Raw genomic sequence first — 119,371 nt, 5'->3', positions numbered from 1 at the left:
AATAGGATCTTATTGTGTATTCTTGGCTGGCCTGGAACTCACTTTGTAGATCAGCCTGGCTTGGAACTCACAGAGATCTGCCTGTTTCTGCCTCCCAAGTGCTGGGATGAAAGATATGCACCACAATACCCAGCTACGTTTGTTGTTCTTACAGAGGATTAGGGTTTAGTTCCCAGAACCCACACAGTGATTCACCACCATCCAGAACTCTAGTTCCAGGGACTCTGACCTGTTGTGATTTCAACAGGCACAACTGTGTTACACAGATGTGCATACAGGCAAAGCATTGATACAAATAAGATGAATAAATGTAAAAAAAACTCTCCCAGAACATTGGAGTACAAGACATGAACTCAAAGTAAAAGACCTCAATTAAGGTAGAAAACCTAGATGCTACTTTTTTTTTTAAAGTCATATTTGACAATACCATGATGTAAAACTTTTGAGCAGCAAGCTGCAAAAAAAAAAAAAAAAAAAGATTAAGAAAATTCAGCAAACAAAAGATGGAATAGGAAATATTCTCCATGATTACAACAGGAGAACCTAGTGTCTGCATATGAAAACCCCAACTTAAAAGAAACCAAGACCATAGAGACAGTGGAGCCAGCAGACACTCTGAACACTAACAGGAAAGGAAGAGCATCCACACACATAAAGAACACTAACAATGGGAAAGGAGGCCATACCAAAATGGTCAAACAGTGAATCAGGCAAACATTTGCAATGCCCGATAGCGTAGTTGAAAAGGAGCCCATGCACATCCTAAACTGGTCAGAGACCTTACCATCTACAGAAGAGTCATAAATGACAAGGACCACAGGTAAATACGGTCAGACTTGCTGGCATTAGGAAAATACACCTTAAAACAATAAACTACACTATTTTGTCCATTAGACTGCAAAAACAACAGCAGTGGCCATGTTGTTTGGAAATAGGAATAAAAAAAAAAAACCATTAAGTATCTTTTTTGAGTTCTTTGGATAGGGATCTATTACTGTCTATTTAAAGCCACATACATGTCTTCAGTGAATATGGCAATCTTTCTGGAAAACTGTTGCCTAGAAAGAAAAGTTCTGGAAAATATGTGAAATACCATTTGGTACACTTTAGGCTCCAAAGAGACTCTGTCTCAGAAAACAAGGTGGCTGGCTTCTGAGGAAAAACACTTGAGACTGACCTCTGACCTTCACATGAACACACACACACACACACATGCATGTGTACCCACAAACATAATGCACCCACATAAAGAAATATATCTCAACTTGTACATACATGCACCCACAAGTATGAGTATTATGTAAAATATAATCCAGTTTTTATAAATTAGCAATAATTCTTAATCTATATATCTGTTCGTAGTTATAAATCTGAAAAAAACAAAACTATATTAGATTGTATATACAACTTCTCTGCGCAAGAAAGGGGTGGGGTAAATGAGGGGAGCAGAAGAAGAGGGAAGGAAAAGTAAATGGTAGAGAAAGACAGGTTGACGATAAAGATGACAGTGGATAGACGATAGACAGACAAAACACAATGAGCATGCTCTAGGGTGTATGGCACTAACTCTCGTGAAATACTGTGTGTGTGTCTGCATGCATGTGTGTCTATGTATGAGAGAAACAAAGACATGGAGAAAACATAGAGTTATTAGAACCAGGCACACTGGCTCATGTCTAAAATTCCAGCATCTGGGAGGTTGAGGTAGAAGACTTGTGATGAGTTCAAAGCCAGCCTGGGCTAATAATAAGATCCTATCTTAAATAATAATGAAACACACAAAGACGAAGTTAAAAACATTGTAGATCCACATTTACTACTTTCAAAGGTAATTATGACCATCTGACAGGTGAAAAACTAAGTTGGGCTGTACAGAATTGAACAGGAACACTTGTAAAAATGTTGGAACTAGCATGTGGCATCCTAGCACCCCAGCACACCCCAGCAGGTTGAGGCAGGAGCATTATAAATTTCATGCTGGGCAACAAGAGAGACCCTGTCAAGAAAAGAAGGAAGGGGAAAGTCAGGGAGAGGGGAGAAGGGAGAGTATCAGAAAGTATTAGAAAACGAAGAAAAATTGCGACACAGTATGGAATCTTCAGAAGCCTGAACCGATATGAAGTATGATTATATATGTCTATAATGACCAACAAACACATCTCCAGCGCATCTGAATGTGTATTTGAATATTTAACAAAACATAGGAGCTAAAACAGAAGGACAGTGAGGCAGAATGAAGAGGCAGTCTTGGCTTCGCCTTTCCCATATACTTATACCATGTCATTGCAGTTGTTAATGGAAGCCTAGACTATTGCCATAACATCTTTAAAAGTCAAATGTGGAGCATTTGAGAGAAAGTCAGCCCACCCCTTTCTACACTCTGGTACAGATGTGCATCCTAGCTGCACGGAGAGCACATGCCACACACCCGTTCTGAGGATAGCGCCTAGGCATGACGAGCTTAAAACAGACATTAGAAAAGAATGCAGTGGTATCCAAATCTGGGTGGACAAATGTATATTTAAACTTATTGGGAAATATTATATAGCGACTGATAGAAAAGAAAGCATGCCAATGATCCGTAACGCAGAGTTCAGAGAAAGGCTGACTCAGTACGACTGGAAAGATGCTGTTCACAACAGAGGCAAAACCACAGCCTTTCAGGCCTACGACCAAGACTCAACTCAGTTTAGGAAGCCAGAGAACCAGGCAACAAGCCAAAGCTGCATTCAAGATGCTCTGCAAAGGCCTATGGGAAAATATCAGGGCCCTAGACCCACTGCAGAGATCTGCCAGCTCCCTAGACTGTCTTCCTTCCCTTTTACAGATGCCTGCAGCCTCCTCACAGGATGTGGAATAGGAGGGTTTTTTTTCCCTCAAAACTTGAGCTTAAGCTTCAAAGCCGTAGACAATAGGTAACAAACGCCCCTATGTTCAAAAGAGAGGCCGTGGTGGCACACTGGGAGTGATTGGTACTGTCACCATTTCCAGCTTCCAGAGGAAGAGATTCCGAAATGAGATTCTTGGTAGCCAGAGAACTGTTGCGAGCAGGAAGCCTTATGTTTTCTATCACACTGAATCAAAGGCGGCCTCTTTTGGAAGGGGACCAAGTGACCTGATTTAGACATTGGCTCTAACTACAAGAAAGGAGGGCTGCTATCTTATTTTCCAGCTGGAAGCTGGATGCCCCACTACCACAATGGATCACATAAGCATTTGGGGCAGAAAATGTTTTCAGAAAACTGGATCCTATGGGATGAAAGTAGAAGCTTAGAGCCTTCCTCTCTCAGAGCAGGGATGCTAGCCATGGAGGAAGAGGGTTCAGTGGGAGCCACTGGCCTTTCCATCCAATAACAGAGTGTCTCATATGAACTCCAGAGACATGATGGTGAGCCACTACAAGGGACTGCCTTGAAACACTGCACTCCAAGAACCATTTGCATGGATGAGGAGAGTCCCTCAGCCATGGGTGATACATCTGAGAACAGAATGGGAAAGGCCAGGGACAGTATTATGTTGAACACGGAAGGTGTTAGCAAGTCTTTACTTATGTGCGGTGTGAAGCAGAGGCATTCAAATGCCTGCCAAGCACTGGCTACCCAAGAAAAGCACAGCAGTGACCTTTGCCTCTGTCCCTCCCCACCACTGTCCTCAACCCTAAGGAGGCAATGAGAAATAGCAAGGGTTGGGGGTGGGGTGGAGCAGACCTCTTACCCAGTGCTGGTTCCAAACCCATAGGTCTCGCCTTCGAGAGAAGCTTAAATTGGAAGAAGGGTTGGAGTGTTAATTGGAATCTAGGAGAACACCTTAAAATTGTTCCGAGAACTACAGATCTCGGCCAAAAAAGTAATTTAAGAAACAGAGAACAGCTATCTCATTTAGAACATGCTTGATAGAAAGTGGCCAATAGAATTGCTTCCTAACTCTGCCTGTGTCAGCCCCTCCAATGGGAGTTATAGCTACACTATCTTTTGCCTTGTCCAGTACGAACTGTCCTCCACCACTGAGACCTGCAATACTCTTCATGTCTATTTAATATTTTCCCCTCCATTCCAACTAAACATTACATGTGACTCCCAGTGTTGGTGACATTTCCTCCTTTTGGAAAGAAAGCACTGCTGGCCGACTTCCTGGGCCCTGCTCCATCTAAACCCTACCTCCTTCACAAAGCTCGACCAGCTGGCTGAGATTCATAAGAAATACTGCTTTCTTTGTGTTTTGTATTGCTGACTGACTGGCAATGTAACAATTTGTTCTACCCGATAACTATCTTCCAGCCACAATCCAATATCCATTTGAAGAATGTATTCACTGCACCTCGCTTTTGTATGTTGTGTTGGTATTCACCTTCAGGCCTTGGCCCATAATTCACCATGGGTTCCCTAAGGGCAACACGGTTAGTAGCTATTCACCGCTATCCTCATCCTGTTTGCAGTGGTGGATTCTGGGTAAATGTTGTGGTTGTTTATGTTGCTGATGATTCTGGCTTTGCTCTCTTCTCCATATCAGGACCTCACTTCCCGGGGCCTCTCTCAGTGCTGATTGCCCAAAAGTTGTCTTCTTGATGAACGGGGAGTGAGCCGTGAGCCAGCTGATGTCCTGTGGACAGGTTTCTAAAAGGGGTCTGTGCCACTTTCTCTATTTTTTAAAAAACGGGAGTAACAGTATGTTTTCCTCTGCACAACACTAATTATATTACCAGAGCTAAACAAGATGACGTTAATTATATTTCTCTGTAAATCTGATTATGTATCATTAGCTCTTTGCAGGATCATTTCTGAGGAGATACGGAAATAACTCATCTAAGAGGATACTGGCTTCTTGAGGATACTGGCTTCTCGAAGGACTTTCCCTTTTATCCTCTTTTCAATTTAGAAATGAAGTTTTCAGTCCTGTAGGGATAGAGCAGCTGGGTCACTAATCGATTGTAATTCATTTCAAGGATTTGGGCAATGTAAGGAAAACCACACCTCATTGCTCATTCTCCAAAGGTTAAAAAAAAAAAAAAGATGACAACCTATTTTCCATTTCCTGACTCTCAGCTGGTCCTGAGGAGAAGTCTACTGGGCCCTCCGTCAGCCTCAGGTAGTTGAAATAACAAGACTGACGTGTTCTCAAGGAAAGCCAAGTGTCCTGTTTCATCTGATGATGAATATGTACAGAAAGACTGAGGGGAGATGAGATCATCTGGTGGGTTTTGCTCACCATGCTAATTCCCTAAATAACCCAGCAAAGCCAACCCAGCAGTTAAATTACCTAACTCACCTGCCTGCATCTGACTGGGTTCGCTGATTCTGCAGATTCATCAACCAGACCTCCACTTTCCCCTCAGTTGCTTAAAAGTAGAGCAAGGTTCCCCCATAAGGGGGGAGGAGATACTATTTTAAGAGACTAAGGGTTGTGGGTGTAGCTCAGTGGTCGGTTATGCTTGCCTGGCTGTGGGAGACACTAGGTTTCAGAGACAAGGTTAAAGAGACTGCAAAGGCATGAGATTGACAGAGAGACTGCAAACATAGATGGTGCTTGCCTAGAATGTGCAAGGACTTACATTTGGCCGTGAGCACTACAAACACAATGACAATGACAACAAGAAACATTAAACAAGACTGAGAGGGATTGGCAACAGAGCTGATAAAGCATTTGGTTGGCGACAAGGCTCAGGGGGGAAAGAGTTGGATCCCTGGAACTCACAGAAAAGTGAGAAGAGAGAACATACCCCACAAAGTTGTCCTCTGTTCCCCACATATGCACCATGGCACGAGTGTCCAGTCACACGCATACATCACAAAATCACACAACTCACACACAATAGTAATATAGTTAGCTTTTTTTAAAAAAAAATTAGAGACAGGGTTTCTCTGTGTATCCCTGGCTATCCAAGAACTCATTCTATATAGACCAGGCTGGCCGTAAGCTCAGAAATCCATCTTCCCTTAAACTCAGAAATCCGTCTGCCCTTAAACTCAGAAATTCATTTGCCCTTAAACTCAGAAATCCAACTGCCCTTAAGGACTGAGAATTAAAAGCATGTACCACACTAGGCAAACTTACTTATTTTTAACTTAAATTATTTTTAATTATGCACTTGTGTGTGTGTTTGTGTCTGTGTTTGTGAACATGTTTGTGAACATGGCTTCCTGCAGAAGTTATAGATGTTGGATCCCCTGGCACCTGTAAACCATTGGTTACAGGTGGTTTTGAGCTGCCCTATGGAGGTGCTGAAAATCAAACTAGATCCTTTGCAAGATCAGTACGTGTTCCTAACCACTGAGCTGTCTCTCCAGCTTCTAAATAAAAAAGAAATTAAAAAAAAATACTTTGTAGTATTATGGAGGGAAACTGGTATTATTAGTACAAGTGGTGAGAAAATTTGAATCTAATGTTCTTCCATGAACAATGCATTTGGATGCTGTACTGGACAATGCCTCTTCTTTCTTGTTTTTAATATAATAATATTGCATTTGTTAGGGACAGATACATCAAAGTGTTCAGGGCACACTGTTGCTTTTCACATGCTTTGACATTAACGTATCAGGAGCCTCTAACTAACGTAAGCGGTCCTGGCTTTTCCTGCACAGAATCACTCCTAGTCTCTTTCATTATGCTAACCCGTTAGGTTTATGACTAAATATCATTTACTGCTTGTACTTTTGCAAATTCTTTCACTTCATAAATTAATTCCTTAATGAGAAGAAAAGTTTGTCCCAGCAAGTATTCCGATTTGGGATTTTTGAGAATATGGTCAAGGAAAAGAAAAATGAGGGCATTCCATTTCTTTCGAGCCTTCCTGCCTTGAGTTGTTCTCCTTAAGACCCTAACATGCTGCATGGGATATCAGAGTGCGAGAGAAGTAGTCAGGAGAAGCAGCAAGCTCTAACAAGCGCCTGACTCTGAGTAGTCAACAATATCCGCCAAGCTAGGCCTCAGCGACCTACCCACATGAGGACAAATGGTGGGGTCTATTGTAGAGGTCGATAGAGATCTAAATGGGAGAATGTCTTAGGACACCATGACTAAAGCAACTCTCATAGAGGAAAACATTTCACTGTGGCTGCTTTACAGTTTCAGAGGTTCAGGCATTATGTCAGGGTGGAAAGCATGACAGCATGCAGACAGATGTGGTATTACTGGAAGGGCAGAGAGTTCTACGTCTCAATCCAAAGGCAGCCAGGAGGAAACTTGGCTCTGCACTGGCAGGAGCTTGAGCATAAGACCTCAAAGCCCACCCCCACAGTGATGCACTTCCTCCAACAAGGCCCACACCCACTCCAAGGCCACACCTCCTAATAGTAGGACTTCCCATGACCAAACCTATTCAGACCACCACAGAAGGCAATCTTCAGATGAATTAAACGTATTTCTAAATATTGTTCTCTAGACTTGCTTACTTTTCTACTTTTATGAAGAAATTCCTGCTCGTGTTTTTACTATCACATTTTCTGACACCTGTGGTCTGTTTTTCATACAGGCATTGCAGTCCCCAAAGTCATCCCAGATTTAAAGAAGCCACATTAATGACAGAGGGACTGGACTAGAGTGGTTCTTGTATCTCTTTCTGGTTTTATTCCTCCCTGGGGTCTACTAGATCTGCTTTAGCAGCTAACTGCAGGACCTGTGCAGTGGAAACACGACTCACAGGAGCTCCGGAGTGCTCCTTCAGTTCCCTCTCTGTTGTTGTGACAGAATACTGAGGAAACAACTTAAAGAGGGAAGAGTCCACGGTTTCTGTGAGGTTGCCTAGCTCACTGCTGTGGCCCTGTAGCCAAGCAGAACATAATGGTAGGCCGGTGGGTGGAGCCAACAGGCAGACAGATGTGGAGCATGAAGTCTAGAAGAAGGCATAGGCCCTAAGAACACATCTCCAGTAACCCACTTCCCCAAGTCAGGCCCTGTGTCACTCGCAGCTCCTACCACACCCAAAATAGTACATTCTATTTATCACCCAATCTTTGGATTAATCCATTGATTAGGTCATTGCCTCTCAATGATTGGTTAACAAGTAGGAAACCATACCTTTGACACATGAGCCTTTGGGGGATACTTCCTACCCCAAACAAGACAAGACTTCCATGTCTAAAAGAGACCATAACAAAAGCAGTTCTGGACCTGTGCTGTGGGATGAACTGAGCAGGGAGTCTTGTCAGTTCTGGGATGACAGAGCTAGGGTAAAGCTGACATGTCTCATCTAAAACCTGCTGCTGTAAAATTAGCACTGTCCCCAGACGACTGTGCTGAGTGGGCACTGTCCCAGACAGCTAGCTCTGCTGAGCGGGTACGGCCCCAGGTGGGGATGTTGAGCGGGTGTGGGTGTGGGTGTGGGTGTGGGGGTGGTGTTGGGGGTGGGGGATGTCTTTTTGTTTGAAGACAGTGATGACTCAGTTTCTGATGCAGTGAACACTGGTGAAGAAGTGAATCCTGTAGATACCATTGTGACAAGGAGCTGTCAGTCTGCAGAGCTGGCGGTTTCTCTTCTGTGAGGATGTGAATAAAATCTTTAATTAATTGTTGTTTTGTGACTGATCTTCCTGTTTTTGTATACAGTGATACACCAGTTTGTTTGTTTTAAAAAAGATTCAATTTATCCTTTTGCTCATTAGAGTCTAATGGTTGGTGATTGGTGAAGTGCCATTACCCGAAAGCTCCACCACAGCACAGAATCTTTTTAGATGCTCGGCTCGGCTTCTGCATTCTATGTGACTGCTTTTTTTTTTTTTTTTTTTTTTTTGATGAGCTGTTTGCACATCCTGGAGTCTGCAGAGCAAAGTTCATTGTTTTTAGGCCTCAGAAGCAGACTTGTGGCAATCTCAGAAAAATGAACTCTCTGAACTTGCTTGGAGTTAGTTCGGATCCACAAGAAGACTTAGGCCCAGCTTTGGAATTGGGTGGCTACGGTGACTGGCTGGCAGTGCTGGGGTTGGGATGTTTGGCTATGTGCAAAGCAAAGTAAAAGCAAAGGCTCTTGGTTCTGGGCCTTTGAGGTGGCTCAGCAGACAAAGACGCTTGCTGTTCAGTGATGCACAAACCTGACAACCCAAGTTCACTCCCTGAACCCACGTGAAGGAGAAAGAAGAGAACCAGTTCCACAAAGCTCTCCTCTGACCTCCACACATGTGCATAGCCTACACACCCCTCCCTCTCCTACATCACGTACACACACAGTAGTAATTAATTAATTCAATTTAAAATAAAACTTCTAAAAGTAGAGAAGAAGTTGGTCTGTTGTGAATGGGAGAAAAATATGAAGCCAACATGAGGACATATGGTCTCTTTCCTTTCCTTTTTCCTGCCCTCTACCTTCTCTTCTTTCTTTTTTGACAAGGTCTCATCTAGTCCAGTCTGGTTTCAAACTTACTGTGTTGCCAACGATGGCCTTGAACTCTGATCCTATAGGAATATGTCACTATATCTAGTTTTATGGAACCAAGGGTTTGTGCATGCTAGCATGTTCAAACACCAACTTAACAACTGAGATACATCCCCAAAACACACACACACATGCATGCACACACACCCTCTGGGGTCTCTCTAAGTAGTCCAGGTTGGCTCAGAACTTGTTGTGTAGTCCAGGATGGCCTAAACTTGAAATCTCCCTGTCTTACCTCAGGATTGAAAATATCTGTAGGACGAGCTAAGGTGGGAGGAGTAAAGAGAGGAAGAGGAGGAGGAAGAAGAGGAAGAGGAGAAGGAAGAGGAGGAGCTAGGAGAGAGATGGAGAACGAGAGGGGAGACATGGAGGCTGATGTTCACTTGTCTGTAGCAGTCAAAGGTAGTTGGTATATCTAGGTTGGGTATTGGGTTACACTTCTGATTGTATGGGCATCTTGTTATTGATCATTACGAAATATATAAGCCTTTGGATAATCTAAGCATTAGTCTCATCTGTACCGAGCCCATGTCATTGGTGGGATTAGTCTGGGCAATGCCCAGCCTTGCAGAGACATCGTGGAAGACTGGCAGAGCCATCTCCCACGCTGGTGTCTCGTGGGTGTTAGGGCTGGTGTTTCTGTCTGGCTGTTTCTAGCTGCAGTGCACGCGTGGCCTTATGGCCTCGGAACATGGCGTCTGATCTAGGCAGAGACACTGCAGCTTAGATAGTCGGCATTACCCGTGGCCGTTTTTTAAATATTTATGTCAACAAATATCACAAAAACCTGGGATTGCAAGTGTGAGCTACATTTTCTGATTTAGGTGTCTACTTTTAAGTTCCTGTTTCCAGCTCTTTATCCTGCTTTATTATTAGATGTTCCTTATAATAAGTCTAATTACAATACTTACAATAAACCCTCTATAATACATTTGTTTTTCAGGATAGAGTGAGGAGGTTTTTATTATTTAAACATTAAAACAGAGGCCTAGAGAAACGGCTTAGTGTGTAAAGACATTTATCTTTCCAAAGCCCAATAGCTTGAGTTCCATCTCAGGGCTCCACATGATGGAAAAAGAGAACCAACTCCTACAAGTTGTCCTCTGACTTCCATTATTGTGCTTTGGCATGTGCACTCACCCTACTGTCCATATGGAAAAAAAATGTAACAATCAAAAAAGATCAACCTGGCAGTGGTGATGCACGTCTTTAATCCTAGCCCTTGGGAGGCGGAGGTAGGCGGATCTCTGAGTTTGAGACCAGTCTGGTCTACAGAGTTAATTCCAGGACAGTCAAGCTACACAGAGAAACCCTATCTCAAAAAAACAAACAAAAAAATTAAAATCAAAATAGACTTTCTTAAGAAAACTCAGCACCATTGTGTCTGAGTAGTTAGCAACCAATTTCATCCAAAAATCACCTTAAAACTTTTCTGTAGTATTGTTACTATAGATGAACTTTGAGCCCATTCAAGATTTTAGAAGGGGTCTGGAGAAGTGGCTCATAGGATAAGAGTACTGGTTACTGTTCCAGAGGACCTGAACTTGATTCCCAGCACCCACACAGTGACTTATAACAGTTTGTAACTTCAGTTCCAGGGGATCTGACACTTTCTTCTGGCCTTCATGGGCATTGCTTACACTGAGTGTATAGACATGCAGTCAGGCAGAAAGCCCCCACACATAAAGGATTAAAGAATAACATGTAAGGGTTAAAGAATTGAAAAAAAAAAAAAGGAGAGATTTGGTACTGTTTGCTACTGTTTGGTAGGAAGTGTTGGCTATGGAATGGATATAATTTCCTATATCTTAATTAAACATACAAAATACTTTCCATAAAATGTGTATACTTGTGTCTCTCAAAAATAGTTTCCTCTGAATATTCAATAGAAATAGTTACTAGAAACTGCCTTTAAAAGACTTTGGAATTTAGAGTTAACACTTGTTCTTGGTATTTCTCTTCTAGGAATGACTTATAGAAGGCATTCTTAAGACACATTTCCTTATCTTTATTATGTTGTATTGTAGAAATTCGAAATGAGACCCTTCTCTTAGTTAGCATGGTAATTACTGCCTTGTTAAATTGCTTTGCCAGGGCTGGGGTATATACAACTCAGGGACAGAGCACTTGTCTAGCAAGCGTAGAGCCCAGGGTTCTAGTCCTAGAAAAACAAATAAAACCCAAAAGCAGATTTCCATGCCAAAGCCATTAGGAGGAATATTTCTTATTGTTTCTGATAAATGCTCTGAGTTTGAATACAAAAATACTCTCACATCCCTAACTTAATTTTCAGTGTTTACATTGAAGGGTTTTGTTTTTCCTCCCCGCTCTTTGTAGAAGAACCCTGCATCAAATGAGTCTGACATAACATTTTGTAGAATCTTCAGGCCACTTACACAGCTTTTACCAGTTGCTACCTGTCAGTGCTGTCTGCCCACACGGCTGAGCCCTCCGAAGCTGCTGGTTCAGGATGCTGCCCACGTTGTGAACCGTTCTTTGCTCAAATAAACTCTGCTCAACTTCATTTCAATAAAGTTTTTGTCTAACACCGAAGACTGTGCTTTCTTTGAACTGTCTCCCTGCTTCACCTCTTGAGAGGCTATAAGGACATTGTAGAGAGTGCAGGCTCTGTTGCCAGGTGTCTGGACATTGAATACTAACTCCAAACCTTACCAGCTGTGGAAATCTTAGCAAGATCAGTGAAACGTTTGCTTCGGTTCCCTTCCCTTTACTATGGAAACAATAGTTGTATGCAGCTCAGTGTGGGGTCAGATTAATGCATGCAAAACCCTTTAAATAGTACTAGCTGGTATTCAGTGGCTGTGTTCGAAGTTATCAGTCTATTAAATGTCTGGCTCATTTCTGAACCCTTGGTTTGGCCTTAGTTCTCTCTGCAGGCTCCTCTTGCTCCCTGCTCCTCAGCCTTTAGTCTCAGCAGTTCTAATGACTTTTTACTTTCCACTCTCTCCCTGGACAACTTTATCTTAGCTTCTAGATTGAACGACAATTTACCTGTTGATGGTTCCTTACATTCAGCCACCATCCTGAGCTTTCCACACAAGCTCGAGAATCACAGTTTTAGCTGAGTAGTAGATCTCCACATCAAGAAGTGTCACAGGCACGAGCTCAACAAATTAATTTCCCTCTTGCCTCCATCTTCCCAAATCTTCCCATGTGGGGAACCATAGAAATGAGAACAGGTTGTTCTCCATCTACTGCTAACTGAAGAAGGTGTTGTGTTAACCAAGGTGGGCAGCGTTGTTCACATTAAAAATAGTTATCTTTTGTAAACTGTCTTTAAGGTTTTGGAACTGAATAGTAAGCTTTGGGAAAAATGTGTGTGTGTAATGTATATGTATATGATGTATATTTATGTGTATATGTATGCATGCATCAGTCCAGAGAGTAGGGAACTTAACTCTTTTATCTTCCCAATCATGACAGCTAAAGCTCACTATGCCTTCTGTATACAACAAAATCCAGAGAAGGACTTGAACAGGAGTAGAGGAGGGAAAGACTGCAGCTTACTGAACACAGGAAAGGACCTCTTTCTCCTTTCTTTCTTTCTTTCTTTCTTTCTTTCTTTCTTTCTTTCTTTCTTTCTTTCTTTCCTTCCTCCCTTGCTTCCTTCCTTCCTTCCTTCCTTCCTTCCTTCCTTCCTTCCTCCTCCTCCTTCTCCTTCTTCTTTTTCTCCCTTCTTTCAAGAAGTGGAGAGTCTGGAAAATGGAGGTGGAGGGTCAGGCTATAAGGAAGTGTTGACACTATTCCTGTGGAGCTGTGAACAAGCATCTGCTTAACCCAGACAGGAAATTGATGACAGACCAAAGTAAGGATTCCTTTAAAGTCTAACTTGGGGACTAATTAGTTTTATTGGAGTTATTTACAGGAATCAGCTGAGGGGTTACTTACAGGACCCAGTGATAGCTGTATCACAAGAGTTCACCCCATCATGGGTGACAGCTCATGAAAACTGGAAAGTCAGAGTGTCTTGCATAACCTGAAGGCAGCCCAACAGGCTGGAGAGTGTTCTTTTCAGGTACTTCCATTGGTCTGAGTGTTCTTCCAGACAGCTCAACTGTTCTTTCTTCCTGATCTCTCTTCCTTCCGGATAGCTTGGTCTTCTAGGCAAATCAACTTGTCTCTGCAGTTTTTACAGCTTATAAATGCTTTGAGAAGGAGGGGCTTAGTGAGTCTGGTTGGTTTCAGGGACTTCCTGAAGCTATTTTGTGTTATGTATATCTTGAGTTTAAGGAACTTCCTTGCAGGATAGAAAGTTCCACCTCCCCTTTGAAGATCCTTTTGTTTCACCATGCAAACATCTCATCTTAAAATATTTCCTCTCCCTGTAAACATTCTATGTCTTAAGGATTTTTCCTCCACAATGGAAGGTTTTAATCCAGGAGGAAAATGTTACACAACAGGAGGGGAGGTTAAAAGTAAGCAAATATATGAAAAAGAGAACAGGTCAGCCTCAGGAAACGTGATAATACACCTTGTAGACCCAAAAAGTGGCGTCTCAAGCCCTGCCTGCCTACAAGAGGATAAGTAAACCTATGGGGGGACCACACCCACTTTTCTACTTTCTATTCCTATGTGGCCTAGATTTATCACTGGAGGCTTTGTATGGAGACCCTGGCAAACATTTTTCAGACTCCAATTTTAATTCAGTTTTAATTTAAAACAGTCAGTTATCTAGACACACTCTAGATAGGTGATGGAACCACCACACTTCGCCCTGAGTCACCAGCATCACGGCATGCCTGCTAATGTGCCGCTAAGGTGGAGCTGCAAGGTCACCTACATGGAGGAGAGCTCCCACAGCCTTTGAAGAAACAGTACCTACACGGCAAGTTTCTGCGAAGTTACTTTCCCCAAACTCCTTGCTCCTACAAACTTATAGAAGCTTCAAGCTGTGTAGGAGTGGAGTTTGATATCCCCTCTCCTCAGCAGTCTTTGAAAACATTTCCTCCATGATTACAACAATGGTGCGGTAAAAATGTGCCTTGTAGAGAAAAACAATGTAAACCCCTTAAAACTTCCTTTCTGAGAGGAGTGTTCGTTACATACATCTCTTAGGAACCAAACCAAACCAGACCAAACCAAACCAAACCAAGGACAAATCTGCTTCCTATATGAGGTTACAGGTAGGGGTTAAAACACCACCTATCTTTCTTAAGGATGCTTTTCTTGACCCACCCCTATCTAATGATCTACGAAGTCTTAGCATTCTTCCTTAGAAATGTGCTCTCTCTTCCTCAACAATAGTAAAGGCCAGTGTCAGTGATCCTCAGTTTCCCCTGTTTCTCTATATTGGCCTAATATGGACCTTCTGGCTTTCAGAGGCGATACCTCACTACCCCATTTTCTTCTTTGACCTCTGTTTCTAACACAGTCTTGTGAGCAGACCTGTCTATGCTATCCCCTTGCTTCAACACACCTGTGCCTCTCATCATTCTCACAAAACTATTCTTCAGTTTATACCAGGAGTTCCCAGGACAGGTGCACGTAGAGGACATTACATGATTATAGTTGGCCCCAAGTGTGGATTATTCCATTTCATAGTCATATTAATGTGTGTCATTAAATCCACACTTCAAACCCATAATTTCACGGGTATTACCACCTACAATGAAACTAAGGCAGGCAGCAGGGTGGTAAGCTGCTTACACTGACAAGGGAAAAGAAATGTTTCACTGTTTCTTATACAGAAACATTTGTTGCCACTCCTGAGAGACAGTCATGACAGCCTATGGCAAGTACAAATGTTCAAATTGTTTATAACATTGAGAAGCAATAATGCCTGAGAACTACCATAACCTAATAATGAAAGTCATTAAACCTCAAATTTGGATACAACTAGGAATCCTAAGAATGTTTTTTGTTGTTGTTGTTTTTGTTTTTTTAAATCACCATTTAGGCACATGGTAGTAAAACTGTAATTCTTCATAGTCAAGAAAAGAGATTCATGCCAGAAAAGAGCTGGCTCATCAGCAGGGCCATGCACAGAGAGCTGTTAGCTTCAGGGGTGGAGGTAGGTGCCTAGGAAAGTCTGAGACTGGAGCTTCACACACAGTCCTAAGTCAGTCTCTCTCTCTCTCTCTCTCTCTCTCTCTCTCTCTCTCTCTCTCTCTCTCTCTCTCTCTCTCTGTGTGTGTGTGTGTGTATGTGTCTTGAAGAAGGGAGGAGAGTCTCGAGAAGCAGGTATCCTAAGGGATTGGCCAAAGGCAGAAAGAGATTATGCACACAGGTGACCACGCTTAAAAAACAAAAAACAAGAAACATCAAAGATAAAAAGAAGCCAGGGGTCATACATATCTGTCATCTCAACACTTGAAAAGTGGAGGCAGGAAGGAAAGAGGTTATGAGTTCAGAGTCATCCTCCACTGTATACTACACTAAAAGCCCAAGGCGAGACTGAGTGTTATGAGTCAAAAACAAAACAAAACAAAAAACTTGAGAAAGAAACAGTTCTCTATCTATCTATCTACACATACATATAAATTAAATTATTGACAGAGGGGAAATAAAACAAGCAAAAACAAAGCCAGTAAGGGGAGAGTGGGAACATGGCTCACTCATAAACTGCTTGCTGTAAACACAGGAGAAACTGAGCTTGGACCTCATAACCCAAGAAAGAGTGTGACTTGACATTACGCCTGTAACACAGGCACTAGAGGGTGTGGCTGACATAGGCAGATCATTAAAGTTTATTTGCCAGACAGGTTTAGTGACAGACCCTGTCTCAATTTTAAAAAAAAAATGCAGACATTGAAGAAAGACATCCAAAATTGACCTCTGGTCATCATGTGACATTATGTACTCATACCTGTACATACATGTGCACAAAACCACACTAACAAGTGCACACACAATACCATCAGATACATACATACACACAACACACACACAACATACACATATATGCACACAATAAAAATAAAAGGCAATGAAGCAAACAGTGTAAAACTCAAAGAAATAAGAAGGGGGACGAGTGCAAGAATTGAAACTGGACAACAGTAGCAAAAAGATAGAAGGCATAAATCAAAAAAGAAAGTTTAAAAATATTAACAAGATACACACTCTTGTGGCACCACCCATCAATAAAGATGCTAAGTAACAGTGGAGATGGGAAAGCGTGAGATGTAGAGATAGGTCAGCAGTTAAGGACACACTCTGCTCTTGCAAATGACTCAAGTTCATCACAACTGCCTGTCACTCCAGTACCAGAGCATTCAGACACGCTTGGCCTCTGTGAGCACCTGCACTTGTGTGTAAATACCACCCCCAAATACACAACTAAAACCAAAATAAATCTTAAAAAATGACAAGGGAATACTAAGAACAGATCTATTCAACTAATTAAAATATAGATGAAATGGATTTTTCCCCTAGTAAAATACAACCAATATAAACCGAACCAAGAGAAATAAAAGGCCTGATTAGACTTTCAGCCATTAATAAATTGATTTAAATGTTAAAATTCTTACAAAACCACCACGCCAGGGTGGTTTCACGGGAAACTTCTGCCAAACCTTCAACAAGAAGATAATCCTATTTCATACAGTTTGTTCCAGAGAGAAGATAGAATGCCTCCCAACATAATTTGTGAAACTAGTACAATATTCATGCCATAATCGGACAAAGAAGCATTTAAAGGAAGTTCACAACTAATCTTAGGTATAAACAGACTGGAAAACATGTTAATACATTAACATTCCACACCCAAGCTGATAACTCATAGATAGTGAAAACAAATCAAAAGGAAAGTTTTTAGAACAGAAAGAAACTCCTTTAATCTGGAAATGTCATCCTCCCAAGACAAGATATTAATTTTGAATTGTTAGTGTTACTTTCTGTCAAGAACAACCCATAGAAACTTCTTGTCCCAGATTACAGTCATTCATTGGACAGAAAATTTAAGCCACCCCGGAAGATGAAGGAAAAAAGGAAAGGCAGGAATGTGGAAGGCAGGAAAGAAAGGAAGAAAGACAAGGCTAGAGAGGGACTAGAGAGATGGATCAGTGGTTAGGAACACTAGGTGTTCTTCCAGAGGACCTGGGTTCAATTCCTAGCACCCACAGGGTAGCTCACAACCATCCAGACCCAGGGGACCTGAAGGCCTTTTGTGGCCTCTTTCAGGACTTTACACCAGTGGTACAAAGACATACATGTAGGCAAAACACCCATATACATAAAATGAAATAAAAATATATTTTAAAAAAGAAAAGGCTGGAAAGATAGAAATTAAACTAACAACTCACAGATGACCATTTTTTCACAGAAAATTTATGAATCAATAAATTATTTAAAAACTGAGCTGTAGTTCTGTATGAATCAGGAGTATCAAAATCCTTAAAACTTTTTGCAGGAGAGGTCAAAGAATTCTTAGGAGAAAATATGGAAACACACACACACTAAATATATGTAATTAAAAATTAAAAAAAAATACATATGGATGGTAGCATACATGCTTAATTCCATCCATTTGGAGGAGGAGGGAGGAAAACCAACCTGGGTAACAAGAAACCTTGATATATGTACATATATATATATATGTATATATGTATACATGTGTGTATATATACACATATGTATATATGTATACATGTATACACATATACACATATTCACACACACACACATATATATTGCAGAGTTGGCTCACAGGCTAAGAGTTTTCGTTCTTACAAAGGACCTAAGTTCAATTCCCAGTACTCACATGTATGCTTACTACTTCCTCAGCACCAGGTATGCCTGTGGTGCACAGTCATAAATGCAGGCAAAACACTTGCGCCCACAAAATAAAATAAATTATATATATTTATTTTTTGAAAAAAAGAAGTAATGGAAAAAAAATGAAAGACTAGAGAAATATAGAGCTATAGTTTGCTAATTAGAAAAGTCAGTATTGTTAAATTGTAATCATCTTCCAAATTAATCTCTGAATTTGGAATTTGGCTAGTGAATTCTAAAATTTGCATTCAAATATGCTTTTGATGAAAATTAAAAGGCAAAGGAGGCATGATGGCCTGTTCCTGCAGCCCCTGAATTTGGGTAGCTGAGGCATTAGAACCATAAGCTTGAGGCTAGTCTGGGCTACATACACAGAGCATATCTTTTAATAAAAAGCAAAGAAATTTTCTCTACCATAGTAAGTTTTCTGGGAAAACTTACTATGAAGTTTTAATTCTTGCAACAAGCAATGACGTGGGGACAGAAAATCAGGTTACTAGCACCACATAAAGGATTGTAAAATAGGACAGATCAAACACTAAAGGTACACCTTTGAATTCAGCAGGAAAGGAAGAACATTTGGTGGCAGAACTGATTAATCACCTTGAAAAAAAAATACATACCTATTCACACAATCCAGACTTTCTGGTAGAATGGAGGTGACCCAGAAGAAGACTAGCAAGAGACATGGGCAGGAGGTCTCACCAGTACGACACTCAACACAAAATGAAAATGTTCAAACACACTTGTGATGAGAAAAACCGTCAGTCACACGCAGATATCATGTGATGATGCCAAGTCCTGGGGTTGGGGTGGACCAGGAAAAACTCCTACACTAACTGCTGGGATCTTGAATGAGACCAGTTGAGCTTGACAACAATTTAGCAACATGCAATTAGCTTGAAAACATGAATGTTCTTACCAACTTGTACACATCTGAATAAATGGGACATTACTTTTGATACTGTTAACAACAGGGAAAACTTAGAAACCATCTACATTTATACTAAGAGTAAAGAGGCCAAATGAGGGCGGCAAGACCTGTTGGACAGCTTTTTTCTCAGAATTGACACGCTCTTTCCTTTGACTTGACACATTCCCACCCGGAAGGAGGTGAAGGCTCTTAAGACTCAGGAAGCTAAAAACACTTAAGAGATATAGGCAGCTCAGAAAGAAGACCTTCCTATCTGTGGTATGGGATCTTGTGTGACTTGGCAGATCTTGTGTGGGTGAGACAGCCCACAGTGAACTGGCCCCTTCTTCATCAATAAGCAATTTAAACAGAAAGAGACTACTAATATCTTAGAGTTTCCATTGCTGGGATAAAACACCATGACCAAACAGGAAGTTGGGGAGGAAAGGGTTGGTTTGGCTTACACTTCCACATTGTAGTCCATGATTGAAGGAAGCCAGGACAGGAACTCAAACGCGGCAGGAACCTGGAGGCAGGAGCTGATGCAGAAGCCATGGTGAGTGATGATTATTGATTCTTTCAGACCGATTTCTTATAGAACCTTTCTTATAGAACCCAGCACCAGCAGCCAGGTGGTCTCTGACAGTTTGTGTCAAACTGAGATAAAGCTAACCACCACAAGCACAAGCTCCAAGACATCCATACAGGCTGGTCCAATGGAAGCAATTCCTCAAGTGAGGTTCCCTCTTCCTACGTGTCCCTAGTTTGTATTAAGTTGGCAAACACTAACCATCTCACCAGCCCCCAATATTTGGATTTTACCTTATAATTTTTATTTTCTGTAAGCTTGGAAGAGCATTTTAAATATACTAAAAGAAAATCCTGCCAAATCTATAACATCAAGTAGTTACATGGACATCAATATAATAACGACATGCTATGTGATGTTAGAAATGCTTTAATATTTTGAACTGAGTATGCCTTGTGAAACATTGATTTAATAACAATAATTTTCTACTTAAACCACAAGAAATGAAGAAAATATTTAAAGCTAAGCAGAGCTTTCTGGGATTGCTTTACAAGGGTAGAAGAATAAAGACAAATGTTTAGGGACTTGAGGGGATGAGAAATAAAGGTGAGGCAGGCTCCAGGGACAGCCTGTAACAGAGCGGAGGGTTGCTGGGACCAGGGGCACACAGAAGCCGGCAGGAAGAGGAAATGAGGAGAAGGGATTTGAGTACAAACCTACAAGGGAGAAAACTGGACCATGCAGAAGCTGGACAATCCTTTACATGGCCATAGATGATTAAAAGGCAGATTCAGGAGCAGAATGTGACTTAACTCACTTAGGCCGGAGAATTTTACAGTTTCCATTGTCTTCTCCGTTCTTGTTCCAGAATGAGGAAACTGAGTCTGAGTTATGTATATTTACCCATGGTGAAGTGTAGACAGAAAGTCAAACTCACATCCTCAGGGCCCCTCAGGAAACTCCTTCTACTCTACAGCATCTTCTCTGATCCCCTGGATCTCCACATGTTAAACCGGTGAGAGAGAGACACCCAGCTAGGGTAGAAAACTGCACTTTTCCTTTTCCTCATTTGTGGTGTGTGTGTGTGTGTGTGTGTGTGTGTACGGGCACACACTGTGGATCTCCATATGTCACGGTACGTGTCTGAAGATCAGAGGACAGCTTCAGAGATGGTTCTCATCTTCCATCTTCTTTGATACATGATCTCTCTTGTTCAGTTTTACCTAGTTCAGGTGAGCTTTCAGCATTTTCCCCATCACTGCCTCTTGTAGGGGTACACTGTCACATCCAGCTGTCATGTGGGTTTGGGGATTGGAGCTCAGGTCTTTGTGTAGCAAGCTTTTAACCTCCTGAGCCACCTCCCTAGTCCTCGTCAAGGTTTTGAAGAAACGGGGCTTGTGTGGCATGGTTCTCTTCCTAGAAGTTGTTTAGTAGACTTGTGTTGGCAACTGAAGTGGAGAACTGAGAAGGAAAAATGTGAGAATTGGATATTCATCTACTTTTCTAACCCAGTTTGGTGCTGGGCCTAGTAAGCCTAGGCTCAGTTTTCTACCGAGCTATGCACACAGCCAGCCACAGATACTAATCCACTGTTGGGATGTTCTGATTTGTTTTTAACAGTTCTGTTAACCATCATGTGATTGCCTTTGTCACTCACACACACACACACACACACACACACACACACACACACACACACTTTCGGAAGAATGGATGCTAGCACATTCTAACAGTAACGGTTTTTAATGTTTGGTTTCTCTTCTTCAGAGATGGTATCTGCCTGAAGAAAAAAAAATTACAAAGTTAAAGAGAAAACAAAATCCAAATTGATTGTATGATACAGGGAGCTTGGCATTTCTTCGTTTTATTAGACTAGAAACACAAATGTTTCCTGATTCATTGTGCTGGCTAGACCAAAGTTTGATTCTTAAGCAGTCCAGGCCTTGGGAGACACCAGGTACCATTTCTTTCAATGACTCTGAGTTCTGACAGAGCTCACTCACAGCCCCCCAGCAGTTCGGCTGGCGACAGCCTGGAGCATGAAGTGGCTGAGTGGACCCATGAATGCTGCTTTGTTTGGGCAGAGTCCTGCTACAGTGAGGTCACGGACCAGCCCAACACTTGCCATTTAAACCTCCCTCTGCAGAGCTTTATAACGTGGCTGGAAAGCCTAACTCACCATGCAGCTTAGCGGTGAAGGTTTACCTTTTACACTCTGAAAACAGACATAGCAAGGGAGACAAATCAGACATTTGAGCTTCCTTTTCTCCCTTCTTGTTTGTGTTCCTATTTCGAAGGCACCGTGGGGCAGGGAGGATAAAATTTAAAAAGTGCTTTTAGTGAGATATTTAATTCAAAATCATCCCCTGGGCCAGGCTGTGTTACATAAAATAGTTTTGCTCCTATTTGGAATCTGGTAAGAGCTAACCTTTGCTTGGAAAAAGTGAGACAACTTGGCTTTAGACAAATTTTTTTTTTTCAAAGAAGTACCTGGGATCCTATTAACACAGTTTAAAAACATCTTGTGGTTTTTTTTTTTTAAATCACTTAATGTTCTAAGCTAAAATAAATATATGTATTTTAAAAATAGCATAGACCCCTGGTTTTTGTTTTTAATTCCATGAAACCATAACTAACTACTGAAGTGCCGAAGGTCTCAGGATGAACAGCCTTGGAGGTCACTTGGCTCACCTTTCCACTTGGCTCACCCATCCATGGGCAGAACTGTCTCTGGCATTGTTTGCTTGAGCCTTTTCTCCAGGCCCACAGAATGTCCGGAGAACACAATTCAATGCCGTGAATTATGACTGCCTTTTGCAGCAATTTATCAGCTGGAGCAACGCAGAGTCCAAATGATTTGTTTTTTCTAAATTGAACGCTGCTTTTAATTTTCCTTAAGAGCTTTTAAAATGAAGACATGGTGGGCATGTGTACGTGCATGTGCACGTGTATGCATGTGTTACATGCATGTGAGTGTGTGGACACATGTACTCGTGCACACAAATTTGAAGGCCAGAAGAAGACGTGAGTTATCTTCTATTGCTCTCTGCCCTATTGCCTTGAGACTGGGTCCCATGCTGAGCTGAAGCTTTCTGTTAGAGCGAGGCTGGCTGGCCAGTGAGATGCCAGGACCCTCCCACCTGCCTCCTCCACAACACTGGGGATATAAGCACACACAGCCATGCATAGCTTTTTATGTGGATGCTGGGAATTTAAAATCAGGTCATCACGTTTGCACAGCAAGTACTCTTACTCTCTGAGTCATCTCCCCAGCCTTGGCACTCTCCTTTATGCTTGGGTGTTTTGTGTGTGTGCTGGGGACAGAATCCAGGGTCTTAAGCTTGAACAAAGACACCATCACTGAGCTAAATCCTTAACCCCTTGACACTCCTTTAAAAAAAAATGGAATGTTTAATTCATGCCAGGTGCTTGTTCATTCAGTACTTCAATTAAAGACTAAGCATTGGGTGAAACTTACAGTTAGTTCTTTTTTATTTTTAGAACTGGGGAATTGAACCCAGAATTTCACACCTACTAGACCAGTGGTTCTCAACCTTCCTAACGCTCTACCCTTTAATACAGTTCTTCATGTTGTGGTGACCCCCTCACCCTAAAATTATTTTCATTACTACTTTACAACTGTAATTTTGCTACTGTTATGACTCATAGTGTAAGTATTTTTGAAGATAGAGGTTTGCCAGAGGGGTTCACGACCCACAGATTGAGAACCGCTGCTCTAGACAAGCGTTTTACCCTCTGAGATGTGTCTTCAGTCTACAATCAGTTTTTGTGTTTTAAAAGAGATAGCCATATGGAGAGTCAATAAAGTCCAACTAAAACACAGTCTTCTTGGAGAGTTTATGGCTTTATCACATGTAATTATGCCATAAAATGATATGCAATCTATTAGAAAGAAATTAGAAGTGTCAAGTGGGAAATAATTTATTGACTGAAAGGAATTGCCCCAAGATAGGACACAGACTGTAGCTGATGGCCCTTAGTGAATAATTGCTGAGATATGTACCCTCCAAAAAGAGTAAAAAGTGATTAAAACCCATTATTTGTGGAGCCACAAGAATAAATGTTAAGTCAAAGATATTACATATACTACCAAGATCCTTTTCTTTTGTAAACACCCGACTGACGGGTAGAACGGACAATTCTGTTAAAAACTTTGTCATGCTACTGCAAATGCTTGGAAAAGCAATGCAAATGGTCTCTGAGTGTTTTTTAGCTGTTCGTCTCATCTCTGTCAGCAAGTTTTCTTCTTGGCAAAAGGCAAAGAGGCTTGACGATCCATTCTTTCTGTTTGGTTCATTAGTAAAAACAACCTATAATTGGACTACTCATAGTTGTTTCACTTGGTGGTTGATTTTAAATGCTCCATAAACCTTGACTGTGCAACTGATATTCCCAGAATATTATCAATATATTGATATTAATATTCTTAATCATTATATTAATAATATAATTAAATTAGTTATTAATGTTATTAGCTATATTAGTATTAGTAATATATTTCCAGTTCATTCAGAATCCTTGCAATGTCCATCTAGAGTGGGCACAAAAAAGAATGGACAGGTTGCAGTCATTTGGGCATTGGACGTCTACCAGGCCTGTGTGTTCACACAGGTTTAGTCTTCAGATCTTGCTGTTGAGAAGTGGTGAAGCTTTCAGAAGGGGCCTCCTCATAGGAAGTTGCTGAGAGATGTCCTTGAGGGATGGTGGCAATGGGCATCTCTCTTTTGCTTCCTTGCTTGTGGTGATCTTGCTCCACCACATGCTCCTTCTATGTGTGCTATCCTACCACAGTCCCAGAATCAACAAGGTCATCGAATCATGGAGAAAAGCATCTAGAGCTATGGGACAAATTCTTTTCCCTTTAAAAGTGTGTTTAACAGGAGAAGATGAGAGTGGGTGGAGAACATCTGTCATAGAAACGCATCATAGAATTGCGCTCGGAAGGGCCTGGTTCATAATATAATCATCAAAGCTATTTCCTTTGGACCAAATAATCCAGAATGTTTCCTACAATCTTTTCTTTTTCCTGAAGTGAGGGTGTGAAGGTTGTGCGTGTAGGAGGCGAGGGTGTGTGGGAATGCTAAGATGTTCTACCTCTGAGTTCCACTCTAGAGCCCATTAGGCAAAGAAAGCAAAAAGTTGGGGGTAGGGAGAGTGAGAGAGAGAGAGAGAGAGAGAGAGAGAGAGAGAGAGAGAGAGAGGGAGAGAGAGAGAGAGAGAGGAAGAAAGTCAGAAAGAGTTGCCGAGAGGGCAGAATAGTAACTCAAAAGGGGCACTTGCGTTGTTGTTGATGGGAGAGAACCAAACTCTGGTTCCATCTCCAGGAAGTCTTTTCTGAGCCCATCTTCTGGCTTACCGTTGTAGCCTCTTTCCTAGTCATCTATTGCCGCATAACAGATTAACCCCAGAGATCACTCACAGTTTTTGTGGGTCAAGAGTCCAAGAGCCGATTGGCCATATCAAAGCGGCCCAGTCTCACAGGAGGCAGTAGGCTAAACTGCTGCCCTCTGAAGAGCCAACAAAGACAGATTTGCTCATCACGTGACTGTTGGCAGGCCACCTCAGTTCTTCACCAAGTGTGCCCCATAATAGACTGCTGAGTAGCCTTCCAATACAACAGCAAGATTCCCCTAAGAGAGATTGATTCAAGAGATCCAGGAGGAAGCAAAAAGGCCTTTTACAGTCTGTCTCCAGTGGCTAGGCATGAACACTGTCCTTAGGCATCTTTCTTTGAGACTGCATCTTTTGGTCCAGCCTACGCTCAAGGAAAAGACTCAGCCTCTACCCTTTTAAGGGAGTATCCCAAGTCCTTGTGGTCTTAATTCAACCTGTCACATCAGTAACTTAGCCTGGGCTTGCCAAAATATTCAGCTCTCCGTTCTCTTGTGGGATAAAGTAGCAAATTAAAGTCATCGCACCAGCTTTTAACCTAGCAGTCTTCTACACGATGCATAATGAAGATTTCTGGCAAAAAAAAAAAAATGTGCATAAAGGCAAAAAAGCAACCATGGCGTAAGCAGCGCACAGCAAACACTGTGATAGATGAGTCATTTTGTCCTAGAGAGTCACTGTTTAAAAAAGAAAAATAGAAAGAGCTATAAAAATGTAACTCAAGAAAACAACTTGTTTAAAAAAAATAAATAATGGCCACAAAGAAAAACTTATAATAGCAGAAGCTCTTGTGAAGATTTGATGAAAACACCACCGCTGTGTAATAGAAAGCAAGGACTGAAGGAGCTGAAGGGAATCGCAACCCTACAGGAAGAGTATTGACTAACCAGACCTCCAGAGCTCCCAGGGACTAAACCACCAACCTAAGAGTATGGAGGGACCCATGGCTCCAGCTGCATATGTAGCAGAGGATGGCCTTATCTGACATCAATGGGAGGGGAGGCCCTTGGTCCTGTGGAGGCTTGCTGCCCCAGCGTAAGGGGATGCTGGAGCTGTGAGGTGGAAGTGGGTGGGCAGGTGGAGGAGCACCCACATAGAGGCAAAGGGGTGATGTGATGGGGGGGGTTGTGGAGGGGAAACTGGGAAAAGGGATATCATTTGAAATGTAAACGAATAAAATGATTTAAAAATTAAATGAAAAATAAAAAGAAGCCGTGGTCAGAGGGATGGGCCACTGGTTGAGAGCACTTACTGTTCTTGCGCAGTACCCAACTTCAGTTCCCAGCGCCTATGTCTGTCAGCTCACAGCTTCCTGTAACTCCTCCTCCAGTCCAGGAGAATCTGACATTACTGCCTTCCGTGGCCAGCCTCATCTAATCAAAGACATAATTAAAAATAACGAACTTTTAAAAAAATTAAATCTCTCCTGTAAATTCACCTAAAAAAGTTAATACACACACACACACACACACACACACTCAGTAAATCAGTAAAATAGCAAAAAAAAAAAAAAAAAAAAGAGTTTAATTGCAGAATAGAAAAAAGATCTATCAATTTAACAATACTTTGAAAATATCATCTTGGCTGGGCAGTGGTGGCGCACGCCTTTAATCCCAGCACTTGGGAGGCAGAGGCAGGAGGATTTCTGAGTTCGAGGCCAGCCTGGTCTACAGAGTGAGTTCCAGGACAGCCAGGGCTACACAGAAAAACCCTGTCTCGAAAGACCAAAACCAAAACCAACAACAACAACAACAAAAAGTGCCTTCAGGATCACACTAATACAAAGAAAAGATTAAAAAAAAAGAAAAAGAAAAGAAAATATCATCTCCACAATCAACTTTGTTAGGACAAATTTGATTAAAATCTTGTGTCGGTAACCTGGAGCAAAACTGCTTAAGATTAGAACCCAGGTATCTAAGTGTCTGTGGAAACAAAATATGCAACAGTACTCTTGGTCATTCATTATGCATAAATTAATAACCTTCAGGGTAGAAGGGTTCTGGAGGAAATGTTTTCTAAGGATGAAATTTAGAGGAGAACACATTGACAAGGAGGTCGAGCATGCAGCTCTGTGGTAAACGCTTGCCTCCAGTACTTGGGCCCCAAGTTCTACTCCCAGCATAAACAAAGAGAGAAACTGTTTGTTCACTTGACTCTAGAAGGATAAGTACCATCCAAAATGATATAACCAGTGTATTTAAAATAGGAATGAAACTGGATGTGGTCTTGCATATATGTAAACCCAGCACGCAGGAGAGTTGGCAATAATATGAAAGTCAGCCTGGGCTATTGTGAGCCCAGGGTAGCTTGGGCTATGGTGTGAGCTCTTTTCTTCCGGAGAAAAAGCAAAAGCCAAACCAAACCAAAACAAACAAAGGCTGGAGAGAAGGCGCAGTAGTTGGAGTGCTTACTGCTCTTGCAGGTCTGGTTTCCAGCAGCTAGCAACTGCCTGTTAACTCTAGTTCCGGGGGAACTAGATGCTCTCTTCTGGGCTCTGTGGGCTCCTGCATCCAGATGATGCTCAGAAACTCATTCAGACTCACACATGCACATCAAAAAAGTCTTTAAAAACCAAGAGAGAAAGAAAGAAAAAAAAAGGAAGGAAGGAAGAGAGACGATATATGGAAAAAACTTTGGAAAGTAACAATATTTGGTAGACAGTATGTGTAGTATTCAAATAAGTATACAATAACATAAATAATTATGTAAATTAAGTTGATAATTATAATTTGTCTTTCACAAATCAATATGAAAAGATGAAGATCCTAACTGAAAAAATTAATAAATATTCTAATTGAAAAATAAGAAACTGATTTCACATGAGAAAAAAAAGCAGATAAAATTTTGAAATAATCTTTAATACACATTAGTTAGCAATTAAAAAATACAAATGAAAGTATGGACTCTTGAAAATTACTGTTGTATATAGAACTGGTGCGACCAATGTTTTTCTTTTTCTTTTTCTTTTTTGAGACAGGGTTTCTCTGGTACCCTAGCTGTCCTTATACTTGTTCTATAAACCAGGCTGCCCAGCCTCAAACTTGGGCATTCAACTGCCTCTGCCCCCACTGCTGGAATGAAAGGCGTGTGCCATCATGCCCCGGTCTTCCTATAAAGCCGAAGACAGGCAGGGATGAGTCAGTGATCTCTATCCACACATTTATCCACATCTGAGACTAATAAGCAAAGTAGGCACAGATGTAACAGATGAATAGCACACACTCATAAAAAAGGAAACCAGAGAAATATCAAAATATATGTTAGCTAAAACTTAGTTACAGTAAAAAAAAAAAAGATACATTTACACAATCATGCTAGACCGATGTCTACTCTTATCATAGGATATTACTGTCCCTTCTTATGTGAAATGGAGTGTTTGATATGATAGCATCTGGTGCAAAAGGAAATGGAAGGACATACAAAGAATACCCCTGGGTGATGAAGCCACAGGCCTTAGGTCCATTCACTTTCCTGTAGTTCTGTATCAAGTAATTCACTATGGATTGTTTTCATCATAAGAATAAAAGTTCAATTATAAGTATAAACATTCTCCACTGTAACCAGAAGGCTGTGTTCTAGGTTTTTTTTCCTCTTTTGTTTTTCTCCAGACTTTATGCAGAAGTCTTTTAAATTGTTTACCTGGTTTTCCCTCTTTCTGATTGAAAAAGAATATATGTACTTTTATTGGGCAATATTAAATACAGGTCATTGTTCCTGTGTTTCCACAACTCTGCTCCCATTCTGGTTTCTCCCTTCCCCCTACAAAATTAACTGAAACATCTATGTGGCTCATACAAAGTAAACAGTAAATCTCATTTTAAGCAAGGCAAACAGTTACGCAACACAGAGGAATAAGCCCAGGTGGACCCCCGTATGTGACATCGAGGTATTCACACACAGGATTGCTGGACGAGAGTGGTGATGTCGCCTTTTGCAGACATCCAGGCAGTTCTTAGAGTTTTTACTTTTATTTATGAATGAATAAAGTGTCACCAATTTTATTTACAAGTGGCATTTATTATTCTGAATGTGCTCATTTAATTTAATCTACCAAATGTTCCACAGTGCCAGAAGAAATCTGCTTAAGCTGATTTAAAATGGATTAACAAAAGCACTAAGAGATTTTCTCCTATTTGAAAGGAACCTCTTTACTTTGGGAATGGAAAAGGCTACCTCTGCACATCTTTAACTCCCTAGGCATTTTGTTGCTTTTCTTGCTAATTCCAGCTTGTATTTTGGGCAATGTAAAAGCAAAGTATTTCTCAAAGTTATCTAATTTCTTCTAGTGGTCTAAATTCTGTAAAGAATATCATTTTAGGTGCCAGACACTTTTGTCTTGTCAAATTTCCTCTTCTAGTTTTTCCCAAAGCCTTTAAATGTACAACAGAAGACATTAAACAGGAAGTTTCATTTCTCTGATCTAGAAAATTAGGAGGAAGAGAACTGATGACAAACGGAAGTCAGGACACAGAAGGCATTATAATGTTTTGTTTCTGTTAATTCAAAATCCTCCTAGTATCCTAGCTTAAAGATCAAACACCACAAAGAAATGTAGCTGAAAGGAACAAAATGAACATTTCCTATCATCCACTGATGGTTCAAATTCTATTTTAAAAGGGGTCCACAAATATTTAAGCATAATCTTCACTCTTGCTTTTAAAAAAAGATTTGATTTGTATTTTGAGACACCAAAAACAGAGAAAAACTTAGCTCTTGTGTTATGACTTGGTCCAGTAGCAACATGTTAGGAATCATAACAATAACAATTTCCATAGCAAATACAAAACATACATAATTGATTTTGCTTTGCATATCTGGAGGCAGTAGGGACTACTTTTGTTTACAGCTAATAAGAAGTATGCCATCTGGTTCATTTACCAGAGTAATGGCCTCTGGATTCTGAGATCTCACAAAGCAATCAAGTTTGTGAACAAATGAACCAACTGGAGAGGAAGGACCCTTGTCAGTCGTTTTGTTTTATGAAATAAGGACACACTACAGTTCACCCATTATCTACAACTACTATTATTGCACAGAAAAAGGATATTTTAATGAGAATTTTCTCACTCATTTTTAAATTCCCACATAAGCCAGCTGTTATTACTGTTCAGAAATGTAAACAAACATCTGGGGGTCCTTCTGAGTTTTGTGACTTCCAAGACCTCCCCGAGTCTTGTAAATTCCAGTTACTGATTTGTTGACTTATTTATTGGTAGGTTCCTAAGTCTTATGAACCTCCTTCCCCCATTTACTGATGGAACGTTTCAATTAAGAAGAGCAGCATGACACTTACAATTTTCTACTTCATGGCCCTAGAACATGTGTGAACATATATTTTATTGTTGTCTTTGACCTTTTATTTCATTGATGCCTTCATTTATTCAACAAATAGTTCCTATGCCTTGTTATATATTAGGCATCGCTGAAGATTATCAAGTAATAAGATCAACTCTATCTTTGGAAGGAGGTGTGTGTGTGGGGGGGATGTGTGTGTGTTTGTATGTATGTGTATATGTGCTGTGTGCGTGTGTATGTATGTGTTTGTGTATATGTTTCTGTGTGCATGTTTTTGTGTGTGTGCATGTGTGTATGTGTGAGTATGCATGTGTCTGTGAGATGTGTGTGTGTGTTTGTATGTATGTGTACATGTGGTGTGTGTGCATGTGTATGTATGTGTTTGTGTATATGTTTCTGTGTGCATGTTTTTGTGTGTGTGCATGTGTGTGTTCCCACACACATGCACATGGAGTGCACATCATAAGAGAACCCTGGTGACAAAAGCCAAGGGCAAGATCAAGAAAGAGTCATGAAAGGGGTGGCATTGAAGTTAACTATTAGGAGATAGATTTTGATAGCTCACAGTCTTTAAAACATCAATGACATTAGGCAAATCAATAAGCCTCAGAAAGATTGACTATATCGTATATTTTATTTATTTAGGACTTGAGGATAGTTTGCCTTTATATGTACAGGCAAGTGTTGAAGAAACATGAAGGCAAAGACACACCATTTTGTAGAGGAACCTCAAAATCAAGACATGTGTTTAGATCTTTGTCTGGTAAGCAACAGGTAGGACAACTCTGGAAGTAGACACCAGGAGGCAACGGTTTGAGCACCAGTGCTCGTATTCTCATACGAGCCTGCCTCTCCAACCTATCCGGTGAGGCTAATGGCTGCATCTATGATCTGCTGCACGGTATGATAGTTTACGGTGGAGCTGGGTGAGAGTCAGAATGCGAAAGGCCTGACACATATCTAAACTCACTGAGGTTTGCAGACACTTCAGGCTGAGGAAGAATTGGGGGGCTAGTCTGTGACTTCAAGAGAGAGATGGACTGAGAGTGAAAACAAAAGAGATTTTAGAAATGGGAGGGGGTAGGTAGAAGTAAGAGATTGCTCTTTTAAGATGTACTCTGTGTCTGCCTCTCTCTCTCTCTCTCTCTCTCTCTCTCTGTCTCTCTGTCTCTCTTGTGTGTGTGTATGTGTGTGTGTATGTGTGTGTGTATGTGTGTGTATGTATGTATGTGTGTGTATGTGTGTATATGTGTGTGTATGTATGTATATGTATGTGTGTATGTATGTGTGTGTATGTATGTATGGTATGTATGTGTGTATGTATGTATGTGTGTGTATATGTGTGTGCATGTATGTGTGTATGTATGTGTGTATATGTGTGTATGTATGTGTGTGTATGTATGTGTGTATATGTGTGTATATGTATGTGTGTGTATGTATGTGTGTGTATGTATGTATGGTATGTATGTGTGTATGTATGTGTGTGTATATGTGTGTGCATGTATGTGTGTATGTATGTGTGTATGTATGTGTGTATGTGTGTGTGTGTGTTTGTGTGTGTGTAGACCATGCTGGGAACTAAATTCCTGCCCTCTGCAAGAGCAACAAGAGTTTTTAATCTTAGTGAGCCATCTCTCCAGCCCTGAAGCAGAAGATATTTGAATTGCTTTGATGGCGTGAGATGAGAAAGGAGGAGGCTGCAGGAAAGAGAACACATTTTAAACAAACAAAGTATCATTAGCAGAACTGAAACGCAAAGTGAGGGGCCCATTTTATTTTTTTAAACCTTGTTGAATTTGAAGTCCTAGGCTACTGTCGACAACATGTGCAGCATCCTTAAGAAGTTCAAGTAGGGATCAGGAGCTCAGATGCACATCAACGAGTTGTGTAGGAAGAATGGACCATGGAGAGGTCAGCCTGAAACACTCTGTGGTGGCATACGCCTATAACCCTGGCAATGAAAAGGGGCACAGAACTGAGAGTTGGGGATAACCTGGGCTACATAGGGAGACCCTGTTTCAAAATTTCCCTAACCTAAAAGAGGTCATTGTGATACCAAGGGAGTAAGAAAAAGAAGGAGGAAGAGAAGAGGAGGAAGAGGAGGAAGAGGAGAAGGCAAACAAGGATTGAGTCTTGAGCAATTCCTCAACAGAGCTGAGGAGCAAATGAAGGGAGTCAGAAGGGCAGCAGAGAGTCAGAAGGGCAGCAGGGAGAGGGAACTGAGAAGTGAGGGAACCAGGTGCTGACTGGAGGGTGACAGAACCTGCCAGGAGACAGGTTTCAGAACAAAGGAACATTCATCAGTCCTGCATACCACAGAAGTCAAGGGAACAAGAGCACAGAGTCACAACAAGATGTGATGGCTTGTGGGGGCAGTCTCTGCAGTGTGACAAGAGCAGGAGACACATTTCCAAAAAACAAGGAAGTGTTAGCTCAAAGAAATGATTAGTTATTTTGGATAAAGATGCATATGGGTCAAAATGAAGCAAAAGCAATCAAAAAGTGGTTCCCTCTCCTCCTTTAACACTTTGTGTATCGGTAAACTATCCAGGCTGTTCTGTATATTGTTGGTTCTGAAGTGTTGGGGGTCAAACCCAAGCCTTTTGCAGGCTAGAAGCATGTACTACCACCAAACTACATGCTCGGCTTTAAAAAAAAGTGTATGTGTGTGTATGTATGTATATAGAATGTGCTGCCATCCTAAAGTGTGTGTGTATATGCATATAGAATGTGCTGTCATCTTAAGGTATGTGTGTGTGTATCTGTGTGTGTGTATGTGTGTAGGTATATAGAATGTGCTGTCATTCTAAGGTGTGTGTGTGTATATATATGCATACAGAATGTGCTGTCATCTTAAGGTGTGTGTGTATGTGTGTGTGTGTGTATGCATATAGAATGTGCTGTCATCTTAAGGTGTGTGTGTGTGTGTATGTGTTTGTGTGTGTGTATGTGTGTATATATGTATATAGAATGTGCTGTCATCCTAAGGTTGTTCCGTATCTTTTTTCTTTTACTTGACCGTCTGGTGTTTTGGTGATCTCTTAGTATGCCGCAGTGGACCCCTCTGCGTTCCATTTCTAATTGAACAGTTCTCTGCCAGTGGACATTTGGCTTGTTCCCATTAAGCTGATCAAAAAAGAAAACTCTTCCCAGTTACGGAGAAGCCACTCTAGAGCTCTGGCCCTTGTTGCCTGCTACAGACTTTGCGGGTGTGTTGACTAAAAACTCCAGGAGCTTCTGTATTTATCCAACAGCAGTTGCACCCATGTGCCTCTCTCCAGAGTTCTTCCCTTTTGCATTTGCATCTTTAACTTGACTGAAGGAACCCAGTTCCTGCTCTGTAATCTCCCTTAAACTTTCTGCACAATAAAGCTTGGTAGGACGTAACAACAGCTCTAAAAATTTAAAGTGTGAATGCCAGGCATATGGCTGATTTGATCATTTGTAATCTGGGAAGATATATAGATGCTGTCTCCATGGTAACTATTGACACAGGAGGTACCTTAGATGCTGCCTGGGCCCACCTACTTTTATAGCAGTGAAAATCTGAAAGCAGAGGAATCGTTCTGGCAATCACACAGCACAAATAAAGAACAGTGCTGGCCTGGGGTTTTTATTTGTAGCCCAGTAATGTTCCAGTTACCCCCAAACACTCTTACCTGCCTTCAATAGTGTTTAAAGATGATGGCCGCTTTACTTATGACTCAGAAAAGTTGATTTGCATAAGGAATAATAAAGGAACAATTTGTTATAGGATTTGTGGAAATCCCAGTGCTGGACCTGGGAACCTGGAGGTAGGTTTCTCCCTTCTTCACAGACACTGATTCATGGTGTGGCTCTGGAAAGTTATGTGGCCTCTGTGTGTTTCTGTCATTGCAGGCGCACACTAGAACTGTTGTCAAGATTGATGAGGTAATTCTTGTAAAAGTTTGTTAGTTCTTCAGATGAGAGCCACAACTGTATCTAGAAATGATACATGGCAGGTGCCTCTGTCTCATACTGGCTTCTTAGAGGCAGCTAAACATCCAACTAAACCCATTAATTCATCAATTAGCTAAGAATTCCCTGACATGCCTTTACCTGGTGTGTGTGTGTGTGTGTGTGTGTGTGTGTGTGTGTGTGTGTGTGCGCGCGTGCGCGCGCACGTTTGTGGTAGAGCTAAGGACCCCACGCATATTGAGTGATCTACCACTGAGCTGTATCTCTAATCTCTAGTCTTAACCTAGATGATTCAGTTTACTTACAGTCTAGTTCCTCTAAGTTTCAGCCTAAGGTCTTCTAGTTACTTAAGCCTTCTTCCCAGTGGTTTCATCTACCTAATGCGGATAATAGAGCTGTGATGAAATTAAATAAGCTAATACATGCAGAACCCAGCCTGGTGCATACTGGTGCCCAGTGAGTGTAGCTGCCGCTCTGAACTATGAATGGATATATGGGTATGATTGAGATCTCTCTCTCTCTCTCTGTCTCTCTCTTACACACACACACACACACACACACACACACACACACACACGATTTAAAATATCAGTCCTCCATCTCCCTCTCCTTTCTGTCTTTGTCTCTGTCTCTCTGTCATGCTGTCTATGTCTGTCTCTGTCTTCCTCTGTCTCTGTCTGCCTCTCTCTCTCTGCCTCTGTCTTTCTGTCTCTGCCTCTCTGCCTCTATCTCTCAGTCTCTGTCTCTCTGCCTCTGTCTCTGCCTCTCAGTCTCTGTCTCTCTGTCTTTCCCCTCTCCTTCCTGCCTTCCCACCCTCTCCTTTCTTTTGAAGAGAAGAGTCTTATGTAACCCTGGCTGTTCTTAACCTCACTGTCTATCTCACGATAGTCTTGAACACCCGATCTTCCTATCTACAGTCCCCAAAGGGCTGGGATTCCTGGTGTGCTCCCCCAGATCCAATGCTGAAAGTCAAATCCAGAGCTTCTTATATGCTCGGCAAGTCAACTGAGCTAGCCTACAATGAGGTTTTCTGTGAGGGAAATAACAAAGCTTTTAACCTCTGGTGACACCAACCTGACAGTGAGGAAAAGCTGGACTTTTAGATCCTACAGGCTCTGTGTTTCCATTAAGAATTTGGTGTCAGCCAGGTGGTGGTGGCACATGCCTTCAGACCCAGCACTCAAGAGGCAGAAGTAGGCGGACTTCTGTGAGGTCAGCCTGATCTACAGAGTGAGTTCTAGGACAGCCAGGGCTAGTGAAGAAACCCTGCTTTGAAAAACCAAAACAAACAAAAAAGGTTTGGGTGTCGTTGCCTTCTCTTTGTTTTCTTTCTATTCCTTTTTGTTTTTCTTGTTTTTTGAGATGGGTGTCATGTAGCTCAGACTAGCCTCAAACTTGTTATGTGGCCTGGGATGGTACTGAACTCCTGATCTTTCTGTCTTAATCTCCTAACTGCAGTGCTGGATTTGTGAGCCTGTGTCAGCATGCGCGCTTCTTCAGCTGTCTGGTTCAACATGGAGTCCTCAGCACTTGGGAGCTCCATCAGTATGGGCTGCTGAGTGAGTGAATACACTTCTACATCTTTTCAAAGACAGAGCTCGAGGATGACCACAAGGAAAGAAGTCTGCTTGGTGCTTCAGGATTTCCAGGAAACTGGGAAGGGAGCAAGGTAGAGTTGTGATAGGTGGGAATCCGATCCTAGGTGGACTGACACCCCAGACCTGTGCAGAAGGCACCTGTGCAGCTGGAAGAGCAGGCACAAAGAATCGCCTGGCTTTGTTTTTTTGTTTTGTTTTGTTTTGTTTTTTGTTTTCTTCCAACAAAGTCAGTTGTCTTCAGAAGGCTGAGGAGAGCATTTCTTCTCCACAGCGATAGTCCACAGAGACTTCCAGCCTTAAAAAGGATCATTCTGAAGGTGTCACAAAGAACACCCTATTAGAGTGTCTGCCGTCCTGAAAATGAATCCTCCCTCTTTGTAATCAGGGTGTTTCCCTGTTAATAACAGGCTCCAACTATGACCCCAAGTTGTTTCCCAGCCTCCCTCAAAGTAAAAGCTGCTCATTGTTTCAGAGCTTCCCTCCCTCCTCATTGCTAAACACACTCCTTCCCAATTGGGGTCACAGTAATACTATCCTTACTAAAGCTTCCCCGTTGCATCGAGGGACAAGCCAGAGCAACTGCCTTTGTCTTGTCCCTTCCTCATGTAGTCTACTGAGGCTGAAACAGTTTTCAATGAGATTCGACACACATTTGTTGAGAATGCTGTCTGAGCGCAGTGCTGGGCTGGAGCACAGGTAGCACAAAGGTGACTGGGCCTGATGGCTGGCTTTGAGAATCTTCCATTTGCTTTTGGATTCACATAATAGACATAATAGTTCAGTATCACTTTCGAATTTTTCTAGCCCATAGATTTCTCTTAACTTGGTATGTATGCGCTGAAGCCTGTTGAAGTGGGATTCAAGAACATTATATTGAACAGCAGTTTCTAAAACACCTTCCAAGTATCCCTACCCATATATTTTTGCTGTGTTTTTTTGGTCTCTTATAGCATCTATCATATTTACGATATGTTCTCTTTATTGTATATGTGCCAGCCTCTATCCAGAGAGGGAACACGAATCCAGAAAAGTGCCCGAGGAATGGAGATAGAAGGCCTGGGTTTGAGTTTGAAGCCAGATTCCAAAACAAATGGATGGAGAAATCTTGGTCATTGCACTTGATCTCTGGGATCCTAAGTCCTACATCCTGAAGGGGAAGACAATTAGTGCTTAGTTCATCAAATAGACACGGAAACTAGTTACCATTTGAATGTGCTCTGACAACCAGTATTTATATGTTAATACATTAATTTTTCAAAGGGCCTTGCCCATGAGAAAAACCCTATTAATATTAATTGAATTACCGAAAAAATATGCCAATCACCCAATGGCATATTATTATTAGTGACTTTTTCCCTGCTTGGCATTGTTAGCAGGGCTTATCTATAATGCCTTATTGGGTTCAGGGAGGAGTGTTTCTAGGGATTAAGCAGAAATCAAAAGGGAGGGGCTTGCTATTGGAGCTGCCCTTTTTGATAGTAGGGACCAAAACTCCTCCCCTCATGTTTCATATATTTTTCATCTTAACGGCTACTGATAATAGGGAGGCCCTAGTTGTACAAAGGAAGATAGTTCTGAATTCAGACTGTGAGTGTGCCTGTACTATATCTGTGACTTAAAGAGGCTTTTGTGAGTCTTAGCTCTCTCATCTGTAAAATGAAAACAACCCAGGATTACATAACTAAAATCAAGCATGCTAAAACAAGAAGTGAGGAATTAGCAAGTTAACCAAACTAGGTGATAACTACAGTAACATTCTCCCTTTGACCCTAGACATTGACAGAGCAACTTCTACGAGGTTTAGCATCATATAGGTGTCAGAGATAGAGCAAGTCACCCTGAAAGTTAAAGGCATTTGGTAGTTGGAATGCAGTGTGACAAGTTATGACATAAAGCACATACATTGCTCTGGAATCAGTCTGGAAGGTGCCTATATGACAGTTCTGCATCGGAAGTTGGCAGTATCAGGGAAGGCTTTCTGGAGGGAGTGACTACTGTGGAGGAGGCTTAAAGTCGGAAGGACAGAGACTACAGTGCACAGGTCTGAGAAACCCATATGGGGGAACGGAGAGGGTTCTGACAAAATGAGCTGCGACAAATCGTAATTGTGGATGCTCTTTGTGGAAGGATTTATGTTTCTTTTTATGAGGAAACAGGAGGCACCAAAAAACCGATCCCTCACTTAGAAAACTTCAGTGGGGGGTATCAAGTTAAAACGTTTTGATGTGAAAATTATACGGGTTTGGAGAGTTTAAACCTGACCTTCAACCCCGGTTTAAACCCCATGGGTGACTTAACTTACTGCATCCCTCCATAATTTCGTGGTCAACCAGCTGCAGCATCTCTCTTTCAGGGTTACTGCAAGGACTACATGGGTGTGCAAGGCAAGTTCTTAGCAATAGTTGTGTGACATAAGCAGCATTTGAAATAAATATCAATTCTCTTGGCTGAACCACGTGTAGCGGGAGGGAAAAGCCTCTCTCCTCCCTTTCTTTCCTTCCCTCGTCCAGCAGTATCAGCGGCAGCAGCCCAAAGCTGCGGTTGTACAGGACGTTCACTCCAGCGGGCACCCTGCTGATTAATGGATAGGGGCGCGGAGATCGTCGCGGGCGGCAGCCGAGCTGGGCATGCTCAGTGCGCACGGCGGCGCAAGACAGCGGCGGGGGCGGGGCCGGGCGCGACAGGCGCATGCTCAGTGTTTCCATCTGCTCTTTCCATCCAGTGCCGCAGCCGGAAAACCGCAGCGGCGGCGACGGCGGCTGAAGGGGAACGACGCGTCCGGCCACGGGAGGGGTAGCGGAAAATACGAGGACAAGCCCGATAAGGCAGGAGCCGAGGGCCCGTGATTTGCGGCCTCCTCCAGGCCGCTGCCTTGGCCGTGAGCTGCGCCGAGGAGGCGGGCGGCGGCGACGACGAAAGCGCCGGAGAAGCGCCGGGCCGCGGGCGGCTCGCGCGCTGCAGCGATTCTGACGTTTTCCGCGGCGGGTCCCGCGGCCCGAGGGGCGGCCGTGAGTGAGGCGGGGCGTGCGCGCTCCGCCATGGCGGGGACACTGTCCGCGACGTGATCGTCCAGGCTGCCCCCGCCCGAGCATTCCGGGCCCTCGCAGCCGCCACCCTCCTGCGAGCCCGTGTGACTAAACGGAGACAAAGAGGAGGCGGCGGGGCAGACCGGGGCCGGAGCGAGCGCGGCCGGGTGCCCGCCTCACGTCTATGCCCGGGGCCGCGGCGGCTCCCGCGGGCGGCGGCGGGCTCGCGACGAGCACAGCTGAGCTTTTCCGTGCCCGGCACTCGGGAGGGCCGCGACCGGCGCGGACGATCTGAACTCCTCTCTCCGCCACACCATGTGAAGGCCGTCGTCCCTCCATCCCGACCAGCCGCCGTGAAAGATGGGGGATGCTGCAGACCCGCGGGAGATGAAGAGGACGTTCATTGTTCCAGCCATCAAACCCTTTGACCACTATGACTTCTCCAGGGCCAAAATCGCCTGCAATCTGGCCTGGCTGGTGGCCAAAGCCTTTGGGACAGGTAAGTGGTGTCGTCCCTTCCTCTTCCTCCCGATGCTGTCCACATCCCGGTTTTTGTTCCTGATTCCAGCCCCCTCCCTCCCTCATGTGTATCTTCCGGTACAGGTTCAGGGAGATGACGGGAGATGAGCACAAGGAGAAAAGAAAGAAGGCAGGTTTGGTCTTAAATGAGGTGCCCTTGACTGACGCGGGAGGGGTTGACCGGATTCCTTTTATTGGATAGCGTGTGTTGTCTAAATTCAGCGAGCAAATTATCGTGTTTTCCCAAAATGGCTTTAGTGTGTGGTGCTTTCCTTATTATCCTGCATACGTTTCCCTCTCGGTCATAATTGTGATTACCATACCAAGAAATCCGAGTTTATTACTGGAAGAAGGTGGGGTACTATATTGATTTTGACATTTGTAATGGTGGCTGCTAGGCTCTATAGGATGAAAGGTGGTCATTGTTGAAGTGCAGTGTCTTTTGTAGTCATTCCTTATTTATCTCACAGCCTTTCCTATACATTCCAAATTCTCGTTAAGCCACCCATTAAAGCCAATTTTAGTTTTCTGACTGTATGGTGCTTTTTCACTTAATGTCACTGAGGCATCTTTCCTTTTCCAAATGAATTTTGACGTCATAAAATCAGATAAACAACACCTCCTTACTTTGAGTTTTTCTTTTTGAAGTAGAAGTGTTTTTTTTTGGGGGGGGGTGTTGGGGGAGAACGTGTTGTTGACATAGTAATCCTGTAGTACAGTGGTGATTAAACAGTCCCTCTATAATCCAGCCTTTGCAGAATAACAGGAAAGGGACCTCCTGCTGGAATCCCTTAGCTCTTGCTTTAGGAACCCATGTTGTGGAATGCTTAAAAAAAAAATGAGAGAAGTTCCTCAGTGCTTGCAAAATGCTCTCTGGATTGTTTGTGGAGGATGACTGATCTCCAGTTGTAGGACTGTGAAAATATGTGGCTAAGTGGTTTAATCCAGCTTTATTGTTTAACTTTATATACAGGCAAGTGTTTACAAAGATTGTACCTCTAGGTTAAAGACTAGATGAATTTCCCCACTGTTTGTAAAAGTATTCGAATTAGTTTAGAAGGAATTTTTATGTTTATGTCTGTCTTAATTTTATTTGAATTCCTATACTTTGATAGAGAGCTGACATCAGATATGAATGGTTTTTTTTGAACTAATTTAAGTTTTAAATGAATAACAATGATAGGAAGCACAGATAATACTTTTAAAAATTTTGATATAAAGAATGGGAAGCAGTATACCAAATAACCATTTGGAGAACAAATGAGGCGCTTTAAGTTTGTAGAGAAAAGGGAGATCATAGTTTCCTGTGTGGAAGCTGGAAGACAGAGGAGACCAAAGGCATTTTCTTGTCATCTGAAATGGAGAGGGCACTTAAAGTACAGAGGTGAATGTTTGGCTCTTCATTCTCACAGAGGCTTCTGAGCAGAAACGGCCTAGTCTCTGGATGTGTGTCAGGGTGGTCTCTGATTGTGGAGTGCGTGAACACACTTGAGAAGAGAGGAAGTAAAGGAGCCCACTATCAGCGGGATCTGACTTCCTCAGGCCCTCTGTGGTCTTTTGCATTTACATCTGAGGCAGTGCTCAGCATTAAAGCAGGACCGAGCCAGGGCAGCAGTTGGCTTGGAGAAAAGGATCTAAGTAAGTCCTTAAGAGAATGACTTAGAAATTGAAACATTCTCTAAAATGGCTCTTTGTGTGTGTGTGTGTGTGTGTGTGTGTGTGTGTGTGTGTCGCCTAGTACTTGATATGGAGCCCAGACTGGCCTCAAACTCATAGCAATCCTCTGCCTTAGTGCTAGGATTACAGATGTATGCCACCATGTTCCACTTTTGCTTTGCTGTATTGACAGTCTTTTTTTTTTTTAATGATGTACTTATTTTTATTTTATGTGCATTGGTGTTTTGCCTGTATGTGTGTCTGAGTGAGGGGTGGGATCCCCTGGACCTGAAGTTACAGTTAGGAGCTGCCGTGTGGGTGCTGTGAATTGAGCCCCGTCCTCTGTAAGGTAGTCAGTGTTCTTAACCACTGAGCAGTCTCTCCAGCCCCCACTGGCATTCTTTAAAATGTGTAACATAGACTTCTATAGAGTAAACAGAAAAAAAGTTAAGTTTTTTGTACATATTTGGTGCATGTTTTATTTGCCACATACACACAAAAAAGTTAATTAAATAAGTATTTCAAATTGTTTTCAAAATGTTAACTCAGCTTCTCAGGATATTGTATGTGTTTTTTGTTGTTGTTAGAAATGTTTAAAGTTTTAGAAATAATTTGTTGTATTGTGTATTATTTGTATATTCTGTGTGTGCACACGAGTGTGTGTGTGTGCTCCTGCTTCCTCACCCATGAGAGGACAACTTGCTGGGGTTGGTTCTCTCTTTTTCCCATGTGCATCCCAGGGCTAAAAGTCATGTTGTCAGTGTTGGTAGCAAGGGCTTATACACTGAGCAATTTTACTGGTCCCTTTTCAATTTGATATACAAAAAATTATCAGTTTTAGAGCTGTATGTTGGAAAAGCAATTTATAATGGTTAACGCAGAATCAATTGTAGGCAAAAAATAAACTAATTGAATTGTAAAACCAACAAGACACTAACATAGTGATGATACCTAGAAAGCAGATATGGGGAATTTGTGTGAATAATACTCTTGTCCTGAAAAATATTCCAAAGGCTTCATCTTTTGGGGAGGATGTGTTTTCAGTAGTTTCTTGTTTTTGAAAGACAGTGTCTCATGGAACCTAGACTGGTCTTGAATTCACCATATAACCAAGAATTACACTAAACTCTGATCTTCCTGTCTCAGTTTCTAGAGTGTGTGCTAGAGATTACGGGCTCCAGTCTTAACAGTTTATTTTCTCAAAAAATGCCTCTATGGTTTTATGTAAATGAAGAATGAGTTTGTGCAGATGAATTTACAGCAGCAATAGTATTCTGGTTGTAAAAGAGGATAACCTTTATTGTGTTTGAAGACTTAACATATTCAAGCAGCATATAACTGAGATTGCCTTAAATGTTTTGTTCTTAAGTCTTCCAGCTGATGGGTATAGAATCTCTTGGAATGGAGTTTTCTCTGCCCCCCAAGTCCCTGTGTGTGTGTGTGTGTGTGTGTGTGTGTGTGAGAGAGAGAGAGAGAGAGAGAGAGAGAGAGAGAGAGAGAGAAAGAGAGAAAGAGACAGAGACAGAGACAGAGACAGAGAGACAGACTCATATAGCCCTGGCTGATCTTAAACTCACAATGTAGACCAGGCTAGCACAGGATCTCAGAGATGCTTCTGCCTCTGCCTCCTAAGTGCTGGGATTGAAGTTATGTACCACTGTGCCTGGGGTGTGTGTGTGTGTGTGTGTGTGTGTGTGTGTGTGTTGATACAGATTCTTGCTGTGTAGTTCTGGGTAGCTTAGAGTTTCTGTGAGTCCTGTTTGGCCTCCTGAGTGCTGAGATTGCATAGGTGAGCTGCATGCCCACCTTAAGGCTCATTTTGTAGTGTCAATTTATCATGTTAACCTTAGTAGCTATATTTTCATTTTGTGTGTGTGTGTTTACATGTGTACATGTGCCTGTGGAGGCCATAGGCAGAATCACTCTGCTTTTTGAGATAAGGTTTCTTATTGAACCCACAGTTTTCTAATCTAGCTTGCAAGCCCCAGGGATCCCCCCCGCTCCTTGGTGTTGGCATTATAGGTCCATGCTCCCACCAACCCTGGCTTCTTTTTGAGATCTAAACTCAGACCCTCATGCTTGTGCAACAAGCACTAAGCACTTTTACGTAAAGACAGAGCCCTCTTCTCAGCCCCTCGTTTTCCTTATTCCATCTAGTTAGTGATATAAAATCATTTGCTGTTATAAGTATACTTTGTTACAGTTCTGTTAGGTATCAGCAGATATTGTTAAAATCCTATAGAACTCCTGACTCTTAGATGTTTACAGGGATTGTTAGAGCATTGGGTGAAAAAAAAACCAAAAAAACAAAACCTCCAAGCAGAGGCTATTTGGGACATTATTGTAAGAGTTTGGGCAAGATGTGGTGAGGGCTCAAGGTGGGATATAATAATAAGTCTGCTGTATTTATTGAGCAGTGCCTGTGTCATACATGTCACACATAGTATCTTATTTTAATCCTCATGATGGCCTTAAGAGGTGGAAACTGTTAGTCATCCCAGTTTTACTTGATGAGGAAAATGAGGTTTAGGAGCTCATCCAAAGGCATCAAAGTGATGGAACTGGGATCAGAACCAGGGAAGTCTGACTTCTGTGTGTGCTCTTAATAGTTAAGAACTATTTTACATGTACCAAAGGGGTGGAAAAGAAGCTCATGACAGAAGTGTTGCGGAAATTAAGTCCCTAGTATTTCTAGAAGACTGAATTGTGGGATAAGTGGGTGACTGCTTTGAAGAGTATGAATGAGGATAAGGCCACCTAAGGATTCAGAGAAAGTGAAACTCAGAGACTTCTTGACCATGAAGGTAAAGTGTGATACCAGTTAACAGAGAGGCAGATGTTTTTATTTTATTTTTTTAAGATTTATTTATTATGTGTACAGTGTTTTGTCTGCATGTATGCCTGCAGCCCAGAAGAGGGCAACAGATCTCTTTATAGATGGTTATGAGCCACCATGTGGTTGCTGGGAATTGAACTTGGGACTTCTGGAAGAGCACCTATGCTCTTAACCTCTGAGCCATCTCTCCAGCCTCCATGTTTTTATGTTCTTGAGCTATGTGTAAGTCCAAGTCTGTTGTCTGGAAAGTCCAGTAAAGTAGAAAGTCACAAAGATAAGACTGCAGTATGGCTCAGAAGCTGGATCTAGAAATAAACAATTTGCTGTTCTGTGGATAGCAACATGTAAGTAAGGTTATGAGGAGATATGATTGCAGAGGACAAGGAAAAAGTTGAGGGCAGTTTAGAAGTGTGAGTGCTTAAAAAGAAGCAGAGGCAGGGCAGGCAGTCAGTTAAGCAGGCATTGAGAAGTATATAGACCAGTGAGCATGCTCAGCAGGGGGAGGACCTCAATTCAGATCCTAACAACTTGAGTTTGATCCCTAGGAACTACACAGTGGAGGAGATAACTGACTCTGCCAAGTCCTCCTGTGACCTTCACATGCACACCATGATGTAAGCTCCCTGGCCCCAAATTAAATAAACAAATAAATAACCAAATGAAGTTTAAATGTTTTAGAAGAAAAGATAGTAACCCTGAAGCCCTGGGAGGAAACGTGGTTTGACAAACTGGTTTTAAGCTGAGGTGAAAGTCTAGCTGCTGAATGGTCGGGATGAGAGCTGTTTACTGGGAACAGTGATGTAGAACATCTCATATAAGTTTTTCTTTTAATTCTGAGAAAAAAACCAAAATATTGGGAATAGCATAGAAATGGGTTTGAGTAGGGCTAAAACTTAAAATTTCACGAAGCCAGGTGGAGTGGCACATGCCTATAAAGCTACTACCTGGGAGGTAGCAGGGGGACCAGGGGCTAAAGGTCATCCCTGGCCAAAATTATTTAACAAGTTTCTTTTTGTCTTTTGTGTTTCTAAGTTGATAATTAGATTTAATGAATTGATTACATTCAGCATTTGTTTTTTTTGTTTTTTTTTTAAGTTGTATACTGTATATGTGGGTTTTGTTTAATAGGTGACACTTCATATCTGGCTATGATTCTGTCATGATATCTTCTTTTGTTTGTTGGAATGCTCCTTTAAAAATAAACTTCTCGTATATTGTTTGGTTGCCACAAGTGCTGTGTGGGAAATTACCCTCATACATTAATAACCTCTAAGCACACAGACAGCCTAACCAAGAGGTCTTGGAACAAAAAGCAGACAAAATAACTTGAAATGCTTACCTCTCATGACTTGTTAAATCAATTTACAGGAAAAAGCAAAAGGAAAAAGGTAAGCTAGTTAATATACTTAGGACAAGGTGGAAGCAGGAGGAGCCATAGTCCAAATTCTGTTACAGACAATATTTCTATTCCCATTTCTGCCACTTGAGCTTTTCCTGCAGTTGGTAGGGGGGGGATCAGGACAAGACGTGAAATTCCAAGGAGCCCCTTAGGGAAACAAAGGCCACTGACACATACTGTCTTTATCAGAGACACCAGAGGAGTGAGCATGTCTGCCACAGTAGGCTTGGTTAATAGTCATGGATTTTGTGTTCATTGTGTAGCAAGCATATAGGCCAAAATGGGGATCATTGCTGGATGACTGGATTAAGGACTCATGAATAGTAATTTTTATAGACCTTTTCCTCTCTCTGCATATTTACTGTATCACAAATATTAAGTACCATATATATCTATATATCTATAACATGAATATTCAGTATCTAGGTGCTTCATGAACATGAGGGTATCTTTATTTTTTCTATTCCCTCTGTTATATATATATATACTCCTAACAATGTCAGTACATTCTACTAAGTCTCTGCTTACTAAACTTTTTCTTACTTGAAGTATTTTAACACATTTCACCTATGTTTCACTAACTACAGATGCACTCATGTTTTATAATAGAATCCAGCAGTCTCTTAAAAGTAAAGGCACATTGAGATATAGAGAAGGCAAGATAAATGGTATGTTCTTTCCTTTTTTTTAAAAAAAGGGAAATTGGACCAAGTTGAATGAATCACTGGCTCCTGGGAATATAAAAGGGTATAAAGAATAAGAAGAAAGAACATTGCAGCATGGATGACCATGTGCTGAGACTCTGTAGTAGACAGAACTTGGTTCCTAGGAGCTGAGTGTGGCTGGCAGAAATATGATCGCTTTTTTCTTGCAGGCTAGAGGAAATATTTGAATTCTTACAGAAGGAAAAATAATTGAAAATCCTTGGGATGGACGGGGGTCTGTGCCACGATTGAATTTGCTTATGTGAAATAAGCAGTTTGACTAGAGAGAATGACTTAATTTTAAATTTTATATTAATTAATTAAAAATGTGTGTTTGCATGCATGTGCTTATGTGTGTGCATGTGTATATGTGCATGCATGTGCTTACGTGCTTTCATGGAGGACAGCATTAAGTGTCTTGCTCTATTGCTCTTCACCTTATTTTTGAAGACAGGTTTTCTGAACCTGGAGCTTGCTGTTTTGGCTATGCTGGCTTGACACCAAAACCCCGAGGACCCATCTGTCTCCTCCCTACTCACCCCCCTCCCCGTCCCCAAGCACTGGGGTTAGAGGTGTATGCTGTCATGCTCTGCTTTTTACATAGGTGCTGGGGATCTGAACTTGGGTTCCTTTGCTTGCATGGCAAACATTTTACTCACTGAGCTATTACTGTCTCAGCCCCAAGGAGGTATGCTTGGAGGGAGTGCTGTAGAGTGAAGATGGGAAGATAAACTATCGATAAATGTAGACTTGAGATGAACAGTGCTGATCATGTGGACCAGACAGATGTTAGTAGACATGGGGCAGAGAACTGGTACTGGCTTCTCAATATTTTTAAGGGATGAGAGGGAAATAATAACGACAACTCCTAGGTTTCTGATTTGTATACAATTAGGTAAATACTGTAGTTCATTGGTGCGTGAAACTCTGGAAGGTCTCCCTTCTCCTCCCTCTACACAAATACATGTATACATTATATTTGTATATGTATTGTACCTATATAGATAAATATAGATAAATATAGATACAAATATATGTGACATTTTGTATTTGACTATGTACTTGGGGCATGGTACCCCAGTTTGTCCCTAAATATTTCACTGTATTTTTTAAATGTAAGTTAATTGTGTTAAGTAATTTCTATTAAGAGATCAGGAAATTAACTCTGATATATTTTCTAGTGCACAGCCCATCTTCATTTTTGTTTCAGTGTTAATTATTTCTATTTTTTCTCATTGCAGGATCAAATTTAGGATCATGCATTGTATTTAGTGTGTTTAAATTCACTTTTGATCTTTAATAGTTCTGTCATGACATTAACATTTGAAACCACAAACACTGAGCTACATGCTGAGCTGAGCATCAAGCTTTTTCCTTAGGCTTTATGTTAGTCCTTGCCAAACTACCTTACGATGTGTGCCTAGTAAAAGCAGCCAGTTTTCTGTGGGAGTTGATTGGCTCACTTCTTCCTGTGTGTTGCTCCTTAAAGCTCTGGAATGCTGGCCTTTCTTCAGCAGATGTCTCCCTCCACCTTGGCTCTGAGTGACCAGAATAGTGATGAGGTCCTGGCATGGGCTCTGGTTGTGCCCAGTACAGGAGTGCCTGGAGAAACAGGGCACAGAGATCTCCCTCAGTTAGGCTGATAGAAACGCAGGAACGAGAGACTATGTTCCTTCTGGTATTTCTATCCTCTTTGACTTTCTCACCTTCTTTTCTCTGTGTGCATCCCTCTTACGATCCCTATTACCACCAGAAACACCTGTCTCTCCACCAGCAGGTTTCCCCTGTTCCTCTTTGGGTAGAACTGTCTTTGCATTCCACGGGGGCCCTTGGCAAGGGTGTCTCAGCATCTGAAGACAAGCCAAAGGAACCATGTTCACATAGAAGAAATTTTCCTTACCAACTACTTTCCTCCCAAGATCAGAGTGACTTGACAGCCTCTTACCTGTGGAGATACCAGGAAGGTTTGGGAGTTTAGATGGAGAAGCAGTAACTCCTTTTTCCCGTTATCCCCCAGTATGTGAACCTTCAGTGTTGATTTTCTTTTTATTAAAATGCACTTTTATCTTATTAAAAAAATGGGTCAGTTAATTATAGAATGCTTCTGAACTTGGATTTATCTAATGTTGTAGTGATTGACGTTAATACAAATCTGGCAAAACTACCACAAAGACATACGTATTCTCAGTACGTCGGATCACATGACACATGGTGTTTGTTTCACTGTCAGAGATGTTTGTTATGATCATCTTCCAGTTTACTCCATTATAAAGTAGATTCTTTACATTTTTTTAAAAAAAGATTTAGTTTTCTTTTATATGTATGAATGTTTTGCCTGCATGTATGTCTGTACACCACACATGCGCCTGGTACCAGAAGAGGTTAAAAGAAAGTGAGCTTCCATGTGAGTTGAGTGCTAAAATTCAACTCAAGTTTTCTGCAAAAACAGCCAATGCTTTTAACCACTGAGTCATCTTTCCAGCCCCACTCTTTTCCCCTCAGTTTTAAAAGTCAATAATTTATAGGGATTTGACTCTGTAAACTTGCACCTACTATTTTAGCATCAAGTAATGATTTTGCCTGAATCTATTATAACGATTGATTATTGCTATCATTTCTCCTCATTTATTAGTTGTTATTCTGTTACAAGGAATGTAATGAATTACAATACTTTATTGTTAGGCGTTTTATTGTAACTCAGATTGCCCTAGGTTTAACCAGTAGGATTCCTTTCCATCTGGATCCTATGTCTCTTGACATAGCTGCATCACGTACAGCATCTTCTTCCCTCTGGCATCCATGCTCACACACTTATTACCTGTGTGTGCACGAAGGTGTCCTAAAGCTGCACTTTATCTGGACCAGAGTTTGGTGGGAAAATACTGGAAACTAAGAATTCTCGGTTTATGCTTGTGGAATGTTAATTTAGCAGAAAGCTAATGCACAGAATATATAATATATTTTAACTACAGTGTATTTATACAGACATTTACCATTTCATATAACACCAAAATTTCTTCTAGTCTTCATCATATTGTAACTCTTTGGTCTTGGAGAAACCTGCCTCCTGCTGTGAGTTTGAGGTGTCTTTGTGGCATGGAAGTAAATTAAGTGTGTTGGTGCTGATATAATGATCTGGTATGTAAAAGAACTCGGGTCTCAGGATAATGGAAGCAGGAAGGGGCGAACTTAAGCTTGAGAATGTCGTACAGCTCCTGCATAGCACTCAGCACATTGCTTGGTAGTGAAGGTCAGAGAAGGAAGGACTTTTTAGTTGGAGCATCTGTGTTAGGGGCTGTGCTTGATTTCAGTAACTTGTCAATTGCCCGCTCTCTGTCATAGTTCTGTGCACTAGTGACAGAGGACATTGGAGTGGTAGTGGGCAAGAAGAGTGATGTACAATGTTAGGGGTCATTAGAGTTGCTAAACTCCAGCTTTGGGGAGTTGGTTCTTAACAGTCACTCTGCTGGGGCAGGGTACTCTCGTTCCTACCACTTGCTCAGGCTAGCTGGCTGTGAACGTCTGGCTTCTTCTCCGGTCTCTGTCACCTGTCTTGTCTTAGAAGTCCCGAGATTACAGCTCAGACTCAGGTTGTCAGGCTTAGCAGCCAGCCATTTACTCACTGAACTGGCTTCCCAGCTTTTAAAGAATATTCTTTAATTGTAGCTTTCTCAGATTCCTGGTACTGTGAGTTTCTCTCCTGTTAGTGGTTCCTTTTTTTATGTTTTTCAGGTCAGAGTTTGCTTACCTTTAATTGAAGGTTTTAAAAATTTGTATATTCAGTGTTAGCAATTATTTAGGAACTTTTTAAGATTTGAAAAGTAAGGCATTCTCCTCCTCCTCCTGCCTCTTATTGTTGTGAGACATTTGCTCCACTTGCAGTGCACACACGGTGAGATAGGTCAGCAGATGACCTGGCTCCCCGACCGCTGGCTGAGCAACACTGTCCCACTGCGTCCACTGTGCCTCAAGCATGGCCAGTGCTCGTGAGTCGCAACACCTAGTCTAGACAGGGCGACACTAAACGGGATTGATACAGGTGCTGCTAAAGACCAGGCACACACGAAAACCTTGTCTCATCCTTTGCAGCTATCTCTCATGGTGACTTCTCACTCAGCTGTTCTATAATTATGATTGCTTTTGCTTTTATTCTTGAGTTCAGAAAAGAATGAAACATTTTGCCTGTTTTTGCCCATTTCTTTTTTAATATGCTGTTTCCACTAATTTTTCAAAAAATATACAGTTCCATTTTTGAAAAATAATGTATAGTCCATTATAATCTGTTTTGAGTCAATTCTTACAAATGTCTTGGAGAGTTTGTTTTAGGTCTTTGTGTTAGGTGTGGTGGTACTCACCCTTGTCATCCCAGAATTTAGGACACTCTGATTACTGTCACCTCCCACTCTCTTTGGAACCCCGATCCTCCTGACCTACAGTCCTTCTGACTCTTGCCTACCCCTCCTTCCTATGAGTCCTTTTTGCTCCCATTCATTTTGTTTTGTGACTTGATGAGTTTAACCAGGACCACCTGTGTGACCAGGGGTTTCGAGCTATTTATTGGAACCTCATGGGCTGACTCAGTGGCATATACAACTAGAGACAATGTCTGCCTCCCAGAATCCATGAGTAGCCAGGGAGGGCAGGGCCACAGTAGCCTGTGAGATAAAGGGCTTACTGTTCCAGGCCCAGTCTGGTGCAGGCTCATTGCAGGCAGCTCCGGCTGCGGTGAGAATGTGACTGCATTGGCTGTGCTATGCCCAGAAGATGGCTTTCACAGCCCTATGTCCTGTCTTCCAGCTCGTCCGCCTTTCACCCCTTCTGTGAAGTTTCCCAAACCTAAGCAGTGGTCCTCGCCCTGTGGATCGAGACTCCTTGCGGAGGGGTTCACGACCCTTTCACAGCCGTTGCCTGAGACCATTGGAGAACAGAGATACTTAGGATTCACAACAGTATCAAACACGTTCTGAAGTAGCAATGAAAGTAATTTTTGGTTGAGGGTCACCACAACATGAGGAGTTGTATTAAAGGGTCGAAGCAGAAGGTTGAGAAGCACTGCCTTAGAGGGTCCAGATGTCTATAGGGTTGAACCATTTCAACCGTCATCACCTTGAGCAGCCGTGTCTCTGTATTGATTGCTGTTCATTGTAAAGAGCTTTTCTGACTGAGGCTGAAGGCAGCCTGTAGATGGAACAGCTATCATGAAAGCAGTATGGTACTTGACAACTTGTTTATTCTTTACAGGATTGAAACATATTTTTAAATCATTTTTGAGGCAATCTTTGTTTTGGGTTAGTTGTTTTTTTTTTTTTTTTTTTTTTTTTTTTTTTTTTTTTGGAGACATGGTTTCTCTGTGTAGTCCTGGCTGTCTTATCCCAAGACATGCAGCTATAAGTACAGAAATCTAGCTCTAAATTGATAATAGGCAAAAAAAAAAAAAAAAAAACCCAAAAAAAACAAAAACAAAAAAACAGCTTTGATAAAACATCTACCTTGAAAACAACTCTGGTCCAAAGAACAGGGAACCATTTAGAATAAAGCAAAGACTGCTTCAAATGAAGGCAGGTGTGGTCATGGACACCTTTGAACCCAGTGCTTGGGAGGCAGAGGTAGGGGGATCTCTGAGTTCAAGGCCACCCTGGATTACAAAACGTGCTATTTTTTTTTTAAAGCCTATTACCTGTCTAGAGCTAGATTTCTGTATTTATAGCTATATGTCTTGGGGCAAGATAGCTCCTTAAGTTTATCTGTTAAACGCATATGAAAAGGTTGTTAGGATTCATGTTTAGAGCAATGTCTACTTATCTGTTTCACTAAGATTTTCACTGTGTATGAAAATGTATGAATGCATGTGAAACCATTAAGTAAACGTTACATGGATGTATAGATATGTGTGTATACTGGCTAGTTTATGTCAACTTGACCAAGTTAGAGTAATTTGGGAAGCAGGAACCTCAGTTAAGAAAATGTCTCCCCTAGATTAACCTAGCAAGTCTGTGGTGCATTTTCTTGGTCAATGATTAATATAGGAAGGCCCAGATCACCATGAGCTATACTACCCATGTGCTCGTGGTCCTAAGTGCTCTAAGAACGAAAGCTAGGCAAACGGTGAGGAGCAGGCTAGTAAGTAGCACTCCTCCGTGGCCTATGCATCAGTTCCTGCATCTGGGTTCCTGCCTTGACTTCCCTCAGTGATGATCAGTGGTATGGAACTGAAAACTGAAATAAACCCTTTCTTCCCCAAACTGCCTTTAGTCCTTCTGTCACAGCAGCAGAACCCTAAGACTGTATGGCAGGTAAGCTTGAGTCCTGCTCACTCACTCACTCACTCACTCTTGGGTTTTTTGTATTTTGTTTTTGTTTTGTTTTGTTTTGCATTGGCCAGTGTTTAAATGCCAAGATTACCTGTATTAATCATTTTTTACTGCTATTATAGGAAGTAAAATATCCATTCATATATTTTATAACAATTGTTTTAGTATAGTTTTTCTTTAATAGTTTTTATGCTATGTTAATAGCTTATGTTTAGATACTCTAATACTAAAGTATAGTACCAGCACTGAAGTCTGACGTTTACAATACTGAGCCCTATGTTAAATTTCAGTTTGCCTCACTGGGTAATGCAGCTAGGAAGGAAGGAAGGAAGGGAGGGAGGGAAGGAGGGAGGGAGGGAGGAGTTTTCAGTTATTAAACATGAATGATATTTTTAGATGTCTCCAAAATCCCAAATTTATAGATGTGCGCTGACCTCTTTCTCAGTCCTATATTTTCTGCTGCTCAGTGGGTATTTCCATTTGGATATTTTTGCTATTGTTTCAAGCTTAGCATGTCTAAAACTGAGCTTCCTCTCTGTCTTCAAGAATTAGTGCAGCTTCTGATTTTCATTTTTCTATAATACTACCACACTTTCTATATTGGTTGCTGTCTTAGTTTGGGTTTTATTGCTGTGAAGAGACACCATGACCATGGCAACTCTTAAAAGGCAAACATTTAATTGGGTCTGGCTTACATTTCAGAGGTTCAGTCCCTTATCACCATGGCAGGAAGTGTGGCAGTGTGCAGGCAGACATGGTGCTGGAGGAGCTGAGTTTTATGTCTTGATCCACAGGCAGCGGCAGGAGACTATATTACACACTGGGTGTTGCTTGAGCATAGAGACCTCCAAGCCCACTTCCACAGTGACACACTTTCTCCATCAAGGCAACTTCTGCTTCAACAAGGACACCTCCTAATAGTATCACTCTCTATGGCCAAGCATTCAGACACATAGGGCCCATTCCTGGTCAAACCACCAGTTACTTTTCTGTTGCTGCAGTGAAGCAGTGGTATATGTGGTATATATCTCAGCAGGGAGGCACAGCAGCAGTGGTGGGCATGGCAGCAGGAACAGGAAGCTGAGAACTCAAGTCTTGAATCTCCAGCACAAAGCAGAGAACAAACTGGAAGTAGGGGAGACTTTTTTCTCTTAAAGCCTGTCCCAGTGACATACTTCCTTCCACAAGGCTGTACCTTCTAAACATGCCACCAACTGGGACCAAGGGTTCAAAGAGTCTATGGTGGACATTCTCAATCAAAGCACTACACCTTACATATAACCTTGATTTGATCCTCTTTGACTTTTACTTTCATCTCTGCTGTATGCCTGGGTATTTTCTGATTGTTTTTAGCAATATCATATCTTCTCTGTACTCACTACTTACTGGCTTCAAATTTATTTCCTTATCCATGTAATGTTTCATCAATCTGTGATTTTATAGTTATCAGTATTGTTTGAAAGATTTTAAATAGAAGATCTTATCTAAATAATAGTTGTAACTTCCCCTCAGTACCTTCAGTAGTCCCAGCAAAAAGGGACAAAGACTGTTGCAAGGGCTTCGGGGTTCAAGGAGGATGGACCAGATTAATTAGGCAGTCTCAGTTCTTCCACAGGTAGCAGTAACACTTCAGGCAAAAGATTTCTTCTGTCAGATGATATTGGCAGCGAGCGGTCTTTAGAGAGCATTTTCTGACTGACTGTAGCTAGTCACTGGCAGGCTTAAGAACCTACTTGTGACAGTGAATGGGGGCATGGCTTCATCGGTCACCACAGTCTGAAGCCTTTTCTCTGTTTGCTTTTCTGTTGTATACCTCAGAGACATATTTTCTATAAAGGAAATTTGTATTTTCCTTTTATATCTTAAACCTAGGTAGAAAAAACAAACAAAAGTATCATCTTGCCTGTTAAAGGAATATTGGTATTTTTAGAAAGAATCTCAAGGTCTGTAGTAGTTTTTTAAATGATGTGGAGTTTTTTAGTTAAAAATTTTACAAAAATATGAAATTTTTTTTCTTCACTTTTATAGAAAATGTGCCAGAGGACCTTCGAGAACCGTTTTACACAGATCAGTATGACCAGGAGCACATCAAACCACCTGTCGTTAACCTGCTTCTGTCAGCTGAACTGTACTGTCGTGCTGGGAGTCTCATCCTCAAGAGTGATGCTGCAAAGCCCCTCCTGGGCCACGATGCTGTAATCCAGGCGTTAGCACAGAAAGGCCTTTATGTCACTGACCAGGAAAAACTGGTAACTGAAAGAGATCTCCACAAGAAACCCATACAGATGGTAAGTCTTTGCATACCTAAGGTTATTTCAGGTTTGAAGTGCACACTTTAGTGAATTGTACTAGAAAATAGAAGGAAATAATGTTTGAAATACTTTATGGCATCTACACCTAGAGTTTAAAAGTCATCTTTTATTTCTAAGTGAGGGAAGAGTTTGACAAACTATTTTGGAATATTGGTTTACATCTAGTACCTGGAAGAAACAATTATGTAAATTCAAACTATTATGAAATAATTTTTCTTTATTTAGAAATTTTCTTGTTTTAGAGATTAGCTATAAGAAATGGAAAATGTATCCTTGACTTTTTGTAAGGCAAGAATTTGGATTTGTAAATTTTTCTGTAGTGGAGAGGGGTCATAGCTCAATATTAGAATGTTTGCTTGGCTCTTGAAAGACCTTGCCTGAGTTTCATTCCCAGAGCAACATAAAACTAATATGTAAGGTGCTGGAGAGAACAGCTCAACAATATGAGCACTTGCTCTGAGCAGCCGTGTTAAAGGCCAGGCATAGCCCTTTACAGGCCTGTGGCTCATTGAGGGGACACAGACAGGAGGGTTGCTGGTGCTTGCTGGGTTGATAGCCTAGTCCAAACAGAGCTCAGTGAGGGATGCTGCCTCAAAGACAGAGGGGGTTAGGTGTGGGCACCTGACACCCTACTTTGGCTTCCATGTGTGTATACTTATGCATACACACATATGCACACACAAAAATAATATTTAAAAATGTAACGGGAAGGGGCTACAAAGATGGCTCAGTGGTTAAGAGCACTAACTGGAGCCAAATCCAAGAAGACCTGGGTTTGGTTCCTAGCACCCACATGGTAGCTCACAACTCTTTGTGGCTCTAGTTCCAGGGGACTTCACACCCTCACACAGACATACATGTAGTCAAAGTACCTATGCACATTAAAAAAAATGTAATGGAAAAATGGAAAAAAATGTCAAATGTAAGTATTCTTTTATGTGCTTCAGTCATGGTAAATTCTTGCACATTAGATATTTCAGCTTATTTAACAACCATTAACTCATTTCTTGTCCAACATACATACAGAAGGTTTCTAAGTGGGTCTGGGATAAGTATGCAGGGAGTCATAAATAATCTGAAGACATAAAACTAAATAATTTTAAGTTCACTGTATGCTTTGGGTAAGTTTTCCAAAATACATGTATCATCAAGAATGTTACTGAAAAGCAGGTCTTGTGAAATGGCTCAGTGGGTAAGAGGACCAACACCAGCATAAAACAAGCCAGGTGTAATCATGTAACCCTTACCATCTTGGGGTATAAGTCCAGCACATCTCTGGGACTTACTGGCCAACAGCCTTGCTCCCGCTTCAGTGTGAGGCTGTGTGAAGGAGTAAGAGGGAGAGTGAGGAGCAAAGCTCCCAGCACATGCTGTGGCCTCTGTGCACACACCCGCGGACACACCCACACATACAGAATGATAAAAGGAAGAAAGTGATGTCGTGTAAATTATTTTTCATGAGAATGGTAGTTTTGGGATGAAGGACCCAAATGTAGAAGGGTGTATTATAAGACTCAGGAAGAGGGAACACAGTCACCAAGGCTGGTACTATCTGCAAAGGATTTTACACTCTGCTTCCTGTTATTATCTCTCTTTAAAAACCTCACTTTACTGGTCTTCATAGTGAGTTCCAGGACAGCCAAAAAACCAAACCAAAACAAAACAGAACCAAAAAACAAACAAACCAACCCTCACTTTAATATTCTAAGGAATTGAGAACAACTTCTCAAGGGTATAATAAGTAATTAAGGAAGCCTGAGGATATTGATCTTTTTTTTCATGTAAGAGATTTTCAGCTCTCACTAATGGTGCCAGATTCACATGGTTACTCTGACATGTGCATGTGTATGCATGTCATGTGTAGGCATTCACTAGCTCTAGGGACAATTAAATTCTACTTGTAAATACGCCACATTTAATTCTTCAGGACTTACTGTCTTAGTTGGATTCGAATGGCCGCACTGGCGACTTCTACTTGGGAGTTTGGAGGTTGAGTGGATGGTTCTGAGCACAGTGCTGAGTCTGAAGCAGCGTGGGTAGGGCACAGGCAGGTGTGGCTGGATAACCCAGATGTTCTTACCACCTGGTTCACTGTCTTAATCCTCCTTCATAAGGAGCAGACTTGCCACACTGTACAGTTTTCCCTAGCGTAGCTGCTGCGTGTGAGGATATACTATGAAGGTACTTGGAGACTAAGTTACGGATAAAGAGCTTGGTAGACAGCTGATTGCGTTACTTAGGTTTCTTTGACCCTGTAAAGCCTGCTGACAACTTTGACTGTTTAATATTTAAAGACTAATTTAAATAACATATTCTTTCCCTGTTTTTCTGGCCCTGACTTCTAATTGTTGGCTGTTAAAACTTGAGATTAGAGTACATCACCTTAACCCTTTGCAGTGTCATATTTACTGACCAGTATTTTAATCATATACTTTAAATTTTTGTCAGAACTCAAGGTTTTTCAATTGTAACTTTTTTTATTATTGCTATTGTAATATTATACTACTCTTTTAAAAGCATATATGAGAACATATTACTAGTAGAATTTTGTTTTAAAACTTTTTAAATGTGAAATGGGAGTTATTTAAATCACCAGTTGCTTCTTTGCCTTGCTTTTGAGAGGTATCATCTAAATAGTGTTTTGACTCACCTTGCATGTATTGGTACTGTATTCTACCCATTTGCAATTCTGAATAAGCTAAGTGGTTTTAGTATCTTTTATTTCTTGTGCTGCCATAGCTTTGGGGGTCATGGGAATACAATAGTAGCAGAAGTATTATCTTGACTTTTTAAGACATAATGCTCTTTCTGATTCTTTTTTTTTTTAAAAAGACTTTATATTTTGTATACAAGTATTTTGCCCACATGTATATGTGTGCATCATGTTCATGCCTGGTGCCTATAGAGGCCAGAAGTGGGCACTGGGTCTCTTGAGACTGGAGTTACAGATGCCGAGGCTAAGGGCGGGTAGCCATGCAGGTGCTGGGGCCATGGTGCTCTGCACAGTAGCAGGCGCTCCTGACAAACAAACCGTCTCCTCAGCCCCTTCATTCTTTTTTTATTAAAGTCTAAGACAGTGTCATATTTAAAGAACTAACTTAAATGATCTGTCTTCCCTGATTTGGGTTGTTAGAACCTCACACTAGGCCACATCAAGCTCCCCTGCAATTGTATTTAGTGTGAGAGTGGGGTCTTTTTGATAAAATATCAACCTTTAGTTTCTTCTGGGAAATGGGAGTAAAATGGGGTGAGAGGGATGAATGGAACTTCCCTTGTTATTGATATATTTCTGTATTGGTAACGTTTTTATATAATTACACACACTATTAAAACACACAGAGATGAGATTGAAGTTGAAATGGAAATGGTCACTGAAGTATTTCTTTGTGAATGGAATAAAGAGAAATGAGTATCCTGTGTCAGTGTCTAAGTAAACAGGAGCAAACACTGAAGGAGTTTCTAAATGCTTGACTTCAAGGACCCCGGAAATAACTGTCTAAAGCTTTCTGCGGATGCCTCCCAAGTGCTGCAGTGGTGGGAGAGCACCGTGGACCGTGATTCTTAAAATGTGTTTTTGTGGGTGATTTATATGTATGGAAAAGGTTTAATAATCCAAAGTTTTATGTTGTGCATATTATACCAGGTAGGGCCCATCAGTGCCAAGTGTCTTGCCTAAGTGTGCCCTGCTCTGTGGTAAAGCCAATTAGAATCTGGGCAGAGCTGGGACTGTCTAAAGCACATTTGCACACTTGTGCTTTTTAATTCTTGTTTTTTTTCTGTTTGTTTGTTTTTATTTGTTTGAGATGGGGTCTCTACATAGCCCTGGCTGTCCTAGAATTCACTATGTAGACCAGGCTGGTCTTGAACTCACAGAGATCCACCTGTCTCTGTCTCTTAATGCTGCAATTAAAGTCTTGTGCCACCATACCTGGCTAGTTTTTAGAATTACATGCACCTAGGTATCAACTAGACTAGAGACTGTGAGAGGTCAGACTCTTGGTTGTGAATTAATTTCTTAATTTTCAGCAATATTTGTGCATGTATGTAAGGAAAAAAATTGACCTCCATAAAACTCTAAATAAATGTATATATCTATATAATGGAATGAGATTGATTTCTTAAATAGGACTTATATAACCATGTTTATTGTTTAATCAGATTTTGTTTAGGAACAAACATTGTGTAAATCAAAGTATTTCATTTCTTTTCACTGTTTTTCATTTTATTATATTTTGAAGACTCAGCCTCATGTTTTCTAGGATACCCTTAAATTTCTGATCCTTCTGCATATAGTTCCCTGGTGCTGGACCATAGATATGAACTACCACACCTGGCTTGTCAGTGGTGGGCATCAAATCTAGGCCTTCCTGCATGTTAGGCAAGCATTCTCCCAACTGAGCTACATTCCCAGCCCCTAGATCTTATGTTGATGAGTAAAAAAATGAATAATAATAATTCCAATAATAATAGAAAGAAGTAGCTTATTCTGTTTACTTAGTGGTAATTAAAATGGGATGATCTGTCATTGAAAGTAAGGCATCAAATGTTCTCTCCTGGGGGGCTGAAGAGATAGCTCAGCAGTTAAAGAGCACTGACTGGTCCTGAGTTCATTTCCCAGCAATCACATGGCGCCTTACAATCATCTGTAATGGGATCCGATGCCTTCTTCTGATGTGTCTAAAGACAGCAACAGTACTCATATGCATAGAATAAATAAATAAATCTTTGTAAAAAATGTTGTCTTCTGAAATGCCAAAACTCTTATAGTGAAAGTTTCATTTATTTGTTAATATTAATTTATAATGTTTTTAGTGGTAGGGTAGGCAGAGTCTTGCTACATAGCCCAAGCTGGCCAAAAATTATCTTAAATGATCTTTAATGATCTCAGAGCAATCCTCCTGCCTCAAACCTTTTGAATTCTGGAATGATAGTGTAAACCACTATCTAGCACTCTTGCACACTGTTTTATTATAGTCTACCCTCAAGGCAGGGGCAGGGACGTTGTAGTCAGAGCACAGAAGACAGTGGGAATGTCTTACCCCCCAAAAAGGTTATTTCCATGCATATAGAAGTAGGCTTTTCAAAATTGTGTTTTATGCTCAACACTGATACTGAGAGATCATCTTCATTTGAATAATAAGCTTACAAACTTAGTGAGGAAAACACTGGGGCAAACCACCCAGTCATATGGCAGGAAATGTGTGCTTGGAACTCTGTGTCTAAGCAGTAGACCCTGGGAACCACAAGGTAAATAGACTCACCTCTGCTGGTCCCAGGAACAGCAGCGTAGGATAGGTTGAGTAAGAAGATGAGTGAGCATGGTGAGTGAATGGATCAATCCTCCATTGATCCACTGAATGGATCAGGAGCCGAAAGTGAGACTTAACTTTCCCTGAGTGACAAGATCACGGAATAAATGCTCACAGTTGTTTTTATATTCTCTCTCTCTCTCTCTCTCTCTCTCTCTCTCTCTCTCTCTCTCTCTTTCTCTCTCTCTGTGTGTGTGTGTGTGTGTGCGCGCACACATGCATACATGCACACATATGTTTGTTTCTTAGGTCTTTCTGATTTTACTGCATCTGCTTTTCTGTTTTCTTTTCAGGCTCCTAGGCAACTCTTTCTGTTTGTTTGTTTACCATGCAGTCAGTGTGCTTATACTTCACACACCTGTGCTCATGTAACTTAGCTCTTTACCATCATGTTCTCCTGAGAAAGAGACAGGCTTTGAGAATGTCACAACAGATCACAAGCAAGGACAGGACTGTGGTGACAAGAGACTAAGCTCTCCTCACTGAACCTACTAGTATTATGGTAGGAGGTGAAGTGAGGAGGAGACCGTAGTTTCTTATCAAGGTTTTATCAAAATGCATTTCAAATGTATGAACAGAACTTATCTCTGTAATTTTATTTTTAAACTTTTTTGTTTGTTTATGGTTTTTACTTTTCTGTGTGTGGGTATATGCTTGTGTGAATGTGTATGCACTTTGTGATTGCAATGGCTTATGGAGGCCAGCAGAGGGCATCAGATTCTCTGAAAGCAGAATTATGGATGGTTGTAAGCCACTGTGTAAGTGCTAGGAACCACACTCAGGTTGTCTGCAAGAGCAAGACAAGCTGGTGATCTTAACACTGAGCCACCTCACTATCCCCTGGTAGCTGTTTTTATGCAGAATCTTTTCCCTTTATGCTAGATCTCAGTCTTCTGGTTTCTGCTTATTGTAACCTAATTTAAATTCTCTTTTTTATGGGTAGCATATTATATATGCCTTTGTTTTTTTAAAAAAATGACATTATTGGGGCTGGAGAGACACTCCAATAGATAATGTACTCACATATATTTTAAGGATAGAGAGGCACTAAACCCAGTTTAGTTCTTCTTCTTCCACCTTTATGTAGGTTCTAGAAATCAAACTAGGTTGTCAGGTTTGCATGACAAGCCCTTCACCTACAGAACCATCTTGCCAGCCCTTCAGCCAGGTTTTGAAATGTGTAGAGGAATTTACTAGATAGGGAAATGGAGGGTGTGATGGTGACAATGGGTGTGGGAATATAAGCAGTGTTGCGTTGTAGCTTTAACATCATGTCCATCCTGGGAGATGACAGGAAGTGATTCCTCAGGATAGATGGACACAGGGCCTGAATGGCCCTCTTTGCTGTGACAGATGTAGTGCTTTGGCAGTGAGGAAGAATCACACAGAATAGAGGTTTAACCCCACAGAGGGTGTAATCAGATTTGTGTTTCAGAAAGTCGCCTTGGTGGCACTGTGGAAGACATGTCACTCGGGAGTTTGAAATTCCTGGGGCCTGAACTCCAGAAGACACCGAGGCGCTGGAGAGCTGCTTTGGGGATGGGAGTTGTTTTCTGTAATACTGAGGATTGAGCTTAGGGGGCTAAGCTAGTGTGAGATTTACTACATTCTCAGCCTACAAGAGGCCTTTCTTAAGGTCTGTGGGATGGAGGTGAATTTTTTACTTCTCAGGGTTGCGAAATAAAGAAGTTCCAAACAGACAGGACTAGGGGGAAAAAACAGCCAATATATCACCTTTAAAAATTAGAAGTTATGGGGCAAAGAACCCCCTAGTTTTACATTCTGGACCCCTCAAGGATGACATATTCTTTATTCTTAGCCTCTTACCCCATGTGAGTCTGTGTGTCTGCCTGTGTCTGTATGTGTCTGTAACTCCTTTGGCCTCATGTGGAAGCCAGAAGTCAGAATCACGATATCCTTTCTATTTGGAGATGGAGTCTTTCACAGAACCTACTGGCAAGCAGGTACCCAGGACTTGGCCTGTCTCTGTTCCCCTTGAGGTGGGATTACAAATTCTTGTTACTTTGCCCAACTTTTTACTTTTAAAAATTGTTATTTTGTTATTTTATGTGTGTGGATGTTTTTTCTGCATGTATATCTGTGCACCACATACATATGTGTTTCCCAGAGGCCAGGAGAGGGTACTGTATGCCTTCCTTTTTTAACTTAAAAAATTGTTAGAAAAGGTAAGAACCCTTAGGTAAGGGTAGATTTCATCTTATTCCTATAGAATGAAACTAAAGTGAAGTTCCGTAAGGGGAAGCAGTATTCTACAGTTGTTCTCCCCAGCCAAGGTTAACCCTAAGTTGCTTTTCTGTAGAATCACTTCTGTGAAGACAGGGCCTGTGGGTCATGATTTTCATCATAGTCTCGGTGCCTAGCTAAGGAGATGCAAAGTCAACAAACATTTGATATACTGATGCGTTTTTAAGAATTAAATACATTTGGCAAGATCATAGCACTTTTTCAACAAACAAACAAACAAACAAAGGATGCAGTCTTGTGCTCTGTGAGGCTTGGGCTCAGAGCTCAGAGGTTCTTGTTTAGCCAAGGTAAAGGATTATAGCCCCTGTCTTTGTTAGGGTTTCTGTTCTTGTGAAGAAATGCTTTGGCCACAGTAACTCTTGTAAAAGAAAACATTTAATTGGGACTGGCTTACAAGTTCAGAGTTTAGACAGTTATTGTCATGTCAGGAAGCACGGAAGTGTGTAGACATGGTGCTGGACAAGGAGCTGAGAGTTCTACATCTGTATCAGCAGGCAGCAGAAAGAGTAAGATGCTGGGCACGGCTTGGCCTTTAGAAACCTCAGAGCCCACTCCTAGTGACACACTTCCTTTAAGAAGGCCACACCTACTCCAACAAGGCCACATTTTTTAATCCTTTCAAATAATGCCACTCACTGTGCGCCTGTAGGGGTCATTTTCATTCAAACCACCACAGCTCCCTATTGTCTGTAAACTACCCTTGTCTCTGTCAGTTCTGAAATCAGCCTATGGTGACCTTTCAGTCCTCTTTTTCACACAAAGCTCTTGGGAGACATGCTTCTTACCTGCTAGGCTATTAGGGGACAGCCATGGTGCTGTCACAGTATTGCTCCATCTTGCCTTCTGATAAAGCTAATGCCACACAGCTACCAGGAAAAAATTAGTGGGCAAGCTTCCTCTCAGAGTTTTTTGCAGGTTTACTGAAGCTTTTGCTGGTGCTTGTTTTAATAAAATATATTTCAGTGTACCTTTGTAACTTGATTTTGAGGTTTGAGGCACAAGTTTTGGCTTAGAAGCAAGTATTCTTGGAAAGCTTACAAATTTGAAAAACTATAAAACACAAACACTTAGTAATACAACATATGTAACTGGTTAAAATGCAGTAGGCGTGCTATCTTGTGCAAGGAGAGAGCATGCATGGGTTCCATTTTACGTTGTGGGCCCAGGTAGCAGCAGTTAGCTGAGCAGTGCTGGACAAGCCCTGAGCTGCTGTGTGTAAGCTGTCAGCTCACTTGAGTATATTCTGAGAACACATTCTCTTCACTCAAGCTGTGACTTGTTCAATGTAATCTACTCTCATGAGCTTTTAATAGAGCCCCTGGCTCATGATCTTGATGGTTAGTTTTTCCTGTTAATATGTTAACATATCTGATTGGTTTCTTGGAAATTTCATTAATTCCTTAAAGTATTAATTGATTAAATGATTAAAACTAAGTCTAAAGAGTATTTTTAGATTTTATTTCTTAAATTTTAGATCTATGTAATAAGCTTCTGTCAAAATTGCAAACATACAACCAAACTGACTATAAACCTACAAAAATGTTCCTTGAGAAACTTTTTGATTACTTTGAGGTATATATTTTATTTGAAATTTTGTGATGAGAAATTAAATGTTTATTGACATTTGAAAATTTTTTCTGAATTGATACATAGTGCCTGAACTTATTTGTGGGACAAGCATGCCATTTCGATATTTAAATGCAATATATAATTATAGATTCAGGATAATTACATACCTGTTGCCCCAGACATTCGTCATTCCTTTATGGTAGGAAAATTAACATCCCTTTACTGACTGCCCCCTCACACTTTTTTTTTAGTATGTGTGTGTAATGTGTGTGTGTGTTCATATCTGTATATGTGTGGGTACCTGTGTGGGTGGGTGACTACCAAAGGATGCATTTGCACGTGGAGACTTGAGGTGGTTGTTAGGAATCATCACTCTTCCTCTGTCTCCAATAAGGCAGATCTCTCAGTTAAACCCAGAGACCCCTGATATGACTGGTCTTGTAGATTGCTTGTTCTGGGGATTTTTCTGTCCCCACTTTCCAAGGCTGGAATTATAGACATGCCTCCACACCCATCTGTCATTTTCATGGGTTCTTGTGATCCTAACTTGATTAAGAATTAACAGTCCCCCTCTACTGGCTGTCTAGAAATATTCAGTATTCAATCAGTTATTTCATTGTGCTATAGAACGTGAGGAGTCTTTCCTTTTTTCCATGTGAGCCTCGGTACCCAGTAGATCTCTTCATTTTCTAGGCTCTGATAGTCATTCTTGTGTGCTTTATTTATTTATTTATTTATTTATTTATTTATTTATTTAATGTTTTGGAAAGGCAGGTCTCTAGCCCAGGTACTATCCTGTATCAGTTTGTTCAGAGTCTTGCAGTCTGTAATGCAAACCGTTCACCTTTATTATTCTTTGTCAAAATTGTTATTCTACTTTCTTTACATTTCCATGTATACTTAGAATCAGCTTTTCACACAGGCACACAGCTAGTCCCCCACTTGTACAGTAAAGAAAAACCAACAAAGAATAATGCTGTCTGTAGGACTTTTGAATATGTCCTTTCTTTTTGTACTTTTCTAAGATGTTTGTGTATACAAATCATAAGTAGATGTTATTTTTTTCAAGTGTTTTTCCTTTTGTTGAGATAATCACATGGCTTTCCTTATTTATCTTGTTAATGTGTGAACTGTTTTTCAAATATTAGGAATCTTAGACATTACCTTGTGTGGTCCTGATATATTAGCCCCCCTTCCATACATACGCACACATGCGCGTGTGCACACACACACACACACACACACACACACACACACGTGAATCATTCCATTCCACTTATTCATTCATTCATTCATTCATTCAGTGTGTGTGAGGGGGCGGAGGGAGAGAGATAGACAGACAGACAGACAGACACACATGGAGGAAGAGAGAGAAAGGAGTGAGGTTATAGTGTCCCTTTGTGGGTTTTCAGTGGCAGTTGTACTGAGGTGTGTGTGTGTGTGTCTGTGTGTCTGTGTGTATGTGTGAGAGACCTTCCTTCCTTCCTCCTTCACTTACTCCCACTTGTTTTTGTGTATTAGGGTTTGACAGAAACACCATTATGACTCTGACAACTTTCACCTTTCCTTCTTTTGGTGAAGATTGTCTCTGAAAGCATCACTGATCAATAATCCTACAGTTAAGTTTTGACTGAACCTTGGTGCTGAGATGTTCTAGTACATGGCCCACATTCAGGGCAAGTGATTGGTGAGTAGACTCCAGGAGCAAAACTCCCTTTAATCACGTTCAGGAAGCAAGAGGGCTCAGAAGTCCAGTGGCTTTCCTTTTCCATAGACATTCACTGTCACCTCCTAGGGCTGGTCCAGCATGGTTTGTAGTAGTTTTACTTCTGCAGAATTTTGACAGGGAGTGGGGGATGCAAACTTTTAAAAGGAACCAGTGTTAACAAAAAGAAAGACTAGTAAGAGCACAAGAAAGCAACTTTCCTAATGGCTTTGGGTCATGAATCTGGGTGTGTATAGGCAACTAGGTGAGCCCAGTTGTATCTGTTTAGCTCACTTCCTTACTGAGATTTATTCAGATGCAGTATGCATTATGGGGACACATATTCTCTGTTTAACCACTGTGTAGTCTGGATCAACATGTCTTCTAGTACCCGTGCCTATATGAAACTCAGAGTGTTTAAAATAGAGAGGGAGCGACCGTCTCTGCAGAGTGAACACACTGTCCCATTACGACCGTTGCTAAAGCTGTGTGGTGGGCTGAAGGCTCCTCGGGCTGAGTGGATAGTTGCTCACTCTAGCTATTGGTTATGAAGCAAGTCTTCATGAGGATTTTGTATACTTCCTCCTGAATTTGATTGTAAAACTACATTCAGCAGGGAAAACAGTGGATAACAGAAGGAGTGGTTTGAATGCATTCTGATAAAAGCCTAGTAATTGACAAGGATAGTCAGTTATTCATAGTATACAACCACTTGTGATTGACAGCCTCATGCCATCAAACTTTAGGAATTGTCATGTAATCTTTCACACATCCACATGAATGAAAGGTCTGCAGTATGCCTTGAGAGCATGTTACCTCATACGTCTCTATAGACAAGATGGGTGGTCAGTCACCTGTAAACACCTAAGTTAGTTCTAGGTCAGAAAGGCCTAATTCACACCCAGAAGTGTATGTGTAACACATTAGAGTTATGTTATTAAATTAAAAAGGAATTTTTTTAGAGGACACAAAGGGATTGGGGGAGGCGAGGCTGCATCAGGGAGGAGGTGGGGGTAAATAGGGTCAAAATACATTGTATGAGGTTCTGAAAGTCAATGAAACTGTGTGTTTTAAAGAAGACATTTCAGAACTCTAACCCCAAGGAAGTTAGCTAAAATTTTCTAGCAGTTTTAAAGCACTTTTTTCAAAGCAGCTTTATAGATTTCTGGGGAAGAACAGTTGTGAATGGTTTGGGCATTAAATGGTGCCAAGAGGTCCGTGTGTTGAAAGTGATTCCCCAAGGAGACACTGTTCAGAGGGGTTTTCAAGTCATTGGGAGCATGTCCTTTCTAGGGACAGTAAAACTCCAGTGACCTCCTCCTTGACTCTCCTGCCATGAGGGTGAGGGTGTTCTGTCACTGCTCGTGCCGTGACTTGCTGCCAGTGCCACAGGCCAGTAGGTGGACCAAAGCCTTCAAAACTATGAGCCAAAGTAAACCCTTTCTCCTTGTAAGGTGATTGTCGTGGGTGTTCATTACAGTAATGATAAATTGTCACGGCAGTCAGCCATGTAATCAGAGGGATAATGAAAAGACTTTGATGGTGGCCCGAGCCTGTAATCCTGGCATTCAGGAGGCATCCTTAGTACCAGGCCAGCCTGGGATACTTAACAAGACCTGTCTCACAAAACAAAACAAAAATAGACTTGAAAAACAAATAAATTCAAGAAAAAATTTAAGTTTTACAAGATTGAAAGTTAAGCCTAGTAAAAAGATAGCACAAACCATAAGAACTTACCTCAGCAAATCATAAATGCTTGTTTTCCTAGGCTCATTGCCAAAGGTAAAGACAATGTTTCTCAGAATGATAGCTTCTCTATGCAAAACCATGTAGCCATATAGACAACCTGGGTTTCCTACCTGATAGAAAGGCACTTGGGTTTAATTGAACACTGACTGTATGTTATGAACACACAACATACTATAAAAGTATAGTATTTTATTTGTAGCCCCTAAGCTTGTCTTTTTTGCAGAGTTTAAAAAGCCAGGCACACTTGGCAAATATACTCCTAAGTATACTTTTCCATTGAGGTTTCAGTGTTTTAGCTTATTTAGAAATGATTCAAATATCACCTGCATAACAAACAATGAAAAAACAGCTTAATGTTTAAAGGATAAGTTTATTTGAGAGTGACTGACTGCTCTTGTAATTAGACATGAGATCCTCTCTCCTTACACAGTCTGCTGGCATCCATCTGACCATCCATCCTATCAAAGGAAACAATGGTGTTATCTTAGATAAGGCGCAAGTGTTTATCCTGAGCCAAGTCTGAGTGACTAAGGCCTAAGAACATAGACTCAGGTTGCCGTAAATAACTTGTTCTATGTGGAAACAGTTTCATGAGATTTATTGCTATAAGACAAAAAAGAAGTCATAAATCACAGCATTTACCATGTATAGTACACAGACAGGTAATAGCAAAATGGGGGAAAGGTTTTAGATATTGTGTAAGCACACTGCTGGCTTGTGAGTTAGTTTCATGTATAACTACAAGGTTGTTTTCTCTAACAAGGAGAAAGGAAACAGAACGGTTAGAAAAGGAGCTAATGACAGTCCAAAATAATTTGTCTCCAGATCTGTAACATTCTAACTTCTTATATTACAGATTTGTCAGTCAGCCTTGTGTAGAATCCTCAACAGAGTGTGGCTTTTTCCCCTGAGAATTTACAGTTCATTTTTTATTCTGATGCCTTTTAAAACCTCTAACACTTTCCTTTTAAAATTAGCACAGTTTAATTATACAAAGCAGTGGGTTTTCATTATGACATTCTTTATTCGTACGTACATACAATGTACTTAGATCAGCTTCCCCAAGTCATCCCCTCACCCCACTCTACCCTGTCTACATTCTAATGGTTCCCCTTTTTAATGTTTTCAGTTTTCTTGCAAATGAAAATTTTATTCTTTATGCCTGAATAAAACGTGTGTGTGTGTGTGTGTGTGTGTGTGTGTGTGTGTGTGTGTGTGTATTTTTCTTGATCCATTGGTTCTCCCCAGGCCAGTTCTGTGATGTGACTGTTGTGAGTAGGGTCAAATAATCATAGGTATGATAGCACCTCCATAGAAAGGTGACTCTGACCCTTTGGTATGCTCCAAAGTGGTGTGGGATTCAGTTTTCATTTGTTGAGGAGCCTTCTGTAGCAGGGAGTTTGAATGACAATGATGCCCATAGGTTTATGTTTGAATGCTTGGTCCACATTTAGTGGGACTCTCTGGGAAATCTTTGAAGGTGTGACCTTGTTGGAGGAGGTGTGACACTGAGGGTGGGTTTTGATGTTTCCAAAGTCAACCAGATCCAGCCAATCTTACTCTCTTTCTTCCTGCCTATGGATGTAAGCTCTCAGCTACTGCTCCAGTGCCATGCCTGCCTGCCTGCTGCCACACTCTCTTCCATGATGGTCATGGACTCTCCCTCTGAAATTATAAGCAAGCCCCCAAGAAAATGCTTTCTGCTATGAGTTGCCTTGGTCATGGTGTCTCTTTACAGCAATAAAATAGTAACTGAGATACCTCCAAACTGAGTTTTTATAGTAGCTAGAACTAGTTCACATTCCTACCAACATGGTATGAGTTCCTTCCCTCCCATACACCCCTCCACGGCCTTGCTGATACTAGATTTTTGATGTTAGTTATTCTGCCTGGGCTGAGATGGACTATTGCTGTACCTTTGATTTTCATTTTCCTTAATGGCTAAAGATGTTGGACACATTTTCTTATATGGGTGTGCTATTCATACTTATTAATTTTAAAAGTGTCTGGTTCATTTGTTGAGTGAATTATTTGCTCTTTTGATGTTTAACTTTTTTTGAGATGCTTGTAATATCCTGGTTATTAATTGTCTGTCAGAGGAGTATCTAGCAGAGATCTGCCGCTCTGTGTGCTCTCCTGTCTTCAGTCTGGCTATTGTTTCTTTTGCTGTATAGAAGTACAGAAGCTTTTTAATTTGATGCCCTCTTGCCTTTGAATTCCTGCTTTTATTTGGGAGCTTTCTGAGTCATATTCAGGTTTAAATGTTGAAGCGTCTCCCCTAGTTTCAGGTCAGCCCTGGGGGCTTGGTCTTTGCACTTGACCTAGTTCCTGTCTTATACATGTGCACTCGCCTTTACTAGCTGCACTGTTTACAAGTCTGTCTCGTCCCTCACCTTTTGGCATCATTACAGGAATCAGGCAGCTGCACGTATGTGGGCCTGCTTCTGGGCTTTCTGTGCTATTCTGCCGGCTCGGATGCCTGGTTTTGTGTTATTACCAAGGCTCTTTAGTGCCATCTAAAGTCAGGTACTGTGATACCTGGAGCATTCCTTTCTGTTTCGATTGCTTTGATTATTCTGGGTCTTTTGTATTTTGCTGTGAGTTTTGGAATTTTTCTCTTCTTGTGAAGAGTGCCGTGAAGGTTTCAAAGAAGATTGCATTGCATATGAAAATTGCTTTTGCTAATAAGCTAGTCACAGTGTTAATTCTGTCTGCTTCTGAGCACATGATCTTCTGCCTTCTAGTGTCTTCCGCACTCTCTTCATAGTTTCAGGGTTTGGTTTTGTTGTAGAGGTATGTAATATCTCTGGTTGTTGTGGGAGTTGTTTTGTGAGGTTATTGTGAATGGGGTTGTTTCCCTCACTTCTGGTTCCCTGCTTCATTATTGGAGAGAGGAAAGCTGCAGATTCTTGTATGTTGGTGTTGATATGCTGTTTCATTGCCGACAGAGTTTATTCAGAGCTGAGAACCTTCAGGAGGACTCTTTGAAGTCTTAACTACAGGATCATGCACCATTCATACAGGGATGTGGGATTTCTTCCTTTCCAAATCCCATCCCTCTTATTTTTTCCTTGACACAGTGCTAAGCTTTCAATAACTGCTGCAGAAGAGTTCTGAGTGGTTGTTCCTTGCACATTCCTTATTTTAGGGAATATGCCTTCAGGTTTTCCTCATTGATTCTGATGTTGCTGTTAATCTGTCATCCACAACCTTTATTATGTGGAAGTCTGACCCTTCTATCTTAGCTTCACTGTTGTCATAAAGGGATGTTGAATTTTGTCAAAGACTTTTTTTTTTTTTGCATCTATTGAAATAATTGTATGACTTCTGCTCCTGAGTCTATTTGTGTGCTGTTTATTGGTTGCATATATTGAATCATTGTATTCCTCATTTTAAAAACATCAGCTGATCATGGCATAATGCATTTTTAAAAATATGTGCTAATAATGTCTTAGGGTTTCATTACAGTAAAGAGACACCATGACCACAGGAACACTTATAAAGGAAAACATTTAATTTGGGGCTGGGTGACAGTTCAGAGATTTAGTCCATTATTGTTATGGTGAAAAGCATGGTGGTGCATAGGCAGACATGGTGATGGAGAGTAGCTGAGAGTTCTACATCTGGGTTGGCAGGCAGCGGGAAGAGAATGTCACTGAGCCTGGCTTGAGCATCTGAAGTTTCCAAGCCCCACCCCATTGACACATTTCTAACAAGGCCACACCTACTCCAACAAGGCCACACTTGCTGATAGTGTCATTCCTATAGTGGGGGCCATTTTTATTCAGATCACCACAAGCACTAATCTTGATATGCATTGCATTACTTGTTTTTCAGTCCTGGAGATTAAATCCAGGGCCTCAGTCAAACTAAGCAAGTGTGCACTGAACTACATCCCTGGGCTTTGTGAGACAGGGCCCTGTGTAACTCAGTCTAGCTTTAACTTGCATTGCTCTTCATCTGTGCGCTGAGATGTATAGTACATACCCCTTGTTCAGCAAGTCATTTCTTTTTTGGTGTACAAACAATGCTACACTGCCACCACTACCTGATTTGGCAGCTTAGGGCATTGAAACACCATAGCATTAGGAGGGATTTGCCAGAGCTCAGTTAATTAATCTAAGGTTTAAGACCAGAAATTTTATGGGTTTTTTTTTTTTTTTTGATGACATTGGTCATATTTAGAAATGATGCTTTTTAAACTTATTTTCTTTTAAACTATATGCTGTATTAATTTGACTGCTGATACACAGTTTCTTTGTCTATCCAGAATAGCCACATTAAACATTTTTCATTTACCATTTGAGGTTAAATGGCAAACCTTTAAGATATGTGAAGTATTAATTACAAATTGGGATTAACTCTTTAAAAAGAAGTCTGTATGTGCCATTTCAGTAAAATGACTCAGTGCTTCCTGTCTATAATCCAAGTCTTAGTTTCCTCCTCTGCTCCTTTAGAGGGCTTGGGCTTAGTAGATGTAGTCACTGTATGGGACTGGGACCAGTGTTGATGTTAGGAATTTCTCTCTTAGTTATGTAGCCATGAGTTCCTCTCTTTGTGAGGTTAATACACTTCTTACAACACTTAGAAAGTCTTCATTTCTGCCTTTAGAAGGAAAGGTATATGTTATGTATGTGTATGGTGCAAGTGAGTATGTGAGTGTTTGTACTCATGAGTGCAAGTCTGGAAGCCAGAGGACACAGTCTACCTTATTCCCTAGAGACAGGATCTTTTACTGAACAGGAAGCTAGCTAGCTGTTCCAGACAGGACCTGCCAGTCTCCACTGTCCCAATGCTGGGGTTTTGGGTGTGTGGTCATGTCTAGCCTCTTATGTGGGTGATGTGGATTCAAATTCAGATCCCTGTGCATGCACACCAACAGCTCTTATTGGACTGTCTCTCCAGCCCCCAAACTCTTCATTTCTCACACATAATGTGTGGGTTGTTTTTGCCTAGACTCTTACTAGTTGAAGATAATGAAAATACACTCCTTGTAATACAGGTATAGAGCCTACTGTTGGCCTTTGGATGAACCTCAGCTTTCACCAAAATCAAAGTCCTTGGAGCCCAGCATCCTTTTCCCTTTTAGTAAGATGCATGTGGAACTCTTCTGGGTTTGTTTTTGTTTTTCATAACCAGTATTTTTGCTCTTGCTCCTAAATACCATATTACACTCTGCCACCTAGTGGCCTCAGAAGGGAATGTTGCTTCTACTGGGAGTCTACTGGGAATATAGGTTGGCATTACGTCTGCAAGAATGGTGTGTGGCTGTGGTGTTCTGCCTGCTTTTCCTGCCTGCTGTGTAACTGCAAATCTATTACAAAGGTTTTTTCCCCCCTGTAAAATACATATAGTAATGCTTAACTCAGAGGTTGTTATATTAAATGAGATTACTGCAAATCCTGACAACAGTAAACAGTAAGGAGCTGAGCAGAGCAGAGCACCTGGTATGGAACAGCTAACTGTTGCAATCAATCTGATGTTAGTGTTTAGATAGCAAACTAAATGGCTTTTACTTGAGACCATAAAAGCTCTGCCTTTGGCCATGAGGTTTTCTTTCTTTCCTTTTTTTTTTTTTTTTTTTTTTTTAATGTTGGTCTTTTCTAGGTCTATTATATATATACATATATACTTTGTGTTACATTATTCATGACTTACCCCATCTCATAAAGTGAAAGTATGAAAAATACTGAAACACAAGAGTTCTTAGTTTCTTCTATCAGGGAATTGGGCTGTTTTAAAACTACTTAAGTAATTATACTTAGTATTTAGTATCCCAACTCTTGACATAAACTGTAGATTTAATATGTGTCTTTACATGCTATATAAGGCACTTTTATTCATTGCTTTTCATTTCCCATTTCACATATATGACATTAATATAGAGAACATTATTGTATGTTTTATTTTTTTTATAAGTTTTATTGTATACATTTCACATAAAGTAGCCAAATCTTACCTAAATTACTCATTGTGGGACGTTTATATTTCCCTTTGGATCTAAAATACTAAAGTGATTTCTTTTTTGGAGCTAACAACGTACTCAGTATATGATGAACTCTTTACAAATGAATGAGAAAGATAATGTCCCAAAGAAACACGCAAAAGATATAATGAGTGTTTTTGAAGAAGAAATGCAGGTGGTTGCTAACCATATAAAAGCATGTTCAGCAGTAATTGGATAATTGTAGAGTCAGACAAGTGTGAGATTTTCTTAACCTTTCATTGTGGATGGAGAAAGTAAATATTAAAAATGTAGAAATTGGCATGCTGATAACATTCTTAGTGGGATATACTTACCTATTAGAATAACTTAGCTATTAGAACTTAAACTGTAGCTATTTTTGGACCCAGTAGCTCCACAGGAAGTAATTATCCCATAGAGGACAGTGTTACAGCACTATTTGTGAAGCCAAAGATGACAGACAATATGAACATTAACAGCTAGTGTATGTTAACTTTTTGTAAGAATACAAACCAAACTGAAGGCACCACTGGGAAGTAGAAGAGTCCTTTTTTATATGCTTTTGTAATATTTTTAAAAAGAAGGAAAAAAGGCCTATGGAATTACTGGAAGTCCTGTGCCGTAGGGAGTTAGATGAGAAAGAATTTGAAAGCAAGAAAATCAGTTACATGTTTTTTGTTGTTGCTTATTCAGAAACTTTGTAGTCTGAATTGCAGGTGTACTTTTAAAAGTTCAAACTTTAAAATTATACTATGGGTTTGAAAATGAGGGCTGTCAAAGGTGATGCTGGAGTTTGTAAACGTCACTGCAGATGATACACGAGTGACTAGAATGCTAAAAAGAGAGCAGTGGAGAAGAGTTTTCATAGACAGTGAGCATCTTAGCGTAGGTCTTCAGTGAGTGTTGGAATGAGCCGGTGAGTCTGGTCCTGCTGGCTCATCTGAGCATGCTTTGTGCTGTCTTAACACCTGTCTGTAGTCTGGCTTTACTACTGTTTTAAAGAAAATGCTAATATTTTACAATGAAGCAATTTCTAAGTGTAATGTTGAAATTGTTTGTGCTTTTCTATTTTCAGAGTGCACATTTGGCCATGACTGATACTCTAATGATGGCTTACACTGTAGAGATGGTCAGCATAGAAAAAGTAATTGCATGTGCTCAACAGTATTCAGCTTTTTTTCAAGCCACAGATCTGCCCTATGATATTGAGGATGCTGTCATGTACTGGATAAATAAGGTAGGCTTGTACTCGATTGGATATGGTTCTAACAACAGAAAACAAAAATCTTCGGTTGCACATTGCTCTTCTATGGCTCTTTGTCTTAAAGTATAAGCTAAAATGTACAATTACTTGAAATATTTCATTTTTAAAAAATATAAAAGCTAACACAGTGGCTCAGATCTGTCATCTCAACACCTGTGAGGCTGAAGTGGGAGAGTCATTGAGTTCAAGGCCAGATTGGGCCACACTGAGACCTGGTCTTAAATGATAATGATAAATGCAATGATAAAGCAGGTCTGTATATCTTACAGTATTTGTAGTTTTACTTATTCTTAATAATGACTACTCAGAGCTAATCCGTCTTGTACCAGATTGTTAAGGAACTCAGGGCACTTCCAATAGGGAGCCACATAATGAGCAGGGAATATTCCTGGATGGTATAATTCTCACACATTTTGGATTGAGAGAGTCTTAAGTTTGTTTAACCAAATTATACAAAATCATATTGATCATGAATTCATTTTCTTGGGGGTTTTTATGGTCTGTGCTTTGAACTGGTTATTAACTTATTGCTCTTGTTGTTTGTTGAGTACTTAATTCTTCTTGACCCATATCCATGCATTCAGTTCTAAGATAAGGTCTCACTCTGTGCACCTAACTGACCTGAAGTTTACAGAGATCATCTTGCCCCTGTCTCCCAGGTACTGCAATGACAGGCTTGTGCACCAGATTTAGGTAGCTCTACTTTCATTTACAGTTGTCATTGCAGAGAAAATTAAACTAGATTTGTGGCCAGGCACTGAACAAATGTGAAATGTAAAATGACATTGTGAGGTGTCCTTCCCTTGCTTGCATGAGTTTGTCACCAGCTAAACTGGGCTGCACTAAGTACGGCACTTGCTGCATAAGCATCAAGTCCAAAGTTGAGATCCCCTTAACCTACAAAAAAACTGTCAGCCTACCTGTAGTTTCAGTGCTTGGAAAGCAGTGACAGAGGTCCTATGGGGTCATGAGTACTGTGTCCATGTCCCGTCCAGACGGCAGCATTTCACAGGAGTCCCCACCCTCCAGTTCTTGTTTTTACCCCATTTTCCATGATGTTCCCTGAGCCTTTGGGGCAGGGGATTATATAGACGTCCCATTTAGGGGTGAGCACGAACAGTCGCTTATTAACTCTCTGACCAGTTCTAAGTCTCTGCTTCAGTGCTGCCCACTGCAGAAAGGGGCATCTCTGACCAAGGCTGAAAGCAGCACAGATCTGAGAGAATAAATGGAGGTATTTAAAAGGCAGTTGACAGGTGACCTTCTAGGCAAGTGTGCCCACTGGTACAGTAGTACAATAAATATTAACAGTGAATCCATTTGGGCATGGGCTATTTTTTTTTTAATCTGAGATATTTTTAATTGCTGTTTCACCCTTACCACTGTTAGGATCTTTTTTAATTGTTTATCACATCCTGATTTAATTTTGATAGGGCATATGCACCTAGAAATTTATCCATTCATTTTAGATTTCAGTTTAATGAGAACATTTTTTTAGATAAAACCTAAAGATTTTCTGAATTCTATTGGCATCTGTTACAATGTCTCCCTTTTCATTTCTAGTTTTATTAATTTGTGTCTTTTCTTCTTCTTGGTTAGTTTGGCTGAGTTTGTCTGTTTATCTTTCCAAAGAACCAACTCTGCACTTCATTGACCTTTGTTCTCTTTGTTTGGTGTTTTCCTTTCTTTCCTTGTGCCCGGGTCTTACTGACATCTGCCCATCTACTGAGCTGGATGTGGCTTGTCTTTCTCCAGAGATTTAAGGAATATCATAAAGTCATTTATTTGCGATCTCTCTGACTTCTTGACTTGGAGATATAAATCATTCCCTGCCCCCCCCACCCCCCTGAACTGCTGTCATTGCTTTCTGTAGATTTTGGTATGTTTAATTCATTGTCATTTGGTTTGAGAATTTTTTTTTTCTCTTGATTTCTTTTAGGTCTCCTTCCTCAGTTGGTTCTGTTTGGCTTAATTTCCCCATGAGCTCTAGGGGCTGTAGGGCTTGTAGCCTTATTCCATTGGGATAAAGTAGAATATAAGAAGTTATTTCAGTTTTCAGATATTTATTGACTTGTCCTGATGCATAATACATTTTAAAAGAAAATCCCATGGGCTTCTAGAAAAAAATATACTTTGTCATGTATTCATGGAATATTCTGAATATAACTCTTAAATCTATTTGATTTGTGGACTATCATTCAGATTTTTTTGTTGTTGTTGATTCTTTTTGCCAAGATAACCTGGCTGTTGGTGAAAGTAGGTACTGAAGTCAACCACTGCTGTGCTGGGTTAATTTGTGACTTTGCATTCATCTAGTAATACTTGTTTTATGAAATTGCATGCACCTATGTAACTTCCTCTTGATGGATTGTTCCTTTAACCAGTTTGAAGTGACCTTCTTACCTCCTGCCCCCACCAGTTTTGGGTTGAATTCTGTTTTGTCAGAAACAGCAGCACCTGCTTCTTCCCTAGGTCCTTGGCTTGGATGCCTTTCTTCATCCTATTGCTAAGGCAGTGATTCTCAACCTGTGGGTCAAGACCACTTTGATGGGCACATAGCTAACAGATATTTACATTACAATTCATAGCAGTAGCAAAATCACAGTTACGAAGTAGCAACAAAATAATTTATGGCTGGGGGTCACCACAACATGAGGAACTGTATGTATTAAAGTGTCTTATCATTAGGAAGGTTGGGAACCGATGCTCTAAAGTAATGCCTGCTTTGTATCATGAGTAGTGATACTGCTTTTGTTTAGTTTGGTTGGTTTTGGTTTTTGAGACAGGATTTCTCTGTGTCTTCCTGACTATCCTAGAACTCCCTCTGTAAATCAGGCTGTTCTTGAACACAGAGATCCACTGCCTTGGACTCCTAAGTGCCGAGATTAAAGGCACATGCCACCACTTCCCTGTGAGGTGTTTTTCTTGGAGGTAACAAATACATGGTTTCTGCTGTTAGAGACACTCTGTAAGTCTTTGTCTTTTGACTGGGAAGTTGAGACTTAATACTCAGAAATTAATATTCAGTTGAGACATATTATTGATTGATTCCTGCCATTAGTCTTTTTATTATGGAAAATTTTTATCTTCAGTTGTGACAAGTAGCTGGCACAGTGCTCTGGACTGGCAGTAGTTTTCTTTCAGAACTTGAAATACATCACTCCAAGCCCTGCTGAACTCCCTCTAGACGTTACTTTCCTAGTTGGTTAACTGTCTCTTGTCACTGTCTCATCTCCATTCCTAACCTGAAACTGTTCCTTTTGGTCAGTTAAAATCCCCATGCTGACAAATCCAGTACATACTCTTTTCCCTCAAATTAAACTCAGCCCACTCTAGAAGCACACACTATCATTTTAAAGTTTCCATGGAAACCTGAGGTATTTACCAAGCACTCCTCTGAAGGAATTTGAACACCAACCTGCCTGTCCTGTAGTGGCAGCTTCTTTGGCCTTCCAGCAGGTGTTCGCTCCCTTGGCTCCATGGGTTCTTTTTTAAAGCATACATAGTTCAAAGTGTAGCCAAAAATTTGAGGCTAAATTATCTGTAGACTGGTGGTTCTCAAGCAATGGGCTTCAACCCCTTTGAGTCTTGTATCAGATATCTTGCATACCAGATGTTTACATTACAATTCATAACTAGCAAAATTACAGTTAGGAAGTAGCAACAAAATAATTTTATGGTGGTGGGGGGGCTCATCCTAACCTGAGGAACTTTGTTAAAGGGTCAGAGCATTAGGAAGGTTGAGAACTACCAAGGTAGACTTTGGTCTTAATTGTGACCCTATCCTTCCCAGGATGCTCTTCACACACACGTACTACTCTAATAGTGTCAGATTTCTCTTCAAGCCAGTGGGCTTGCTTTTCTGCTTAAGTTCTAGTCACTCTTTCCTGTATCGATTGTAAGGAGGCCACATGTCCTGTTTCATTTCCATTGCTGTGATAAAAGACCCTGACAAAAGGTAACTTAGAGAACAAGGGCTTATTTCAGCTAACAGTTCTAAGTGATAGTTTCTCGTTGTGGGGAAATCAAGGCAGGGATAGTCACATCATACACACAGTCAGGAGCACAGAGAAATGAATGTATACTGCATGCTTCTATGTGCTGAACTTAGTGTCTCCACTCTTACACATTCAGACCCTTCCACACACACACCACTTGCCCACCATCCCACCTTTCTCCTCCTACCAGTGTAACACCCACAAATGGGCTATATCTTCCCACATTGGTTAAGACAGTCTCCCATAGGCATATCCACAGGCCAGTCCAATGTAGATAGTCACTCATTGAGATTCTTCCCAGATGACTATAGTCTGTGTCAAGTTGTCAGTTAACACGAATACCATATAAACATAAATACAGCCCATTGTGTTCATTTCTTCCTAAGACTGAATCCTTCTCTCCTCCTGCTTGTTTTTGTTTACCTTTACAGGGTTTTTACATGTATATACACCCACATGCATACATTACGTATTTGGTGGTACAGATGGAGCACAGGGCCTCACACATGATACCTCATGCTCTACCATGAACCCTACATATATTCAGCCTTGCTTCTTACGTTTTGTACAGAATTTAGAGTTGTTGTCACTGATGGGCTTTGTGTAACAGTACATGTTAAAAGTATAATACGCTCTTACTAGAACTTACACTGTGTATCAGAAACTTTATATACAAAAACTAGAACAGTTTCTGATATGCAGTAGGTGCTCAATATGTATTGTGTAATTTATAGAACTGATTTTAGAGTTTTAAATAAAGTTCCTTGTAGGGTACTATTTTCTAATTGTAGAAATGATATTTTATTTGAGTGTTACTTGTAATTGATATTTAACCATGTGATTTTATTGCTTGTTTTAATGAAATTCAAAGTGATTTTTATATTTTAAGGTAAATGAACACTTGAAAGACATAATGGAACAAGAACAAAAATCTAAAGAGCACCACACAGCTGAGACTCCAGGAGGTCAAAAGGTATACACTGCAATACGATGTGCATTTATGATGATATAGTCATATATTCTAGAGATGCCAGAAATGATCCTAGGAAATACAAAATAAATAATCACTAATAATTAAATTGTACTGAGATTAGAAGCTTATGGATTTAGCTTTTAAAGAATAAAAAATAATATTCTGTAGGACAGACACCCTGAGATAGCAGAATTATTAATATTTAGCTTCCCTGTCATTTCAGCTACATTACTATTTGCTTTACTCTTCTGTTATTGGTGTGAATATTTTTTCCTTCAGAAAGACTATTCCCTTCTTAAGAGTTGGCTCACTAATATCTAAAAATCTAACCTTAGAATCTTGTTACTTTAATAATATGGGTTTATTTTTAAGTGATTCTGAATCTCTGAAATAAAATTATTTGTTACTAAAATATCTTTAGTCTCCTAAAATGTGACTCTGTGTAGGAAGAGCAGAAGAGAGGAGGAGACGGAGCGGGCCTGGGTGTTAGGGGTCTCTGTGGTTCTAACTCAATGTTAATTAGCATAAAGCCCTGCGGGAGCTGTGAAGGGCGACCAGCTGTCTGCTGGAAGCGCTGTGTAATGCCTGTGCCTGACATGCGAAAGCTTGTTGATTCTGATGACCTTTCCTTTACCCCCTGCTTCCCTGTCTTCCGCCATGCTTCCTCTGAAGTCTCCTTCCAAATGGTTTTGGAAACTGGTTCCAGTAAGTTTTCCTCACTACTTCGATTTTCTCTCCAGATTGTAATGGTATTGGTGATATTAGTCATAGCTTGCTGGTATTGTCATTTCATACAAATCTGTTTGTCATTAAGTAAAGGGATTAGGTTTTAAGATATTTTCATAATATAAAATAAGAAATAATGGGCCTAGCCAGTTTTAGGGGTACTTTAAAGCACATTTGTTCATTACAACATTCACAGACCATTATTACTAATGCAAGTATGGATAAAGAATCTTGCTAGTAGTGAAGAGTTTTCATAAAAGTGAATTACAGTAATCGTATAAGTTGCCTGAATGCTTAAATTATTTTTGGCAAAATAATTTTCTTATCCTATCTGAAGATAACACTTAACTATTTGATAAAAATTAAAAGCTTATCTGTGTCCTCACTACTTATACTTCTGAAACCCTGAATTGACCTGATGATTGATATTTCAGGGTTAAGTGTGGGCAGTTAAAGTATTCTAAGACTCCTTAGGCACTGTCCTGATAAAAACATAGAGCTTAGTGGGCTAGAGAGATAGCTCAGCAGTTAAGAGTACTGACTACTCTTTACATGGACCTGGGTTCAATTCTCAGCATTTACAAAGCAGCTAACAATTAATTCATAGCTCTAGTCCCAGGGGATCCAACGGCCTCTACTGACATCTGCAGGCACCAGGCATGCAAATGGCTCACCCCTTGCATATATATAGCATACATATATATGTATACACACTACATAACATATATGTATATTATATATCGTATTTATGTTATATATAATTAAAATTATTTATACATATATAATGTTAAAATACACCATTTTTAACTATTGATTTAAAATATGGTGATTCTTTTGAATGTCAGATTTTCAACTTTGTAAGACTATGAAATATTTTTGTGCAGTGAATTTATAAAACATGGGCTTCCTGGGTTTGGTCCCAACACCCAATATTACATAAATCAGGTGTGTTGGTAATATATGTATGTAGTCTCAGCACTTAGGAGACAGAAGCAGGAGAATCAGAAGTTCACATTCATCCTTGACTGTGCAGTGAGTTCAAGGCTAGCCTGGGATACAATGCAAAACACAATACATATTCAGTATTTAAAGGTTCCATGTAACTCATGGACTGCAGACAAACATATCTTGGAATTGTACAAACCTCACATTAAAGTTTGTTTGCTCAGTGTGGATTTTTATTGGGTATAATCTTTAGGAAATGCTTTGGCATTCTAAACCATAGAGACTTATTGTCAGCACGTACGTGCACACATACACACACACACACACACACACACACACACACACTCATCCATACATGCTAATGGGCAGAGGGAATAGAATACATTAAACCAGTTTTGCTTGTGATGCTAAGTTGGTTCAATCCAGCCCTCGTGCTAGATGACTGGAGAAAAGAAGGCAGGTCTGGAGCAGTGCGCACTGTCTGGTTCTGGTTCTCTCTCCCTGGCTAGTGACAGGCAAGAATCATGGAGCATGTTTTCCTCTTGAAAAAAAAAAATGGAGGAGTGCAAGGCAGATATTATATCCCTAACTCATACATCATCTATATTCAGAAAATGATTATTTACGTGTACAAATCTCTCATATAGATTTTACTTTTCTGTCCTCATTCTGGGGGAGATGGTGATATGTCAATGCAGCCTAAACTGCCCTTCAATCTCAATCCTCTGGCCTTGGCTTCTGAATGCTGGTGTTACAGCCGTGAGACATCTTGCATAGCCTAAGCTAGACGCTTTGATTACTGACTTTTATATCATCCCTAAAAACCCTTCATTGTTGCTATGAGATAATTTAAAAGAGAGAGAGGAGAGGAGAAAGGTAAGGAAAGAAAATCAACCAGGTAGAAAGAAGCAAAAATACATGTCTTTTTTTTTTTGTTGGTGGTGGTGATATGTTTTCTGGAGGATGCCATTTAAAAAAATCAAGTTGCACCTTCATGAGTTAAGTGTTTTGTTCAATAAATGTGAAATTTTCTGTTTCTGTTTCACAAGCATTTTTTCACAATTGTATTTTAATTATAAATTGCAGAGGTGACAGTTTAGATATAATTGAAAAATGTAAGTGTTCTTTTATTAAAAAGACATATACAGCTGGAGGGTGGCTCAGCAGTTCAGAGCACTTACTACTCTTGCAGAGGAACCACGCTCTGTTCCCTGAACCCACCTGGTGGCTCAGAACCCTCTGTGACTCAGGCTCGGAGTATCTGACCGTCTCCAGCTTTCATGGATACAAGGCACACATACGGTGTACATATTTACATGCTGATATACATAAAATAAATCTTTTTTTAAATGACTATTTAATATCAGTAGCCTATGTAATCATACTTTTTGCTAATATAAGGTTTTATGCACCATTAGTAAATCATAAGCATTATTCTTTTTGGCTTTCGGAAAGCTTCTGGCTAATAACGGCCAGCCTGTACTGGTTGCTTCTGTGTGCACAGTAGTATACATAGCATTGTGTGTCTGTCTTTTTAAGTCCCCCAGCAGTACTACAAAGTAGGTTTTATTGTCTCCATTTTACAGATAAGGAAAATGAGAAATGAGAGTTTAGGTAACTTGTCCAAAGTCACAGGTAGTAAGTGACAGAACCAGGATATAAGTGCAGGTAATTTGGCTCAAGAGTTTTTCTCTTAACTTTTACAGTGTTTCTAATTTTTAGGGAGTTGCGTTAACATTTTTATTTTATTACTTTGTTTTTTATATACAAGGTTTCCCTGTGTAGCCCTGGCTGTCCTGGAACACACTCTGTAGACCAGGCTGGCTTCAAACTCATAGAGCTCTGCCTGCCTCTGCCTTAACATCTTTATCCAGCCACATAAAGTTATTTTTAGGAAGTAAAAATTTATTTTTCTGAGGGAGCCTACCCTCACACTTGGCTCTGTTACTGTTTCTGAGGTCTGGTGCCGTACACCCTGACGCTCAGATGGTCGTCAGAACGGACAGAACAGTCGCTCTTGTGCTTCTTTGTGAATAGTACTTTTTGTCGCTCACCGATTTTGATAGCTCTTATAATTATTTTTTCTCAAATCATACCTCTGCTCTTCAAAAAGCTTCAAAAGCTAAGTCTTTCTGTGTGAGAACTTCCAGTCTTTCCTCTAATATTAAACTAAATGAAAGTTTAATCAGTAAATGAACTGAACTGATTTAAATGCAAAGTGTTCACATCTGTGTAACTATCATAAAGTAAATGCCATGTGAGATCATTGCTAAAATGTTATATTAAGTTTATAGATTTGAAATTACTAGCCTTTAATTCCAGAACTCAGAAGGCAGAGATAGGTTGTTCTCTAAGTTCAAGGCCAGCCTGGTCTACAGAATAAGTTCCAGGACAGCCTGGACTACATAGAGAAACCCTGTCTCAGAAACCCAAAAATAAATAAAGAAAGAAATTAGTATTATTGCTGTAAATTTAACCTTGGTAGTATATGTTATTATTGCCCCCCCCCCCAAAAAAAACCTGATTAGTTGGGAATTCTTTGTTCTCCTGTTTATTTCTAATGTGACTAAGAACCAGAATCTACAGTTCTGGTTCTGTCTGCTTGTTTTCCTTGCTCTGTGTAGTATTTATTTAGAACTCTTTCTGTTGTAGGCCCGTTACAGGAAGGAGCAAACACTGCTTAAGCAACTGCCTTGCATTCCATTGGTGGAGAACTTGTTGAAGGACGGCACAGACGGCTGCGCGCTGGCTGCCCTCATTCACTTCTACTGCCCTGCTGTCGTCCGGCTAGAGGGTAGGTGTTTCCGGGGCAGATGCTAAGTGTGCACAGATGGCAAAACATATTTAAACCAATAATATTTAATAACTAATGAAGGTTTTTTAAAAGGAACATTTAAGTCTAATTTTGAGAAGAAGTTGAGAACTTTCTGTCTAATGGCTATTACTTATAAATACATGTTTGTTAAACAAATTTTACATACTTGCATATTTTTACTGTTAGTACTTATGAAGTGTTCATGGCTAACCCAAAGCCATCCTCTTTTCTATTTGAAGATATTTGTTTGAAAGAAACTATGTCCTTGGCCGACAGTCTGTATAATCTCCAGCTGATTCAGGAGTTTTGCCAAGAATACTTAAACCATTGCTGCCATTTCAGCTTGGAAGATATGCTTTATGCCGCTTCCTCCATAAAGGTACATTCAATCATTCTCTTTTGCCTTTTGTTAAAGTCTAAAAGCTGTTGCAACAAACTGGCATCTAAGTGGTACCATAGGAGCCAGGTCCAGTCTCCTGAAGACTCAACAATAGAAGGGGGAAGGGAGAGGGGGACAGGAGGAAGGAGCTGGAGTTCAAGGCCAGCCAGGGATCCAGCAGATTCTAGCTCCAAAAATAAATGAATATAAAACAAAGCTTACAAGTTAACTTTATCAGTGAAGAACTTGAAGGGGGTGATACTTTTTCTTCTTTAAATAGCCATTGCCAGCTGCAAGTCTTTTACATTGTAAAGGCAAACAAAAAGTTGTCTATAAAATTGATTTGTTGTTTTAGTGTGGGCAGAGTAGAGTATGAACCATTCAATGGTTTTTGATCATAGGTAAATATAACAAAAGATGAGATTCTTTCTTTAAAAGCAAGCTGTGTGTGGGTGTGTGCCAATAATTTCAGCGTTCTGAAAAATGATGGTGAGGCTTAAGTTAGATTCATGCCTGAGGTCCTAAAGAAACACCCTTCAAACAAAAAGCAGTAATGAAGCTTTCTTTCTCATGAAGAATTTTTAATTAGCAAATCAAATGAAAAGCTTTGGTGTGTGTATGTGTATTATATTTGTATTGGTGTGTGTGTGTGTGTTTGTGTATGTATGTAGGGTTATAGATAGGGCCACTACTCCTTGCTTTTATGGAGATGCTGGGTGTCCAGGCTTGGGTCTACTCTACCCCAACTGAGCTGTCTGCAGCCTCTTTGGTATATGTTTTAAAATCAGATGTCAAATGTGCTTTTTGCTCACGGTTGCTTTGGCTCTTCAGGGTTTGGGGCTTCTATATGAATTTCAGGATTGTGTTTTCTAGTTCTATAACTTTGATGGGAGTTGCATGGAATCTGTAGAGCACTTCAGTCATTTGGCCATTGTAACAATACTAATTTTGTCAGTCTGTGTGCTGCTTCTGTTTCAAAGCTTTAGGAACAAGTGGTCTTATAATACGGTTAGTTTGACTTAGAGTTTGTCTTAGAGTTAAGTTTTCTGCTGAGCCTAGTCAGTTCCAGTGCTAACCTACTTGGAAGCCTCAAGAGCTTCTCTCACGATGATGCTCGCTTCTTACTTACACTGAATTCTTAGTCTCTAGTATCTCCTCTTCATCCTTTGTCCATTTCAGGATCTCCAAGGGGCAGCACTTCCAAATGGGGCAGTAGTCCCAGCGACTCGTGGTCACTCCCTACTCTGACACATCAAAAGAAAAACCTTGATTAATCAATTCTGAAGGTTTACCTACACCCTTATTAACTTTATACCTTACTAATGACTTTTCTAGCATTTTCTATTAGATATAAGAACTACTTCTGTAATATGAAAATTAGTCATGCACCTAAGATATGTTTGTTTTAAAGTTGGTATAGACTAAGTTTGGTAGTGTTCCTGTCTATTTATTTTGGAAAAAGAACAGACTATAGACTTTCAATGAACCATATAATGCTGATATTTAGAACATTGTAATCATGATTCAAATATAAAAACCTTTCCCTAAGTCACGCTTATTTAAAATAAATAATTGTCAACAAAAAGTCTTTGCCCACATTCTGCATTCTTTGCTCGTCATAACTACAAGTTTAAATCTAGAGCTCTATCTTCAGGCTCTAAACTTGAGAGGTTGCTTGGTCCATGCTGCTGTGCGCCTCATTTCCACTTTCACTTAGTAGTGGAAAATGAACACTGCCCTTCCTCTTGTAGAAATACAGCTTTGGATTGGACTACTTTAAAGGACTGGTGGACATTTCCTAAGCAAGTTTCTGAACCAGATCCTAAGTATCACCCAAAAAGCATGGGAAGGTCCGGCTGTGTCCTAGTTAGTCCCTTGCAGTGCACTTGGCAAACGATTATTGAGAGGGCGGGGTGGCCATTGAAAGGCATGCAAAGGATTGCTTATGATGGTGGAAAGTTAGAAATTGTCCACTGTAGTAGGGCATACATCCAAGTGTTTGTAATATAACTGACCCCCTGAAGGGAAGGGGGCTGAAAGTTAGCTGTTTTTGCTGAAACAAAAAGTTCTCTAAGACATTGTTAATGAGGGTAAAGTTAACAAAGTATATAACTTTCTCTCTCTCTCTCTCTCTCTCTCTCTCTGTGTGTGTGTATGTGTGTGTGTGTGTGTGTGTGTGTGTGTGTGCATGTGTATTTGTATTTTAAGCCAGAGAAAGGTTTTTTCAGGTTTCTTAGGGCTAGGGATTAAACCCAGGACCACTGACACACATTCCCAGCCATTCTCTAAAGGATTCTTTGTAATAATTATTTACATATTGTATTAACTATTTGTAAGTAATATAGAGGTGATTTTAACTATCCTGTGAGCATTGGAGAGATGGCTCACCTGGTAATGGCTCATACTACTAAACCCAACACCCTGAATTTTATCCCAGGACTCACATTGTTGGGGGAGAAAACCAACACCCATGGACGGGTACGCATGGGTTCTATGCATATACTACATAATCTTACATAGGGACTTAAACATCCATAAATCTTTGGTGTCTATATGGGGTCCCAGAACCAAATGCACATAGATGCTTAGAGACACATTTATAGATTCAGAAAAAGGATCATTAGGGTAACTACAAAACAAAAGTAAGTTTTTTCTGAATGTGGTATTAGATATGGGAGAAGGTGTGAAGATTTACTAGACTTCTGCATTGTTGTTTACACTGTTTAACTGTGTAGATGTGTTTCACAACTAAAGGAAGTAGAGGTTGGAGAGATGGCTCAGTGGTTAAAAGTATGTACTGCTCTTCCAGAGAACCCGAGTTCAGTTCCTAGTACCCATGTTGGCTCGCAACTTCCTGTAACTTCTCTGACACCCTCTTCTGGCTTCCATTGGCATCTTTACTCACATGCACGAACCCACTTGCAGGCACATGCTACATATATTTAAAAAGTAGGCCAGGGTTGGTGGCGCACACCTTTAAGACAGGATGATCTCTGGGAGTTATGGCCAATCTAGTCTACACTGTCAGTTATTGATCAGCCAGGGCTACATAGGGAGAATCTGACTAAAAACTATATGGAAACATGATTTTAAATTATTGTACCATTTCTGGAATATGACCAGTTTATTGTCATTTAGTTATAATTTTATAATGAAATATAAAATTATATTTTATATTTTCAGTTTAGTTACCAGAAAAAATATTTCTACAGTTCTGCCATCTTGTGGCCAATTATTGCTATTATATTATTAGGACAATTCTTACCAAGGTCCTTGAAAAATAAATGCTCCTTTCCTATCAACAGATAATTACTGCACATTTAACGGGTGTGTTTTCAAAAGATAAAGTGAGCTTCTAGTTAACAGGACCAGTAGAGTAGAACCCACCACCAGTACTTACAAAGGTTTTATCCATAGGTTTGAAGGGTAGCCTGTAAGATTATAAGGCAGAGTGTGGGTCGTAACCAACTTAATGTGCTGGTTGGCCTTCTGTTACTGTAACAGGCATCTGAATAAAGGACTGAGGAAGGATTTATTTCTGCTTAGTTTCAGAAATTTTGATCCATGCACAGCTACCTGTTTTTTTCTCCGCCTTTGGTTGAGGTGGGCCACCATAGTGGAGAAGACATGGTGGATCAAAACTGTTCCTCATGATGAACAAAAAGCACAGCATGCCTGAGCTAGCTGGCCCCAACCAGTGCTGTTCTGGAGGAGTGGTCCAGCTCAGTGTGAGACTAGAATGGCTCAGCAAAAGGACAGGGAGAAGTGTGGGGTTAGTGTGAGTCTGATCTTAAGGGATTTCATCAGATGGTAAAAGGGTAGGAGTGAGGAGAAATAAGAGGATGATTTACTGAGGGAAGATCTTAATTCAATGGAAGTTGAAAGGAAGGGTAGGTCATGAATATAATTAGGAATGCAAAGCTTATGAGAAGGCAAGCAGGGGTGCGTCCACAGTGTAAGGGATTGAAACATTCTCTTAAAAGAAAGTACAAATTTCAATAGCTTCAAGTAATAGCTGTTTATGTATAAGCATTTGATTGTCTTGGAAATTCACAGTGAAAACATATACTGAAAGTAAAGTAAACAACCTAGTAGATCCTGTCTTGTGCTCTATGTCCCTCCACAGTGCCCCACTGCACACTTACCACATCCGCTGTGATGTTTGGGAAAGTGTCAGAGACCTTTTTTGTCACCTGTCTTTCCAGCCTTTGTTTTATTCAGTGGCAGTCACAGTTGCCCAGATCAGAGACTTGGAGACATCCTTGATTCTTTTGCTTTCTGGAGCCATAAGATAGCAGATGAATAAGTGAATGTAACCTGCATAAATATGAAAAAAAATCCAGGCAATAAAAATCTAAGGAAGTGTGTTCATGTTAGTGCCTTCAGGATTGTTCAAAATTAGCAAATATGTGAAAGGTAAGACATCAGAAGCACCCATATTTCCAGTGATCATAGCCGTAATGAGGAAAACGGGTTTCGTATAGTGCTATTTTTAGAAATACATTAAATACCTAAAATTGAAATTATTCTTTATATATATTTTAACATATAAGCCTCATTCTAGTACAGTAGGGTACATCTTTAACACTACTGCTCAGGTTTCAAGACTGGCTCAAAGAAAAACAAGAAAACCCCAAATCATATATATATATGTACGTAGTTATATATATAAGCCTATAGAAGCATGCTTTTGAGAACTCCTTTAAGCCATTTAAAGAAGCATCTTCAAGTATAAATAATAAAAGATTGTTATTAATGTTTTCAAAATTAGAAGCATTAAATGATAAAAACAATGTTTTTATATATTTCAAGATTACTTTAGTCATAATAATGTATAGTTATTACTTAGCATGTAGATAATTGTTGAATATAGCATTGTCAAATATGTGGATACAATATTTAAATTACTACTTTTTCCAGAAAAATTTTACTTTTTTTAATGGTAAATGAATGCTCTTTGTGCTACCTGCTTATGTTTATCCTGGAAGAAAGGACGTTTGTTATCTCAGAGTTGTACATAGCTAGAGACCGTGATGCCTGGAAGCTTTATATCAGAGGTCAGAGGTCTGGACATGTGGAGTTACAAGTGCCAACCTTTTTACTCCAGCTTTAATATAACAGAGTGAACATTTTTTAATAACAAGTAGGTAGAATTCAAATGTATATTTGAGAGGATAAAGCATAACTTTCTCACTATTATATGATTGGTTTTTACCTAATGTAGGGCTTCTTTTAATTTTCTCAACTCTCTTACATAGAGTAATTATCTGGTGTTCATGGCAGAGCTCTTCTGGTGGTTCGAAGTCGTGAAGCCTTCGTTTGTGCAGCCCCGTGTTGTCCGTCCACAAGGAGGTAATCTACCTTGGTCGTTTTTAATGTAGGAAAATGGAAGCTTGTTATATTTCATGTGGTTTTGAGTTTTTGTTGTTGTTTGTTTGTTTTAAGACAGGGTTTCTCTCTGTAGCACTGGTTGTTCTAGAAGAAGCTCTGTAGACCAGGTTGGTCTCAAACTCATGAAGATCCACCTGCTTCTGCCTCCTGAGTGTTGGGATTAAAGGCATGCACCACCGCCACTACCACTCAGCTCATCTGGTTATTTTTTTAGATACAAATTGTTATTATTTTAGATTCCAGCTATTATCCTTGATAAAATATCTAATGTTTTAGTAGTTAAGACACCAAATTATTTGCAGGAAACAGAAAAAAAAATATCCCCTGTATTTGATATCTTATGGCATGGGGCTCTCTGGGTGTCACCTTGGCATCTACTTCTTTAAACCTTTTATTCCAATCTGCAGTTTTTATTTCTTACTGGATTCCTTGTTTTTAACATTGTGTTACCCAAACGCCACTCACATTAAGACTTGATTTTTTTTAAACAACAAAATACTTTGTGGTTACATTTTTTTAAACTAGTAGCCTTTGTTATTACAATATAATTATGACAAAAGTAGCCAGAAATATGAGGGCTTCGGCAAAAGCCCCTAGGAATAAAGACTGAATTGCTGGCAAAGGCTGGGAGCACAGCTCAATGTAGAATACTTGCCTAGCTTACATCAGCCCTGGGTTTAAATTTCATCACTGCCAGAAAGCAAAGAAATAAAACAAAAAGAATTTCTTCTTGATTTTTTTTTTCTTTGTAGAGTAAATGCTGTGTATAGCACAGTAAAACTGGCTTTCATTTTAAAATCAGACATGTATTCCTACAGGTAAAAATGATTCTAAGTTTAGCATTTCTTCTAAACTTAGAACTTTCTTTTAGCTAAAATTATGGGGCCAGTTCTTTCTGCTACAGTAGCTACTCTACCCAGCATGAGATGTGATTAAGCTACTTCCCAGCTACTTGGCAGCTTCCCTTGCCTCCAGTTTCCTTTTTCTAACCACTGTAGCCAATCCCCGCCTTCCCAGAGATAGAAAGGAAGAAAAAAAAAATAGGAAGGAAGAGGAGGGGGTGTAAAATAGCAGAAGAAACATATCATTGTGGTGAACATAATTTTACTTTATAAGATTGCTGCCCTCAGGCAACATGCTGTGCAATATGAAATAATATGTATTTAATCTAGCCTGGTATCTCGGAGCCATTTAAAGTAGATTCTAAATAGTGAGCTGTTAGATAATAATACCTTGTAAGAAGTTTAGATCCTTAAGGCTATTATCACTTACCTTGAATAATTTAATGACCAATATTTATTCAATATTTTGCAATTAGTGTGACTTTCACTTTCATCCCTTTTTGTGACTGTGTCTGTGAAGCCAGCACTCCGCAGTAACAACAGCTCTTGCATTAAACATCACTCAAAACTAAGTTGTTTCCCTCAGAGTACTTACAAGTGTATGTAAGCTAGATACAGTGAAGGTTTCCCAGTGAAATTCTGTCTTTAGTTAACTACAAATCTACCAGCTATTTCATAAAAAGCAAAACTGAAACCTACCTCATGTCTTTCAAATTCTATGAAAACTTTAATGGTATTAAGCACTCGGGCTCAGCCTTGTTTTGAATCCCTGGATTTATTTCTTGGTACCTTCTCCCACTAACCTTAAGTGGATTTTTAAGGGTTAGATTATATTAAGAGAATCTTTTGACCTCTTGGAAATTATTAAGGGTACATTTTTATTAGAAAGAGCTAAGAAAACTGGGGCAGTTCTGGGGTCCTAGGCTTGATCTCCAGCCCAGAAAGAACAAGGTGGGCAGAGAAAGGAAGAAAGAAAGAAGGGAAGGCAGGGAGAGGAAGAAGAAAGAACACGATTCCTCTATAACTAATAAGGGAAATAGACAAGAAAAGTTAAATGACTACTGGCTCAGAATGTCTGCAGCAGTGTTAGAAGTAAGTTGACTATACAGTTTTGAAGTTCTATCTTTTATTCTAGCTGAGCCTGCGAAAGATGTGCCATCAGTTCCTGTCTTAAATGCTGCCAAAAGAAACGTCCTGGATAGTTCATCTAGTTGTGACATCACCTCCAGGTAATCCACACTGACTTCACTATTTCCCTATTATTTACTAATGAAATCAAATAATATTTTGACATAAAAAAGTTTTAAAATTTTATATTTAGATTTTTAAGTTAACTTACAAGTAGTTTATGCTACTAAGGCTTATTTTAATTTAAATATAATTGAAATTTCTACTGAAGTGTTTCATAAATAGGTTTTTAATGAACCAACACTGAAAACTGGGAGATAATAATCATCTAAGTTCCAAATAAGGAACCTAAAGTTAAACTTTGCTGTTGCATTACTCCTGTAATTGAGAATTATTTAATATTCAATTATTAATATTGAAAAATATATCTAATAGATGACTCTTGGCCCTCAGGGAACTTGTAAAATTATATCTGGATTGTTAGATTTTTAATAGTAAATTACACACGTATGTATGCATGTGACACATTTGGAGGTCAGATGACAATTTGTAGAGTCGGTTCTCTTCTTTTCTGATGTGTTCCTAGGAGCAAACTCAGGTGATCAGGCTTGACAAGTCCCTTTACCTGCTGAGCTATCTTGCTGGCCCTGGATATGTAAATTTCCTATTATTAAAAAAAATCTTTGAAACAGGTTTTCCCCACTTATATTGGTTACTTTTTGTTGCTGTGATAAAACGCCATGATCAAAAACAATCTAAGGGAAAAAGAGTTTGTTTTGGCTTGGGAGTCTGGAATGGGCTAGGCAGCAGGAAACCAGAGAAAGAAGCTTGGAGCTTTCCTCTTGAGCTGCAAACACACAAGCAGAGAGCACACCAGAAGTGGGCAAGGCTGCAGACCCTCAGGGCACGCCCCAGTGATGTACTTCCTCCAGCAAGACTGCCTCTCCAAACAGCAACTGGGCCCAAGCATTCAATTGCCTGTTTCAGTGGGAGTCCCCCCCAACTTTTTTTTCCATTTAAATCACCTCACCACACCACTATTTTGTTTTCTAGTTACCTAGTTATTAAGAGGTAGAATTAAATAAATATAATATTGAATCTTGATTAAATGCGTCCGTCTTTATATCAGGATCTGAATTGAAAGTTAAATAAGAATGTTCTAATTAGTATCAGGATGATCCTCACTACTGACCAAGTATATGATAAAGTCATTTGCCAGCTTTGAAATATTTATTTATCTAATTATTTGGTTTTTCCAGACAGGGTTTCTCTGTGTAACACTGGCTGTCCTGGAACTTGTTCTGTAGACCAGGCTAGTCTTGAACTCAGGGATCTTTCTGCCTCTGCTTCTGAGTGTTGGGATTGAGTACATACACTACCACATCTAGCAGTTCAATCTAAGAAAAGTTTAAGCAGAATCTATAAGTAGCCTGTTTGCCTGCCTGCTTTTTCCTTCCCTTTTCTGTCCTTGTTGTTGTTGTTACGGTTGTTTTGTTTTATTTTGGTTTTGACAGGGTCTCACCATGTAGTTCTGGCTGGCCTCAGACTCTCTATAATAATCCAGGATGACTCTAACTCATGGAGGTGCACTGCCCCTGCCTCCTGTGCTGAGATTAACAGTGTGCACTACTGCACCCAGACAGCTTTTCATTTGTATTTATTACAACTTGGAATTTATATTGACTTTAGACTCCCTAGTCTAATTCTTTTATTGTTTTCTGGATTTTTAGGAAACCAGGGAGATGGCTTTAAAATGCACTTTTAAAAGTAATGAGCAAAAACTTTCAAGTATTCTTTGCATTAATTCTTGACCTAATTACATAAAAACAAGAACTTACTCTGAAGCTATCACTCACTTGTCAAGTATGTGTTCATGAACGTGAAACCCAGGGTTTGACCGAACTTGGAGTACCCTAGTTCCCCATATGTCCTGCCTTCAGGAGCTTTCTGGTGTCTGTAAAGTAAAGGCCATACTCTCCTCAGGCTCTAGTTTACTGCTGTTTGCTCCCTCACTAAGTTTTCTATTTTGAACCCATCTTGCAATTTAGTGCCGAACGGTTAAGTTATGGAGGACTACTGCTCTCGTGCTGGGGACATCCCTCGGTTACAGAGTGCAAGGTCCTGAATCTAACCTCCAGCACCTAAGAAGAAAAGAAAGGGGTGGGGTAGCTAGTCCAGGAATGTCTGTTTATTTTTCCCTATGAAAAACTCTAAATATAATTACCTTGGTGCGTTCTTGATTGACTCCATTTCTTCCCTTGAAAATTTGGAAAATGCTCAGTCTTCTGGATTGTCATTCCCATACTGTCCATCTTCTATTCAGAAGTGACCAGTGAAGCTTTAAGAATGGATCATTCAGTCATGATTGGGTTAAGGACCTTGAATGAACAGTCTCCCCATCTCTGGCCATGGAAAAATATAGCTTAGGTCCTATGGAGACTAATCCGTTTTACCTAGATACTTCAGTGGCTATTTTCTCTCTCTTTTCTAGAAGAGCCCCAATAGCCAGGTTGATTGCAAATCCTCTCTCTTGAGGAGTTCCTGTCTACTGTCACCTTAGGCTCCTAGGCCCTCTAATGTCTGTAAGTCTCCACATGATCCTTTGTAGAACTTTTGAGGAAGGATGTAAGGAAGGTTTTCCTCTCCCTGGGAATAATGTGGTCACATCTACAGATGTTACTATACCTAAAATAAAGGTCTTACGAATAAAAAGGAGGCAGTCACAGCAAAAGACAGGCCCAGCAGCTCTACCATCAACCTGGCTTCTACTTGATTCTAGAGTATCACAACATCAAAATCCTCTGTGTAAATCTGAAAACGAGACAGTTAACCAGCTTTTACATCATGGTAGCCGTTATTTGGAGAAGAAAAGAGCGAACACAATTTAATAACCAGTTTACTAATATTCAGGATCACCTTCTCTGATCACAGTGCTAAAAAAGAGTGTAAGCTACGGGATGCATCTCAGAAGGAGGGCTCTCACAGGCATGCTTGGCAACTGTGTGTTCATTGACAGATAACTGAGAAGACAAGCTGCACATAGCTGGGAGAAAGAATCAGAGACTCCTCAGTATCTCAGTGTGTATGAGCTGAAAACAGTGTGAGTCACGTGAGCTGATGAAGCTACTGCCTCTTATCCCTGACTTCTGTCAACTGGGGATAAGGACATATAACTTCACTTGATACCAGCGGAACGTGGTGGCTTAGAACTTAAAAGAAGGACTAAAAGTCTATCTAGATCTGGCCAGTTATCACTATTACTGAGAAGAAAACTTGTCAGCTCTCTTGTACTGAATGAACTAGGGTAGAGGTAGGGCAGAACAGGAAAGGTCCATAGACACACTGTGCTGAAAGGCTTGTCAGGATCATCTGGGATTTTACTGTACACAAGTTTTTGGAGATTTAAATTTCCCCAAAATACTGCAAATTAATGTTTTTTTTTTTTTTAATTTTTCATTGTTTATAAAAAGATATGTGTGTGGGAGTCTAAAAGAAAGAATTTATTATATATATCATGTGGTACATTGGGAAGGAGCTATATTTACCGTCTCATCATTTGCCTTTTAGATATACACGTCCCCAAACTCATTCTTCAGCTTCAGGTAATGTATTTTAAAAAGCCTATTGAGGAAAATGCTATATTAAGTAGGCTAACTGGGAAATAAGTGAGAATAAATATAAATATCTATCCTTTTTTCTGAAAAGTGTCTGTTACATATGTGATAGGTGATCTGTAGCTCCATGCCTGATTTTTTTCCTATTTTGCAGTTTTGTGGACTAAACCAAGAACTTTATGTATCATGTGCTGTGCTAGGCAATTGCAGTACCAGTGAGCTGTGTCCCTTAGTCCCTGTGCTTGCTTTTGTTTTGCTTTGGAGACAAGATCTCACATAGTCCAGACTGGCCTCAAACTCCTTATGTAGCCAGAGTTGACTGTGAACCTCTGATGTTTCTGCCTTGCTCTGTGAGTGCTGGGAATACAGGCGTGTACCACCATGTCTCGCTAACAATGGTGTGCCACCATGCCCTGTTTGTATTTTTCTTGAGGTGGCTCACCACCATCTAAAATGAGTTTTGGTGCCCTCTTCTGGTCTACAGGCATTCATGCAGGTAGAACAGTCTACATAATAAATAAAAAAATAGAATTCTTTATATGTATATATTTATTTTGGCAGGAAGGTAGTATACTGGAGATTAAATCCAGAGCCTCTCTTGCTAGTTAGGTGTTAGCTATAAATTACATATTGCTCCCTTAAACTTAAAAAAAGGGGGGAGAATTATTTACTTTGTTTGTGTTGTTGCTCTGAGGTTCCACCTTTGAGTGTAGTGCCGTGAATGAACCCTCAAATATGTCAAATATATGGTTTCAATGAGTTTTCCTTTTTTGCATTTGAAGGAGGAATTAGAAGGTCTTCATCTATGTCTTATGTTGATGGCTTCATAGGAACATGGCCTAAAGAGAAAAGGTAAGCTGGGCAGTGGTGGCGCACGCCTTTAATCCCAGCACTTGGGAGGCAGAGGCAGGCAGATTTGAGTTCGAAGCCAGCAAAAGGGGGGGGAGGGAGGGAGGGAGGGAGGGAGGGAGGGAGGGAGGGAGGGAGGAAAAGAGACAGAGAGAGAGAGAGAGAGAGAGAGAGAGAGAGAGAGCGCAAAAAAGAGTTATTCTTGGTATAGTCAAGTTACCAAAAGATGCTGGTTTTCTCTCACTTTGCGTTTTTGTTGTTGTTGTAATTAGTCAGCTTGTCAAGGCAAAATTTCAGTTAGGACCTAACTGAAAAGGGCAGCATAGGGGATCATAGAGGTGAAAGGGGATAAATGGAAAGGTGCTGAAGCAGCCCAGGCTCACTGTGAGGTCAGCAAGGCTGTGAAAAGAGAAGGCAGGGCATCGACATCCACACTGCTGAGGTGTGTTTAAAATTGTCTTTCCTGCAGTTCCTTAAACATTTTGTCTTCACGTCTTTTTTAGAACATCAGTACATGGGGTTTCATTTGACATTTCTTTTGATAAAGAAGACAATGTACAGAGCTCCACTCCAAACCGAGGAATCATCCGCTCTGTTAGTAATGAAGGGCTCACTCTCAACAACAGCCGTGCATCCAGACACATTAGGAAAAACTTGTCCTTCAAGCCAGTGAATGGAGAAGAGGAGGAAAGCATTGAAGAAGAGCTTCCTGTCAACCCTCACAGTGACCTCAGATCTTACATGCCTCTCAACACAAATGAACTAAACTCTAATGAGAACACTCACTACAAGCTTCCAAATGGGGCTTTACAAAATAGAGTGCTGCTTGACGAGTTTGGGAATCAGATAGAAACACCAAGCATTGAAGAAGCATTACAGATAATCCATGATACTGAAAAACCTCCCCATACACCGAGGCCAGATCAGATCGCTAATGGCTTCTTTCTTCATGGTCAAGATCTGAGTATCCTGAATTCAAATATCAAGCTAAACCAGTCCAGTCCTGATAACTTAACTGACACGAAAGGTGCCTTGAGTCCCATAACAGACACTACAGAAGTTGACACTGGAATTCACGTTCCTTCAGAAGACATTCCGGAAACCATGGACGAAGACTCTTCCTTGAGAGATTATACTGTTAGCTTAGACTCTGACATGGATGATGCATCTAAATTTCTTCAGGACTATGATATAAGAGCCAGCAACCCCAGAGATGCTCTGAGTCCTTGCCCGAGTACCATCAGCACCAAGTCTCAGCCTGGGAGCAGTGCCTCCTCTAGCTCTGGGGTGAAAATGACCAGCTTTGCTGAGCAGAAGTTCCGGAAGCTGAATCATACTGATGGGAAAAGTAGTGGGAGCAGTTCACAAAAAACAACACCAGAAGGCTCGGAACTGAATATTCCTCACGTGGTTTCTTGGGCTCAAATTCCAGAAGAAGTGGGTGTTGCCCAAGGTCGGGACACTACACAGCTGTTAGCTTCTGAAATGGTGCACCTTAGGATGAGACTAGAGGAAAAGAGACGTGCTATAGAAGCCCAGAAAAAGAAAATGGAAGCTGCTTTTACCAAACAGAGGCAGAAAATGGGAAGGACAGCGTTCCTAACTGTGGTGAAGAAGAAAGGGGAGGGGATCTCCCCTCTCCGAGAGGAAGCAGCAGGTGCAGAAGACGAGAAAGTATATACTGACCGAGCAAAAGAAAAGGAGTCACAGAAGATGGATGGACAGAGGAGCAAGTCTTTAGCAGACATAAAAGAAAGCATGGACAATCCTCCAGGCAGATGGCTGAAGTCTCCAACCACACCTGTTGATCCCGAGAAGCAGTGGAACCTGACAAGCCCTTCAGAAGAGACTTTAAATGAAGGAGAAATTTTAGAGTATACAAAGTCCATTGAGAAGCTAAATTCATCCCTTCACTTTCTACAACAAGAAATGCAGCGCTTGTCCCTTCAGCAGGAGATGTTAATGCAGATGAGAGAGCAGCAGTCTTGGGTGATTTCTCCTCCACAACCCTCTCCACAGAAGCAGATCCGCGATTTTAAACCTAGACAGGCAGGCCTGTCATCAGCTGCTGCACCGTTCTCTTCAGACTCCCCACGCCCCACTCATCCATCTCCACAGTCTTCGACCAGGAAGAGCGCATCTTTTTCTGTTAAAAATCAAAGGACTCCAAGGCCAAATGAATTAAAAATAACTCCCTTGAATCGAACCTTGACACCTCCTCGGTCTGTGGATAGTCTCCCTCGGCTAAGGAGATTCTCCCCGAGTCAGGTTCCCATTCAGACGCGGTCTTTCGTGTGTTTTGGTGATGATGGAGAGCCCCCAAAAGAGTCCAAACCAAAAGAGGAGATTAAAAAGGAGCCCTCAGAGTGCAAAGGGACTTTGGAATCTTGCGACCATAACCCTGGGGAGAAGGAGATTAAACCTGTTGAATCAACAGTGTCTGAGGTGTTGTCACAGCCCATCACAGAGACTGTGTGTGTGACACCAAATGAGGACCAGCTGAGTCAGCCCACAGACCCACCACCTAAACCCGCTTTCCCACCTACTGCTCCTAAAAGTGCCAATCTGATTGAGGTTTCTCTGTCTGATTTAAAACCCCCTGAAAAGGCTGATGTATCTGTTGAGAAGTTGGATGGAGAGAGTGATAAGGAACAGTTTGACGAAGACCAGAAAGTATGCTGTGGCTTCTTCTTTAAGGTAATACTAATGACATCATTTTGAGCATCCTCCTAAGATGGGTCCTATATGGTTTTTAAGTTGATACATTTACTTCTTCAGTGACAATATCATTGATTACAAGTCAGCCACTATTCCCGAAATGTGTCTAGGCAAATCAGTCCTTAGACTATAGAAGTACTAAGGCCCACTGGCTCCTGCAACCATATTCCAGTGTAACTCAGAGCTGTCCTCCTCCATCAGTCATGGCATGTGTGTATTTAAATTATATTACAGGTTCCCTACCTCCCATTTTATTGACACTCTTTTAGAAATTTATCTATTTCCAATTGGTAAAAAAAACACTTAAATTGCATCGTATTTAAATATATGTCAAGGTTTTAACATTTTTTATCAACTTAAGTTTTACAGACTTTTTGTCAACTTGAGTTTTACAGACTTATCAGAGAGGATCTTATAAAGTAAAATGTTTTTTAAAGGGTGTAGTAGTTTGATGTTATCATTGAGATACAGTTTCTCTTTTTCTGCAGTTCTGGGAACCAAAGCCAATGCTTTGCATACTGAACAGAGCTCTGCTAATAGCTATACTGTCCACCCCTGAAAAAATTCTAAAAACAGTTTTTGAAAAGATGTATACATGATCTATGGGCTGTGGTCTACTACGTATGTTCTCCATCATGGACTGCAGTTTGATTTTCTGTAACTAAAATTGTATGTTTCAGATTTGTTGTTGGTAAGGCACTAAAACCAGGTGATGGCTAATCCTATGTCTGAACAGATTAAGAATATCAATTTTAATCTTACTATTGCTGTTAGATTACAGTAGTTAAACAGTACTTCAGCCAAACGAGTGGTAGAGCCTGGACAGTATTACTTCCTGATAGCTCTTGGGCTTTGTACATAAACTCGTAATGTCATAAAGCTTTCCTTCTCCATTATCCAGTCACCACATGGAAGAGGATGTTTTCCCAGTCAGAACGTGTGCTGTTCGCCCTTCCTCCCTTAGATTCAGCGCTGTTGCCTCTGGCCTGGTAAAGATTCTCAGGGTAGATTTACTTGAAAAAGTGCACCGAGCAGCCGCAGTTTGAGAACTTAAGATAGGTGACATGTGCAGCAGCCGTGGGGAGAAACAAGCACACTGACTGTTGAGACAGTGGAGCTTGCTTGGGTTTTTTTTTTTTGTGATTTATTTTAAATTTTATCTCAGGATGCTTCCCTTAGGCCTCTCTCAACATTTAGAAATTTGGATGTAAGTCATGTTTGTCCACTAACCATGTAGAAGTACGTTTTTTTTTTTTTTTTTAATAGACCACTACTAACACATAGCAAGGTCTTATGTGCAGGTTTAGAGGCCTTTGCTACCATGTTTCCTTGCTTAGAAAGGAAACGGGCCAGGAGCATCCTCAGTGTAAGCTGGGCATCCGTCCAAATCTGTGTTCTTTTCCATCCCACTGATTCCATCTCCTGGACACAAGTGTAATTTCTTCCATGGGTCCCTAGCCTCTGCTCATGCCATCCTGTTCTTTATGAGCCTGTCCTGTCTCCATGAGCCTGGCTCCACTGGAGACACCTTACTTATATTAAATATGGTTCTGAATAGTGAACTTATGTCCTCCAGCATTCTCAGCAAGTGTTTATAAAGTTCAAACCTTAGTACAACTCAGGGACTTGGGCAGAACAACCGAGACCTACTTGTTTAGACTCTTCTTGTAGCTTCTAGACTGTTCTGTAACTGTGTCCTCTAGGACTGCTCATGCTTCCTTGATTAGTTAACTGTCTCCATATGTGTCTCTGCGGGGTCCTGAGTATACTGACATTGCACTTAGAACCCGTAGTTTTTAGTTACCCTGTTTTTCTTTTCTTTCTCACTTAGACTGTGGACACGCAGGGGCACTGGTTCTTTTTACCCAAAGCATAGCATAGTATGTATGGTTGGTTAGCTCGATGCAGAAGTGCATGTTTAAGCTGATGGGTTTGATGTGTCTTTAGACTTTTTCTGTTTACCATAAAAATCTGTCTCTGGGCTCCCAGGCAGAAAAGAGACGAAAGTCTCTCTTCCCTGTGTGATTTGAACCCTGTAATGTCCAGCACATAATGCAAATGCATTAGTCACTAAAGCATAAGCATCCTGAAGACATCTTTAAGACAGTGAATCAATACTACAGCTTATGACTCCTTGCTTGAAGTGTAAGTATTGCACCGTAGAGGCGTTCTGGGACCTGACTGCCCTTAATCAGTACAGGAAGTTTACAGATCGTGACTAACTCTGAGAATGATAGAACTTCAGGAAAGGAAATTATGCCTAGCTCTTCTTCCAAGTGACCTATCAGTCAAACTATCAGTAACTCAGCTGGAAAAAAAAAAAAAAAAATCCAAAAACTAAACTGGAGACAAGCCCATGCCACATTTATGTGACATGACATTTGGTGGCAAGTTTTGGAATGCTTTTTATCTGATTTTTCATTTTAATTTAAATGTGATTTTTTAAAATGGGAGCCAAACTCTGCTTCTCTAAGTTGCTTGTTAGGATGAAAACAAGTTATTTGGGGACCAGTGAGATGATTCAGTGGGAAGACACTTGCTGTCAAGTCTGACAGTATGAGTTTGATCCCCAGAACCAACATTGTAGAGGGAGAGAACCAGCTTTTGCAAGCTGTCTTCTGACTTCCATAGGGATGCCATGGCATGACTGCACGGGCATATAGTACACGGATTGTAATCTCTGTAAACAGTTGTTTTCAGGCCATGAGGTGGCCCACCAGGTAAAGGCTGTTAACACCAAGCCTGACGGTCTGAGGTCAGTCCCTGAGATCCACATGGTGAAGGAGAGAACAGACTCCAGCAAGTTACCTGCCAACCTCCACACATGCACTGTGGCATGCATGTGCACACAGATACAAACCAAAACAGAATAAGAAAACACTTGTTTCTTCTTTCTTTTTCCTTTTGATGACCATTTAAGCTTAAGGATTTTTTACATTTTGTGAATCATGTCCACATTTGGTAGGGCTGTAATTAGTTCATATTTTCAGATAAAATAGTAACTCTGAGATGATGGCTATGATAAATGAACATATTAGGCTCTAAATGTTTATCCTTTGTTCTTAGGATGATCAAAAGGCAGAAAATGATATGGCAATGAAACGAGCAGCCTTGTTGGAGAAACGGTTAAGAAGAGAGAAAGAAACTCAGCTTCGGAAGCAGCAACTGGAAGCAGAAATGGAGCACAAGAAAGAGGAGACGAGGTGAGGACTCCACTGTGCTGCGTCAGACTGGGGCTCTTTAGAGGAGCTGCAAGTTGCCTCCAGGGCAGTGTTGCATCAACACCGGAGTAACAGGAGTCTTGAGAATTGTTGTGGGGGATATGAAGCAGCGAGACTGTGGACTGTGGGTGGTTTTAGAAGTCCAAACTATTCATTTTGCTTGTCAGGGTAAAGGAGTATTAACTTTAAAAATTAATACTAATGTTTAAGAACCATTAATTTAAATAATTTCATTGAGCAACACACATACACACAGAGAAATGACCAAAAGTTTAAATTTTCTCAAGTACATTTTAAGCCAACTGCTTTTCCCCAAGGTTCTGAAATATTTTCCTCCCATCAAACATGTAACTCTTTCCAGTGTCATTTGTATTTGGTATTCAAAATAACCAATTCAGCCATTTGGTTTCTTAGACGAAAAACTGAAGAAGAACGTCAGAAGAAAGAAGATGAGCGAGCACGGAGAGAGTTTATTAGGCAGGAATACATGAGGCGGAAACAGCTGAAGCTAATGGAAGACATGGATACAGTAATCAAGCCTCGTCCTCAGGCGGCAAAACAGAAAAAGCAGCGGCCAAAGTCTATTCACAGAGATCATATTGAATCTCCCAAAACACCAATCAAAGGCCCTCCAGGTAACACCAGTTATTTATGAGGAGGTCTGTTCATAAACACCAGCTTGGTTTGTTATACTAACTTGACAGTGCTTTGGTAATACCAAATTGGATACACAGTTTGAGGCGATGCATGGTTTTATTTGGAAAACCAAAATAAGCAAAGGAAATTGGTATTTAATCCAGTGCATTGTGTGTGCATGCATATATCCAGTAGATCAGATGTGAATGCTAAATGTGGATCTGCAGATGTAATGTCCTTCCCCCTACGACAAGCTCTTTACAGCCCAGGCTAACCTTAGACTCACTGTATAGCCAAGGATAACCTTGAACTTCTGATCCTCTTAACCTCTGCCCCTTAAGAGCTGGAATTACAGGCATGTACTACTGCCCCCTTTTGAATGCAGTGTTGGGGATTGAACCCAGGGCTTTGTGCTTGGTGGGCAAGTAGTATTCAAGCAGCTACACCATGTCCCCAAGGCAGTAACTACTGTTTAAAAGATAAATTGAGGCTACATGTCATGTGCATGCAAGGTAGAAGAAACATGCTTGTACTTTTGTTATCACTGTTCTAGAGGACCTAATCCAGGACCTTCCGTGTGAGGTCTATGAGCTCTGCCATTGACCCTTTCCTTAGACATTGTTATCTGGATAGTAAAGAACATCAGGCCAAGATTTCAAAAGTCCCCCTTCAAAATACAAATAGTCAAAAATCCGAAATTATAATTTCTTGGAGTTGAAAAATTCAATATATATATAATTTTTAGTCATTTTATTTAATGTAGTGCCATGAAAATTTTCTGAGAATTTCTACAGTTAGAGCTAAAAATAAAAAAGTACAGGCCTTGCCTAATATCCTTGAGGCTCTAGATTTTATCCCTATCCCCCCAAAACTAAATAAGAGCTTGTAAAGTTATTCTGGATTAGGGGTGGGGGGGGTTAACCTAAAATTGACCAGGCAGTGAAGCTTGGCTCGTATGCTTGCTCTTCAGCACGAGCTGGGCTGCAGCTGGCAATTCTGCTTCAGTGCTCCAAATTCTGAGGCTATAGGAATGAGCCTGGCTTGGTGAGAATCCTTGATTTATAACATTGGCTGATGTGCTGAAGAGATGGCTGGGACTAGTGTGATAACTCAGTGGTTAGGAGCACTTGCTGCTCTTGCAGAGGACCAGGGTTCAGTTCCCAGCACCCACATAATAGTTCACAACCAGTGGTTCATAATTCCAGGGGATCCAACACCATCTTCTAGCCTCCATGGACAGCAGGCATGCGGGCAGTACATATACACACATGCAGGCAAAAGTGCATGTAAATAAAAATCAAACTAAAAAGCATTGGAAGAAATTTGTAAGTTAATTTTGCATGGAGAAATTAGATATTCCAAAATATATGTTTCTTGCTTAACAAAAACCTGATCAGGGTATTAGGTTTCCTGACCACTTTACTTTTGAAACAGCACATTAGTTTTATTGTTGCCTAAAACTTGATTCTTAGTTTTAGTTGTGGATATATGCATGCAACATACTGTGTGCTTAGATTCGGAGTAAAGAAAAAAATGACCAAAGTCCAATTATCATTGCTGGTGTTATCTAATGAACAGACTCTTTTCTAGTTTCTTCTTTTTCATTTCCAATTTTGTTTTTTGTTCAGGATCACGAATTTACCGTGTTTTTTCAGTCTCTAGCCTCTCTTTGGCATCGCTGAACACAGGTGATAACGAGAGTGTTCATTCAGGCAAGAGGACGCCCAGGTAAGCCCAGAGCTTTTAGATGTTTTTCACAGGAAATAATGTGGTACTTGCAATTATATAAAAATGTAAATAAAAATTATTTAGTTATTTTATATTTTATAGTAGTGAAGCATCACAGATTTTTAGCTTTGCTGATTTAAGACTTTCTGTTAAAATGATATGAGGTGGGGCCACTAAGATGGCTCAGTAGGTAGCGGCATCTGCCGCCATGCCTGATGACCTGAGTTTAGTCCCAGGGACCCATGTGGTGAAAGGAGAGAAATGACTTCAGCTTGCCCTTCAACCTTCTGCATGACATTGTATGCACATGCATACACACACACACACACACACAATATAGTTATTATTATGTATAATACATATAATATAGTTATTAATGATGTAGTTTATATAATTATATAGATATATGTAATAATATATAAGGATCTATTTACTTTTCAGTGCTCTTTTAGACTTGAATTAACATTAATACTTTTATAAGCTATAAGCACTAACAGCATTTTTATACAAATAGTTGCTAATATGACTGTGATTAAATAATAGAGAAAAATAAAATCTGTCTTCCCGTTGAAGACAGTGACATTAGAATGACCCCAAAGTCACATGCTTATTTGAATGCAGCATTTTGGAGCATTTGTATCTAACTCACAGGTAGAAGGACCCATGTACTCTTTCTCTAGCACAGAGATTTGAAAGATCAGTGTCACCTTGAATTAGAAAACCCACATAAAAAAGGAGTGCTTCTGGGTCCCAGGAGCTCAGCCTGGACACTGTCTCACCACTCCATTGTGCTAGCTGCCAGTTTTCAGATGGCTATCAAGAAGATGCGGTATTAGCACTACCTCACATTTAAAGTTATAGGTTGGTTTGGTTGATACTATCACATGCATCCTCAGGAGCTCAAAGATGCTTTTTTCTGAGACATAAAATGTAAGATATTCATTGTTTAGGTCAGAGTCTGTAGAAGGCTTCTTGTCTCCAAGTCGTTGTGGCAGTCGGAATGGCGAGAAAGACTGGGAAAACGCATCTACAACTTCTTCAGTGGCTTCTGGAACAGAATACACAGGTTAGTGTGTATTTCAGGGGAGCATTCTAATTTACCTGACTAACGAGAACAGGCATAGAGTGCGGTACAGGTGTTACAGGTTCACCTTGCATCACAAACCCAAGCATGTGGTACACATTAAGGAAAGGGGTCACTCTGAGGTATGAGCCTTTCAGTGATGCAGCCCCACTGAAGGAGGCAGTGACTCACCCCTGGTAGTAAAGTAGGTTTCTAAATAAAACTAAAGATGTAACTTAGATGCCATCTGCCCATATTATTGGCCATTTCTGTATGGTAATTTGGGCTCAAAGAAACCTTAGAGAAGTTTCATCAACAAAATATTGTTTCTCATAACTACGTGATGGAGATTCTATTTCATAAGGACTTCATACCTCTCCCTAACATCAAGACTTCAGTTATAACCAGCCTAGGTAAACTTAATGAAACTGTCTCAAAATTAAAAATAATAATAAAGCTTACTGGTGAAGCGTTTGCCTAACTTGCATGAGGGTCTGAGCTTAATTCCTAGCACCAAAATACTAATGATAATAATAATATCATGGGAACCTAAAGATAAAGGCATAAGATCTGGGAGTTGTCGTCTTCACTGTCTCTGTTTCCTCCAGCTCCTTCTCCAGCCTCTGGGTGGGCAGCACTGATCAAAGCCAGACTAGAGACTAGAAAGTGAGAGGACAGCTGACAACAGGAGCAGAGACGGGAGTGAGGAGACATGGCACCTGTACGCAGTGAAGGACCAGGAAGGAAATGGGGTGGGGACAGCAGGAGGAGGAGATGGTCCCATGGACCTGCAATTTCGCAGAGTTGGAAGCCTTACCACATCCTCAGTAGCCAAGAACGAGTTAGAAACTATTCATGTATTTACTTTCTGGCTTCCCCCTCCCCCTTCTATTCTTTAGCTGTTTGTTAAAACTTCCTATGGTCAATCTGACTTCCTTCCTTCCTTCCTTCCTTCCTTCCTTCCTTCCTTCCTTCCTTTCCTTCTTTCCTTCCTTCCTTTTCTTCTTTCTTTTTTCCTTTATTTCTTTTTCTTTCTCATCTATCTAATTTATTTCATGTGTATGAGTGTTTTGCCCATGTGCATGTCTGCTCTCCACCTGCATACCTTGGTGTCTGCATCAGGAATATATCAGATCCTCTGGGGCTAGAGTTAGAGATGGTTATAAGCCACTGTGTGGGGGCAGGGAATCAAACCCAGGTACTGTGGAAGAGCAAGCAGCCAACACCACCTCTTCAGCCCCAGTCTGACAGCCTTTAGTGTGAGATTGGACAATATTTCCATGTTGCTCCCTCTTCCTTTGTAAAGTTGAGCAGTCTGAACAACCTGGAAAAAAATGTTTTTTCTTCCTTTCTGTGTGCACATGGAGAACCAGAAGACAGCCTGTATGTGTGGTGTACTGCCTTTGCATTTTTACACAGGGGCTTGCTGTGTACTCCTGACTAGCCTTGAGCTGCCTGTTTTCTGATTACTGTTATTAAAGGCATATGCCACCACATCCAGCTGTGTCTTTTTGAAACCGGGTTTCATTTGCCTGTCTCTACCTCACCAATACCTTTTTTTTTTTTTTTAATATAGTGTGGGTTTGGGGGAGTTGAACTCACATCCTTGTGCTTGCAAGAAAAATGCTATCTCCCAAGACCACCTTCTTGTAGCGGCATATTTTCCCTGCAAGTTAGGAGGAGCTAAGGTGGGAGGAGTAAGGAGAGGAAGAGGAGGAGTAAGGAGAGGAAGAAGAGAAGGAAGAAGAGGAGGAGCTAAGGAGGAGAGATGTAGGAGCAATGGATGACCACGCATGTACTAAGAGCAGTCCTGGGTAACAACTTATATCTAGGTTAGTTAATTGGTTAACACTTCCAATCATGTGGGCATCTTGATATTTGAGCATTACCAAATATATAAAGCTACTGGATAGTCTTTAACCATTAGAGTCTCCTTTCTACCGGGTACCGTGTGGATGGTGGGATGGTCTGGGCTCAGCCCAGCCTTATGGAGACAGTGTGGAAGATTGGCAGAGCCATCTCCCACGCTGGCATCTTGTGCCTGCCAGGGTGGGTACTTCTGGCCCGCCTGAGCCGGTGTCCTGAGCCGAGCAGCCAGCAGAGAGAACACACCGCTGCTTGTGGCCACAGGCCTTGTCTAGTCAGGAAGATGGCAGCTGGTTAAGAATAAACCAGACTGGGAGCCGCTGGTTTAAATATCTCCCTCGACACCTTCTGACCTTTTCACAAGCTAAAGCCAAGTATGCTGACTTTCTAACTGTAACCCGAAGAGGGTGGCCATGAGTTTGAGGCCAGCCTGGACTGCATAGTTATTTCCAGGCCAGCCTGGACTTAAAGTAATATAGTCAGTCTCAAGAAAACTAAAGTAAACTAAGAATTACTCTTGGACCCTTTATACTTTAAGCTCACCAGTAAGGAATCTAGCCAGACTGGGAATATTAAGGAGACAGTGTAACAGTTACAAGCAATATCTTATTTCTAACACCGCCTTCATGGGACAGCATCAAAAAAACCACAAGAGCATCCTCCAAATGTGTGCTGTGTGAATAAAACCATGGTGTGGCTGGAGTGTAGCCACACTATAAGAGCTGGACACAGTGGCGCACACCTCTAATCCCAGCACTTGGGAGGCAGAGGCAGGCAAATCTCTGTGAGTTTGAGGCCAGCCTGGTCTAGCTGAGGAGTTCAGGACAGCCAAGGCTACAACAGTGAGAACCTGTCTTGAAAGAAAGAAAGAAAGAAAGAGAGAGAGAGAGAGAGAGAGAGAGAGAGAGAGAGAGAGAGAGAGAGAAAGAAAGAAACAAAGAAAGAAAGAAAAAGAAAAGAGAAAAGAAAAAAGAGGTCTAGGAGCAGCTTCAGGTCCGGAGCCCAGTCCTCACTTGTAGTCAGCAGTGCGGCAGTTCCATCATGGAAAACTTAGTGTTTCTGTCTTGGAAATGTTAACTGTTGTAAATGTTTCCTACAGGACCAAAGCTTTACAAGGAACCTAGTGCAAAATCCAATAAGCACATAATACAGAATGCTTTAGCTCATTGCTGTTTGGCTGGAAAAGTAAATGAAGGTCAGAAGAAAAAAATATTAGAGGTAAGCATGTTCTCATGAAAGTAAATTTAGTAGCATTTCCAAACCTCAGAGTCTTCTGTATGGATGGGTGAAAGGGAAATACTGGGATAGGCTGCTAGAGTTTGGGCAGCATGAGAAGGGTCTACAGTAATGTATGTTAGTATTAGATGGAGTTACTCTACTCTCAGAGTTCTGGAAGACTTACGTTTAATTAAAAGCCACATAAAGACTTTACAATGTGTCGGTACTGTACGGTGGCAGGGTGCCTTCTTAGCATGTGTAGGCCATCCCCGGTACTGCCAAAATAGTAGTAGAAAGTTTAGTTTTAGACTATGTCATAAGTTTTAACCAAGAAATACTAACAAGTATATAAACATTAAGTAAAATGTTAACAGCTTCATTGTTATCTTGTTTTTGTTTTCTGTTCTAAAGGAAATGGAGAAGTCAGATGCCAACAACTTCTTAATCTTGTTCCGGGATTCAGGCTGCCAGTTCAGGTCTTTGTATACTTACTGCCCAGAAACTGAAGAAATCAATAAACTGACTGGGATAGGTCCTAAATCTATCACTAAAAAGATGATTGAGGGACTTTACAAGTACAATTCTGACAGAAAACAGTTTAGCCACATACCTGCTAAAACGTTATCTGCTAGTGTGGATGCCATTACCATCCATAGCCACTTATGGCAGACCAAAAGACCAGTAACACCCAAAAAACTCTTACCTACTAAAGCATAGGAGGCAGGAGATGCTTGCTGCAGAACCTTTGTGGTAAATTTGTACTTCGTCTTTCCTGCCTATAGAAAATCTTTCTAATTGCCAACAAGATTTTTATCAATTAAAACTGGACCTTAACTCTGTTGTTGTGAACAACTGGAATGTAATCACAGTATTTGGAGTGGAGAAGATTCTTACTAGGTGATAAGTCCACGTGATGAAGGAAATGTTTTGATTCACAAACGGAGGTTTGTATGTTACCAGGTTCACCTGCCTGTGTTAGAGAACGGGAAGCACTGAATTCTCATGGACACAGTGGGACATAGGCTTGAGGTGTGGCTAGATGACAATTATGTGTTGTATTTTCTTTTTACCCTGTACTATGTGTGCACATTTTCAAATGGTTTTGTTGTTGTTGTTCCTGTTCTCTCTCCTGGGGGGTTATTCTAAGCTGCCTTTGTTTGTTTTATGTGGAGATCATGAAAGTAGAAAGTCCACGTTAAGAAGTAACTTGCACCTTTCATATAATGTTAAGAGAAACACTAGTGTTAGTTTTACAGTAGCCCTCATGTTCTGATGGTGTTACAGTGTTTGCAAGACTCCTTCTAGTATTTACATTCTGTATTTATTATTCACACAAGTATTAACATGTCTCTGTTATAAGGAGGGGTTGTAAAAGCTGCTACTGGGTTCCCTGCAGACAGACCACACAAGCTGACCTGGAAGACGCTGCCGATTCCGTCAGTGCCGTTTCTACACCACTTCTGGCCAACTCAGAATACATTAGACTGTACTTTTAACAACAACAACAAAACACTTTGTTTTAAAGTACGTTACTTTATAAGCTGGCAGAAGTGAGTGACACGTGAGTGTTGCCTTTCAGTATGAAAATGTAAGGCTTCCTGGGCAGCTCGGGAGGCCTTTATATTTATAACCGATATAGAAATTATATTTAGAATTTTTAAACATGCACAAAGGGCTACATTTTGATTTGAAAGTAGCTTCATGTTATTTTACTTATACTGGGTTTTCTTTCTTTTTAATCCTTTTCCAGTGGACCAGCTTAGATTGAGAACACACTTGAAATCTCCTCTACACGGTCTTTCTTCTTTAGCGAACATACCAGAGGGTTAGTTGGGGAAACTTCATTCTCAGGAAAAGACTTGAATGATTGATTGTGTGGCCCTTTTATGTTTCAGTGTTATGACAACCATGTACACTAGTGGGAAGACATTGTTTATAAGCAAGAGAGTAGTTTGTTTTCTTTCATGGGATATAGAGATGGAATATGTACATTTCTCTAATTAAGTTGTTTAGAGAGGGAACTCATGTCTCATGTGATGTATTTACTTATTTAAAAAGAAGAATGGAATGGGAAGTCCCTGAGCTGTACTTTTCTATTATAAAGCCTTTAGGTATCAGTGCATCTGCGTTTTCAACATTTTCTTAAATGCTGTCAATATTTTACTGTAATTTATGTTCTTATATTTATGTATATTTGTTAAAACTGTAAAAAAATTTTTCACAGATTTTTTTCCAATACCTGTGCAAAATGTATGTGTAGCTCAAGACTATTTGTGATCTACTGCTTGCATGTGAGAGACCAGGATATGTAACTCTTATATTTTAAATGTATACATACTGTGTATATATAAATATTAAAAATGGGGAATTTCACATTTTACCTTTCAGACACCAGTTTTTATCACAATTAGAAGGAAATGGGCAAACAGACATCCTTAGGATAAGACTAGTTTAAAAGTTATAAACAAACTTAATCAAAACAAAGTGAATTATAGACAAAGGAATTTAATAAGCATTTTTTATTACTAACCAAGGTTTTTTCCCTATCAAAGCGGTCTCTTTGCTATCACCTGAGTATTGAATAAAGAAAAGTCAGATGCAGGACATTGAAAGAACTAATGAACACTGACCTCGCCTGTCTTCGTGCTCCCATCTGTATATCCAGCAGCTGAGCGGAATGTCTAGTGTCCAAAGGTGTAATGTGAATATTGCCACAAAGTTCATTGCTCTCAGTATAAGATTTTACTTTATTAATGCAAGAGGAATACAGATATATTTCTTTAGTCTGCAGTTTTTTTTATTATGGTGCAGCTTTTTAAATTATGTTTTAAAATTATACAAACGAAAATATGCCATTTCATGAAGTTTGGAGATTTCCATCAATCTTACTGAAACACAAACATTTTCATCGTTGGAGGTCAAGTTACCATGGTAACTACTCAGTTAAATTTGCCAAATCCTTGTCATGGTAACCAGTGTGGCCTGTCAACTTCTGCTATTTACCACAACTTCTAAAGTTTTCCTTGCAGTTTCTCGGTTTTGTTTTAGGAGTATTATTGGGTTTTTTTGGCTGCTGAAAGCCAGAGTCCCCTTCTCTGATGTGACTCATGGACACTGTTGGGCAATGTGCAGTGTGTGGTGTGCTTCCTGTCCACTCCGGAACACTGCAGATGATCTGTGCTGTCAGGCTTGCTCGTTCTTGGTACAGTGTAGTTCCCCTTTCATTCGAATAAAAGCATGGCACCAACTTACTACGCTGATTCTTCAATAAAGTGTGTGTTGTCTTGTCTTGTGTTTGGTAATGTTATTTGGACTCAGGAGAATACATCATGGAGTTTTCCTGTCTTTCAGCCTATGTTTAAATTTAGTAGTTGATGGTTTACTTAAGTAATTTTTAATATTAAACTATGCTCGAATGCCTCTTTAGGTGATTTTGGAATGTTTTTAAGTTTCTATGCTTTGCTCAGATGGTATCTATCTATATGACCCATAAATGTTTCTGTTCCTCATACACAATCACACCATCTCTGGTGAGTTGAGAAGTGTGAGGCCTGAGTACCACCGTGTGCGTCTTCAGTGTGGCTCTGAGCCTCTGTACACAGTGGCCAGTTCTAACCATTCTGCTAGCTATCACTTAGGCTCAGTGTAGCCACATGAAGGCATGAAAAAAACTGATAGCCAAAACAGTCCTCATGCGTAATTATGTGCTCAGGCGTTGGTGGGAGCTCCACTCTTTGTAAGACACTCAGCCCTCAACCAAGCAATTGTGGCGCACATCTTTAATTCCAGCACTCAGGCAGCAGAAGCAGGCAGATCTCTTGAGTTCAAAGCCAGTCTGGTCTTTGAATTCCAGGACAGCCAGGGCTGCACAGAGAAACCCTGTCTCAAAAAACCAAAAGATAAACAAACAAAAAAGACAACCCTCAGAGTACAACTACAGTTCCACAACAGTCTCCGGTATTTTAATTGTCCAAAATAAAAACATTTGATCCTAAAAACTGAGTGTCACTGCAGAGAAATATCCATAAACCATGGTGCTTTCCCCTCACCTGGCTAGTAAATGGATGAACTTTGCCGGGGTAGAGGAAAATGCTCCATAGGAAACAGGAGCATGTTTATTACTAACCTCTGTACAGAGATAATGAAGAATAAACGCTGATGAATCGACAGCTGCAGCCCTATGACTTCAGAACCAGGAATTAGAATGAGTGAAATTCTATCATCCCATAGAAATAGTGATACTTAAAACCAGAGTGGTGCTTTCAGAGCGAGGGTTTTTTGTTTTTGTTTTGTTTTGTTTTTAATGGTTTGTGGGGTTTGTATAATTTGATGGAGTTTGAATCATCTCATGCTTACCTTTGGGCATGTAAGCTTCTCAAAAGCATCTCAGCATTGCAGTGTCATGCCTAGACACCAGACGACTGTTGTACATGAGCCGCCTGCATACCAGTGCTTTACATTTGTGTTACAAAAGTATAGGAAGGACTGGAGACATGGTTCGGTGGTCTGCATGTGACCCTAGTTACGGGGGAACTGATGTTTTCTAGCCTCTAGACACCAAAAGCACTTGCCAGTTGGTAAATGAGCCGATCAACTAAAGAGACAGTTCTCAAAAAAGAATGGCCAGTACAAGTGTGCTGAGTCATTTACAATTCTCATCCAAGGGACTGCAGATGAAAACTAAGATTCCATCTCATGAAATCACAATGCCTGTCATTGAAAAACGTTCCAGATGCTAGGCTAGAACCTCCAGAGTCTCTTACGTCTTCCTTTACTACTAACAGAAGAACCTCAATCCCAGGCAGTAGCCAGAACCTACCTAGTTAATGTTCCTTGTCCTCACTGCCACTGGCTCATGCCAGCCATAGTTCTGTAGAGTCTTCAAAGGCTTCCCTCCACACTGCATTTACTGAAGCACCAGTTTCACCCTGTCATCCCACTGGTCAAAACCTTGATGGACTTGGTAAACATCACTTCCCACAGTGGGCATTAAAAGGCCCCACAGGCTCACAGAGCTCGCTTTTTAGCATGGCTGAAACATTAATTTTGTAGACACGCCAAAACAGAAAACTGAGACATTTCAAGCTATCAAAACTGGTTGGGATTGGGGCGGGGGTCAAACTATAAGAACAACTCTGTATCTTCCTGTTCAGCATTGTATTTGGAACTACACAGAGAACTGGAGAGTGGAGGCGATCATCTACCTCACTGCTTGGAACCACAGAATTTTCGTTCATCCACACACATCTTCAGAAACTCTTAAATTTGCTTTGGCCTTGACACATGGCAGGATGTCACAATCTGCATTTTATCATGGTTACTAGTACAGAATGACTTATCTCTTAACACATGTGCCCTGATTGAGAGGAAGCCCCCTAAGTCCGGACCATTTTGTGTGTTAAGTTCCCTGATACAGCCCTTGCCTGGAAGCAGGAAGGGGCTGTTTACAAAGTCAGTCTGAACTGAAAGTGACTTTAGAATTGGTTTCATTGACTGGCAGAATCATAGCACTGGGGAGGGTCAGCCCTTTGCCACCCTGGCTAATGAGGCGTCTGTGAATCGCTAGAAATCTGCACTAGAATGTGAAATCACTGAGAAGTGATGTCAGGCAGGTAGGTGGGAGGCAGAATACTTATCATTAAATGTTATTTCCTTTCCAAACAAATCCTGGGAGCATTTTTACATTGAGGGACTTCCCTGTTGCTTGTCCTTTAATTTTCTGGTGAGTTTGTTTAAACATTTTTTTTTAAGTCTTTACATTGCCAAAACCTGCTTTCCTTGAAAGCTACATTATTCCCCCAGCTCTCCAGTTCTGTTCCCACTCGCCTCCCCGATGCCCTCCAAGGGCCACCAAAGAAATGTGGGTAGATCTAGCCCTGGGACAGTTGTACAGTTGCAGGCTACAAGGCTCACATTGACTCATCCCCTAAGCTCCTGTCATCCCCTAAGCTCAGCCCAGTGCTCCTGTCTGACTCAAGATAGTGTTCATTCCCAGCTACCCCACCTTTAGTACCTGAAAGTATCTAAATGAATATCTAAGATGTTTATATGAGGACGGTGTGTGTGTGTGTGTTCACGCACATGTATGCCAGCCATCTCTCAGTGCAGGACCAGAGTGTTATCCACTACTGTTGATCCACTGTGCCCCTCAGTACAAAGGACCTACCCAAATAGAAGTAAAGGATTCTTCATTCCCAGTTCAAGCTGCATCGGTGGTATAGAAACACAAGATAGGACTTTGCTTGTTTTAACTCGTCCTTAAGATTCGAATTCTAACTTCCCCATCAACTACCTAACTTGGCAGAGTGCAAGCTGTGGTTTCAATCATTCTAGCAGTTTCTCTTTATCATCTAACGTTTGGCCCTGAGGGATTCATCATCAGAGTGACACCAGATCCTATGAATTGTGATGGTCAAATCTTGATTTCTGGATGAGGTAGTTGTCTCTGTAGATTCCATACATAACCCAGCTATTGTGTGCAAGGAAAATCCTCTCTTGGAAGGGAGAAGTAGCACTCATAGCAGAACAGCTGGGGACAAGAGGCACCTGGAGAAGACACCACCAAGCCATATAGTAGGCTCACGACCGCCTGTAGCTCTAGTTCCAGGGGATCCAACACCTGGCCTCCATAGGAACCAGGCACATGGTACATAAAGGCATTCACACCCATAAGTCTTTAAAAACAGTGGTCATAGAACTCAATGTTCACACATCATGTGTTAACTGTTATTGTTGCTGTGACAAAGTATCTGACGTAAAGTAAAGGAGAAAGGATTTATTTTGGGCTCACAGTTTGAGAGGGTTCAGTCCAGCCCAGCCCAAGAAAGTGTGATGGAATTCACACAGGTTGGAGTGGGGTTGGCCTATACACCTCAAGGTCTTCCCCTACAGCCCTACATCCACAGCATTCCAAGACAAGGTCACTAGCTGGATACCCAAGTATGTACATGTGCCTGTGAAGGACATTTTACATTCAAACCATAACGCATAATCAAAGGGAAACATTTTAAACTGAAAATGACAACAGCAACAAATTTGAAACTGTAAGATTAAAAACTTTAAAATAGCTGCGAAAATGTTTGGAAAAATATCTGAGTTAAATGTGATCATGATTCATCCTAAATAGTTTATGAAAGTTAATGTAAATATATATGATCATAATACATAAGGACATGGTTATCTAAATATCACAAATGATATCGATTAAAAGCACCAAAACCACTGAGTTTAAGTACTTAAAAATTTAAGCAAGATAAAAAAAAATTTGACTTATCTGGGCTTGGTGGCATATGCCTTTAATACAACACTCAGGAGGCAGAGGCAGGCAGATCTCTGTGAGTTCAAGGCCAGCCTGGTCTACAGAGGAAGTTCCAGGACAGCCAGGGCTACACAGAGATCCCTGTCTCGAAAAAACCAAACCAAAACAAACAGAAAACAGGACTTCTGGAAACAGCAGATAATAAACCAGGTACATTCTGATGACAAGTATGGCTGAAACAGTGTATAAAATCTACATACCTGGAGAATATGTGACATACAATATTTTTTAAAAATCCAAACATTAGATGGAGCTCAGGGAACCTTATGGAAGAGTTGGGAGAAGGAAAGAGGACAGGGACTCCAGAGGAAGACCAACAAAGTCAACTAACCTGGACCCTTGGGGGTTCCCAGAGACTGAATCATCAACCAAAGAGTAAGCACAGGCTGGACCTAGGCCCCTGCACATAAGGAGCAGATGAGCAGCTTGGTCTTCATGTGGGTCCCAAACAACTGGAGCAGGGGCTGTCCCTGAGCCTGTTGCCTACCTGCCTGCCTGTGGATCCCACACCCCTAAATGGACAGCTTTGTCTGGCCTCAGTGGGAGAGGGTGTGGCTAGTCCCAAAATGACTTGATGTGAGTGTGGGGGGGGAGGTTGTGTTAGTGAGGGAGGGGCTAGAGAGGGGGAAGGTAGATGAGAGAAGGACTTTCATGAGGGAGTACTGGGAGGAGAGGAAGGGGCTGATATCGGGTTGTAAAGTGAATAAAACAAATTTTTTAATCTAAAAATAACGGGAGTGTATGGACACTTTCTTTTCAGAAACATCCTTCCCTGGATGGAAAAAAAAAAATCACCAATCCATAAAACGTGATTGTGTTGTAGAGCCAAGTCTGCAGTAATTTTCATGAGTCGAGAACAAAATTTCCTTCAAGTGTATTATTTGTACAGAAAAACGAATAGTAGTGTGATGCCCTAAATACAGCCTACATATGGGCAGAAAGAAAAATCAGCTTTCAGAAACAACTGAGATTAAAGGTACACATTATTCTCTCTCCCTCCAAGACAATACAGTGCCCTGGACAGGGTAGAGTGGATCACAGAACAGTCGGCCCAGCGGCTCCCCCAGTACAGAAGAAGGAGGCCTGTGAGGGACAGTGTCAGAGAAGGCTCCAGGAGTAGGATGGAAAAAGAGCTGGCCACTTCTGCTTAGTCTCTGCACACTAGTCAGAGGAGCCTTTACCTCGGCTGGGAGAGATGGATAATCAATTGGCTAACTTGTTTGTAACCCTGTGGTGAGCGCTCCTCATGGTAAAGAGACAGTAGTTGGCCACTCCTCACAAAGCAGCCTGGGCACTACAGGAGTCCACACCCAGAGCACTGTCCATAGCTCTGGCCTTTGCTGCTTTCTTCTCTAGACAAGCCCGGGAAGGCCACTATGTTTGGGCCCAGGCAGAGAAAACCCACCATATGTGCTCAACCAGATTTCCCTTGTGCATGAAACCACAGCCAGGAAGCACGAATCTGTGTTTTTTAGTAAACAACTCACCTCTACTTCCCTTCTGCCCCCTACTGCCCTCCCCTCTTGGTAGCTGCCCCCAGTCTGCCTTCTCCCCGGTGGCATCTCCGGCATCTCAGTTGTTCATCACTAGCTTTCACAATTACTCATGCTGTCTGAGTGCTGAGATGCGTCCCCAGTGCAAAGAGTAAAAGTCCAGCAGCACTGAGTCTGGCCTCAACTGTCTAGACTTTGTCCTGTTGGTCTTTCAGGGAAGGAGCCTGTAGCCCCTTTGGCTAACCAGGAGGTAGAAGCAGCTCACCAGCACCATGTAGGTAGAAACCCTTTAGGAGGAAGCCTAAGACTAGAAACTGAGGTGGTGTCCACAAAGAGGTTGGACAGGTTTACTCAATGGCCTCTTTTCCCAGCCTGAAACTGGCATGAGAAGTACTCTTTTAAAAAACTATTATGCCTTTATAGTGTGTGTGTGTGTGTGTGTGTGTGTGTGTGTGTGTGTGTGTGTGCATGAGTGTGTGCATGAGTGTATACATGGGGGACATGTGTGGGGGCCTGTGTGTTTTGGCACGAGTATAATCAGAAGACAACTTGGAGAGGCAGGTTTGTTCTTTCTACTCTGCAGGTTAGGGGATTGAACTCAGGTCCTCGGGCTTAATGACAAACACCTTTACCTACTGAGTCATCTCAGCAGCCCAAGAAAAAAAAACTTCTTGGCAGGAACAGACTACACATGAACCCCAGTCCACGCACATTTGATTTAATGGGTAAGTTTTGCAGGACAGAGTCAGGCGAGGAAGATCAACCCCAGGCCCTTTCCCCTTACAGAAAGACAATTTGGCTACACACTCCCTCTCTAGCTTAAAACCCTTACTCTATGAAAACTGGATTTGGGTGGAAATTGGAAAACATCTGGCCCTCCATTCCATCTTTCTATTCCCTGCTGGGTGGCTCCATATAGGGAAGAAAACAACCCAGGTGGGACCCTATGGCCCCCAGAACTACTGCTTACTGACAATGCCTCTTCCACTCTCAGACGTGTCTTGATTTGGATCGTAAATGATGTCATCCTTCTACTTCCAATCCATGTCAGTCTGGACACACACACAGCTGCCCTTCTGAACTCTAGTCCTTTAATTACAGAGACGGCTTCCACGCTGTTCCAAAAAAAAGACATCCCAGATCTCCCTCCAGTCCTCTCTGTGTGGAGACCTGTGCTGTGTCTCTTGACACATCCCCCCTTTCCTCTCCCTACTGCCAATAACTACATCACTGGGGGCAGAGCTCTTGCGAACGAGGGTGAGATCTTACCCCCTGCAAAGTAAGATAATAATCATTGTCTAGTTCTGTCACACACACAACAGCCTCCTGTGGGGTCCCCTTGGCTTGAGCCTTTCCCCTTGTCGATCCACACAGTCCTCCCAGGACCTTTGCAAGTCAGACTGATACCAAAAGCCTTCAGGATCAGGCCACAGTGTCTTTGTCAGCTTCATCTGTTGTCCACTCGTCCACTACCTGAACTCCTCTGCTAGGCTCCTGCCTCCTGCCAGTGTCTTCCTACATGTCTCAGTAAACTTGCTTTGTCATCTCCTCCTTGTCTGGCTCATCCTCTCTGCTCTGCCATTCCTTTTGACCTTTAACCCTTACCTAGATCCGACCTGAACTGTTGCGCCCTCTGCAGGCCTTTTCCCACCGGATGTACAGTTTCTCCTTCTAAGCTCTAAGTGGATGCTGTTTTAAACCTGTACCACAGTTTGGTGACTGATGGCATGCTGGACATTGCACACATGGCCTGTGTCTCTCCTCTCCTCAGTAATGGATCTGAGGTTGAGAACGCATTTCTTGCGATGCAAACTAAACCAGGGCCTGCTGCGTGGAGAGGTCACCGTGCGTGGAATGGAAACGAACAAAAACTGACAGTCCCTTGGAATTTCCAACGCCAGGTTGCTCTATGCACCAATCACTCATTCTTGGTGACAATGGGATTGACTACTGTTAACCTTAGTTCCAAGATGGCCTGTCAGGGGGCGTGCGTTGACAATGTAGTGTAGCTGAGAGGAGGTGAGTTTTGCCTCACCTACCCTCATCTCTCCTCTGTCTTGCCATTCCATGCAAGCTTT

General features: G+C 40.8%; 1 protein-coding gene across 4 annotated transcripts; it reads left to right on the top strand.

The window, feature by feature from the left end:
* The first annotated feature begins 38,761 nt into the window (after nt 1-38,761).
* On the top strand, nt 38,762-111,771 carry Camsap2 (calmodulin regulated spectrin associated protein family member 2). Of its 4 annotated transcripts, none has more exons than XM_034512882.2 (18): nt 39,028-39,308; nt 54,263-54,522; nt 74,184-74,345; nt 79,260-79,343; nt 80,016-80,048; nt 83,667-83,808; nt 84,069-84,208; nt 89,467-89,560; nt 91,577-91,670; nt 95,137-95,171; nt 95,966-96,035; nt 96,536-98,729; nt 101,817-101,953; nt 102,386-102,606; nt 104,263-104,335; nt 105,286-105,401; nt 108,364-108,482; nt 108,894-111,771. In XM_034512882.2, the coding sequence occupies exons 1-18, from the start codon at nt 39,170-39,172 to the stop codon at nt 109,197-109,199; spliced, it is 4,419 nt and encodes a 1,472-aa protein (XP_034368773.1). In that variant the 5' UTR covers nt 39,028-39,169; the 3' UTR covers nt 109,200-111,771. The 4 variants fall into 4 exon arrangements, with proteins under 4 accessions (XP_034368774.1, XP_034368775.1, XP_034368773.1 ...); XM_034512880.2 differs by having other exon boundaries at nt 104,236-104,335; XM_034512883.2 differs by lacking the exon at nt 80,016-80,048 and having other exon boundaries at nt 38,762-39,308; nt 104,236-104,335.
* Nucleotides 111,772-119,371: the final 7,600 nt, after the last annotated feature.

Source organism: Arvicanthis niloticus, chromosome 10 (assembly GCF_011762505.2).
Source record: "Arvicanthis niloticus isolate mArvNil1 chromosome 10, mArvNil1.pat.X, whole genome shotgun sequence".
Lineage (NCBI taxonomy): Eukaryota > Metazoa > Chordata > Mammalia > Rodentia > Muridae > Arvicanthis > Arvicanthis niloticus.
Note: the sequence above shows the minus strand (reverse complement) of the source record. Positions and strands in the feature narration are given on the sequence as shown.

Coding starts and splice junctions, on each gene's coding strand:
- Camsap2 (XM_034512880.2), top strand. CDS start 39,170: ATGGGGGATGCTGCAGACCCGCGGGAGATGAAGAGGACGTTCATTGTT. Junction 74,346..79,259: donor TCATGTACTGGATAAATAAG/GTAGGCTTGTAC, acceptor TTATATTTTAAG/GTAAATGAACACTTGAAAGA. Junction 108,483..108,893: donor AGAAGAAAAAAATATTAGAG/GTAAGCATGTTC, acceptor TCTGTTCTAAAG/GAAATGGAGAAGTCAGATGC.